At 28.0% G+C, this 130,562-nt stretch overlaps 2 protein-coding genes across 2 annotated transcripts; one reads left to right on the forward strand and one right to left on the reverse strand.

Moving 5' to 3' along the window:
- Positions 1-1,037: 1,037 nt before the first annotated feature.
- LOC109599784 (cleavage and polyadenylation specificity factor subunit 4) lies at positions 1,038-3,144 on the forward strand. Its single transcript, XM_020015814.2, has 2 exons — positions 1,038-1,221; positions 1,273-3,144. Exons 1-2 carry the CDS (start codon positions 1,119-1,121, stop codon positions 2,022-2,024), a joined length of 855 nt encoding a protein of 284 aa, XP_019871373.1. The 5' UTR covers positions 1,038-1,118; the 3' UTR covers positions 2,025-3,144.
- Positions 3,145-13,555: 10,411 nt separating this feature from the next.
- On the reverse strand, positions 13,556-76,699 carry LOC109599771 (regulating synaptic membrane exocytosis protein 2). Its single transcript, XM_049962646.1, has 12 exons — positions 76,604-76,699; positions 70,283-70,400; positions 60,567-60,864; positions 59,296-59,515; positions 57,690-57,891; positions 57,399-57,630; positions 47,219-47,418; positions 33,022-33,348; positions 27,890-27,948; positions 18,024-18,205; positions 17,115-17,785; positions 13,556-14,145 (listed from the first exon to the last, which is right to left on the reverse strand). Exons 1-12 carry the CDS (start codon positions 76,697-76,699, stop codon positions 13,580-13,582), a joined length of 3,171 nt encoding a protein of 1,056 aa, XP_049818603.1. The 3' UTR covers positions 13,556-13,579.
- Between the last annotated feature and the right edge of the window lie 53,863 nt (positions 76,700-130,562).

The following is a 130,562-nucleotide window of genomic DNA, read 5'->3' on the forward strand; positions in this document are numbered from 1 at the left end:
GTAGTGTCCAAATTTATTATTTTCAAATAAACATTGAATTAAAAAATCAAAGAGTATGTTAAAGGGTTTATCTATTTGGAAGTGTTAGAATCTTTTGGAGAAACAAATCTATTGAATACATTTGACAGGATTGTAGAACAATACAGAAAAGACTTAATTAACAAAGCTATTGTCAATTTTTATGCGATTATTTGTCGACCACGACTTCAGATTACATACAATGTTCAATTTAGAGGAGTATTCGTGGAATTATTCACAGAATAACAACAGAAAAGGCGTCATTCTGCAACACGACAAAGCAAGACCATTGGAAAAATTAGTGAATTGAGGTGGGAGGTACTGCTACCCACCACACTCACCCGATATTACACTCTGGGATTTCCATTTATTCCGACCCGTACAACATCTTCTTAGTGTCAACAAGTTTTAAAATTTAAATGATGTCCAAAAGTGCCATCTCGAGATATACTTTTCTCAAAAACCAATTGATTTTTATCGGTCTAGGATTGAAAATTTGCATACTAGATGGCAAAAGGTAATAATCAATAATATTATTCATTAAAAATAAAGGCTTATAATTCTAAAGAAAAATATTAGAAAAATAAAAATTTTGAATATTGATATATGATTTTTAATTTTTTCACAGAATTTGGTATCCACCCATTTCAGTAGTTTAGTTACTACACTATACTTTCTATAAAAAAATTGATTGTATTATTTCTTCAAATTATAATCCTAAACTTGTAGAACAAATAAATCCTAACGCTTCATCTATTGTAAAATATACATTAGTAAGGGACTGGAAGTTGGAGGGCCGACAACTTAAATGACGGCATCTTAGTCAATATTTGGATTTTGCTTACACATATTGAGAGTATAAACTAAATACTGAATTAAAGCAAAATAATACGCAACACCAGGTTGTCCCTGACGTCACCAAGTCTATCTATTCAACTTTATATCTATAGTTATATAGGTAGGTGGTTTGCACTTGGCTGTCTGAACTTATCTCTATCTATGAGATTTAGTTACCACAATCTTTAAAAGACCAAACATAACCAATAATTTTCCAATGTTAATGAATTTGTGAAAATAGGCTTAAAACTTTAAACAACAAAATGGAAGTCATTGTAGCAAATGTTGAACATATAAAATTTGATATAGAAGTAGCTCTCGATGAGCAATTTGGAGCATTACCGCTTCCATTTCCTGGAATGGATAGTAAGCCATAATATATTAGAAACGTCCAATATAATTAACTATCCTTTGTAGAGTCTACTGCTGCTGTATGCCAGTTCTACACCTCAATGATGGGGTGCCAGAAAGGTCCACAGTGCCCATTCCGACATGTTCGTGGAGATAGAACAATTGTATGTAAACATTGGTTGCGAGGGCTTTGCAAAAAAGGAGACCAGTGTGAATTCTTACATGAATATGACATGACGAAAATGCCAGAGTGCTACTTCTACTCAAGATTTAATGCATGCCACAATAAAGAATGTCCCTTTCTTCATATAGATCCAGAAAGTAAAATTAAAGATTGTCCATGGTATGATCGTGGCTTTTGCAGACATGGACCACATTGTCGTCACAGACATGTAAGGAGAGTCCTTTGTACAAATTATTTGGCGGGATTCTGTCCAGATGGTGCTCAGTGTAAATACATGCATCCAAGATTTGAACTTCCGGCACCTCCAGATCAAAACGTTAAGGATCAGAAAAAGGCTCCAGTTATTATTTGTCATTTTTGTGGTGAACATGGACATAAAGCAATACATTGTAATAAGATTGCAGACACAGGTGGTAAAGACACACAAGATGAAAATAATAGAAAACAATATGGAAATGACAATCAATTTGAACAACAAAATGCATTTTTGCAAAAGATGATTCCAAAGAAAATCAAAGATGTTGTGTGCTTTAAATGTGGTACTAAAGGACATTATGCAAATAGGTGTCCAAAAGGTCATTTAGCGTTTTTGTCACAGTCTAAAGTAAATGCTGATAATCAAGGTGAAAATTAATTAAAAGTATTCAGTTTTAAAATAAACAGCAACTGTCAATGATATTTATTCAGGTTCATTAACTATTAATTACTTATTTTTAGCTTTCACTTATTGGTTTTTGTGTATTGAATTATAATTATTATATTATTCATTTATTATTTAATACAGTGTAATTGTTAACTATGTTTAATAGATAATTTTATACAAAATTTTATTGCATTATTGCTTTAAATGCATCCCTTATCTATAATTCTAGATTGTTATATAGAAATGCAAATAACATTACACTGTGTACAGAAAGAAAGGAAAATATTTTTTAAATATATTAGAAAACTTACTAATAGTCAGTAAGTTTGTAGTTAGTCATTTTATTTACTTGCAAGCCAAATTGAAAATTGTGGGGTCTCATATTCCAGGTGGATGTGAAAGGAAAGTTTTTGAAAAAGATTCCATAAATGTGAATTATTTTATTTCTCTGAATTAATATCTAATATATTGTGTCCAGATATGCATGTGATTGTTTGTTTTTTATTTTTATAAATGCAGAACGCAAACCTTCCGTTTATAAATCAAAATTTATACATTTACATTGAATATAAAGATATAAACTCCTTTCTGGACTGAGCACATAGAGATCTAAGTAGATACACGTTATTAAAAATGTATAATATTGCATTTTTTATGTGTTAATTATCTACTACCCCACAGAGATTGAAGCAGCTGTGAGATGAATTTAATTAAAATCAAATAGCTATTTATGATCATAATTTCATTACCTGTTAATTCACTAGATGTAAAATTAATAAACATTAAGGAAATGAGGCAGTTTTGATATATTTTTTATTTTAATTATCTCGGATATGAGACGGTCTACGTTAAAAAAATGTGTCAATTTTACTTCAGTTGATAAGGAAATTTATGTTTTCAATAACAAATATTATATCGTTGGTGCCGTCCATTTTATAAATTTCAGAAAAATATTTTTCTTTAACGATACAAACTGGTGTAAAGAAAGAATGAAAGAAAAAAATTAAACCAAGTTTGTATTTACCATTTATAAATTTCCTTATCTTTTAGTTTATGTTTTATAGAGTTAGAAAAGTATGTACAAAATATTAATAAAATTTTATTTTTTGAACCTTAATTTTATTCACATTCATGAGAATAGTATAATTTATTTAAAATCTTTAATTATAACCTAAATAAAGAAAGATATGTATATGTTACAATATTTAATATTTTCTTAGAGGATAGTTTTCTTAGTGTGTTTACTTACGTAGATAGTTTCAAGCTGTCTAATTAAGAAATATGTATATTGTAAATAATAACACAATTTAATTTTAAGGGTTACATACAAAAATAAATAAGTATTGGGTGTAATTATGAAGTCTTTTTCGTATGAAGGTTAAGATTATTGGTATCTCTCACAAAACTAAAATTTGATAATATATTTTTAGGCTGATTTAGATTTTACTCTTATTCATATAATGTTATGTTATTGGAAATTATTTCGCATCATTGTGTTCTAAGAATTATGACAAAGGAATGTTTATAAATATTTAATTATTAATTTATAATTACTTTTTGTTTTTTCTTACAGGAAATGCTAATACTGATATATTTTACGTAAAATTCTAGTGTCCTAAAATTGATTAAGGGAATTCAAGAGATTGTTAAAAAAACTTAATATTTTCCAACCAAAAATTTTCTTTCCCCTTTTTGTTAAATTTAATTTTATTGGGGCGTTTTACTTAGCATTTATAGTTCTACTTAAGGATTTTGTCAGTTCCAGGGACTAAACAAAAAATATTTATTATATATAAATAAGAAATTTCTTTTTATTTTGTGCAAGAAGTGCGTATAGTGCCTATCTTTTATTTAACATTCAAGAGTATTGGTAACGTTATATATTATAAAATCTATTTAAGAATTAGTTTGTTTATTTTTGGAATGTAATCTGTGTGAAATTTTGGACATCAAATTTTTAAATTTTTTGCCACTAAGAAGATGTTGTATGGACCGGAATAAATGGAAATCGGAGAGTGTAAGGTCGGGTGAGTGTGGTGGGTAGCAGTACCTCCCACCTCAATTCATTAAGTTTTTCCAGTGTCGTGTTGCAGAATGACGCCTTCCCTGTTGTTGTTCTGTTAACAGTTCCGCGAATACTCCTCCAAAAACATAGAAGTGCCTTTTTGGAATGTAAACCCATCTTCGCAATACTTCATGGTGTTTCATTTGGAGAGAGCCACTTCTTTTTGTGTTTTCAATTATCATATAGGACCCATTTCTCGTCCCCAGTGATCAAATGATTAAATTAAAAACGGTTCTATATGGCGTCGTTGAAGTAATACGTCGCATGTGATGGATCGATTGTCTTTGTTCTCTTCAAACAGATCATAGGAGACCCAAATACCTGCTTTGCTTATTTTTTAAATTTGCTGTAAATATTACTTGGTGGTCGATCAAGGTTGGTTAAGGCTGCTTAACAGCTCTAAGGGATCAAAATTACCGGATTTGAAAATCAACTGTTGCGTTACTACCCTTGGAAAACACCGAAAACACACAATGCCAGATATGCTCTACTGGTATTTGGCTGGCCATTTCTCCTCAAATTGCAAAGAATAGTTTAATATTAAATTATTTAGAAGTGATCAAGTCAGTGCCAAAATGCATCCTTTTGGAAATATCAACTCATTAAACTTTACACTTCTGCTTCTAAAAGATACAAATCAAGGTTGATTATAAATTAGCTATTTTCTATAATAAAATTTTTACTTATACCAACAAAAATATCATATTTATCAATCATTATCAGTCACTAATATTTCTATAATTTTTAAACATATTTTAGGAGTTGAGCTGCATTAAGACTAATTGAACATTGTATGTAATCTGTGGTCATGGTCAACAAATAATGGCATTACAATTGGCAATAGCTTGGTTAATTAAGTCCTTCCTACATTGTTCTACAATTCTGTCAAATGTATTCAATAGATTTGTTGTTTCTCCAAAAGATTCTACCACTGCCAAATAGATAAACCCTTTGACGTGCTCTTTGATTTTTTAATATCCTTGTAACACGTATTCGATGTTTATTTGAAAATAATAAATTTGGACACTACCAAGAATTGTACAGAGCGCCACTCGACCCTTTAATTAACTTATTTTGAGGCATATACTAATTTTTCATTAATTCATATCTTTATTGCATTTACTTAATTTATATCAGATTGTATCTTGGATTGACATTGATTTCACTTTTTATTGATAATCACATTTTTTTTGAACTATTATGAAATGAATGATAAATATAATTGTTTCTTGAACGTAAATTGTTGACTTCTTTATAAATAAACAAATAACATAATACATTTTATAGATACATATTGATCATCATTTTTTATGTTTAGTTTAAACAAAACGTTTTCGCAGTCGGTAGGATTTCGGACAATGAAATCGTGGATTTCATTCCTTTGGCACTAAAAATCACTTTTAAAAGTATTAGCTACACCTGCAGCAAGGAATCAACGCAGAAGACTCAGTCCAAGTTCCTGTCATATTTCCTAATTTTTCTCTGTTTAATAAAATTACGCTTAATTGAGACATACAAATTTTATTTAACATTCCACTGTAATAAATTAATTTATGATAATGGTTCCTGATAAAGTAATCGATAATTTTTCAAAGATCACAATAAGGAACACTAGAAATAACAGATAGTTTAAGTATTTTAAAAGTAATACAATCCTTTAATACAATGTTGATAAAAATAGACCAAATAGCTTTATCTTTGCTTACAATTTTCTCAAATAAAGAATATATACAAAATATAGTCAGCAGTGCAGCAGACACAATCCGTTGGCTTAGATTATTGGCCCTAAGGGTCACGATGAGTTGACCGCGGATTACTCGCTTTGCTGTGAAGAGTTATATTCATAACTCTATGGATTTAATGGTATGGGATCAAATCTTCAAAAACAATATCATTAGTCATTGTTTATGTTAGCGTTAATTTGCTTGATCTCGATAACTTCAAGAGGTATATCCGCATCAGTTTATGTAATTTAACGTCTAGGTCAATTTTTTCTTTCGCTTGATAAGTTACGTAAGTACAATTGTAGCAAACTTTTGCTAAAACTATAGAACTATAGAGAAAACTGGTATTTGTTTCGTAATGTTCGTATTTTTAAATAACGTAACGACATTTTTACAAGGAGCTACTTACACTTTTAAATATCTGTATCGTAGAGGAAAATAGTAGTAAGTCCAATTTAGTTATTATCAAGAAAAAGATAAAAATATAATTTTTGAAATCTAAAAGCCCCATTTTATTAACATCTGCACCAGTATAGCGTATAGCTGTTCCCAATCCTAAGATGTGCAAATTTTCATTGCAGGTTTCTTTTTAATGCTTCTTATGATCACACCTTTGATATGATATAGTGTTTGTTACCTTTCACTAAAGTTCCTGACAGTGAATCTTTAAACATGATATCAGAAATCCATATATATTCTTTTCCGTACGTACCTTACTGAAAGCTATTTTATTTGGAACAACAAATTTTACGAATAGACTGAAGGATTGCGACTTCCAAACACAAACCTTCTATCTGGTATCGATAGGTAGATGATACTTTCGTGATATGGAAACATGGTCAAGAAAAACTAGAACAGTTTCTAAAACACCTAAACTCTCAACATAATATCAAATTCACAATGGAATTGGCGAAGGAGATTCAAATACCTTTTTTGGATGTCCTAGAAAGAAGAGTGGGTGAGCATTTAGACCATACATTATACCGAAAATTCTCTCCAACAGAAAAGAAGAAACATTGAATTTTCCATTGGTGCGGTGTTAAGTTAAGGCAAAATTAGGAATGATAGGGGTGCTTATGCTTAAATAGTCTAAAAGAACCAAACTCTTTGGTTAAATGTCACCCCATACTTGAAGAATACGATTATTCTTCAAATTCTGATTGAAAAAAGTTCACAAAACACGACGCAGACGTCCCCTCTCAAATAGTATCAAGTATATCAAACAATCAAATCAATCTGATCAAGATGTAGTAAATCTCCAGTTTTTGTTTCACATTTATAAAAGTATTCAAATTCGGAATTTGGAATCAAATAGAAATATTAAAAATTTACTTATGAAACGAAGTGGGAGGAAGTGGCACATTTAAAAGTGACCAGGAGAACCTAGTAATACATTTTGCTATTGATCATGGACTAGCATAAGAATATATTTTCCCAACTGCAATTGCTTGGATAGTTGAATAATAAATTGCAGTATTTCATCTTGAAGAAAAAGGTGAAAGACAAATCAAGGTTTTTGGAGTTTGTTGTTGCTTTATACCGTAACAGAAAACTTATCTTTAGGTTAAATTATTTTTTTACATGTTACAAGCTATAAAGAAAAAGTGTATGATGAACAAATACTTCAATTGTCTGTTTTGATTCTAAATAATTCAAAGCTATCTTTCACAGCATAAAAAGAGGGAAATACTTCAATGATAAATAAATATCTACTCTCCTTTACAGAAATGAAATTATCACAATCACTAATATTTTCTTTTGAACCTTGGTAGGCGAGATTACATGTAACCTTATTCAGTATCCGTTCTAGAAATTTATATCAAAATTTATGTTCCTCGTGCAATGACTTATGAGATACTACATCGATGGTTTTACCTCCTCATTCGATAAATTATGCCAGAATCTATTTTACATTCATATTTAAGGTGCACGGATATGATAAGTAGATTCATAAAATTATATCACGGAAATCATTTCTGTAAAATTCCGTGTACTTAGAATATTTTAAATTGGATAATGTATCTACAATGTTGGGTACTCAGCTTCAATTCTGCTAAAACTAACTCAATGAGTAAAAAACATTTCAATAATACTTTTGTTGTAACGGATAGCCTGTCTGTCTTTTATTCTATATTAGAGAATACACCTCCTAATTTGATCATTCTGTATAAGATAATAATAAAGTTTCCACAACATTATTTTGTTAATCAGTTTCAAATTGACGTATTGAAAGGACTTTGAAGTGGGAGAGCAAAGATAACAATTTTTAATATTGAAAAAGAGAGAACAAGTACTTGAAGATTGAAACATCGAGTTGGAAGATTATGTTAGTTTTGGAAAAAGTACTGTATCCCATAGAAAGAGATATACGGGGGTAAAAGTAATTTTGATATGTGAGTAGATAAAGAAGAGTGCTTCCCACTCAAGAAGTTAAATTGCTAATACATTTGTAAAATATGTAGTAAATGTTTGCCTTCAAGCGTGGATTGGAACTGATGATTGATGAAGCATTTAGTATTTTACTGTAAGTATAGTGAATATATATTATTTATTTTAATATATTTATGTAATCTGTCTCTCTTTTCGAGACTGTTACGATTCTAAAAATTAATTAATTTTCCCTTTAATCAAAGTTGGTATAGCTTCAGGTTGTTACAGGGACCTCTAACTATTAACCAATGTACCTCTGTAGTAAAATATGTATTAATGAAAACTGGAGCGGGAATATGTACTAGCAAAAGCATTGTTTTGATAAATTGTAGCTGCAGAAATTCCCATTTCTTTGCCGCCAACAAAATTTACAAAAATCTTTTGAGGATTTCAGCACGATTTGATTATTTTTTTTTGATCATCACCTGTGGAATAAAAAAACACAACAATTTTATTATATTTCTTTATTTTATATTAGCTCTTACATATATAAACAACACATTTATGGTTACCATTTTATAATATAACAAAATATTCTTGTTTTGATAAACATTGCTATTTGCCCCTGCACATCGCCAAAAATCTATATAGAAACTAAATACAAACATTAACCACAATATGTTAACAATCATGCTCTGTGGCACATCAATAACATCAATTAATTGTGATAATAATTACCCAATTATAAAATACACTTTGAGATAAATTGTATATTATAATTCAGTAGCCATTAACATAAATCTGACATAGGTACACAACTGAAGCGGTAAGCCAAACAATGGTTTGTTTATACAGAAACCAAGTTCAGCTTAATAATATAAAAATAAGAACATCACATAAACAGATTGTCACTAGCTATTATAAGGGATATGTCCACACATTTATAGTAACATTTAGAAATGTAGAATAGTAGTAGTAATATTAAAGAGGATTGTCATGTTTCAATGTTAGGCCATTGATTATTTAGAACAAGCTAGGAAATACACAAGTCTATTCTTTTGTATCAAAAGTCTCAATCATCGTGTGTTTCTCGTATCATAAAAATATATAGACATGTTTTCATTCAATCTTACGAGAATGGGGTCTGTTACGCTACGGAAGACAGAACCTATAGATCTCACTAACTCGGCTTTTCAGTCAATTTGCGTTGGATATTAATTAGAGAGAATTATTTATTTATGGAGATATATTTAAATTTATTTATTATTTATTAAATACTAAAATAATATATATATCTGTCTCAGTTTTTAATCCGTTTGATCAAAACTTAAACATCACTTTAAAACTTTATTAACCGTTGTCTGAGTAAATATTTTCTGCTCACTAGAAACAATTATGTTTAGTCTAATAATAAGATTATATCGTTTCATATTTATTAATATTATACTATTATTTGAACAATAATGGAATTATGTATTTGAAAAGTATTTAACATATTCACAGTTCTATTTTAAATACATAATTATTTCCATTCATAGGGTTTTCCTTCGTAGTAACTATTTAAAAATTAAAAACAAAAGATTTATTACAAATGTTATAATTTTTAAATGTGGTCTTTTAATATTTTGTAGCGATTCTAAAAATTTATATAATTATATAATGTTTTAAACGATTTAAATGAATGAATTTAAAATTAATAAATTTAAATTATAAAATTTAAAATGTTAAAATTTAAAATTAATAAATTTAAATTTTACCTCTAATATAAATTTCAATGATAATTTTATTAATTTTAAAATTTTTAAATTTAAAATTAATAAATTTAAATGTTAAAATTTAAAATTAATAAATTTAAATGTTAAAATTTAAAATTAATAAATTAAAAATTAATAAATTAAATTTTAAAATTTAAAATTAATAAATTTTAAAACTTTATTTTACCAGTGACATAAATTTCAATAATTTTATTAATTTTAAAATTTAAAATTAATAAACTTAAATATTAAAATTTAAAATTAACAAATTTAAATTTTACCACTGACATAAATTTCAATAATAATTTTATTAATTTTAAAATTTTTAAATTTAAAATTAATAAATTTAAATTTTAAAACTTTATTTTACCAGTGACATAAATTTCAATAATTTTATTAATTTTTTTAAATTTAAAATTAATAAATTTAAATTTTAAAATTAATAAATTTAAATTTTACCACTGACAAAGTTTCAATAATAATTTTATTAATTTTAATTTCGTTCGTAGTAACTATTTAAAAATTGCAAACAAAAGATTTATTACAAATGTTATAATTTTTAAATGTGATCTTCTAATATGTTGTAGTTATTCTAAAAATTTATATAATATATATGTTTTAAACGATTTAAATGCATGAATTTAAAATTAATAAATTTAAATTATAAAATTAAAAAATTTATAATATAAATATTAATATATTTAATAATTTTATTAATTTTAAAATTTTTAAATTTATAATTAATAAATTTAAATTTTAAAACTTTATTTTACCAGTGATGATCAATTTAAATTTTAAAATTGAAAATTAATAAATTTAAATTTTAAAATTTAAAATTAATAAATTTAAATTTTACCCCTGACATAAATTTCAATAATAATATTAATAATTTTAAAATTTTTAAATTTAAAATTAATAAATTTAAATTTTAAAACTATACTTTACCACTGTCATAAGCTTCAATAATTTTATTAGTTTTAAAATTTAAAATTAATAAATTAAATTTTAAAATTTAAAATTTTAAAATTAATATTGAACTTTATGTCAGTGGTTGCTGAATAGCCATCCACCATAAAGTGGTTCTTAACTTCAATAGTAAAGCACAAAACTGAAGAGTGCAAATAACAGGAAAAATGACAAAATAAGAATTGTGTTATATAGTTAACTTTTGCTGTGGTTGGGAGGATATCCTTGATTAAATCTTATTGGATTAAAAAAAAAATAAATAAATCTTTTGTTTTTATTTTGTTTGTATATGATGTTAAATCATTTCTATGAATATGGTGTCGGTGGATACCTTGTTGATATATTTACTCCTTTATGTATACATGCATGTGAGGAAAAGCCCTATACATATATTGTATTAAGTATAATTATATTATTTTATATTTTAATTACAATTTTTTGGTGTATTAGTTATATATTCGTTTTAAATTAGATTATTAAGTAATAAGGAAATGTATTTTAAAAGTCTAAATTGTGCACAAAATATGTTCTTTAGTAGTTATTAATTTTTATACAATAATTTTTAATGGATAATAAAAAATAATGTTCAATTAGTCTTAATGCAGTTCAACTCTTATGATATGATTATAAAATATTGAAATATTAGGGACTGATGGTGTAATTGATAAATAATGAAAATAAAATATTTGTAATAGTGTTTTACAAATTATATATGTCTAAAATTTGAGAAATTGTGTCCTATTGTAATATTTTTTATTCGTGAAAATATCCTCGAACCAGAACAAGTTACTAGAACTATACTAAGAACTAGTAAAGATATATAGAAACAAACACGGTTGTAAATTTTTATCAATCTACTATAAAATGCAAACTTTACTAAATTTTGTCAATCTGGGGTCAAACTTTCCAAATATTTTTTGTCTGCTTGTACCTATTTGTAAGTAGCTAGTAGTCAGAAGATAGTAATTCTAAACATGTGTTTAAAAATATTACTATTGTTATTATGTAACGAACTATTATTTCTTAAATTCATGGTTTTTTTCAATTATAATAATAAAAAAAATATTCGACTATATTATGTTATATCTACAGTTTTATTATTGTGAATATATTTCGACTTGTGATAAAAGAAGATATAGAAATTCGCTGATTTATTTGCAATTTTTAAAAGTAGAACTGTGAGATTTAATAAGTCAATATTTTTGTAGGGATAAGTGAAAATTTTGATATAGAAAATAGCTGATTTATAATAAACCCTTATTTGTATCTTTTAGAAGTAGAAGGGTAAAATTTAATGAGTTGATATTTCCAAAGAGATATGCATTTTATTAATTATTATTATTATAAGTCATAAATTTATATGTACATGATGATTATTAAAATTTTCTCATTATTTAATAATAACCCTGTATATCACTTGAAAAGGATAAGAATAGAGTGATATAGTATGATACATTTCAAAACCTATTATATATCTTCTAATAACTAAGTATTTATATAAAAAAAATATTTAAAAATATAATATTAATAGTCTACTATAAATCAGCAGTCAATAGATAGAAGAAAATGACAGTTAAAAGTGTTTAGTGTGTCCCATTTAGTTAATTTTAAACATTCTAATGCTAATTTCTTTTTATATACATTGGTGTACCTTACCACATGAATTCTTACATTTATTTTACACATTTTATCTAATTGTAAATGGTTTGTAAATCATCATCAAACGTATTAGAGTAATAAAGAAAGTTAATTAAAATAGTTTAAATACGAAACAATCGATTTATAAAATTTTTGGTCCTTATAAATTATTACATGTAGCACAAAAAATTAGTATTTTAATGAATATACATAAATGTTGAATGACAATTTATGACAGTACAATCTTATGTCTAGATTTCATACTGTATATAATAAATTACAATACACACATTTTTTTATTCTTATTATCATCCTACATATATGTAAATATCTATACCGGGTGTAGGAAAAGTAATGAAGCAGCAATAATATTATCTGTTTGTAGGGTAATTATACAACAACCAATAAAACAAATTAAAAGCAAATAATATCATAACATTAATCTTGGATATATAATAAAGGGGACACAACCTCCGCAGTATCCGTTTAGAAGAGGTAGACAAAATATAGTTTTATCATCATCCATGTGGACAGTGTGTAGGTTGTGCACATTCAACATAACATTGAGCTTTAATTGTCTATTTAGCTTTGTTTTTAATATACATACATTTTTTAATCGGCTACATAATAATTGGAACTCAATCTGTTATTCATATTGTAACATTTAATTACTTTTTCAACACACCGTGTACACTAATAAATGTAATTTAATAGGCAACGATGAAGTATGTTAATAACTAGTGAAGTTGTGCATTCGTATTATATAAATTGTTATTATATTTTTAACGTTTTATTATTTAATTTGCTGACTTTGATAAAATTAACGTAGAATTTATTGATTTTATATTAAAATTATATAGTATTTGATAGTTTAATTATGTTTTTAGTGCAATAGTTTTTGATATTTAAATTCATAGATTATTTTAGATCTACATACTCACTAGTTATTATTGAATTCAAAATATAATAAAATAAACAATAAAACTTATATGTCATTTAATCAGAATCTTCTGGTGGATTCATACCATGTCAGGGCGAGTCGTTGGAATCTGATCCCAAGGAATGAATAGGGAACAAAGGATACCACCCCGTGGTTAGATGAGTAAGAGTAAGAGAATCCAAAGTGACTTCTGCCCCTCCAAGCCCCTGATTGTGTTCAAAACCACCTTGTCTCTCCCAAAGCATGACAACCAAACTCCTTCCGAGAACGTCACACGCTTGATACCTTAAAGTTTGACGGAATTGGGGCTCACAGCTGTGGCGTACCACTCTCGTCTTCTTCTTTTGTAGCCATCTTTCGCCATCTCTAAGATAGCATTTCACGTAGGTGTCTGGTGGTGTCTCCCTTATGGCAATGTGACGTGCACATACCACTTCCACTTCTAATTGCCCCTTTGTCATTAGCAGTCCTAGTTTTATTTCTACCGGTTTGGTACTCGATAGTCTATATCCACGTGGCTTAATTTGTCCTGGGCCAAGTCGAGGCGGTGATGTTCTTTCCGGACTCGAAGGTGGGCTATTTTCTTTGGCGATTTCGGTTATTTCCATTACACTGTCCTTTCTGCCTTCTCTTCCTGATACACCACTAGTCGACCCTGATAATACAATTACATGTTATCAATTGTATGATTATGAAACGGATCATTATATAAAGAATAATGGTAAATTGTAACTAAAAGCATCTACTAATTTAACTCTTTATTATCGTTATTGTTAAATATGAGATCTAAATACGTAACTATCATTCATGTGTAATAACATATTTGTCAATTGCAATGTGCACAAAATACAATGGTTTATAAATGAAATACTCTTTCACTCAACTTATTATTGTATAATCAGGATAGTATACGTTTATTATATTATATAATTGTGAAAAAGTTTTTATAAAATAATAATATAAATGTTAAATAAACATACTAATTCAATATTTTCAGCAAATAAATAATAATAATATGATTTATAATTAGACTAAATAACTCATCAAAAATTATTTATTGTTTACTTTTGTTAGTTTATTAAAAAATCTGGAGCTATCCATTTGGGTTTCTATGATCTGGATAAGTCATATTAGATCCAGACTAAATTTGTATTATATTTAAGCCACAAATGTTCTATTTACAAGTTTTAGTAATCTTTTGGTTAATAATTATTAAATTTTAGAATAATTTATATGAAAATTACCACCAGTACAATATACCACAGTAGGTATTACTCTATGAATCTATATTATTCTATTTTAATATGTCTAAAAGTTTTGAGTGCTTATATTACTTGTTTTAAGTCTGTTATTCTATACAGCATATATATGCTGTATTTGATTTATTGTCCTATTGTATAGTTGCCAAATATCACAATAAAACGATGATTATATTTTTGTTATTTAATTAATACATTTCTACATCATCATAATAACTAATTAAGCGTCATAAATCATCTATTTTTGATGAATTAAATTAAAAGGAAAATAGAGTAAAAGTGATTTTTTAAATCATTTTGCAAATTCAAATTCTTTCAAAATTTTGTCAAAATATCAATTTTTATTTAATAAGGAACTCTTTCCTAATAAGTTATATAATCCTATATGTCATATTATCAGTGGCGGTTACTCATATGAGATAAGTGAGGCAGTGCCTCACCTATGGAAATGATTTTATTGACTTAACGTTAATATTAAAAAATATATTTTTAAAATATGATGTTAACTTAATATTTAAACTGAAATAGAAGGGCAATATGTTGTAAAATGGACAATTAAACAAGCATAACAGTTTTATATTAAATATCAATTAACATTATGTGCGTAAGGCACTTCTAAATGTACCTCTTCGTGTCAATTCGTTTCATAAGTAAATCTTGAATATTTTTATTTGTTTCCAACAATCGTTTTACGGATGTCGGATCATCTTCCAATACATCGAACTGAGCTTATATACACCTTTTATTTTATCATTTTTCATCCTCTTTATATATTGACTCTCGTTGCGTTTGCATATTTACTTCTATATTGTGTGAATTGTTAATTCAGCCTTTTTGTAATTCTCTATTTGATCATTTTATATAATATTCTATACAGTATTGATTTATTCTTCACCAAATAAATTGATTTTGGTATCCAAAAATACTTGTTTCAATCCAACATCTTTAACTGCGGTTTAAGGTTGAACTATTGTTTCAATGGTAGGGGAGCTCAGGCGTGCCTCTAGCAAAAGAGATAACTCCAAATATGTTAATGTTAAAAATTACATTTTTTATGATTGTGTGTAGAATATAACTTAATATTTAAACAAATATAGAAGGAAAATTTATTGGAAAACCGACAATTTAAAAAGCAATAACAGTATTGCGTTAAATTTCGATGAAGATTTTGTACACAAGTTCCTTAGAGGTACTTTTAAATGTGCCCCTTCGTATATTTTGAATATTTTTATTTGGTTCCAACATTAGCGCATGCGCCTTAAGGTCGAATTATTGTTTCAATGGTAGGGGAACTGAGGCGTGCTTCTAACCAATGAAATAACTCCAAACACCGACACAAATGAATTTGCCGATTTTTCAGTTTCAAAAGCTACTCTTTTTTTTCATTGCTAATAACACGAAAATCTGTGGACATGTTGGTTTTTTTATTAAATCAATGTGTATTTCCAGTTTAAATCACTATGACAAAATGTTACTATTTTTATTTTTTTACATAGTGTATATATGTATTTTTGCACAACACAATCAACCTAAAGAAATAATGTAAATCTATATACATCTATAAACATTTATTTACACATAGTATTAAGCTAGGAGTGAGACATCACACAAGCACAAGGGATAATTATACTAGCCTCTCAATTACCCAAATTAGTATACAGTATAAAGAAAAGGGGATGTTTCTTGGTAAAGAGGGCAATGCACGTGCTGATTAGTGGATATCTTACCAATTTGCGGCTATAGTTCCGCTAAAAGTATACAGTGTGTAAGAAGAGAAAGGAATATTATTAGAGTACTAATGAGATAATGTAGGTCAAACTTCAAAAACGCAAAAGGAGAAGATGGCAGGCTCTGGCTACCAATGTAAGTGAAGATTTAGGTAGTATGTCACCAGAAAATTGACATAAAAGGGGTAGTAAATATTGAAATTCTAAGACGAATCTTCCTCTATGTATTTTTTGGAATAATTAAAATTTATCTCAAAAGAGTGTGGTGTGAAATGGTACTAAGTGGTATTTTGAATGATAAAAACCTATAGTAAATACATAAATTATTGCAAAATCAATCTTGAAAAAATGTTAAAAATTCGTTTTAGAATTTCAAAAGAAAAGTCACCTTTACTTTATGGTGCATCAATTTTGGGAGAGCTCGTTTAATGTTATCATAACAATATTATAATAAGTTATGAAAGAAATCAAGAAAAAATTAATAAAATTATTTATTAGAAACATTTTTTTAACAATTAAGTGATGGGAAAATGCCAAACACAAAAGCGTTTTAGAAGTTTGCAAGTACTGACTGGAAATGTGAAATGTGCTCTAAAGTAGGAACATTTAACAATTATCTTTTATAGAATCATACTTACTTCTGTGCCTTTTATCTCCAGTTAGACTCATTGTTCTACCCAACTCTCCTTTGACTGCTTTAAGAGATTTAAGTATTTCTTCCGGATCTCTGAGCATGCGGGTACAGCTGCTACGTCTTCTGTCTCGACTATATGATGGGGGAGGTGGGGTAGCCTCTTGTTCCGCTTGTTCTTGTGCAGACTGGAATGACGACCTTCTCGATCCTGGAAGAGACCTAGAAAAATCTTTTCCCAATTGATAAACTTCTACTTCCAGTTGTTCCGATTGAGATGAGCCTCTTCGCGATCCCCAGGCGTGATCTGGATGTAATAAACTGGCGCACTCCCCAATTGAGTCTACGTCATCAGATACGCTTCTCTGATTTCCAAATTCGTTTCTTTTTCCGGAAATGGAACCACGAGGTGAGGTGTGTGGTGATTTGCCTCTAAGTTGTCGAGGATCTTCCAGCCTGCACCAAACAGCTCTGTCGTCTAGAAAGGCTTTTTGTAGATCTACTGAGCATTCACCAAGGAAAGCATGTTCGTTGTGTGGTATTAAGTCCCAAAGAGTTATTTCTAGTATTCTTTCCATTAATTCGTCTCCAGGTACACCTGGGAAACTTAAGTTTGCATTCCAAATCGGGTTTTGACTTGCTGGCGCCACTTCTGTTTGTACACAATGTTCCTCCGTCCTGTAGTATTTCAAATAAAATTAACTTTTAACTTAACAATTATTCTAATAAGTATTTTTTAATAAATTCTTTAGTCGTGCAGCATATTTAACATAATGTAAATCAACGAAGGATTACATTCTTACATGACGAAACACTTTAAATGCGTATATACGTTTTAGCAAAATGTGTAGGGAATCTCAAATTTGGCAGGAGCAAAGAAGGACTTATCTGTTAAGCAAACAAGACGACAACTTACGTCAAAGGCAACAGACATAATCTGGCATAAGCTTCCGGTAGAGAACCGAATCCAAGGCTTTCGTCTCTCGGTGCTAAGTCGTCACCGGCCAACACAGCCACCACTAGCTCCTTTCTTTCATCGTGATACCAGACTTGAATTTGTATTCGCCCTGAGACAGTCCTCTCCCTAGCAAGTTGCTCCTGTAAGTATGATAAATGTGTTTTTATCAGTTTTCTCGATGTCCTTTATAATATAGGATGGAACTGTCCGGCATTATTTTGTCAGCAATGTAATTTAAGGGGTGAAAGGTTTTATTATTCTCTACAAGTTGACAAAATTTAATAAATTCATTTATAAGTTAATAATTTACCTTAATATAATTTCTTTAAGTTTTGTTGGTCTTAATAGAATGGAAGAGAGAAATAGACAATTTATTTACGTCCGAATGGGTAATTCGATGTAGCCTTCCTCCTAAATACTTTTAAATTATATGCTTATAAATAAATATACCAATATATATTTTTTTAAATACAGTTACCAATACAAGAAAGAAAACAACTAAACAAATGTTTGATTTTTATATAGGGTGCTAAAAAGGTGTCACAAACTTTTGGGGGATGAGTCTCCTAAACAGTTCCTTTATCAGTCACGTGTTATATAATATATTTTAGAATCTACTACTGACCTAAAATATGAGGAAAAATTTTATTGAATAAATTCTGCAAAGGATTAGATTCTAAAATACAGAAGATTTTTTATTTCTATAGCATTAGAGTTTTATTTTTAGTGTCTCTTGTTTTTATTCGTAAAAATATAGTATGGAATCAATACTTAAAGTAGGTAATTGTTACTTGGATAAGTAAAATTATGTTCTTTTCTTTTCTATATTTTTAATGTGTAGGATGCTATTGTTCATTCAACAAAAGAGAATCAAGAAAACAACATTAATGTGATAACAAAAAATAAATAATAAAGTCTTTTCAATATATTTTAGATTCTGCTACATCCCCTTAAAGTTTCAGACAATTTTTTAATTATTAATTAGTTCAAACTTAAGTGTTTTTTACTTATTTTATAGTAACTGTTTTTTAGGTTGAAAATATTTAGTTCTCAGAGATTACAATACTAATAATTTAGTAATCTTTATCCAGCATAATATTTAAAAAAATGAAGTTGGGTCAGGTCATTTTTGACACTAACAAATTAAATAATTATCACTAATTATTTAATTTCCTCGATAAATTTTTAAGTTCTTTTTCTTATATCATAGTAGTATAGTAGTATGTATATGCATAGAAGAAAATAAATTATTTTTCAGAAAGGTACCTAACAATATTTTTTGTTAATTAGCAAATGTGTATCACTTGACTTGACTTGATCAGGTGGTGTAACTGAAGTTATTAAAGAATTGCTTATTTGAACCTTACCAGTTTATGTAAAATTTTATCAATGTTTTTAATTATTTTACTGTTATTAATATGTTGCGTCCCTAAGGAATAACTAAAACGATGCAGTAAAAATGCTAAAAACCACTATAAAAAGATACAAAGACACAAAATATGGAATTAAATATGGTGAAGAACATCTAAAATATCTATCTACAACACACACTAAAAATTGCTACGCACACAAAGCGAACACTTATTATGAGGAGTGAAAGACATAAAAATGAAAATAGGCTAGGCGTGCCAGTTGGGACAGATAGCGGGTTTCTCGGGTACCTACTGTAAAGTCCCACGAAGTCCCTGGTTTGACAGTAAAAAAGTGGGAGGGTTAAAGTTTCAAAACAACTTATTATCTTTTCAAGATTTTAATGGACACTGCATATAATATTACATAGAGAGCACCTATATTGGACATCTGTCCCAGCTGACACCCACACAGCAATCTACTAACATAGATACACTAGGGTCCTGTTTCAAAAATTTAATTTTAACAATTGAAACAGAACCGTTACTAAAAACATCACATGAACTCTAAAAATTAATATGCTACATGATATTGTCTTTGTTTATTAACAATTATTAATGGAAATCGAAGTAAGTGGCCGTTACGGTTTTATTCAAATTTTTTATATCTATAAAATGTTTGTTCCCTGTTGCTGATATGTTTTTATACATTAATTTACCTAATAATTTTAACTATATCTACAAATATTTTTGTATTAAAAATTCAATTTATGGCAGACTTTTTTTAATTATAGTTTCACATCAATTTGTCAAATATGCTATTGAAGAGATGGTTTTTAATAATTAAATAAAATTCTTGAATTGTAACATGCAAATAAAGTCGGATAATAATAGTAAGACTGTTGTTATTCAAAATAAAATTCAAAAAAATTAAATTATTAAATATTATTGGCATCATTAACATCATAAAGTAATGAATCAATGTTTATTACTCAAAATAAATTATTATTGTATATATATAAATAATATTCAGCAATATCGATGAAATTGTTCAGTTAGATCAAATACCAAAGAAATAATTAGATTTAAAAAAACCATTTATATATCAAGAATTTCAACATAAAGTAAGTTTTTATATATGATGAAAATTTAGAATAACAAATTCAACCAAAATTAAATAACAAAAATAAAATTTAGAATATTTTATAAGTACACATGCACCACTACATGTAACAATTTACTGCTGTGAAGGAGTTTGAATATATATTATTGATAAAAGGGGAAACGTATAAAGATATATGTTTTGTATATACAGTAGGAAAAGTTTTGACCAGTCTGAATTTAGAGAGAGACATCTTGTTTGACAGAGACAGCATAATTCAGATCCGTAGTGGGATATATACTGTTTCTATCGTATGTGATGTCTCTCTCAACATTCAGATGGATGAGTCACTTTTGGTACTGTTTATATAAGCATTTAATAATATCTTGAGAAAAATAACATAGTTCTACACATATTTGTGAACACGACATTAAATACATAACCATAAAACAAATTAAAAAAAATTAATCGATGAAAAATGAAACTATTTCAGTTCATGGAAATAACCTAATAGAATAGAAAAAATATGAAATTTGTTCTAAAGTAAGTAAGGAAATACTATTAATAATGATTTTTCATTACAGAAACTTAATAGTTAACTGCATTATGTCATTAAGTCATTAGAGATCAATAGAAATATGGTAGAAGGAATTTTTTGTAATATTTTTTGGTTGAGGATATTACTGTAACTGTTAAATAATTTATGTATGTATTTGCTTATTATTAGAAATAAGTTAATTATTAAATTTAAGCTTTCGTTTCAACTAAAAGTTTCATTAAATATCCTAGAATGATATGAAATATATTACATGAATTCTATCTATTTATGAAATGAACTTGGAAATTAATGTTAATCAGAAAACTACCATTTAACAATAAACATACATTTATATTACACATAACGGTCACTTACCCTTTTCCATTTTCTGATTATATCTACACATGTTTATCGAATATCTAACTTATCCAATTTAATATAATATAACTTTCAACACAATGTTACTTGTTTTTGCCAAAGATTAAACATTAAGTAAGTATTTTGTTAGTTGTATCTAAAGCAAATTCAAGTATTCACGTAATTTACTCCAACCCTCTAGGTTCCAAAGTAAAAAAGATTTACAATAAAACACACCGAATAATTAAATAACTAATGTTTTAAGCAGGATGAAGGATTGTCTTTGGAAATTTTGACATGGAGTTAATAGGTTTTTGTAAAGAAGAAAGTTTCAAGAGCTCATGTAGTTACGCACCCCAAATTTCAATATATAATAATAAATAAGATATATTTTTATAAAATAATTATCACCAATACTTTTTTCAATAAATAAAGAAATTGATATGTGTATTTGTTTCTGTATCACTGTACATTACTTTCGTTGGAATTTTTTTAGAAATTGGTTATGTCGTTTTAATTTTTTAATGAGATGTTGTTGAATGTTGTAACGACATCCTATAAAAAATTGAGACAATTATTCTATTTGTAAGATATTATACATATGGATACAGTTTTACTAAGGAAGCTGGACGAATGGCTGACCTTTTTCCTGACCGTTCCCATTTCCAACGTGACTAGTAAAACTGTAACGATTTGTCTGTAGCTTTTGTATCTTTTGTTTGCACAGAAATTGTGCAAGTTGTGAATATTGTAGAATAAAACGGATTCTATTAAGTTAATGTGCGGTATACATTTGTTAAATTTTTATTGTTTATTTTGTTTACTGGGAACGTTTCTGGGGGCAAGAGCAAATAATTGTAATAATTTAAATTTTACAATACTGTTACTTTTTCTGTTATTCTATTTTGTATATACTCCACATTATTATGATAATAGTACTACTGTAGATGTCCCATTTATTGTACAGAACATGACAATGATTACTGTGTTATTAGATATATGTGTTTGATTACATTGTGAAACAAATCATATAAATACTATTATATTACTACGAGGAGAAATTTCAAAATAAAACTTTTGATTTAAAAAAAAAAACAAATCGAATTTAAAAATTATGTTTTTGTTAATTTATAAAATTTCTAATATGGTACATTAAAATTAATTAAATAACCTTGTGAAATTTCTCCTGTGATTAAGTTTTGCTTGATTCAGATAAATATCATTTTTACTATTTCCTAATTAATCTATCTAGTTTTAGTTTGTATTTGCTATTTACATATTAAATACATATTCTTTTTTATCTACATACTTAACCTATTTAGAGCAACCAGCAACACAAATAGTATATTTACTAGATTACCCATTTATAAGCGACTTTTATGGGAGGTAATTCTATTCAAATTTTGTAAGCACTGCGTACTGTATTCTAATTTTAAGTATTAGATGATAGGGGGACTAGATATTAGAGAAAAATGACGGCAAAATGTTCAAATACATGTTACATACACATACTTTTATGTATGTTAATCAAATTTAAATGAAAATAATGTTTATTCATACGAACAAATACATATGTCTGTATGATATATCTTATGTATATATAATATGTATAATATTTTGTGTTTGATCTAGAATTACCCGATGGAATATCACAGAGATATAGAGCAACATATAATAGTTGACAATAATTATATACTTATATTGTAAGCATACAGGCTAAGTCAGAAGAGAAACAAATTTTTGAATGTTTTTACTTTTTTAAATCATTTTTTTATGCAACACTCTTATTGAAGATTTATGATACTATATACATATGTTTGTACAATTAAGTTGTTAAGTATGTTCTAAGTAACTGTCTAGAATTTTTAAAATATCTTATAATTTCGATGTCATTTAACCCTATTTAAATGATGATGAATTTATAAGTATCATTGGGTAACTTATTTCTTGCTTATTACATTCAATAAAGTATCAATTGTTTTCTGTTTCATTGTACTTTCTTGAATGAACAAATTATAGAATAATAGCATCATTAGTGAAAACATGCATTTTATTTATTCTTTTGTTAATTACTAAACCCTTGAAATAATCATGTGTTGTCAATTTTCTTGGTTCTCATAATTGTTATTCACTATTATTATTTCTTAATCTTTAATTTTAGATCTTTGGCTATTTTCGTTTGATATTAAAATCAAGAAGCCACTTTATGATTCAAGTACAAGTATTTATACGAATATGGGAAAAGTATGGGACAGAAAATTTAAATTTGTTTTTAAATTATAAACTAATATTTTAAATAATATCCAGGGAAAAAAAAATTAAGAATAACGGACACAAATACAGATGTAATCTTTGTTATATATGTAATATATATAACTTAAATTTTTATATTTGTTTATAAATACTCTATTGTAATAGAAATGTTAATGTTGTCCAATAGTATCACAAAACTGATGAAGATATTATTGAACTAAAATTTTTCAATGCATTGAGTCTTCCTTGTTTTTAGAAATGAGATTATTGTATTTTTTAATTATAAGTACGAACCCAACTTTCAGAGAAATTTCATACATGAAATGATTAGTTACATATTTTTATAAACAACAAATACAACGTTAACACACGAGTATCCATCAAGAGCCAATAATAGTATTCCAAAATATTAAACACAGTGTCACATATTTCCATTTACCTTTGAATGTCAATAACACACCAGTGGACACAGAATTTTATTCTCTTTTGATATGTATGTGGCAGCACACCCTATAGCTAAAATGAATATTTACAGAGATGTAAGGGTTGTTTGGTGTTTCCGTTTACACTTTTTCACTTTAAATGTCTATAACTTTCTTATTTCAAATGGAACCACCATAAAATTTTCATGTCTTTCGAATATTATTCTCTGATGATATGTTATGACAAATCTAAAATGAATATATATTTACAGAGATAGTATTAATAATAATACTAATAAAACGCTTAGTGTATATATGTATATAAGTAAACCTTTCTGAATATTTTTATGCAAATATCTGTAATACCACAAAAGTAAAATAATAAAGACTTCAAAGAAGAATAAATAATATGGAAATTTTATGGCTATTCAATTTAAAATTATTTTAATATACAATTTTGTATTTTAATACTTGTAATAGTGGAAATATAAACGGACATATGAAACATTTTATTCAACATTTTAGAATTCGATATATTTTTGTTAACGTTTGTACCAAGAATAAGCAATATTAAAAAAAGTTAAATAATTCGAAAACAACTAAAAATAGGTGAATTTAAATGATTTTCAAAACAATAAAGCAAACGTAGAAACATAGCAAAATTTTAGATTGATATTTCTTCTTTTTGTTCCATATAAATGTCCAATAAAACACTGATGATTTTACGCAACAGCCATTGCACTGTATATGTTTATGTTTTTTGTTCAGTAAATTTTTGGTAATCGCCTTTTAATGTATATAAGTATTAGAGTGGAAAAGACAATGGATAAAGGCAGAAAATTATCAGATTAAGGATGGTAAGGATTTAAATGAACCATTGATTAAAATACTTTTCTGCATTCATAAGTAAATTTTATAAAAGTATATAAGTTTTGATTTTACATATTTTTTATACGCGAAATAAAATAATTTATTAATATTTAAAATGCTAAAATGTTGAATGGTGATTTCACCTAGTGGTTGAAGTTTTGAATATTTGTTAAAAAAAATGTCTCAATATTAATATGTGTAATTATGTTTTTTGTTATTCTGAATTTATATTTTTTCTTCTACTGACTTATCCTGTATTATAAAGTAGTAATAAATCTGATAAAAAAATTAATTCTTCTTATAGTATAACGACGTATTGGTGAAATTTTCAAATATTTAAGATTGTCATTTATGAAACATTGAGGATGAAACTGATAATTTATTTTATTTATTATTTTAATAATTAAATTTCGTATTAACAAGGTCGTAAAAACTATCTAAATTCAATATCAATTAATCAAATTATCAATGGTCAAGTTATCTTAATAATATTTTTGTCAAATATCATATTTGTTAGCCTTAATATAGTCATACTATTTTTTTTATATTTTACCTATATGTGTAATTTACGGAAAATATTGTTCTAATATATCTTAACAAAAGATAATTTAATACATCCTCATTTTGGGAAGATCGTCCAGTTTTAAGTTAATGAGTTTATCAATTTAAGACATCTTGTTTTATGTACACTTTTTGTTATGATACCAACAACATTTTTAAGTATAGTTTTTTTAGTAGTGGCATAATCTATGTGCTTCTATTACCTAAAGCGTATTTTTATGAGAGAAGGGAAACCATGAAAAAATAAAAGGCCAGAAGGATTTAACTTAATCATTAATGTTTATGTGTTATCTGTGGATGATTACTAGACACAAGTAGAACCGACTATATAATCTATCAGAATGAATAAATTTTTTATATCTACACCCCGAATATGCTGTTAAAATGTTTCACTTGAAACAAACAAACGTGAATGCCATTGGTGAAGCACAATAAAGCTTTAAGCTTGTCAAGGAAAAATGGTATTCATATCGCACAGAAAATGTTTTGTGTGTTTCCATTGTTTTTAGTTATTCGATTTCAGTTACTAGGACAGTAATAAACGTAACTAAATATTTTGTAACTTATATTTTAATATTAATAGGGTTGTAAATGCATGAACAACAAGTTTGCATCAATTAATATTTATGTAAATTTGTGACTCATTGAAGACAACATTATAAATTTTCTATTTCAGTAAGTACGGTGGTCACACATATATTTGTTTGTTAAATTTTTGGGTAACGTTAAATCCTTCAATTATACTGAATAAACTAAGAATAACTATCCAAATATTCATTCTTGATTATTGTAACACTATATTTGATATTGATTGAATGGCTGAATCACCGTGGTCATGTATGGGAAACATGTATTGTTTTATTAAATAAAATATAAACAGAACAACACTATTAGAATCGATTGATTGATTCTATAGTCAACAGTGAGTATGCATGTAAGGTCCACTGTTATTCTCATTACGGTACGTATATAATAAAGGAATTATTGTTTCCTACTAGTTTTATAATCAAATTATTATATATAATACATTTTGATGAATTCGCCTCTCTAATTCTATTTTAGCACATACCCAAAAATTTACATGTTTAATAGCTATAAAATTAATTTACCTACATTAACAATTTTCCAAAAAGGTTCAAAAGGTATTTATAAATGGATAATTTTTTTTATATTTAGGGAGACTGAAGTCTAAATTTATTAAATATACAAAAAAAAACATTTTTAATCAAAAACGAACATGGAAAAGGTTTGAGGGAAATAGGTACCATAATTTTAGCGACATCAGCCTTGACAGTGGATGTATGGGACTCATGTATAATACGAAGAAATTATGTACTGTCGATGGGGCGCAAAATAATATATTACGTTCGCGTGTCAGCCGAAATATTTGTAGATTTATATTCTGAAATATTATATTATAATAAAAAATGCCTCCTTTAAATTAAATTCTCGTAATGATTCATTTTTAACCTTACATGGAATATCTAAAAAAGTATATTTTTCTTATATTAGTTACTATTAATGTCAAATATGTATATTTATATATTGATTGTCGAATATAAAGATATATAAACCAGTTGGTAAATATATCTCGTTAGAAAGAAATCCATCCACTTTTTAAGGAAAAATACTCTTACTTTTTTCAGAATAAAATTTGTGATGTTATTAAATTAATTAACTTAACGACTCTGCAAAATTTGGAATTTAAAATATGATTTTGGGTTTTAATATTAATATGAATTATTTGTTATATTTTTATCAGAATTATTACTACTCATTTGTATGTATAAATTTAGTCATTTTCTGTTAATATACCTTCTTAGAGTTAATATGAAAATATTGTAAAAATATATAATATAAAAGTACATAAATATTTAAAGATTGTTTCTTAAAGATATGTAGTATAAATATTGATTAATTTTTTTTATATATAGCTTTAAAATTAGATGCACATAAAATATCAATGTTCCAACTTACACAATGGTACAATTTATTATTGATTCTGTAATTATAGATTATGAAGCTATTAGGTATGAGTCAGAAAATTATAATGAAACTAATGTTGGAATAAATTATTTAATTTAAGTTTTTCATTATCTGCATCTAATTTCAGATTAACACGTTGAAATATAAATAAACTAGAGGATTTTATTAAGAAGTTCAAAGTGCGTAAGGTTAAGATTTTTATAAAGCTATCGAGATTTAAAAAAAATATATAATGAATATCGAAAAGTAATATAAAAGAAATAATAAGTAATTAAGTATTATTTTTTTATAGGGAAATTAATTTTAAATCATTTATAAGTTTTTAGGTAATCATTGAGATATACATACATATTTGGAATTAATATAAAATAAAAAATTATTTATACCGGGGTCTTAGGTAGTTTCCTTCTGGTAGGCGATGAAGGTGCTTTGTCGGTCTCTGGTTCTGAAACAAAATTATTTTATAATATTAGTTTAGTATAATTATGGATAACATTAGTTTATAACAAAAATCTTATTATCTTATTTCAGGTTCATAATTGGGCCATCCACTTACAGTGTGGCCCAGGTGAAAGCGATTTTAATAAACATTTTTTTTCAATTGTAGAGTATGAAAATATGTACGTGTAGACAAAATTTTGTCTAAAACCAAATCCTACAGGGAAATATTTTATACATACTAATTGAATTGATTGAACTTTACCATTGGATTAAATACCCCTTGAAATGATTATATATCAAAATATACCGTATTTTTATATTTATTTTTTTTAATCAAGTAATTTATGGAAAAACTGTTAAAAATGGCACAAATTATATTATTTTTTAACAATACTGAAATATTGACCCACACTGTATATAACATTATATTTATTTTTTTATTGTTTACAATTTCACTTAAATTTTCATTCTTTTTTTTTTCTTTAGAGTCCTAGAAGATCATAATCGAATAATATTTTTAGAAATGGCTAAAATTCAAATTCACTGGTAATGGTTTCGTTTGAGTGGTTTAAATTAAGCAAACCTTTCTGCTACCCTATTAAGTCTTGACAGAATAATGATCAAAGTAAAAGTTTAGTTTCTTTATTAGCTGATGCGTAAACCTTTTTAACGAAGTATTCATCTCAAGTGAGCGTTAAATCTTTCTGAATAAATAGCATAAATGAGAAAGAATGGATCTTTGAAAGATAATATGTCATGTAAAATTTATTTTTTATGTTAATTACGCTAATACTGATGTTGCTCGTCATAGAAATATACTGGTACAATAAAATTGATGGAAATCATACTGAACAAAATTAAAATTTGAAATAATTTTACTGAAGATTAATCAATATATCAATCGATAATATTATTTTTCTGTATTTCACGTATTGTCATATTAAATATGATTGAGATTGTGTTAATTTTTAATATTACGTGTAAGAAAAGTAAATATACAAGGACAAATTAATGAAAAGAAAAGGAAGCACAAAAATTCAGTAAATAAAAACTTTTCGATTTTCACTTCACCTTTTCATTATTTTTATTTGTAGTTGCACATTTATCGACGTCCGTCTTAAAACCCTTTTAACGATAATATTAAACTGTAAGTCTGGATCACGTCTTGAGAATTATTGGTTTTAAATGACACAAACTGGTAATAGTTTTGAGCTATATTATTATATTTAGAAAAACGCTTAGAGTAAGATATCCATAAAATTATATTTTTATTTTAAACTGTAGAAAAAATATTGACGAAACGAGGGTGGTCTGAAAAGTTTCCAACCTAACAATGATTTAACAATTTTTTTCTTAAATTTTTTATTTATTTTTCTACATAGTCCCCTTGTAACTCTACACACTTCTCTCTGCGGTGCTCCCATCTCTCTAACCCGCCCAAATAGTATCCAGTGTTTTTATTTGCAAAATAATTGTTCACGAAGGTGATTGCCTCCTCATTTGACAAACATCTCTGTCCTCCCAGCGCAGTTTTTAGATGAGGGAACAAAAAGAAGTCGTATGAGATCTGGTGAATAAGGCGGATGGTCAAGCAGTTCAAACTGCAATTCGTGGATTTTTGCCATGGCAACGCTGAGGTGTGAGACGGCGAGTTGCCTTGGTGAAACAGGATTTTCTATTTTTGCAAATGTGGCCGTTTTTCCGCAATTTCCGCCTTTAACTTGTCAAGTAATGATATGTAGTATGCTCCTGTAATGGTTTTTCCTTTTTGAAGATAATCGATTAAGATAACTCCATGACTATCCCAAAAAACTGTTGTCATCACTTTCCCAGCCGAAAACACAGTTTTTGCTTTTTTTGTAGCCGGTTCCCCCTTTGCAGTCCACTGTTTTGACTGTATGTTTGTTTCGGGCATATAAGTGTATCCAAGTTTCATCTACAGTAATTAATCGGCGCCTAAACTCGGATTTGTTGCATCTAAACTGGGCCAATAGAGCGTTGGAAATGTTCATACGAATACGTTTTTGGTCTAACGTGAGTAAACACGACACCCAACAAGTAAACAGCTTTCTCATGTCTAAATCTTTATTTAATATGTGGCAGACACGTTATTTCGATATTTTCATTACCTCTGCCATCTCTCTCACTTTAATTCGGCATTTGTTTAACACTATTTGGTGAACTTTAGCAATGTTATCGGCAGTAGTTGCAATTTTTGGACGTCCCGAACGTTCACCGTCTTCCAAAATATTACGGTCACGTTTAAATACAGCTGCCCAAAATTTCACTGTAACAAATGATGGTGCAGAGTCCCCATACACAGAGTCCAACTCATCTTTGATTTGCGTAGGATATTAAAAAGATTAGGATTTGAAATAAATTAAATTCACCTGATAAAGAAGAGAGGAAATTTATTTTAAGATGAAATCAGCTTATTCAACTTTTTTATGATAGAATTATATTATTTTTTTATTATAGAAACACAAATTTTTGTATACGCTTTATGTTAATGAAATTTTGAGACATATTATTAAAAAAAAATGAAAACACTAAGCGTTTTTTTACTTGGAGTTGGAAAGTATTTTTTAAAAGTTAACTTTTAATATTATAGAACTGAAATAAATTATCATAAATCGAATGTGAGAAATTTGTTCGGTTTCTAAACTTTGCAATAACAAACAAGAGACAAATATAATTAGTATCATACTTTTCATATCATCATATTTAATATGTGATATAAACCAAAAAATGTAAAAACTAACTTTCAACTTTATTTAATACACCATACTTATTTGTATTTTGAAAAAATTTGAAGTAATGTAGTTTCTGCGCATGATGGTACTTGTCTGTCATTTTGGCATGCCAAAGCCATTTTAATGTGAATTTTCTTGTTCACTTCTAAATAATTCAATAATAACTTGTTTTTGCAATTTGTGGAGAAATGACCTGTCAACTACCAAAATTTCGTATTACAAGGGTAGTAACGTAACAGTTGCGACCAAAAACTTTTGTGATGTTGGAATTGTTCATTTACAAGTGCTGAAACCTAAGACAATCTGTTAACGCAGACCTTTTTTGTGAACATTTAAATCGAGTGAACCAATGTTTAGTCGAAGAGTATCTGGCGATTGTCAACACAAAAGGCATTATTCTGCTACACGACAATAGACCATACTGTACAAGATGAAAACTAGAAAAAATTAATGATTTGGGATGGGAGGTAAATACAGGCAAATAAATGATATATGAGAACATATATTAATTTAAATTAAACAATGAAATTCTAACACCATTTATAAAATAAATGTAATTATCTTAATGGATTTAGGGAATACAGGATTTATTAACAGTTGAAGAAGTATCTGAAACCCTTTTTTTTACTTTATAACTTAGAACAAAACAAAATTTTGAAGATCTGTTGATAAATTAATATGTTTCAAAAATGGTGGATGCATCAACATATATTAATTTAAGAAAAAAGAAAATCTAAAATATAAATATCTCGGTGGCATTGGTATATTAGGTTTATTAATTGTTTAAAGCATTGGTATTTTTATAATTTAAAAGTTATAACTAATCAGAATTTGGTAAATTAATAATATGTTTCAAAAATGGTGGATGCGCAAATATATACTATTTTAAAATATATAAAATCAGAAACAAACCCATTGTAAATTTCTTCCAAACTTTTTAAAACAAAAAAAGGAAGAAATAATACATATAAGGCGACATTTATTTTATAAAATTGGAAAATTGGAGATGTTTCCGGATACACATATTGGTTTATAAAATTACCAGAAATGACAAAATATAAATTATTATTATTATTTTCTCTTAAGAAAGTTTATATATAAGAACAAAATTAATAAAATAAATATTCTATTGAAAAATTAAGATGTTTTTTAATTCTCATAATAATATTCTATATATTTAAAATAATCAAAGTAAATAAAATAACGGTGTGTCAAGTTAATTCCGTCCAACTAACTAGATATTAATCAATTTGATATATCAATGTATAAATTATAAGAGACGACATGAACGATATAATCGTGTTTGCAAAAAGCAGAAAATTGGATATTCTACAGGTTTCATCAACATGGGAATCAACAAGATTTAACCGTAGGTAAGTTGGGAGGGTATCAAATGTAGTAAAAATGCCAGATGGAAACGTGTTCTAAATGAAAGCTTGTAGATTGGTTTGCCATATTTTATACCAAGAAAAACCTTGTATTGGCTGTAAAGTAAAATGAGCTAAAAAGCCTTACAAATCTACAAATATATTTTACTACAAGACGGGCTTTCATTTCTATAAAGATTCTTTTTAAAAATTTTGTATCATTTGGAGATGTGTAATTAAGGATATTAGTAATATAGAATTATAATAATATTATGATAATCGTTTAATTAAAGAAGTCTAACACCATTTATTTTAAAAACATTGGAAAGGTTAGTAAATCCCAACACCGTTAGAAGAGAATTTGATCTTACTTGTTTTAAATGTTTTCGATACCCGTTCAGTGAAGGTTATAAAGGACTAATTGTTAAATTTTATCATGTCGTAGATTGTTTTTTTTTTTTGAACTCCTTGACTTCTATCGGAAGACCAACAACAATAGATAACGACATACTAAGAGCAGAAATGAAAAAACCATGTCAAATAATCGAAGAATTCTCAAACACCCTTAACCAACCTTGGTCGACCATCCAGAAACATTTACATCAGACTGAAAATATAAGCAGAGCAGGTATTTGAGTCCTCTAAAATCTGCCTGTGAAAATTAGTATAATAGATGGCAAAAGGTTGTTGATAACAAGGGTAATTATATTATTGATTAAAAATAAAGAGTTATACATTTTTTTCGTTTGAATTTAAGAAAACAACATTACTTTCCGGTCACCCTAATAATTATCCACATATATAATGACGAATTGAATCGAAGAACAGTCTTAAAATTTAGAGAATATATGTCCAAAAATATACTTAATACATAAAATATACATTGTTTTCTTTGAGGTAACCATTTTTAACAGAATAATAGTATAGAAATATTGTTCTTTTATCTTACAAACTTACCAACGTGTAATGCTGTTATACCGGCGTCTGAGGGTTTTCGACAAATACTTGGGGGCGGTATGGGATCGTCAAGGAGATCGCACATCCTTAAATCAGTTGCATGTTCAACCAATAGTTCGACCATATCTCCGGTGCGATCCATAATGGCACATACCTCCTCAAAAGAGCGGTCGATTAAAGACACACCGCCCCATTCAAGAACTTTATCGCCCTGCTGCAGGCCTCCTTTTTCTGCCGGTCCCCCTGGTACCGTCCACACGATGTAGGCAAATAATCTACCGTCCGCCCCTGTTTTACCTCCTACCACACGCATGCCAAAGCCGCGAGCTGAAATACGAAATTTATATTCAATTAAAATAATGTTGATTATATTTTTTAATATAAACTAATAATTTATAATAAAGTTTAAAAAAAACTAGTTCAAAATACTGGAAATTCTAATATTATAGACGAATTATATTTGAATTTTTGATAGCTCTAAGCAAATTGGTTAGCAATGGCATCCAGGGTGAAAATTATGTGTAATTTTGAACTTGGTAACTCGAGCTAAATATTTGGCACAACCTTCGATAAGTCGAATTTCTCCTGTCTCAAGTAAACTTTACATAATAATAATAATAATAATAATAATATTGATTGTACCATATTATGTATTATATATTTTTTTATTTCAAAATCTTATTTTGTGTATGTATGGCAGTATCTTTTGTAAATCTAACTTTCTATGACAGTATTTTATTTAATAAAATCGAGTTCGACTGTATTTTAAAGGTATATTACAATTATACAATAAAGAAGGTGTATGTTAAAAATTATTTATTTTTTCCTTTAAACTCAGTGATTTTTGAGCCTTCAGATCATGTAACTAGAACAGTAGGGTGTCGTAAAGTTCGTAAAGTTTATCCTGTGGATGTTAGTCCCAATTACCAAGGGTAGAACCTACTAAGTAGGTATGATCCGTTCACCAAGAGTACAGTACAGCTACAACATGATGACATATGTGCAAAAACTCAAATTGGTGATTGCAATACATTAATTATTAAGATTTATAAAACAAATATTATTATAGAACATAACTTTTAGAGTTGTCAACAGAAGTAAAATATTGTTAAATAATATTAGGTTGTTAAAAAAGTTATTCCATTTTTTAGTCTTAAAAATAAAATGCACAAATCTCAGTTTAAACAAAACTTTATTAATCGAAATAAGAACCATTTGAGCCAATACATTTTTACCGACGAAAAATAACCTTATTTATACTGGAATAGAACTAAGGGGTTCCGGAAGCGATAAAGTTGTTGAAGTACGTTAACAGTATGTCACCACCGGAATTGTTTTATCAAGATTCAGGGGGCTGTAATAGATCACACCGGAAGCGGACTACTAAACTGTAACCATAATCTTCTTTTGCAATTCCATTTTTGGAAAGTATTTGGGAGCCTGGTTACTGTTGAACCATTGTGCTGAACATCGTCGATTGTTCTATAGTATCTACTTTTCATCTCCAGTCACAATTTAATTAAGAAATGTTTATAGGAGGCTCTCATCCCAGTCCCGGAATTTTTGGAACCACCATCGTACAGTACGTTTATTCCTGGGTCAAACGCTTTGTTGATGTCCATACTTGAATAAATGATCAAATGATTTTAAATAAGAACGATTAGTGCTTTAAAGCTGTATATCACCAAATCAATACATTAAAATTTTTCCAAATATTCATTACTGTGAGACCAAATAACATATAATATAATATAAAATTAGAATGCATTCTATTTTATATATTTCATATTCCACTGTGTTTTAGAGAATTGTGAGTCTATTTTCTGTACGAGATTTATGTTGATCAACAATCGTATGATACAATTAATTAATTAATTTTAAACATTTGAATATTTTTGTGAGTATAGTGATAGAGTTATGAATATGTTATCGGACTTGAATCTTGCTTGGATAAACGTATACTGAATTTCACTAAGATTTTTCAGCCTATTTGGAGTAGAGTTTCATAATTAGGAAAACTCTTAAATTAGTTTGGCAATTCAGTTGTTGTTGGAGACACTTTGTTCCAAAAGAACTTAAATCACACCTCATCATCCTCTTCTGGTGTTTGGTTTAAACATTCATAAAAGTAAGGCCTATTTACTAAGTTTTTTAATTTTTAATTTAATATTTTATTCTTGTAATTCTTATATATATTATTTGTCATTGTTTTGTTTTTCTATTACTTATTTGTAAATTTAATTAGGTTTTAATTAAACTGAATTTTAATTAAATTCCCGAGTTAATTATGAACACTAAAATGTAAGTAAAGATAATTAATATTTTAGTTTTGTGGGGGATTTGTGTATGGTAAATTTCTGAGATTCATTTTATCATGCCGGAGATTGTTGGGGATTAGAATGCAGCTATAATAGAAACTAGAACCATCACTATAAAACAAAATAACAGCTATTTGGTTGTTTCAGGGAAAAATTCCTTCTCAACACCAACCGAGTCCCATAGTTTAATATAAAAATTCGAAGTCTTGCTGAAGCCATAATCAGTAGGGGAAGGGTTTTAATTTTTTTTTGAGAACAAACGTTATTTGAAATCTGATGTGAGGGGATTGGTCTGCTGATTAATTTAATTAATAAAATTGGAATTAACAAAAAATATAAACTTGAAGACATTTATTGAATTTCAAAAGGATTTTCAGAAATATTAACTATCTAAAGGTTTGTTTTAATAACTTAGGTATCTGATATTAAAAAAACAAGTAATACATAATATTATAATATTATTTTTTTTTTAATAACTTAGGTATCTGTTGTTAAAAAAACAAGTAACACATAATATTATAATATTATAATACTTCATCCAAAATTTATCTATATGACTGTAATCTAGTGGTGTGAAAGATGGAGTGAAAGAACCTTCTCAAAAGCTTACAATGTAATTTCCATTTTGGATTATTAATCCAGTGGTGCTTGCTTAATTGCAGATTTGCTATCAAAAATTTACTTGTGAATTCTTCAATTTTCATAAAAAATTACCCAGTAGGTTTTGGTTTTGGAGTAAAAACGTCACATTTTGTATATAAGTATATATTTTCATGCTTTACAATTGAAAAAAGTTTGTTAAAATCAAACAAAAAAATATTTATTGGGGTCGTATTCAAATGGGTGACAGTGTATTTTTATATTATTTAAATATTTTAACTGTATGTCTTACAATAAACTGGTTAAATATTGTAAAGTCGATAAAGAAGATTTCTCTGCTTTCTAATTTAGAACTCCATTTTCATATTGAACATAGAATGTCACAGAAGTTGAAAATCGTATCGTGATAACGAAAACAGTATTTATTTTTTTCATTTAAGACATTTACAATACATATGAGGACAAATTTGTGAGATTCTATTTATTATTTTCTGTAAAGTTCCATTCAGAATGAATATAAATAAATAACACAATTATATCTAATTTGCTTAATATCACATATCAAGTAATAATAAGTTGAACATCGCATCCTGATAACGAAAACCATATTTACTTTTTTCATTTAAGACATTTACAAAACATATAAGGACAAATTTGTGAGATTCTATTTATTATTTTACGCAGAGTTCTATTCAGAATGAATATAAATAAATAACACAATTACATCTAATTTGCTTAATATCACATATCAACTAATAGCAAGTTGAAAATCCTATCCTGATAACGAAAACCATATTTATTTTTTTCCTTTAAGACATTTTGAAAACATATGAGGACAAATTTGTGAGATTCTATTTATTATTTTACATAAAGTTCCAGTCAGAATGAATATAAATAAATAACACAATTATATCTAATTTGCTTAATATCAGATATCAAGTAATAGTAAGTTGAAAATTGTATCCTGATAACGAAAACCGTATTTACATTTTTCATTTAAGACATTTACAAAATATATAAGGACAAATTTGTGAGATTCTATTTATTATCTTACGTAAAGTTCCATTCAGAATGAATATAAATAAATAACACAATTATATCTAATTGGCTTAATATCACATATCAAGTAATAGTAAGTTGAAAATTGTATCCTGATAACGAAAACCGTATTTAAATTTTTCATTTAAGACATTTACAAAACATATAAGGACAAATTTGTGAAATTCTATTTATTATTTGCTTAATATCACATATCAAGTAATTTTTGACAATATTCACATTTTAATTTTTAAAATTTTGGAATATTATATATACTTTTCAACACGTTCAGGTATGACATGAAACTTCTGATGGAAAGAAGAAAGAAAGAAAACCTAAATTCTTGTTAAATTTTAATATTATTCACCTAATTGAATTACATAACGTATAACCAAATATGTTTAAGTAAGATGGTATGTTTAGTTTGTTAATGATCAAACTGAACGTTCAATATATTAATTGAATATAGATTTTTCATGGAGTTATGAAGGAAATTTATAGTCCTTTATGAATAATAATCACTATTTTGTTGGATTGTCATCAACTTTCAATAAACGAGAACGGTCCGGAGGGCGCTCGAATACTCCATTCGATGGAAACGAGCCAGTGAATGATGCTCTCATTTAACAGCGTGGGAGTAAATAATCAATCGAATACGGACCATCTTAAAATAATTATCGCACGCCCAGAAATAAATAATTAAAAGATGAGAGTTAGTATTAATATTTAAGGGTGTTTTAATTTGGGTTTGTAAATAGTGCTTTTATTTTTGTATAAACTTGTTTATTTCAAATCATCATTTCATTAAAAATTCACAAATTACGTTATTGATTAAATTCAGCTGAATTTGGATCTTTGGAATTAATAAAACACCCAAACAAAATAATTTTTATTTATTTTACTTTCATTAAGATTAATTTAAACTAGACTTATTTTATTTTTAATTGACATTCAAAACTGATAATAACTTTCAAGAAGCTGAAGTGAATAATAATAATAATAATAATGAAGTTGTTGATGTGGTTTTAATGCATGGTGAGTGTAATCAGAATGCATAAGAATATGTTTGAGAATGGCTGAATTACATCAAAGATGCGGTCAATGTAGAATATTCGAATGTTGTATTATAGTTAGATAATAAACATTTTGAAATTATGAAGAAGAAATAACTAAGAGTAAAAAGCACGTTAGACGTGTACTCCTTTATTCCAACTTTCAGCTCGACAACTTCAAAATCATTCAGTAAAAATGCATTTTTGTAACTGGTGATGCGTTAATAAAATGAAAGACATGAGTGTTTTTCTTAAATTTAGAACTCCTTTCCCTCTTGAGTGGGTTTGTTAAGATGTGATGGCACCTCCTTCCCCTCCGCATTAGAATTATCTTAGTTTTCAAATACTTAAGTTTATTGGAAAAAAGCATATATTTTTCTTTAATCCACTGAGAGTTAATACTTAATATTGTGTACGTCTATAATTGATCTTATGATATCAAATTAACTGTTATAAATTGTAATTTATAATAAGGTATTACACTCTCTGAATTAAAAGTTTCATATTTTTAACAAAATTTTGGAGTTTTTGTCTATTTTTTACTTTTTTCTAAAACTAATGAACTGTATTAACTAAGTTATAATTAGTAACTCAATATACGTTTTGATATGTTTTCGTATGATATTCCTTTGAAAGGTAAATTGCTAGAGTCGCAAAAGGCCATAACTACGCATATTACCTAATAATCTTAATCATTTTAACGATTGAGCAGAATATACTTCGTTACTGGAAATAGCAATAGACCAAAATAGCATAATTATATATATTATTATAGCAAATGTACTTTGTAAAGGATTTAAGCATATACAGCATAAATTTTAATTTTTTATGTTTTCCAGTGTAACTTTTAGGTGATCAAAGCTTCACACATCATTGATATTCGTACGACCACGTTTAAATTCTGAAAACCAGTCAATGATAGTCGATTTTCCAGGTACAGTGTCCTGGATAATATTTATCAAGTCATGTAACGATATTTTTCTTCCGCAAAAAATAATAATAATAATCAAAATAACTTTTGAACCAAACGACAGATCGTCATAAAATTTAGGTGCCTTTAGAAGGTTAGTATAATCTAAAAAATATTTATTCTGTATTTGAGAGACCATATGTTATCACACCGAAAATTATCAGAAATATAGCCTGATGATTGTCAAACGGACCAGTATGATGCATCGAGAAATGTGGTCTAAACTTTGTTCAGTAAACCTCATAAGTTAAAGAGTATTAAATCACCTTACTAAAGATTTGGAATTGCCTAAGAAGAAACGATGGAATTGTATTAGGGAAAATGGACTCGTGAGATGTTAGCGGACTACCGTTGGATTATGACGAAAGATGCCCTAGAGCAGCGGTCGGCAACCTGCGGCCCTCAGCTCATATCCTTGCGACCCATGGCCCGTTTTGTAAATGAGTCTTATAAGGGTTATGGGACCGATTATGAAAATTATGCGGTTCGCCTATACTTTACTTTGCCACTAAGTAGCCTTCTTTGCCTGCCAAAATGTTGCCGACTGCCCTAGTGGCATAATTTCTTTTATTGAATCAACAATAAGCTGTAATTAATTAAAATTTTGTAATAAATAATTTTTTGGGAGTTCAAGAAAAATATAATTATTTGAAAATTTGTTATATTTGCTATATAAATATTGAAAAATGTAGGAAATGTAAAAATTTTAAAATAACTTTATTTAAATAAAGTCAATATTATGAATCGTTTAACATCAAATTGTTTCTGGAAGATTTTTGCATAATTTTTGTAAAAATTCTTATTGTAAGTAGATTATATGACATATCAAATATCTTATTTACTATTTTAACTCCAAAACACTTATTACATTATTATCATTAAAAATTTCAGTTTAGAGCATAAATAGAGATTTTTTTGTATATATTTAAGATAATTCGGGTGTGTTGAACGAGAACGTGATATTCATTTTTATTTTACTTAAATCATTCACGTAGATGATGGCAAATTCGTATAATTTTGGAATATTCACTTTTCTCATTTGAGTAATTTTTTTCGACATCAAATTGTAGTAATATAACAAGTTTTAATTGTATAATTAATAATTTACTTAATATACGAGCTATCGTATATCACAAAAACTAAGTAAAGAGGTTCGCCTTGAACTTGAAACTGAATTAATAACATACACATGTATATAAATTGCATTGTACTTTTGAATTAATGTTTTAATCTTTATGAATTAATTGAGACACTTGTATTGCCTCAAAAACTTGTTAACAACTCCCTGGAAAGCTTCTAACTGCGTCAATTCTCGTTATAAAACGAGCATTGTGAAATAACTACTTCAATTAAACTTCTTATAATTTCCGAAATTTATTTTTCATTAAATATATTGTATATATAAAATTGAAATTATAGGAAATTTTTCATTGTTATATTATAGTATATTATATCTTCCTTCAATTATTTACTCAATTTTAACCCTAGACAAGAAATGTTTGTAATTGAATAAGTTATCCATAAAAAATGTAAAATTTATTGGAATTATTTCTTATTGAAAAATATTACTCAAATAAAAAAAATGGCAGAAAATCGCAGCAAATAACATGAAATTAGAAAGTTTCAACTGTTATTTTCTTTCCGATGGTAACAAATTATATACCATTGAACGTGTAATTTAATCGTCTTTCTAATGATTCTAATATTATTTATCTTAATCAGGCTTATAACTATTTCTTGACGTCACTTTAAGTAAAATGGTAAACTGGAAAACACCAATTTGTCATTATGGAGGCGAATGACCCAAATGAAAAAATAAAATGGTAAGATTTTCGTGTTCAGGGCAACTGAATTAACCCAAAATGCGTTTAAGATATAATTAAGGTTTTTTTAGACCAAATACATTATTATTTACAGTAGGATTTCTTATAGAAAAACTCTTAAATTAGTTTGGTAATAATATTGGGAAAAAACATTTGTTTAGTTCATCTGACTGGTTGAAGTTGGATTGTTGTTGGAGACGTTCGGTTTCTTAAGGGACTTAAGTCACCACCTACTTCATTCATTTTACCAGAATATATCAAAAGGCAATTGATTTTTGTCGAGACTGGATTGAAAATTTGAACACTAGATGGCAAAAGGATATTGATAACGAGAGTGTTTATATTATTGATTAAAAATATAGACTAAAAAATATATTGGTTTGAATTTAATGTAACAAAGCGTCATTAGTTTCCGGTTTCCCTAATATAAAAGATTAATTTAAAATTTGAAACAAATATTACGCAACAATACGGATTATCAATTTATTTTTTTCATAGGGAATAAACTTAATTAAATCGAAAACAAATATAAAGTTATACGAATAAAACATGTTAGAGAGAAACAAGACAGAAGAAAATAACCGTAAAAGTATTTTCTGCGTACATTTTGAATATATATTCTTATTTCTTAAAAATAAGGACTTGCGTAAACAATTTTAATATATTTTTTGAATTAAAAACTAAGAAACAACCGATTTTTCAAGTGAAAAGCTTTATTATATACGAAAATTTCATACTAATTTGCCCAACTTTTTTTTCTGTATTATAGAAAAAGTATATACTTTAACTTAACTATGGATAAGACCCTAGAATTTTCTAAACTGTAAGATAAAATATACTTTAAATTTTATTTCTGGCATTGTTCCAATTACATAATATATCTGTACTCAACTTATTAGACTCTGATTTATCTACTAATATAAATAGTTTAATCCAAGGTTATAAATGATATGAAGTTTAGTGCTTAATCTTAATTTCAGTTTTAATAAGACTTTAGTTGTCTAATTGTATTTCGGTTTGCTCGCTTACAGATTAATAGATTAATACTTCGTTGTATTATTAGTCAATTATTCTTAATAAATATTTATTCTAAATTCACTTCAAGTACATTAGTACTTCTTTGAGGTCGATGATTAACTTTTAGAAATAATCAATGGATAAAAAATTAAGTCAAATATTAAACATAAACATTACATCTATGATTGACTTTGTGAAAGTAATAATCGTAATGGAAAAATAACATAATTATGAGTAATATACAAATTTAGCTTAAACTTTTTAGGAATTCCATTTAATAATTTATTAGGGGGTCAATTAACAGAACGCAGTCCATCGCTTTATTCCCTAAACTATCCGCCTAGATTGTCGCCTCCAAGCACAAGTTATTTCTTAATGAGAATCCTGGAATTATGAAATTCCTACGCATACTTTATGAATATTCTGTTCCATTTACCAACTACTGGCCATCAGATTCCACAATATACACATTTTTCGAAGTTAGGCGTTCCTAAAAGTCCTAAAATTATTCCATATATATTTTGAACAAAATAAATTTAGTCGAATTTATTGTGAACATGATCATATACTGTTAATAGTGCTGTAACCCCTAGAGTTAAATTTACTTATTACTATTTAAATTAGTGGAATTGACTCTATCAGGTTTTTAATTAAATACATTGTTTTTTGTTTGAAATATTTATAAATTATCTTTTTCAGATAACACAACGTTCGAAACGTTAAGGATCATCTGGAATTTAACTAAATAATTTTAAAACTCACTCACAAGTGTAAATATATGTAATTTTATTTAACACATTTCTGTACATCATAGTCAGACTAAATATGTTTAGTTACTTAAAATTTTGAGTCGTATTTTTTGCATTTTCCATTTTGGCGAATGGTTTAAACTAAGGAAAATAGCGGTATTAAAAATTACGTCCCTTGCTTCCGTATTCACGTTCAGTTGGGAATGTGATAAAAATAAATCTGACGAGAACCAAAATATTGAGCTCAAAATAAAAGCAAACCCAATGAATTGGAAGAAAAAAATAAAAACTCAGGATTGGATTGGATTGGAATACAAAACTGATAATTTTAAACTGGCAAATTGTGTATTCTAATTGTTAGAGCCCCTCAAAAATAGTTTATATAAGACAATAGCACCCATAGTTCCACAGATACCAATAAAAAACGCAGAGAAAAGACTAGAGAAACAAGAGAAAAAATAGTCTTTCCTCATCGTTACTGTTTTGAAACAGAGGCAAAAAAGAAACAGTGTAGGAAGTTCTTTTTTAAATATACTGTTCCAGCATCTGTACAAGATGTTTAGATTTTTTTTCATTTGAAATATACCGACGATTCTTGTGAATTATTATAAATGTTAAACTATCGCTGTAGCGTGTTATTTCGTTAGAACTCATTTATCATCCTCATTTTCCATTTAATTGTCAATATGTAACGGCGATCTATAAATTTAACTCGCGATAAGTGTGTCCAAGTCGTTGTTTTAGTGGAAAAAAGTTAGAGTTACTGCAGAATAGCCGTTGTTTGTTATATGGATGGGGACCAATACTAGGAGATCAGGTCAGGGTAGAAATTGTGCTGCAACTTCTGCTTAAGATAGTTTTTTGAGACTTTTGACTTTGAGACAACGGTTTGGGACTTCGAGAAGTTTTACTAGAGAGCACGTTAATTGGGTAGAAGCAGGTTGGGAACGAGTTCTCTTTGGAGATGAATCTAGATTTTGCCTGAAAACATGTGACAGACACATTCATAGGTTTCGATGGCCAAATGAAAGATAAGCTCAATATAAAGTCGTAAATGCCATTTTACTTGGGGCTCAATTATGATTTGGGGAGACATTTCTTTAACAGCAGTGATAAATAATGGGAACCTTAATGAGTGTGACATTATGGACATTCTTGAAAAATATGTCGTGCCATATGTCTCTTTGATGGTTCAATTTTTTTTTACAAATACAGGATCATGCACGATCACATATAGCCCGTGTTATCCAAAATTATCTTGCTGATGTTGGAATTAATGCTATGGCCAGCTCGCAGTTCAGATCTTAATCCAATAGAACATATCTTGGATATTCTTGGGAGAAGGGACCATCCTAACCGTCCGAATAACATATGAGATGTGGAGCGTTTTCTACTCGAAATTTGTAAGATAGAACAGAAAATGAGTCATTCATAGAAGAGGTGGAAATATCCCATAATAAGTTCAAATTTATATGTTTTATAAATAACATTTTTAAATAAATATACAGAGTATGTACGTTTAGTTTTTCCGTTTTCAGAATATATATTAATCAATTATTATTGGTGTAGTGCGTTAATTTCTTAGAACAGTGTACTCTAAGAATCTCCTTGCAAACAGTAAACATTGCAACTAAAAAGAAAATGGAACGAGGTATTGTAACGTTTGATATAAGAAGAATCTCGGAAGAAGTTTGATAAAATGTTTGAAACCATATTTCAAAATGTATTATTATTACAAATCTCATTGCTCACGGGAAAGTATTAAGAAAAAAACTTGGGGAACCAAGGAGAGTGGTTGTGAAGACTAAAGTGTTGCAAAGGAGTATATTCGGAGATTTTTAAATATGGATATAACTATTCAAAAGCACAAATAACGATATCTGCGATTAATATCGTCAACTTTAACTTCAACTTCGTGGACCAAAATCATTTTATTCACCAAAGAGGTTACAAGCTGAATACGATGGACATCTTGGAGGTACTACTATGATTAATGTTCAAACATGTCTACCTCCAAAATTAAGACATTCTAATTACCTGGTCATCTTTTAACGTAGATCTTTTTTGGATCGAGTGAATCAATGTTTAGTCGAAAAATATCTGGCGATTGTCAACAAAAAAAAACCATTATTCTGCCATACAACAAGACGAACACTGGAAAAAATTAATGAAGTGAGATGAGGGGTAAATACATGCAAATAAATGATATATGAGATAACAAATATTAATTTAAAATAAACAATGAAATTCTAACACCATTTACAAAATAAATATAATTATCTTAATGGGGTTTATTAACAGTTTAAGTAAACCCTTATATTTTTATACTTTATAACTTAGAACAAAACAAAACTTTGAAAACCACTTCTCCCATCAACGATTGATTGATAATTTGATTTGATTAGGTATCTTTTATAATTCCACAGATACTTTCTTTTTATCTCATATTAATTCAAAATATTTTGTTACATTTTTATTGCTTTCCTTTTTTACCTTTAAGTAATAATTACTTAACGTAACTTTCACAGAAGAACAAAAACAAATAACTATACCTTTTTAGGCATTTCACCTATTATGTTAGAGAGAGTGCTAAACCAATTACAGTGAAAAAAAAATATATATAATATATCTTTACAAGCTACTAAAATGACTAACAAAAAGATTTCATGAGTACAACAAGAATATGTCTTCAAAAACTTCTAAAATGGCTACCAAAAAATTTCCTGAATACTACAAGAATTTGGAATACAGAAATTGCAAGATGAATAAAGAATAATAATACTTGTTATTATAAGAGATCATATCCACTGTAAATAAGTAACAATTTTATTTAGTAAAAATAGTGTTTTATAACTTCAAAAAGTCCAATATTAGACTACTTTGGCTTTGGAATACACATTTATATTTTTTTAATTAAAAGTAAATTTCTTGAATTTCAGAATAACTTAAACTATAGTAGGGCGAATACTATAAAGGTAAAATATAATTTTTATCAATTATAATAAAATAAAAGAATTATTAAAAATCTTTTAATAACGGAGTCTTCTGTTATGGAAGAATGAAAATTATGTAGGAAATTGATTTCCTCAAGGAAACAATTTCGCTAAGTAGAACTAAAATCCTAACTCGAGTAATGACAAGCCACTCCGTCAAAATCACCAATTTGGCAAAGTATCTTCAAAAGATGTTTTAAAAATGGCATTATATTTTAAATTTTATTTTGTTTTCTAATCAATTAGAATAATTATATTATTAAGTTAACTGTAATGACAGTCTTAGTAGAACATTTCGCACATAGCGTACAAGAACAGAACTTGTTCCTTGCTAATATGTTATGAAAAAATGATGTCATTTGTGTCTTTCGCATAAAGGAAATAAATATTTGTAAAAACAGTATTATTCAAAATTTATGTTAAAACAATCTAATAAATTTTGTTTTTTTATGATTGTTTGATAGATTATAGTTTAATTTTGAAATAAGTAATAAATAACTATTTATATATTAGAAACTAAAATATGAAAACCGAATGATGCGATGTATCAGATGACAAAAATTATTATCTTTTACTTTTATAAAGAATTTGTTAAAAATATCCGGGCACTGTAGAATTGTTTGAAATTTGAAAAAAGTCAATTTTTTAGTGATTTTCAAAAATTTGTATGTCAGCTTCTATATAACTTAGTAATTCCGTTCAATCGGCATTTTTCACTGTGAATCCTCTACTTTTAAGAGAAGCTGAGATACAAATTTTTGAAAATGAAAAAATCGAATTGGGCTCAAATTTTCTGGATCATCTTTATTTCTGATGTACTTTCAAGGAAGAAATCGGGGTCCAAATCGATCACCCACCCGCACACATTTTCGTCGAAAATTAATGGATCTGTCCATATGTAATATGTTATATGCAGTTACTATTGTGTGATTATTAAAACATTCAATTTTGCGCTTGTGATTAACTCCTGAAATGAATTTAATAGGAATTGCGTTCATATATTATATAATGTATTTATTGGCAATCTCGGGAATATGATATTGACATGGTAATCCATATTATTAAATATACTGTCTACGCTATTGACATTACTGGTAATTTGGAACTATTGATTGGAAAATAATTTATGAAAATGTTTGTAAATAAGTAGGCACCATTGGATGTTATGAAATGCCATTCATCTTGATCCGGTTTACTATTTAATCTGGATGGTAACATATGTTAATTTAAGAACATTTGTGATTGACAAAAAATGAGTATAAAATTTGTAAACATCTTAGCTAAATTACCCTAAAAATATGAGTAACAGTTCTATATTTTCGTTGCAAGACTGAAATAAATTAAATTAAATTGGACAAAAATGGAACACAGTTTTCCCAATTAAAAAATAAGAAAATAAGTTCGCCGACGATTATACTTGTGGCATTAAGGCACTAAGTGATCCAATTCATAATTTGTCTATTTGCCATCGAATACCTTATATGTAAGAAAGTAAATCTTTTTACTTGTAAATATTACATTTTATTTATTAAATAAATAGTTTTAAAAATTAAATAATGTTTAGTGGTAATAATGCTTGTACATTTAAAATAATACGAAAAAAACTAATTTTTTGCAATAGAAATATGAGTACTTACTTCTATGAGCTTTATCACTTGGATCTCTGCGTAGAACAACTCTTCTTTGAGCAGCAGCTGCAGAACCAGAATCAACATCATGGATAACGATTCTGATAGCTTCCGCATCAACTGAAGCTTGACGTCTTGGAGTAGCTTCTAAGTCTTCTAAAGCAGGCGTAGGCCGTGGAACAGGTATCCTTAGTCCGGCAATATCAGGTCTGTAACAATAAAACTATACTGTTTAATTATTTAAAATCATTTTATTTCTTTGTTTCGTATTACTAAATTGTTCCTGAAAAATTATTAAATTTTATTAAAAGCCATTTTTAAATTTCATAATTATGTAGTATATTTTCTATATATGCAAAAAATTGTTACAATTTAAAGTTCTATCTTTCTATCGTGTTTAATTTTCTCTGATACATTTCAGAAATTAATATAAACAATTGGTTTAAATCAATAATATTACTGGTATTGGTATTATTTAGTTTTTACATTAAATATTTTTTGAAAGTTAATTAAATTAAAACTCGAAGCTAAAACTCTACTTGAAATGGACTCACATGGAGAACAAAAATGTATTCAACATATTTCCATAAAAATCGAAAGAGACTCTATTGATTTAGTAGATTAGTATTATTAACTTAATATATCATGTATTCCTGAGTGAATGTACTTTATTTTGTACTCATAAAATGACTTCGCCATTAACTGAAAATTTTAAAATATAAACAATAAAGATAAGTGCAAGTTATAGTTATATTTGAAGAAGAGATCAATTGTTTTCACAGCTTCTGCTTATTAAAACCAGTTTTTTTATTTTTAATAATTTTATTTATATGTGATTGTGGTGTTAGTAAACTTTTGAGATATTTCAGAGCTTTATTTCACTGGGTTTTCAACATGACATTGATCGTTATCATGTAACAAACACACTTTACCATGTCTCTGTCCATATAGCAGGAGTTTTTTAAGAGCTCAACTCAAACGCATCAGTTGTTGAGGTAATAAATTATATCCTACCAACTGCAGAGGAGAAACTACGTGTTAGTAGTATCTTAGTAGTGAGTTAGTAGTTGACATATGACAAAACGTCTTTACTTTTGGATGATCACTTCTAGCACTTTTAAAAGTTTTGACACTATTGATCATATACTTGTAATGATTTGTCAAGTTTTTATAGCGTCTGACATCGGTCTTGATCAAGTAATTCCTCCAATTTCCAAATTTTTTCGTTGCGCCAGAACGTTTTTTATCCTCAAGTTATAAATCATTATTTTTGAAGCATCAAAACAATTTTCTGCATATCGTCGGAGCATTTTCACAGCTTTTGAATAAAATAGTCAAATAAAATTCTTCGCAAATACATTTTATTTGATACAAAAGTAGACATTTTCAGAACCAAAAAAAATCGATACTTCCTTGCATAATCGGTACCATCGAAATTCCATGTACGAAGTACTATTACAGCTGTTTTTGAAGAAACAGGGAGAACTTATTCATGATCATAATACTATATTGAGTAATAATTTAATAAGAAAAAAATCAATTACAAGACATAGAGTTCACTTAAAAGGATTTCTAATATATCTCAGTCAAAAAATACTCATTGTCCTTACCAAGGAGTTGTACTGTATCATCATGTTAATCACACATATTGAAATAAAGTAAAATTGTTAAATTATGCAGAGTAGTACTGATGTATTTAATGGCAAATCTTTTCATTAGCTTCACAAAAAGATATTACAGCCGAGAGTTCCTAAACTAGAATCAGTGTCTAGAAAGTGAAGAGAAACCTACGAAAAATTTATAAAAGATAATTTTTTGCTGTTGCTGTTTTTGAAGAAAGAGTCGAAACTTATTCAAGGTCCTAATAATTAGCTTCCATATTAAGTTGAATTATTATAAAATATGAAGAAAAATTGCAGAAAAAGTATTTTTAATGGTAGACTTTACACCATTGTAGAATCATAACGATTAATTTTTTAACATATTAATAAATAAACAAATATTTATTACTTGACATTAAGAATCATATAAATCCAATATTTTAATTTAAAAATTCTTAAAAAAACACGAATTACTTCATTAAATAACCGTAAGGACTCAAGTTATTAGCATCTTTCTGTTATAATTCGAATCATGTCTTTTTGGGTAAGCGATTTTGGAAAGGTGCCTATAGCCAGGTATAGTATAAGAAGGGTGTTTCTTAAAAAGGAGAGATTTCCCTAGAGTTCTGTATTTTAAGTCGAAAATCCTAAAACCAAGATACTGAAGCCGCTCTTACATACCTGAATTCTTAATAAAAAATAAAAAATAATAAGAGTTTGTATAAATGGGTATTAGAAAATAAGAAATGAAACAGTATTGAAAATAAAAGTTGAATATGTATATAAAGGTAAAAATTAACGGATAAAAAGTATTATAAACTTTTAACTCAATAGAATCTTAAAGTAATAAAATTTATATCTTCTTTCAAATTTTCTAAGGAAATTTTTTTATAGGATTCGAATATGTTAATCGTTTTTTAATGTTCAAAAATGTGAGAATAATTTGAATCTTTAAATTAAATATTAATAAAAAATTAAACCGACAACATCAAGTCTGCCGATTATATAATTGTAAGAACATAATTTAATGGAAAAACTTATTGATTTGTTTTATATCTATATATAACTGATCTAAATAAAAGAAATTATCGTTGTTTGGAGTTATATTAATTTAATTGTTAATAGAAAAAATGTTATTTATGTATTTATATGCTTTCATATAAAATATATTAATTTCAATAAATAAAAAAATAAATTGGGCTAGTTTTAAAATTGTAAAGTAATTATTTATTATATGACCGGAAACGAATGGGCTGAAAAGTCCCAGGCCTAACACACAAATAGCGCTAATTTTATTGCATTTAGTTCAGTTCATTCTTTTTCAGTTAGTATTAATGTTCAAAAGACAGCTGTTAAAATTTAATGATATTCTATTAATTAGTTTGTGAGTTATTGTGTTGAGAGTGACAATACTATTGTTATTTTCAAAACAAAGGATCAAAAACATTTTCTTGTTTTAATTTTATTCTGCTTCTTGATGGGAAAAAATACCGTTCAAGCTAAGCAATAGCTTGAAAAGTGTTATGGGGACTCCTATCAGAAACAATAATAAAACGTTAGTTTGCTGACTTCAAGCGTGGACGTAGAGACACTGATGCAGAACGCAATGGACGTCCAAATAAGGCGGTAATACCAGAAATCGTTACGTGAGTTAGCTGACATCGTAAAAATATCAAAAGAAAGTGTTGGCTTTATATTGCATGAGCATTTGACTATGAGAAAGCTCTGTTCAAAGCGTTTGCCTACTGTTGATCAAAAACAAGAATGTGTTGATGATTCTGACCAGTGTTTGGCCATGTTTCAACGTAACGAACCGAAATTTTTGCGTCAATATGTGACAATGGATGAAACATCTGAGTGGACAGTAACTGGTGATCCTCGTCTAAAGCGCCCGAAAGCATAACAATCGACTGGAATGGTTACGGCCTCGGTATTTTGGAATCTGCGTGGTGTAATATTCATCGACTATCATGAGAAGAGAAGTACCATCAACAGTGAATATTATACAGCATTCAAATGCTCCAATTTGGAGGACGAAATTGCAAAGAAACCACCCCATATGGCAAAGAAAACAATTTTGTTTCATCAAGACAACACACAAGTCAATCAAAACAATGCCAAAACTACATGAATTGAACTTCGAATTGCTCCCACATATACCCTATTCGCCAGATTTGGCACCAGCGACTACTGGCTGTTCACAGACCATAAAAAAATGCTCACCAGTAAGAAATTTCGCACGAATGAAGAGGTTATCGCTGAAACTAATGGCTATTTTGAGGCAAAAGATAAATCGTTCTACAAAAGTAGTATTGAAATGTTAGAGGGGCGCTGGAATGATTGCGGTGCTTTTGATGGAGATTACGTTGATGAATAAAGCTAAATTTGGACGTGTTTTGTATGTTGGACTTTTCAGCCCATGTGATATATTTATTATTATTAGTTATTTAGTAGTATTAGTTTATGAACTAACCAATTTTGTACATTAAATTTTCTAGTCCCTATGAATTTGTTCCTTTTTTAGATTTTCACTTTAGAAATTGAGCACTGTTATGTGCTCAAAAACACATACAATGGATTGTAATTTTAAAAATTAAAAGTATCGATCACATTTTGTTATATACGAATTTTCGTATAAGTTAGCCACTCGTAAATGGATTTGACAACACTTAATAATTCATACACAGTTTTATGCAAAAATATATCAAATCGTTTATGTTAGCTTTCAGAGGGACCATTTATCATGCCTTAGTGGTGCTTTAACCCTTGAGTATCATCTCTCATTGTTACGCACGTATTGGGACTCATCTCCCACTCACTTCACAGTCGTCCCGTCGCGACACGTCGGCACTAACCGGAGTAAACCCATTCACTGTGTGTACTTGTAACTTGTTTCCAACCTGTAGATATCTTTCCTAATTAATTTTTCTTTGTTAAGATGATCGGACCAACCATTTCATTTATTAGTAATATGAGATTACACATACAATTGCTAACATATATGTATATTTATGTTTTAAGATATTGATTCTGTAAACTGATCTTTAACCTATTCGTGGGTACATTCTGAGTAATCAATTAGGATGTTTGACAATTATTAACACGTCATAAACACTGTATTCTTTCTTTTTCATTAGGTGAATTGTTCTCTTCTATTTATAATCTAATTCTATTTTGGGGTCTATTTCGTTAATTACATATTTGATTTGACGCTCATCATTTTTAGTTCTTTTTTTCGGACACTTTTTTTTTGACTTGGAAAAGAGTATGGAATTATTTTATTTGCGATCAGTTATAGTTAAATTCTTAACATATTCGGTGATTTTCAATGTAGTAATATCTTAAAATCTTTACTTTTTACTTCAAATTAGGAAAAGGGTAGTTGAACTTTGTGACTGTAGCCAAACGCAATGTGACGTGGCAAAAAACATAGTGTTCTTTCGAAGATTTTGTGTAAATTCCGCAGCAGTGATATTCAAAATCAAGATGTTCACGAAGAAGCACTTCTATGATAGACGAAAAAGCTCTGTCTCAAGGATCCTCGCAAAATGTCAAAACAAATCTCGGAGGAAATTTCGACATAATTTAATCTAGATAGTAGTAGAAGAATAATGAGAAATCGTCTTATTAATGCAAGATATTTGGCCAAGCCGCATTTAAAAATCTACTACTAACAAATAAAAATGGGACATTTCATGTGACATTTGTAAAATCCTTGTAATGGACTCAAGAAAAATAGAAAGTGACGAAAGTAAATTTAATTTGTTTGAGTCAGATTGTAGAACATGTTGGCGGAAGCTTTATGGCAAGTGGAGGGTAAGTTGGATCGTTTTTAATACAGGGACATACTGTGGAACATCGTGTTTTCATTTGACGAAGAAGAAGTGTTCTTTCGTTGGATATTTCAACAAACTAACGATCCAAACACAGTAAAATTATTAAAGAGTGGTTTCTAATGAAAAACTTAACTGTGCTTAAATGGCCGCCTTAGTCCCCCGATCTAAGTACTATTACATCATTGCATCCGAACAAAAAATATCAAAAGCAAACAAGAACCTCAAACCATACAGAAGTAGTGGCAACAATTTCCAACTGACATATCGCAGAGACTGGTAGATTCTATGTCTAAAAGATGCCAAGCAGTCAAAGAAGCCAAAGGTCACAAAATTTTGAAATGTTTAAGTTGTTGTTAATTTTTTATGAATATTAATACAATAGTCTATGCTTTTTTCCAGACCAAAATGATATTTTATTTAAAATATACATATTTCATATTTTAGTGATATTGATCAAATGGCATTTCATAATCATATATTAATATGGTTGAGACAATTTTAATCTTTTATACCCATTTGACTTATTTAGTTTATTTTGAAGAGACCTTTATGACAATAATATGCTCATTCTGTTTACACCACATATTGTAAATAATAACTGAACTAAAAAACGATTGTTAAACATTTACGAACCATTTCTGAGAAGCGTTATTATAAAATTAAAAAAATAATAATAATGCGGATGTAGCAAATTTTGTGGTATGTTATTAATTTGTTAACCAAACTACTGATTATAAAAACATTACTTAATATTAGTAAACAAATTATAGTTTTATTTCGTTATCGAACCAATATTATTTTATTCTACTATCATAAGATAAGTATAATAATTTACAATTGTTTTTATTAAATTTTGGAAAAATTGCAGTGTATGTTAGTACTGGTCAAACTTCATAGACTGGATATACAATTAGTTGCGTTCATTGTAGAAACTTTTCAAGTTGTGAATGTTTGAAAAGTAAACAAAAATCAATCAAAAGTCCCGACCTTTTCTATAAATAATTCGTAGTTCAATTATCACTTGAATGAATATGAAAGATAACGAGATAGAGTTTTGATTGTCAAATCAGCTTTTGTTCAAATATCTGTTTATATGTCTATAGTGTTTGTGACGTTGTTGTAAAAATAACATTTATCGAAAAAGCATTTGTTGAAAAAATGGCTGGCAAGGAATTGTTGTCGAAAAAGCAGTCTTATGGAGGTTTTTTTTGTCCCAAAATCAGTAACAGTTATAAAATAACGATTTCAAAAATAATAGCCCATCACTAGTGATTGCATTAATATCAGTTAGCTTGAGTAACCCCTAAATATACTACGTGCAAAAAACGCCTTAGATACAATTGATTTATTCCAATTTTTAGAAAGATACTACTGAATAATAATGCCTGGGTGGCCAAGGCAGTAAATTAATATGGGAGGCTTTTAGGAAGTTTAAAGAATTCCTAGCAATATACGGACGGGAATTATCTTGCTGAAAAATTAGTTCGAAATCTCTTCTTATATAAGGATGAAAATAAGGTCATCCACATATCGCTGGGATGCCATATTGCCACTAATGAAAGCTGAAGGTGACCTGCTACCATAAGCAATAGCTCACCATACCATTAAACCCGTAGTGTTATGAATATGATTGTTCACAGCAAAGTAAGGATGACGTCTTTCCCCATGTCGCCCTCTTACTAATACATAACTCTCGTGCAAGCACAATGTGATTCCCTTTCTCATCTCACTGTTCACGTTCTATACACCAGTATCTAACATACGTTAGTACCTATGGTTTGCTGCTAGAAGTAATAAATCTGTACTCCAAAAGACCTTATACGGAGGTAAACAGATCGAATACCAATTGGCCTACATTGTACACTAAATTTTATGAAAATATCTGAATGCGTTCTTTTTACAGTTAGAATATCAATCTTGTATAATATGTTTATATGGTTTGTGATTTTTTTGTCATAACTTAAATATTGGAAATACATTTTTGAAGTGAAAACTTCTTTAGCCGCGTTGGATACTTTTTGGTAGGGGAAAATCTTATGGGTTCGCGTCACCGATATGCTCGTCCTTCTTTTGTTAATAAGAAAAAAGTTGTTGATTTGGCTGGTAAACTCGGTTACTAGTCCAACAAACTATGTATCTGCCGGCGTTTCAAGAGGTACCCGAAAACTTGACATTAAGAAAAAAATCCCGTAACTAGAGGGTGAGTTAAAGTTGTACATTTGAGAGAATTTTGAAATCAGGTAAAATTTTACTAATGCAGTGGTTTCGTTAAAGGTCTCCAGCTAAGCCGGAAATGAGAATGATCTATTAGAATCTCTACCATCTGTTACCAACGCGCTCAATTTCGTCGAAAAGTAATATCGTTGGGGGGACAAGTTTAGAAGGTAAATTTCCCAAATAATCGTTCCAAATCAGTATTGAAATCAAATGACCTGTTGCACATATTTTGGTTCCAATTACAATCGAAGGAGGGATGTTTATTAAGTAAAAGTAAAACATACTGGTTTTTTATACCGTCAATAAAAGTGTGTAACCTGAAAATTAGCCTTTCCTGACAAATAATAATAGATTTAATGTATTTTTATAAGTGAAAACTTCTTTAGCCGCGTTTGTCATTTCTTGGTAGAGAAATATTATGCGTTCGCGTCATTGACATGCTCATGACTAGCGCACGCGCAGTGTACTGTGCGCCTTAGACACTTTTTGAATGGGTGAAATCTCGTGCGTTCGCATCACCGACATGTTTATACCAGTATATCTGTACCTATACAGTTGACGTATGGTGCCGTGTATATCTTATAAGTAAAACTGAATGGATTTAGTGAAAAATTTATTTAAATATGTCTAATGATCGAAAAGTCAGTACTATAAAACATAAAACGACAATCGATGCCGTTTTTATGCGATACTTAGATAAATTTGAATCAAACATTTTCATTCATTGTATATTAATTGTTATTTCAATTGAATTGTATTTATATTTTGTCAGGCCGTAATATATTTAAATAATAAAAAACCATATAAATATGCATAAAATTGTTGCTCGGAGTGTCAATAGATGTGAAAACTAGATTGATGTTGATAAATTTAATTCAAACATTATGAAATTTGAAATTTTAATTCCAAAAGTTTTCACTTCTATCCACAGTCTCTATATCTGCCAACTTTAAATTTTTTGATCGTATGTGTGTCTGTTAAATTACGATGAAAAAATGTTTTTTGTTAAAAAATTAAACCCTCCAATTCCTAATTTGAACACAAAACAGGACAAAGAAATGGTGAAAAATCAGATTCACCTCACAAGCTGCTTTTTTTGGTTAATTTTTAGTCGCTAAAATCAAAAATGGAGGTTAAAATTCCCAAACACTGTGAAAAGGTATCTTGGGGACTAAATTTAGTTCCCTTGGCAGAAAGCTCTCGGATTCTCGCCAAAAATCTTCGTAATTCCGTATTTGATCACCCTAATCCAGAAATTTCTGGACTGGTCATTTACCGTCCCCTGAACTACCCTAACAGACATAAGAGACTCTCTTAGCTGTCTAAGTGGTTCCCAAATTGTCCTCCTGGGTTGTGGCTATTTTGAGCCGATCCCACAGAAGAGGAGTTTTTAGTTTGTGGACATCCGACACTGCCTCTGACATTCATCTTTAAATGTTTTTCCTCTCTCTTTTCCAAAAAAATCTCAAACTATTTATTATTACTAGCCTCCATTGCTTGGAACGACAGTCAAATTAATATAACACAAAATATATTAAATAGAATAGAAGGTCAAAGTTACAAAATTTAATCTCAAGAAGTTCGAAAACCATAATTCAACGCTAAATTTATGATATTATTAAAATAGTTATGTGTATATACAATAAAACACTTCAAAAAATAAAACATTACTAGTTATAATAGAAACTTCAGTTTCATTTAAACAAATTATCTTCATTAAATGTTTTGTTTACCATGTGTGTATATAATTTTACGTACACGTCAGTTCCCTTAAGAATTTCTAACCCACGCAAGCACAGAAGCTATTTATACTACGGAGAGTAGACAAAACAGGGTGTGTTTTGACATGAATCGATGTGGTATTTAGACACCATCACAGGTAAACTAACAAGATATATAGGAGAATTAAGCGTTGACGCACCTTGGGCAAATTATTAGTTGTGTCCTTTACCTATAACTTGCTCTCTACGACAGTTTATAATTTACTCATGTGAATAACGGGCACTTTGTGTGCGTTACTTAATTGCTCCGGACTAAATTTGGCATATGAAATGGTTGATAAATAAATTACTTAATAACAAATCTATTATATATAATTTGTTGTAATGAATTACTGACAATAAACAGATATTTTAAGTATTTACTGGTCCAATATTAAAGTGATTCATTTGAAGGTGTTGTATGACATTGGATTGTTCTTTGGGTGTCGTATTATTGATACTTCAATTCGACTGTAAAATTGCAATTTTGTTTTGAACAAGAGGTCGATTTATTTGTCGGCTATTCACTTTTTTATAACCCATTTGGAAGTCTCACCACAAAGTTGTCTGTGTGTTTAATTATTTGTGGACGGTTCCCTAAAGTTCAGATTAAATTTAGTTGAGCAACAGGAGATTCTTTATAAAGAAACAAAGTTTAAATAGTTAGTAGTTTCACCCTCTCTTGAGAATAAGTAGTAAATCGTACGTCACCAGATTAAAATTATAGTTTTGTACTAATTAAAATGGTAAAATCAATTATTTTAAAATGACATACAGTTGAGATCCTCTACGCCTTGTCCTTCGATCTTCCTCGGGTGCTATGAGTGAAGTTGTCGGCGCTGCTTCGGGGCTGGGTGGGCTTGATGTTTCAGGAGCAGGCGCCCTGAATGAAGGCCTTCTTCCCGTAGATGATTGTGTTGTTACTGTACTAAGACCTGGCACTGAAAATACGTCATAAGCCGAAGCCCGTCTTGGAATTGGTGCGGGAAGGCCAAGACCGGTTTCGCCTAGAAACGTTAAATTTCATTCAATTAAATAAAACTAACTTAATTGATATTTTACTTACTGGTGTTAGGAGTAAGAGCACTCTTTACTTCATCGTCGTAACTATGCTGTCTGGCCACTCTAGAAGCTCGTCTTGATCGTGGAGCCGTTACAACTGGTGCCGATTCTCGTGGTGGACTATTTTGTCGACTGCTTGCTGTACTTCGACCACCTCTGCCTCTAGTCCAGTCTGGGTCGGGTGTTTTTGCTCCACCGCCTTTTAACTGGAATTTAAATTATTACTATTATGGTCTTATATAAAATTTCAATATTCAATTAATTTCAAAAAAAATTCAGCATTACGTATTCAAGGAATTAATCCTTTACTTCCTACATGGGTTTGTCTATTTTTTACGACGATTCTAAATTTTAACTAATTATAAACGGAAACAACACAAATAATATTTTAACTACCTAAAATCATTGATTTTCTCTTAACGTTTTTTTAATAAAATTAATATTAATTAACAATTCATAAAAGATTTGTTAAGGTTTAGTCTTTTAATAAAATTATTAATATAAGTAATAAATACTCCAAAAATAATCCCTTAATTATAACTAAATATTTATGAGAAAAGTAACTTGGGTTCTTTGAATTTTAATTAATAACTTTTTCCAAATAAGTCGATGAATTGATTTTAAATTGGTTAACAAATTATTTTGTGGATACAATGATTTTTTATTCTATTCAAAATTGTATGAGAATATTTGTATTATACATTTGTTTATAAATGATAAGACATGAATAATGAAATAAATATTTAAGAAAATTGTGTAACAATGTTGTTTAGAAACAAAAACACAGAGTTAGATCAATCAACCCCATAGTTTAAGTAATTTTGAATTAGGTGAAGTACCATCCTACAGTACCTACTTCATCCTCTCTGATTTCGTGTGATAAAAACAGTTATTATCAGTAACTTCTTCAGATTTTTATCTAAGACTTTTACGATATTATTGTGTCCATTTACGTACAATAATTATCTTAGTGTTATTCTGTGTTCTTGGGTATGTTTTACTGTTTAATTTATCAAAGTATTTCAGTCGTTACTGGTTTCAGAAATCAATCCATTTCAATATCATTGACTTTTCTATTAGATCAACCTTTTTGTCTGATTATTATTATTAATAGCAAATTTCGAGTAATAGTATAAGTTATTTTTTCTTAAATTTATGTTCATTTATTTTTCTTTGTTTTCTTGCGATATTTTCTTTTGTAAAAATAGTTCACATTAAGTTTAAACTTGAGTTTCATTTATTTTTTAATTTTTAATCTAAAACCTGAACATGCAAACGTGAGTTTGTGTTGCTGAGTTTATTGGTGTTGTAACATCACATCACACACCTTACAGAAAGGCTTTCCGATTGGACGATCATCTTAAGACGAGAGTAGAACAACGGAATCAAAGGTCAGTGCACTAGAAATAGTCGTAAAAGTATAGCCATTTATCTTTATTAATTTAAATGGTGAAAAATTGCTCCCTTGGCTACAGTAACGGGCCTTCAGGTATTACCGTTACATTTTTATTAAAATTATTTGATAAATCATATTTCAGTTAAAGTAAATAAAAAATATTAGATTTTTTGTAAGACAATCATGTTTATCCACTAAGATATTGTATGCTAACCTTTTCTAACTCTTTAAGTGAAGCAGGCGACACATCGGAGTGACGTCGCAGTTCGGGGCTTCTAGGGGGTGCCAAGCCACTTCCCAAACCCCCAGTGCCGAGTCCACCAGATCCAGAACCGAGACGGGCTTCCGAGTGACGTCTTTGCAGTTCTAGAATGGGAATTTCTAACAAACTCTCTGAAGAATCTTGAGCCAAAGCAGCTCTTGACTGAAGTTTCCTGAAATTAATTTAAGTAAATTGTATTATATATTTTTATTTTTCAATTCAAAGGAACAATAAGTATTATTTTAGCTTATAAAACTGAACTTTAATTGCTGCTGTACCAATTTTAGTTTTATTAAACAAAGCACAGTAGAAGTATTTCATTCTTAAATTATTGGGTGTGTCGGCCAGACCACAAACTCGGCCTCCGCCGTCCCAAGTATTCATTCCTTTCTCTAGGGATATACGACACCTGTTGAATGTGTGGAGGATAATAAGTTCACAAATGAAATTTATCTTAATTTAATGTAAAGGTTGAGGCTTTCGTGACCGTTGTTCCCATATCTATAGTTGTTCGGGTTTATTGGTCGACGTTTGTTGGAGTTATTTCCTGACGTTTCGCTAGCACGAGTGGCTAGCACTTTTAGAGGTCTGATTTGGTTCGTGTCACTTTGACACTTCAGTCTGTTTGTACAATTTGTTGTTTCAAACGAAATAGCTTTCGGTAAGGCACGTATGGAAAAGATCCACTATATCTGGAGGGGATATTTCTGATACCATGTTGAAGGATTCATTGACAGGAACTATAGTGAAAAGTGACACTACGTCAAAACTGAGGAGTCTATCTTCTACATCAAGATGTAATCCTTTCAATATATCAACAAAGTGAGTGGAATCCTTGATAAAGGTTGGGGCAATGGCAAAGTTCCCATCTTTTGCAAGTACAGACGTTTCTTCAGATGTTAAAGTATGATCTGTCATGTTTATGACTATGCGGGATGTGTCTATTGTTGATAAGGTTTTGTGGTTGTCCCGTTGTGATTTATTAAATTTTTCGATTTTTCTTTTTGTTGTAGGGTTATTCATTGAAGCTCATTATCTCAATTATTATTATTGTTGATTAAATCTTATTTTGCTGGACAGGCACTCGTCTTTTTTATTGTTATCATTATTATTAAATTATTTTATTGTCATGCAAATTAAAAAATTAATTTCAAATTAACATTTTAACGAAACACGAATCAATTAGAGTTCTTCTAATTATATGTGTCCGCACTATAACTTACCTTCTACATACGCTGCAAGTCCATGTATCAGGATCCTCATCTTCTGCCAATTTACTATAACTAGCACAGTCTTCGCAGACTCTTTGTGTGCACTCAGCGCATGTTCTGCTAAAATCGTCAGGTTTAAAAGCCTTCAAGCATACTCGACATGCACCAGCACGACTTGGTGGCTTTCCCGGTTCCACCTTTGGTGCTGGTGGCGTAGCCTGGGGAGGTGCAGCTGAAGGTTTTTCTTCTTGGCTTGGTGTAGGGTCTACGTCGATTGGTATCAACGATGGCCGGGGAGACATTTTTACAACTGCAAATAATTAATTATTATTAATATTATGCAATAGACAAACAATAATCAATTTTAAATATACCACTGTGACCAAAAAATGAAAAATTTTATTTATTCTTCTAAATCCAACACCTATTCTAACAATTTTACGCATTCTCGAAGCACTCTAAATTGTCATTTTTCATAATCGTCTTCAACACCTTTTTCGATTCGGCTTTTATCACCTCAATCGACTCAAAACTATGTCACTGTAGCGGTCTTTTGCGAAAAGCTAGAAGTGACACGGAACTAAATCAGGTGAAGAACTTAGTGTTTTCGGTACCAATCGAGATTTTTCGCATCTAAAGCTCAAAACATCCTTGAAAACTAATCCTTTTGAAATGTCAACATCGTCAGCAAGGTCTTGTAATCGATAGTTTGTAAACAGCAATTCCTCAATTTCCTGCGAGAGTGACTTATTTAATGTTTCAGGTAATATACTGACGCCAAGGGTGAGTTTGACTAATAAATAATTCTCGTATTTGAAAATGATTTTATTATTTTTATACATCATGATATATGGAGCAGAAAACTTCGTTTTACGTAAGCTATTCCTTATTCCTAAATCTGAGGGATTTAACCAGTGCTTTTGGTTAAGTGTATAAAATTTGAAAAAACCCAATATTTTTATCATTTTCATTTTATTTACCTAATTAGATCAGCTAATGATGAATAGCTGCATCTGGGTCAATATTGATGATGAAATACACAAACATCGAATTTAATATTAACTTATTATAACCTTCTACCCACCCTGAGATCTCTGCCCTTGGGACTTAAATTATATCAAAAACTTCTGAATGAGTTCGTAAATTTAAACTAAAGAGAAACATAATTCACAATCATTTAGAGGACCGGCATCTTGGGCAGAGTTCTGAATAAACAAAAATTGATTGAAAGATTATGGAGATTATGGTATTTTTGTGAATAATGATGATAGACAGAAATTTCTTTTCTATCTCATCATTTTTATGTCGCTAGTGTTAATGGTGATCTCTTACAAGACTATAAACCAAGCCAGAGAGGACCCTCCCATCATAAATAAAGGAGTGATCGGGTAGATTAGTGACACTAGGTAAGTGATTTTAACAATCTAGTGAATTTTCTTTTAATTTTGACTGAGTTGTTAACAAACATGTATGAATCATATGAAAGCAGCATGAATAATTTTTATTGGAGAGAGGAATTGTGACTTAAGAGGATAGAATCGCTAGAATCGTTTATTAATTGGGTATAAACGATATCAACCGGAAGGCACATATTAATCTGGGAATAGAATAGAAAATTGAATACAAAAAGGTTGATCCTCTGTATCGAGATTTTTAGGCCACATCTACTGATTAAGTGTTTGACAAATAAAATTTTCGGATTGACCAACTTAAGCGGATCGAATTCACTCACTTACAATGTCACAACAAAAGTTCTTTTAATGCACATAGACAGATTTGGTTGTACATCATTCCTATGATATTTACCAAGAACTGATAAATGAAAGTAAATCTTCAGAAACCTTAAGAATACATTGATCAGATTAATTCTCTTGTTTGTCGATGTTTGTGTTAACATTCTTTTTAATAATCAATACCTTTGTATCGTTTTTTTTGACCAATTAGAAAATATTATTTGCACTGGATTTTTTATAATAGTTTGCATAATATCATAAAAGTAGACTGATTACTTAAAATGTCGATATTGATATAAGTATATAGGTGTACTGTACTAAATGTAAAGAAATAATTTATTGTAAGTTACGCCAAACGTAAATTGCCAGTCAAATTTTCTTACAACATTTTATTCGACAACGAATAATCCACAAATAAAGAAAGTTTCTACGTCCTCGAAAAACCACTCCCAATGAAGACAAATTATAAAAAGGCCCTTCCTCAAAGATCCTCGCAAAACATCAAAACAAATCATGGAGGAAATTTCGATACAATTTAATCTAGGTGTTATTAGTGAGAGAAATTGCGTTATTGATCCGGGACTACATGGCAGAGTTGTAGTTAAAAAATCACTGCTATCAAAGAAAAACGGAGTGTAACGCCTGACATTTGCAAAATTCCACTGGACAAGAGCTCACAACACTATCCTTTGGAGTGTTGAACGTGTAATTAATTTGTTTGGGTCAGATGGTAGAACGTTTGTGAGAGACCATTTTAAATACCAAATTCCTACGGTTAAACACAGTACTGCAAGCATTATGATTTGGGAATGCTTTCCTTGATCCAAAGTTGGACCTTTGATTCAAGTAGACAGTAAAATTTATCGAAAACATCATGTTTTCATTTGCTAATGAGGAGATGTCACTTGATTGGAAATTTCAAGAAGAAAACGATTATAAACACACGTTTAAAATTATTATAGAGTGGTTTCTAATGAAAAACTGAAACGCTTGAATAACCGTCTCAGTCTACCGATCTAAATCCTATTGGCCATTTTTGGAAGGTATTAAATCGTCGCATCCGAATAAAAAACATCAAAACCAAACAAGAACTTCATATCATACAGAATTAGTGGCAACATATTGCAGAGACTGATAGATTCTATACCTAAAAGATGCCAAGCAGTGAAAGAAGCCAAAGGTTATGCCACAAAATTTTGAAATATTTGAGTTATTTTATTTAAAAAAAGTAAAAACCTGTAAATATAACTATCATTGTTATTAATGGTGAAGTTGAAGTGCAAAATGTGTTGGTTCCAGTTTATTATATTAATTTAATAAATAAATTATTTGTCGAAAGATATAGAAAATATGTATATTAAATTGATTTTACAGACACCCTCGATAAGATATGAGTCTTTTAGTTTGAAAACAGTTTTGTTAAAATTACTAAGAGTGTAACGAGTTCGTTCACCACGCCGTTTCAAACAGTTATTGGAATTTGATAAGATGCGAATGAATGGACTTATAGAAGAGTTTTCGTGAAATTATGCGACGTCTAGACACGTCTACACTTTAAAACTCGACAGTTTTAAAGTGTAGACATATTGGAGGTGGTCCGAAGACTTATCAAATTAATGTCTTGGACAAGCTAAGATGATTCAAGGATGTCACATCTTATTGTACGTATTCACAATAAAAAAATCCAATTGACAATTAACCAACATTTATTACTTCTTTTTATTTCACAACATAACTTCAGCCTTAATTTGCTTCAGAGATAAATTTAGGTTTAGCTGAGTTAAGAGGTATTTTTAGTGCAAAAGACAATATTCACTCCACTTTTGTTTTAAAATAACATACGCCTATCACAACTGATAATTATAGTAATATTCTACAACCTGTTGTTTCCATACTTGTGTGGTATATTATTATCGATAGGTAGCCAAGCCCCCGAATGATTTACATAGTTAAGAAGACTGTGGCTATGAACAAGCTAGTAGAGTGTCGCAACATACTCGAATTATTTGTCACAGGAGTACAGCCTAAATATTCATAAACCAGAAATCAAGTTTGTTTTATAAGGTTCACAAATTACATGAAAAATAATTGTTTTAAGGCAGGAATATTAAATTTACAAATTTATAATTACAAATATAATTAGGTCACAAATAAATCAATGATAATAAATTAACTTGAACATTACACAGTGTTCATATAACTAGCTTAGAAATTAGAAAGAAAGATAAAATGTTTTTTTTTTAGAAAAATATATTTATTTAGAATTAACTCACTATATGAGTTGTTTAGTTTAATTAACTTAAAAATTTTCAGTAGTTTTAGAAGGTTGTAAAATTAATAAAAAATATAGTAATTTTTATAATTATACCAAGCTATTATATTGTGCTAAGTAAGTATATGTAATTATTACATATTACATCATTTTCCTTGTGGAACTTTTTCTCTATATATGAAGGACAAGAAGGTTATCTGAACAAAATACAAATAAATATAAAAATAAAATAGATTCAAGAAAATCAAGCTCAAAAATTAATAAAGAAAATAACTTGCCAAAATTATCAGACGTAACTAATATTATATTTAATTTGAATATTTGTCAACAGTTAATTAAAAAATAACAGTCTTGCAAATATATTATTCAAATTTTTTGACTGTCGAAATGAAGTTCTGGGGGAGAAAAGTGTTATTAATAAACGGAAAAGATTTGATTCCACTCATTATTAAAATAAAGAAAGGTTTTGATTATTTAAAACCTAGAGTTTTTTTAATTTTATTAACTAAATACCATAAAACTAATGTATGATATAATTTGATAGCAAATTAAGCTGTACTAAACGTTCAATAAAAAAATGAAATTGCAATAAATGGCCAAAGATGTGACGGGTCCATTAAAATAATTAAATGTTTTTAATTCATAATCAATCGATTTATTCCAAGTCTAATTACTTAAAAACTCAAGAAATGGAGCGAAGAAATCAAGTGGGAAAACGTTGAATACTTTTGAAAGTTTACAAGTTAAACTTATAATAAGAGGCCTGAAGTCTTGAAGGAAGATATTGTTGACTGAAATATTTCAGATACAGAAAGTAAATTAGTTCCAGAATATCAGGAAGTTTTAGAAATACCTCTAGTAAATATTTAAATTTAAAATATTTTAAATTTTGAAAGTAGTAGTCAATTTTTGGACTAGCAGCAACTACGATTAATAGAATTTGTGAATGTTGTTAAAATTCTTGAATATGTAGCAAATAGTATTCCCGGATATATTTATTAATTAATAAAAAAAATTGTTTAAGACTCTCAACTAGTAAATGAATTCAAATGTTGTAAAAAAATCTTTGTATCATTCTGACTGACGAGCTAAATTTTGCTTTAAAATATATTCAACAATTTTATAGACATTTAAATATGTACCAATTAGCAGAAACATGTAACAATATTTTATGATTAATGATTATATTGACATAATATTAATATTAAAGTATACATTTTTTATATTTTATTTATAAAAATAGAATAAAACTTAATATTTAAACAAATGTAGAAATGTAATATGTTATAAAACCGACAATTAAACAAACAATAACAGTTTTATATTTAATTCAGGATTCAGTTGTGGAAAGGTTTTCAGTACTGATTTTATTAATTAATATATAGCCTCAAACAGTAACAACATGAAAGAATTTATTAACATAGAAATGCCTTTGTGTGTTGGATTTATTATTAAATAAATGTGTATTTCCAGTTTAAAAATTAAATTACAAAATGTTTGTTGTCAAAGAATTAAACCGTCCAATTCCTAATTTGAATATTTTAACAAATACGAGACAAAAACCGTGGATTTAATATATTTTGGGACAATAAATTTGATTGGATAACGGGAAATACAATAATGAATAAATTATTTTTCTAGTAATGGCTTTTATTTTTAAACCCATTAAGCAGTTTAATATTTTTACGCTTTTTTAAGCTCTTTTCATATTTTTTGTCTTTTATTGCTCTAATAATTTACTTGTATGTGTAATATATTCTATCATTAAAAAATCTTACGAATTTAATTTGAAAACGTAGACAAAAATTAAAAGTGTAGAACATATTTGAGTATATAATGGTTCAAAATAATAATTATAACTAATATATATTGGAAGTTTTTAAAATTATTACTAAAAATTGTATTATTGTATACAACTATAATAGTAATTAAAACACCTTAATTTAGTTTTTTTTTTTGGAACAAAGAAGGGAAAATAATTGATATACAGAATAATACTTTATTTTGGAATGGTGGAATGAAAGCTTACTGGAGCTTAATGTGGATAAATGTTTCGTTGTTACATACACCCGCAAAGAGTAACCCATCGGGGTGGATTACTATATAATTCAAGGAAGAATGAAAGATTTTAGTAACCTGGATGTGCGTTTTTGATAACTCTCTTTCATTTGAGCCAGACAAAGAAAATGTTTACAGGCGGGTAAATCTACCGGGTTTTCTTATAAGATCAACTAGAGAATTCACTGATACGACTTTGATCAGATGTTTATACGTATTTCCCTTCCTGTGTAAATTGGGGGATGCTGGTTTGATATAGACTCAATTTTACTCTTGTCACTAGCTGAGCCTGGACAGGAGACTTTCAAAATTTACACTTTCGTATGCAAAGAACATATCCTATGCATGGGGTAATATGGTTAACTTGGCTGAAGAATTTAACTTTATATTTAGGTTCGTGAGGGGGATGTAAATGATATATTTTTTCAACAAGTAACAAAATTAGCCCACAGAAAAATGGTTGTGTGTTTTCGCTTTCAAAAAAGTTATACATTTTAAATAATCACATTATTAAGAAGATATTATTATCACACATAATATTTATTTTAGAAACACGAAAGTAGTTTTCTTGGATGAAAATTATTGTAATTCTTAAAGTTTTAAACATTAATTTCATTAAATTGAAAGGAATTTTAAGTAACGTTTTAGTAAAGAAACGTGTAAATAGTCCGTTAAATTTCGGTCCAAAGATTATTAGTGGAAGCCCTGAATGTTGAGAGATGCTTTTAATTTATATTCCGAGCGCGTTAGAGAGGAGCCTGTCATGAATTTCTTATCAGAATATTTTCTAGGCGATTTAATATTTAATAAATGAATTTGGCTCTTACATCTTCGTAATTTTCTAATTTTTATCAACAAAAATATTTTTTTAATTTCGATTTGTCAACTTATAATACTACATGATAATTAAATTTAGTTCTGATAAAAGGAAACTATGAAGATAGAAGAGAGAAAGAAATTTCAAACCAATAATTAAAATATAATTAGCTAGATATACTTGGAATTACTCATGTTGGACCGTCCTTCATGGAACCGTTAAATCCTTCCTATCCTATTATTTTCTGCTTTATCGGACTGTAATTGAGCTTTCGTGCTGTATATTTTGTATAGATTGGCGTTGTTTATTAATACCATATAAGTAAAACTTTATAAAAAAGATTCATTTAACATTTTTTAATGATCATTTGGGTGAATGGTAAAGTCGGGGATCCATATTTTGTATGAAATACATATGCCATAGTAGACCATGGGAAAAAACTATGTTGTAAAATCATCACTAATTTTGTATCGTAGAAAATACAAAAATGGACCTCTCTTAATTTATATTTAGTAATAAGATGTGTGCCCATTCCATCTTTTAGTAGTTCTAACATCCAGAAAATGACTGATGAAGAAAATGACAATAATACTGAAGTAAATTTAACAATTCTTGAGCGATCTAAGAGAGAAATTACTTGCATTCGGATTAAATGAGCAGAATTTGCTTTAACCAGAGGATGTTTAAGTAACTTTTTTTTAAAATAAATACTTAATTCTGCGTATATCTTGCTTTTTTTTAACTGGTTTTCGAAGCTAAGAGATATATTAATAACGTGAAAAGTAGGTACGTATAATAAATAGTAAAATGCAGGAATAAATTAGATATGAAATTTAAAAATTATTTTGTATTCTGCACCCAAAAATTACGCAGGAACAATTCAAATTGTCTCATTGTTATTGTATGTATTAATGTATTAATAAATCAGTTTGTAAAATATGATGTTACATTTACATAATGTAATGTGCCAGTGCGTACCTACATACGTTAATTTTGTCTCACACGAAACTTCTTTGACTTACTTAAAGTCATAGGTCAGCTCATATATTTCAAATATTTTAAACATTTAATATTGAATATACGTACTAATTTCGAAATAAAATTGTAGATGTTTCGAATCCACTTCTGTGCCCTTTTCAGACTGAATCTGATTTTTAAATTTAGTTATCTGAATATCTGATCGAAGAATTTAATGTCATATATGTCGAAGTTTAAATTATACTATTCTACTAAATTGCTACTCTATTTCTAAATCACGCTTTAATTTTAATACGAAGGTTTGTTTTTCATCATTTTATAGTTTTCTTAGTGTGTTAAGACATTTTATGTACTGATCAAGTACCACATTGTTATAATAAATATAATTATAATTAAACAATAGAAAAAATAAGTATATAATAAAATATATTTGCGTAATTTACAATTACCAGCAACCTTTTTTACATTATTTAATTTAATATCTGGAGTACAATAATTTTTATAACAACATATTTCTATATGAAATATTTTATTGCATAATAAATTACCAACATTGAGGTGAACAACAGAAAAGTAGTTGGAGTTGAAATGCTAGTAAAGAGAAAAAAATCTAATATGGAAATGAAATTGTTTTGATTTCTTGGTATACTTCATAAGTTATATTTTGCCAAAAACATCTGATATATACTTATTCAATTAATATTCAAGGATTGAAGCCGTTTAGTTGTTTCAAGTAAGAAGTCAGACTTTGATTTTATTGTAGCTGTAGTGAGAGTCATTAAAAATTACACTGCTATAAATATAAATTTTGAGGAAATAATTAATAAAATTAAAATAATGAAAGCAAACCACAAAACATATTGTTGCTATTAACATAGAAGAGGGAGTGTCCTTAAGTCACAGCAACAACGCTTTCACGTAAGTTGAAGGCAAAAAGTTAAGACGATTTGATAAAAAACTAATTAAAAAGTTTTTCTTAATTATAAACCTAAGAGGTTGACAAATTTTTTTGGTTATTTAATTAGAGCTGTGAAAGATAAAATTTGACATAGTCGTTTCAAAGTGTATAATTTTAAATTGATATCCAATAATTTGAAATACAGATTATTCTCTGTCTCTCTCTTCTTGAGATAACTATCACAATTGTTCTTAATTTTACATTTTTTACGAATATGATGGGAACAAAAAAGACTGATTCTTTTTTATTTTTTCAATTTAGTTCTGTTTTTGATGATTTATTGCCAGTGTCTCTACGCTACGATTTTATTGACATAATGTTGATATTAAAATATACCTTTTTGTGTATTATTCTTAAAAATGCAATATAACTTAATATTTAAACAAAGGTAAAAATGTAATATATTTTGGTATGATAAATTTGATTGGCTAACGAGAAGTACAGTAATGAATAAATCATTTTGCTTGCTATGTCTTTTTTGTTTTTAAAGAATAGTGAAGATATTTTGTATAACAGGGCTTTTTTATTTAAAAAATCTATCTTGAGGACTAAATTTTCGAGTAAAAACACGGATTGTATGTAATTAATTATGCGTAAAGAAAAATAATATATTATTTTTTGTCAATAATAAGAGTAATCATCAGGATTTTAGCCACTTATTGTTGGAGGACTTGAATAATAGGCCAACGGTTCTTTTTATGAAATATTTAATTAAAAGAAGATTTATTTAAAAAACGTTGATATTTATCGTAATAATTGTATTTCTGATGCATTCAACTATAAAGTGGATACTGTGCATTATGATGGAATTGTGATATTGGTGACTTTGTTTGAGCAGTTTTACTCGATAGAAAAGTTTTGAAGGGTATTGAGACATTTGAGGATATTATCTATTTCAGTTTAATAACTTACCTTTATCCTGGGCCGTAAGCAGCGAAGACGATAGAGTTTGCTTTAGTTTCCCAAATGTTGTTCCAGCGTCAGGTGCTTCAGTGGTTGTATTTCCAGTGCCTGGTTCAGTGGCCACCATCTGAAATATGAATATTAATATATTTTACTAATTTGTGGTTATAAATTGGGAATAATAAAAGAAAACAATATCTTAACCACACTGTTTCTCATATTTTTAATATCTTCCTTATCATAATTAACTTCCTTATCATAATTTTTTAAGTTGAATACCAGAAATATTTTACATAAATTGAAATAGAATTATGGGTAAACAAAGTAAAAATTATACAAATAATGAAGTGTGTTGTCACTTGAATCTTGATTGGTAGAAAATTGGTGGTTCTAAATTGGAAATAATATTAAAATAAAAAAGAATTAGAAAATATATTAACCACACTGTTTCTCATATTTCTCATGTCGATTGTTTGATACCTTCTTTATTACAATTTATTGACATATAAATTAACTTCTTCATCATTATTTTTAGTTAATATTTTATCTAAATTGAAATGGAATGATGGGTAAAAAAGTAAAAATTATATAAATAATGAAGTATTTGTATTATTACCATATCTAATGAAAATATTTGGAAATCAACTACACTATTTATTCTATTTATTGACTTCTGTAATTTTTGTCGATAAAAAGTTATAAAAGTTATATTTCTCAAATTCCTTTTTCAATAAAAATATAATTTAACCTTAACCATTATAAAGGGTCAAGTTCAGCATTTTACAGATAATGTCGACTCGTCTAGCGTTTTGACCATTAGGAAACTCAATTTTGACATAAATATATATTTCAGATCTTAAGCTTTCTTGGCTTCATATGAATTAATGTTTATTTAATTTTTGGAAATTAACCCATGTTTATAATGTATGTATTGATTTAGTTACATCATTAAATAGTTAGGTACTTCAAATTATTCTGTAGTTTTTTATTGATATATTTTATCATATACCCAGGCTTTCAATTGTTTTCGATAAATATTATATTTTAACTATCTATGCAACTTACATACATAAGAATTCAAAATCGTCGAAAATTTAAATAATACATAACCATTATCTCTTGACATTTATATAATTGCCTTTCATTCTTCTGAATGACTTTCAGTGCAAATAGTTATATGCATTTCAACCTTCTGAATAAACAGATTTTGAAATTCTTAGCTTTGGATAGGCTGTTCCCTGTTCAGGAAATTAATCAATTCAAATTTCAGCTAACCACTCATGTAATTTTATCTTTTAAATGGACCTTTAAGGAACCATCAGAAATTCTGAATACTAGAAGTCCCATAAATTTCAGTACAATTTCTTAATATCTAAATGCGAAAACTACATTCAATCTATTCACTTTTATACAATAATAACTTCAAAGTTTGACTAGTTAAAAATAATGATTTATCAATTATCTAAGTACTTAGATACATTACTTGTCTCATCGTGGCGTAATACGTGGAGATTCTACAAATTCTCCAAATTGTAGTTATGTGGACCATATCCGTGGTGATGGAAAATTGAAATTGTTAACAGGAAGAAGCAATTTTCCAGAATATTAATTTCTAGACTTTTGTCCAACTCATATTTTTAATCACCAAGTATATGTAGAGGTCATGACCAGAGTGGCTATTTAAATGGTCTCATCAGTGATCTATTTTCCTTACCCTGATGTCTCTAAAATGAACATTGTAATTTAGAATTTCTTTTAATTTTCTCTTACAAAGACCTACACTCTCTAGAATTTCAGTTTTACTGCTGATTTCAAATCAACCCCATTATTTTGAATTCTAGACAGCATATTTTTGCTAGAAATTCTAAAAATTTTATAAAATGGTTGATTAATCCTTTGATTAAAAATGGTCAAAAAATTGCAAGCTTTATTGGATTACTTTGGGTGATAGTTTACGTGTTACGTGTTTTTTTCAAATGAAAAAAATTGATATGGCTTGAATATGTTTCTATATTTTCGATGCAAACTAGTGTTAACAAATATAAGATCCCATTCAGAAGTAAACGACTTCAGGCATGTCTGGAGTTGAAATATGTTGAATAAATTTACATATATATATTGATTTTCCTCTAGATGCAATTTCTATTTACTTAAATTGAATCAGTCTTACACCATTACACCTGTAAGTTCTAACGCATCCCAATATCATGAATTAATATGTTATACAAGGAATATAGACATATTGAACTTAAACATAGTTGTGGAAAAACAGAAAAAATATATAAATCGTACAATACCGATTTTAAAAGTTATTTATTAGTTTATTTTAACTTGAAGGTAATCAGAGAGAATATGATTTGTGGTGGCCACTTTTTTATCCAAATGGTTATTTTCAAGTATAACTCTAGTTGTCAATAGGAGATATCCAGTAATAATTCATAATTGTAAATCAATCAGCACTTAAACTCTTTTTAAGTTCTTCATATTTTAATAACTTTGTGCAAGAATTACGTCACCTTAGACAAACTACTATAGTAGTAAGTAATGGTTATATATTTAACTTCACACTAATTAAAAATATTTAAATATGTACTCCTAAACTAGAAATTGTGTTGGAATTTTGAAAATAAATTACGTGCGATTGCAAACAATGTGCTTCCCAGATGTGTGTTTGGTATTTCCCACATGAATTTAGCATTACAAATATATATATATATATATATATATATATATATATATATATATATAACATATATATAGAATTATGTTGTTTCTTATGTTATTTTTCCGTCCGTGGAATGTTGTTTTATTTTAATTATTGAAGTACTTATTTACATACTATTTATATTGTTCATCTGACGTAGAGATAACTCCGATGGGATTGTTATTATGTTTATATGATTATGTGTATATATATATATATATGTTTTATTTCTATTGTTGAAGATCTTCCTCTTGATATTCTTCTAAAATTGAGACCAGGAGGAAATTGGCTTCAGTATTCGATAGTGTCTATACGACGATGAACAATAACTAAATTCATTTAATTTGATTAGTTCTAAATAATAATTTTTGCAAGACACGTTATATTGATATTTATAATCATAGTAAAGTCAATTTGCATATAACAGTTGGGCTGAAAAGTTCGTAGGCTAGCATAGAAAAAATCTTCGAGGGCGTCCTTTCAGATCGATACACTTATTGCAGCGATTTTTCATTAATCATGTCCGAAAATTAAAAAAATAATTTTCCGGGAGGTCTACAAATGAGCCATCTTTTGAGGTATGGGAAGAGATAATAATCCGATGGAACTAAATCTGACGACTACGTGGCTATTTCTACGTCCTTTTGTAAATTCTAATGATACACCGGTTGGTACCTTACAACTTTGTTCATAATATGTTTATCCTCTTCATTAAAAACCTGTGTTTAATTATAAGGGGCCGGAACATAATGTGATCGGAATAAATAGAAATTCGATGGTGAAATTTTGGGTGATGGTAAGGCAGTGACTCAATTCACTAATTTTTAATTTTTTCCAGTGTTCCTCTTGTACAGGGTGACGTCTCTTCTAGTGACAATTGCCGGAAACTTTTCGACTAAAGATTGACACACTCGATCTAGTTGTTCACAATAGAGGTCTGCATTAATAATTAATGTCCAGGTTTCAACAAAATGTGAGCCTTGCTTTTGTTTATAATAATTGAGTCAAATTATATACTTTTTTTATTAATTGCACTAGTTTATATCAAACTTTCTGTTTTATATAATTATAGAATAAATAACTGGAATTCGAATGCGCTGAACATTAAAATCATATTGTGTGTTATTTAGTTGGGTCATTCACATCAATAAGGCCAAATTTGATATTTTATGGAATTTTAATTATAGTCAAAGCGTCGCTCAAAATAAATGACAAGCCCGTTCGAGATGAATAATATCCATTAGAAAGTTGAATAATTTATGCATCCAGTCTAATTCACGAAAAAGAACTGAATTGAAAGTTCAAATTTCATTCAATTTGCGGTCATTTTCAGTCACTAATTTTGAACAACAAATAATGCCAATATCCCAAGTTTGATATTTTAATCGTCTGTTTACTCAATTTCAAGCTTTAGTAGACCAATATCGAATAAGAAATGAACATGAATAAACGAATATTTAAATTCATCCATTTGAATTGTGTAATGAGCACCGACCTGCGTTTTACGTTTTCTCTATCGGTCGAGACTTCTCATATAAGAATCTGGAGACCTCCATAATTTGCTATTTCAGTCATATGTTGGTGAAACCTTTCGACTTGTTTGTGACTTTGAGCACCTAGATTTTAATAAATGAAAACTAAATGAGTGAAATGAAAATGAAACAAAATTATATTATTTGAAATTGGATATAGAAATTGAATATATGTTTTAGAATTAATGAGACTTATCGATTGTATGAATTGTACTTTTTTACACTTACTAATGTCTTTGAAATGCTCTTAACTGAATTGCGTTGAAGCATTCATTAAATAAAATCTTGTAGAGAATGTAGTAATTTGAAAACCATTTTGAAAAGTCAACTTGAATTAACTTTTTAATAATAATGTACTTAAGTTTTTCAAGAATCAAATACTATTTAAATATACTGGTCAAACAATTGAAAATACTGGTTATATCATTTAACCATTTTTGGTTACTGTCCGTAACGAGAAATTTGGTACACTGTTTTGTCACAATTAAATTTATGTTTTTGTTAATATGAAAAGAAAGAGAATTTCATTCGCCTTTCTACAAGTAAATCAAAATTATCGTTAATTGTGGACGCCGCTTTAAGTAAATTAAAAACCTAAATTTGTCATTATTTAGGAGACTAGATTAAAGGTGAATATGAATATTTTTATATTCAAGGCATCTGAATCGCACCTTAAAGAAATGTAATATGTGTATAATACTTACTGCAATTTTTATTTGTAACTTAATAACAAAAGCCCAAATTGTAAACAATAGAAAACTATGTGATAATATTAAATTGTTTTATAAAATATCTGATAGATATCTTATCTATATCTTTTTACTTTTTCCAATTTTCCAAATAAAAAATGTGACACAATTTTTTTGAAATTGAGATGAGAAAAAAGTTTACATGAGAAAACCTATACCAAACATTACTAAATTTTAATCCTTTACTCCTTCTATAATATTTATGTTTTAACAAAATAATACTAAAGTTGAACACCCTATTCTTGGTGATGCAATTTCCTTTACAGTGAGTTAATAAGTATATGAGACAATTAATTAGGAGATAATTAAAATCATTTTTGTAGTGTAATTATATGAATGAAATGTGAAAAATATCTGAAATTTTACAATTTAGTAATTGACAGGAAATAAATTCATAAAAAATATAAAATTTTTGCAATTGATATGAAATATTTTTCATGTAATTTGATATTTTTAAAATTCTAAATATAACAATAAAATAACAATCCTGAAAGAAAAGTACAATTTAATAATAAATTTATGAATAAAAATATAAATGTTTATAATTAAAAACGAAGTTATATTCTGAATAATAAAAGTTTAAATAGAATACTTTTAAATTATTAATCGACGCAGATTGTTGCAACTTTTATGTACTATGGAAGCATTGCAGTTAAAGCTATACGTCCTATAAATGGACATAAACATCATTTATGATTTAATATTAATTATATTATTCGAAATTTGGATTCAGTTTATATTATCGTGTGAAATTGTAATTATTGTTCACTAATAAAATTATATCCTAAATGAAATTTCAAAATCAAATATTAACTTTCAGGTCCTTACTGATCCGTTTCTTAATCGAATATGTAATCTTAGTTCAATAAATTCCAATCGACTATGTTTACCTTTGTATGTTCATGTGAACAGTTTTAGGTTCAACCCAATTTCCCTGCACATAACTGCAATTATAAGCATTCTGCTTGAAACGAGTATAAAATTAAATTTAAATAGAGAACGATAAATTATAAATGGAGAGTACATTTAAATGAATAATTTACTCAGATGAAGAAAATTTGCCTTTTACAAATAAAATTAAATTTAATGGAAATTAAAAACTTATTATTTATACAGTTTCGTAAACTTAAATAGTGTCGCTTTCTTGCATTAAATTCAAACGAATAAATTTATTCGTCTTTATTTTTAATCAGTGTATAAATTTTCAAGAGCGGACCTGTAAAAACCAATTGGTTTTTGAGTAAAAATGAGATTCAGACGACATTTTTCAAAATTTTCAAATTTTGCCACTAAGAAAATGTTGTAGGAATAGGAATAAATGGAAATCCGGGGGTGCACTACTTACTTTATCAATCTGTTGTAAATATTCAGGGATGGTGGACCAAGGTTGGTTAAGTATGTTTGTGAGTTCTTCGCTTGTTTGAAATGGATTTACTTTCATTTTTACCTTTAGCAATGTAAAAAGATAGATCCAAAGATAAACTTCTTAACATGGGTCCACAAACGATAAAAAAATACACATATATACCATGGATATTTGTCGCATTAATGTAGTCCACCATTTTTCTTTACGAAATAATAATAATTAAAGATAATATTATATTATATAATTTTCGCAATAGAAAAAGTAATTCGTACAAAATACTGTAGAATTAGAAAAAAATATTAATAACAATGGGAAACCAGATATACAAAAATTATATGGAAGTTTAAAAAAATGATTCTCTTATAAAATAAATCAAAAATAAATTCTTTCAGTCATTTAATATACCAAAAATAATAAAGTTGAAAAGTTAAATCTTTATAAAAAAGTTTCTGTCCAAATAACAATAGAAAACCAGATATACAAAAATTATTGGAAAGTTTTAAAAAAATTGTTAATTCTTATATAAAATTAATCAAAAATAAATTCTTTCAGTCATTTAATATACTAAAAATAATAGTTGAAAAATTAAATCTTAATAAAAATCATTTTCCATATATCCATATTTATAACAATGGCAAAACCAGATATACAAAAATTATAGAGAAGTTTTAAAATTGTTTGTTAATTTTATTAACATTATTAATTCTTATATAAAATAAATTAAAAATAACAGTCATTTAAAATACCAAAAATAATAAAGTTGAAAAATTAAATCTCCATACATCAATATTTATTAGTAAATATTTGAAATAAATTGACGTATAAACAGACACTTTAATAAACTAAAATTAGTAGGAGAACTTCGGCGTACTTTTGTTGAAAGCAATTTTGTATAACCACTGTTCGGTTTTGAAACTATTAGTTCTAACATATTTGTTTCTTGGCCGCAAATTATCCATTTTGTATTTCTAACACCTCGTAAGAGAGTATTTTACATTTGTAGAAGTTATGTTGTCTTAATTAACTTATTGTTATGCTAAAATTATTTCGTGAAAGGGATTGTCAATAATAATATCTATAAATTGAATTATATTGACATTGATATTATATTCCGAATTTAATCTTAGCTATAAGAATGAATTTATATTTCTTTTATTTTCAAGATTTTTATTTATATTTACTTATATACTTTGAATTCTTTTAGAAAATAACGAAGCACTCAATTCAACAGATATAAACTCTTTAAACAATTATTGATAAGAACTGTAAATAGTGTACAAAGAAAATTGTTGTAATATAATGTTATACAGAATTGTTAAGATCATCTGATATCATTTGTCAAAATTTTTTATATATACCAGCACTAATCAACAGGTGTCCACTCCCATCAACAACCATATTTACTTTAGTTTGGGTCGATCTACTCAAGTGGAAGTTTATCAGAGTCTGAGAAGAATAAAAGCTAATATAACAAATGCTGCTGCTGGTGCTTTCCTTCTTACCTTTATTGTCAATGACATAGCCTTTAAATTAAAATCAACTTTGCTTTAACTATTGCTTTAACTCACGACAAATACAAGGTGTTGGATGCAAAAGGTCAGATTGATAAGCCTTAAACGTATTTTAGTAAAGTAACCGGAGCAAAATTAACCAAACAGGGGAATTGATTACGACAATCCTATTACTTTACCGTAATTTAATTCGCTTCAAGAACCAGAAGATTTACTAGTCTAAACTTCTTAATTAAGCTTGTAGATAGTAATATCCCGATCTGCTTCAACTTACGCAAAGGCGTAAGTTTCATCCCTAAGATTTTGACATTTTTCACATCCGTCAGAAAAAGTATGAATCGTATCTAATGTTATCATTATTATATATAATTAAACTTAAATTAAAACTTATAGTGGGGTCGTAAAGTTTCCTCACTGATAACTTTTTAATGGAACAAGATGGAAAAACATAAATTTTGCTATAAAGTTGCCAAATTGCTCAATACCGTGTAGGCGTTATCAACTATATTTTTAATGGAAAGGGTGGTTTTGTATTATTTCATTTAAAATATACTTTTATTTTCAATTCAAGTTATGAGCGATTCATTTAATGTGCCACGTAAAAAAATATTCAGTGTTTATTATTAAAAAATTTATTTTTTTTTCCAAAAAATAGGTATAAGTATACAAAACTTCTTATTGAAAATGGTTTGTATTTGTTTGTGGGCAAAAAGCTGGAAGCAATTGTTATCCTGACAACATCATATGTAGAAAGTATTTGAGAGAAATAAACGAAACTTCTTAAATGAGTGTATAAAGGAAAAAGAGATTAAGGAAGCCATCAATATCAGAGGAAAATAATTGGACATTATAAGGTCCACCATGAATAATCCTGAACAATGAACTGCTGAACCTGTCTGGATCGTGAAGGACAGCAGGAACAGTATTATACAAATGTTGGATCCACTTCGTCATATAAAAAATTGATTTTTTAGTAAACATACTGTTGCCATTAACTTATTAATTAATAGGCGGATATTTGTCGCCACAGTCGACTGTGCAGACTGTGTAATTTATTGAAATCAGTCTGAACACTTTACAAGATTTATATTTATCGGTTGAGGAAGGCAATAAAATGATAAGGATATCTTCACCAAATTCTTCAATGGAAAATTCAGTAGATATGACGCAAGCTACCCTCAATGATTATAACCATCAGCCAAGATGTCAACTAAGAACTGATTTTGCTGAGATAATATATTATTAAGATTATGTGAACAATTAAGGGCTCTCATCGGAGGAAGCCACCAATATCAGTTTCACATTGACAAAATTATTGAAAATTCTGTTAAATGTTTTTTCGGAGGCGATTATCCTATTACAAAATGAGTGGATGAGATTGACTTAAAAATATTTCTTCAGTGATAGATTACTAACAGGGCAGTCAGCGTTATTTATTGAGGCACAATTAGATGTAAATAATTGTATCAGTTTAAAAGAGACCAAACACATCTGCAGTTAAACCATATATACGTTATTATAATTGTTGTGATCGAAATTACAAATCCACTAATTGTCCTAAATAAGTGAAGGGAGCTAAATGTTTCCGATGAACAAAATTTGGGTTCAATTTGGGGCAATCAATGAAGTATCCGGACAAAAGATTAAGCATTGTCTGGGTTAGACAAGTGAAGAGTTAAAACAAATAGATTTTTTCTCAGACTCAGACGATGCTTTTCCTATAAAACGTAAATGTTTTGCAACCAGCATTCTGGAAAATTATATCATTGATTAGACAGATAAAGATGTTTTTCCTTTTGGTGAAGGAGCGAGTGAGGAGAATAAAAAATTGCTTGTTCAGTGATAGTAAAAAAGAAACATGAAACATCACAAATAGGTCAGACTATCGTTAGATAAACCATGTGGTAATTATGGATATGATATGAAAAATTATTATATAATGTATCTGAAATATACTGGAAAGATTTAAAACGTTGGCAATCGAAATTGGCAGAAGAACTAATTTTGACGAATTATCAGAAACGTGATAGAGGATCCATCCATCCTTGGATATGATGCGATTTTACTTTAAAAGAATGCAGATGCTAATATTTACTATACCAGTAGAAAAACAATAATAACACAAACACATACTAACAATTGCTAACACAACTCGATTTCAAAGTGATAACCGATTGTGTCGCATATGAAAAAACTAAAGCAAAAAAAAATAATCCCAAAGTTGATTTTCTATGATATTAATTACAAAATAGCCTCGAAGAGACGATAAAAATATCTTTCAAACTAAGTTATACGACACTAAGAAAGATGCATTTTCACTAATTATTTAACATAACAACAAAATTGTTTTTTTTTTCAAAACTAATGTTAAAACTGCCATTAAAAATTTGTTTTCAAAATTATTGAGTATTGTGTTGTCCTATTCCTTATGTACCATAAATTATATCCTATTTTTTAGACATAATTTCAACTTGAATTTGTAAAATGGTGTTTTATTGAACACAGTTTCGGTTTCGTCAATTTGAATATAATAATATATTTTTACTTTGAAAGACACATTTGTAATTGAAATTAATAAAAACGATTTGATTTTTATTATGGTTATTTTTCTGGATGAAACATATACCGTAACTATTTTCAAAATTTATGTATTACAACAAAGGAGCAAAATAATTCAATATGAATTTAAATTAACATTTATTTTAGTAGCTCAGTAGCAAAGTAATGCATTTTTAGAATTTTTCTACATTCTGAATTGGCAGAAAGTAGAGCAATTTTATATACATATATAATATAATGCATACCAATTAGAAACACACTGTGTGCAAACATATCGGTGAATATTTCTTATATTAAAAATAATTCTGTTAGCTACAAATCAAAAAATTAAATATTCAGCATTCAAAAAGTAGACCAACTTTTTACCGTATGTCACTAATCTCTACAAAATCCACAATGATTATTAATTTTACAGTATATAGTAAAGTAAACTGAGTTAATATATTGCTTCGTGGAAAGAAATGATTTTCCAAATTAAAATTACGGATTGTATCGTTCTTTCAATCTGATGAAAGAAAAATCAATATCTATCGATTGTAAAGAGTGTTTTACAACAATTTTCAACATTTGGTAATGTAGAAGGAAAAAATAAAACTGGAAGACCAAGAAAAACCAATATGTTACAGGACAAACAAATTTTGACCCACTCCAAAAAAAATCTTTTCCTGAGTTCCAACAAAATAAAAGGTTTACTTGAGACACCACTAAGAATTAATATTTCTTCATGCTAGAAGGCCTGCCAAAAAACTATTATCAGAGAAGAACAGAGTCAGAGTTTAGTTTACCAGTTGTTTTTTTTTTTAGACTTTAAATGATTAGAATCGAGCGATCTGGAGTGATGAAATCAAGTTTAATCTAATTAGCAGTTATGGGATTTTATATGTAAGGTGACCTATTCATAAAAAATGTTACCATACTCACTATTAAACACGGTGACAGGTCGGTAAGGGAATGGGTCCTTTCCTTTGAATAGAGGGTATCATTTATGTATAAAGAAATATTAACGAACAACATGGTACCGTATTCTGATAAAAGTATGCCTTTAAAACTTTATTTAATGACCCAAACTATACTTCAAAATATTTGGAATACTGGCTTTTTAGGAAAAGAATTAATATTATGTCAGTTTCCCGATCTAAACTCCATTGAAAACTTATGGGAGATAGTGGACAATAAAATATGACACAAACAGTATAGTAATCAGCAAGATTTATGACGATTCTGCAAGAGTCATGACAAAGAATTCAAATATTATTGACCATCTGTTGCTTTCCATGAAAAAAGGCATTTGGAAGTTATTCATAATAATGGGAATTTAACAATGTATTAGTGTCGAATTAACTAAAATACTAAATGCAAATTATTTGTAGTAATAAAATATTCATCAGTAAAATTAAAATCTTTATTTTTTTTATTGTTTGACTATGAAATTGTTAAATTTATAAAGGGAAAATAATTTTGAATATACGTTTTTTGAAAATAATAACCAAACTAAAATTATATGAATTTTTAAAAAGTTGTTCTATTTTCTGCCAATGCTGTAGATCATTCGAATGTGCAAAATGATAAATATTTATAAAAATATTTTCTAAATATAGTACCTTATGTGTTATAAAGACATAAAAACGAGTACTTTTACACTATATGAATTAATATATCGCAACCCTGAAAATTAACAAATATCATATATCAACTAATGCAAATGAACAAAAAATATACCTTTTGATTTAAATAAACAACGTAAGCTAAATACATAAAGATCAGGAGGAAAAGATAAAAAATAATATTTGGTATACACGTCATACATTCTAATAATTTTGAAGTTAATATGAAAGCATGGATAAATGAAAATCAGAGGAAAATAAATTAAATGAAAAAACTTGTTATAATTTTGGTAAAGTTCTTCATAGTTTGAATCACAGATTTCTGCGAATTATATGTTTAATTACGTATAAGAAAATTAACGTACTTTATTTCGACATTTTATTATGAGAACTACAATATTGTACTGTATTCTACATACACAGTTGATACTAATTCATGACCAAGTTGAATGAAATTATGTGATATTATAGTAACCCCCTCAAATAATAAATAATAATAATTATAATTGGAATAGTCTTCATTTAAAGTGGTTGTGGTTTGCCTATGTATCATTAATCATATCACAATTACCCCGATATGCCACGAATATTCAGCTTCGCGAGAATATAACTTAAATGTCCAGAAAATTGTACTCTCCGAGGTGACTATCAAATATTAATATTGTAATATTGATATAGCCATACTAAATATTTAAATATCTGTCTAGAATTTACACTTTTTGTTATACAATGTATGATTATGAATTAAAAAGGTAATAATTATAAACAATTAGATGAAAGAAGAAATGAACATTGCACTACGGTATATGTTACATTTACATTATCTCATAAATTGATATATTGATTTCTCGACGGATTTATTACCTAATTAATTACTCGCTATTTCAATGAGGCGTATGAGGCAACCGTGGTGAAACTTGGAGTTAACAGATCCAGTAAACCTTCACATTTACATTTTCCATGTATCTGATACATTTTCTTTAGTCTAACTCTATTTTGTGCATTAAAAATCTTTAATTCATAGAAATCCACTGTTCAAAAATTTCAAAATTTGGCAAAGATGTGTTGAATATTTTGTTCCATTTTACACATTATTAAATATGGGATTAGATAGTCTAATCCAAAACGCTTAAATATTAATTAAGAGGCGCCTATGAACCTATTTTGAATGTACTGTTGAAAGAAAAATTGATGCATCAAGTGGTATCGATGGATAAAGAAGATTCCATTGCTTTCAATAAGAATACGAGAAGTGAAAAATATACATTGTCAGATATCATTCAATATACATAACATGAAACAACTTTTCAAGACGCTTGTCGATGTGCTTAAGAAATATAATTTATGCGTATTGAATTTATATAGTATCCAAATTGTGCTACTATTGATCAAATCGATCTACAAACGTTTTACAATTCTCATTATAAGTTTTATTCGTGTTTAAAGAATCCTCATATGAGTTGACAATAAAAAGAAAAATTGTGTGCTTGTAGCACACCGTATATTACATTGTATTAGTTGTAAAAGCAAAGAGAAATTTAATTATCACTTTTTCGTTTCCTCCTCATTGCTTTTATCAGCTGCAAACCTTTTAACATGAAGGAAACCAAACCATATTTTTTTTCGATTTGATATTTAATAGTCATTTGAGTATCTGGCAGGTGTACCAAAATCATTTTAAGGTGTTGTAATTTGTTCATTTCTAAATAATTCAGTATTAAACTTTTTTTGCAATTTGGTGTGAAATGGCTAGCCAAATTCCAGAAAAACACACCCGGTATTGGTAGTAACGTAACGGTTGCAACCAAAAATATTTGCGATGGTTATCCAAGTGTATTAGACCTTTGTAAATGTCAAAGATGGTTTTCCAAATTCAGATGCGGTAATTTTGATCTTTCTGATTCCTATCGATCAGGAAGACCAACGATAATAGACAAGGACGTGCCAAGTGTAGAAGTCAAACACACTTAACCATAATCTGTTCGAAGTGGACAAAAGCAACCGATCAACACTTGGAATGTTTTTTGGTAGTATGATCAGTGGAGACAAAAAATGGTTTCTATATGATAATTCAAAATGCAAAAGACTGGGATTCTTTCCAAATGAATCACCAAAAAGTTCAGTGAAGTCAGATTTGCATCCCAAATAAGCACTTTGAACTGCTAATCCATAGCTTTATTGATATACAACAATACAAGACAATCACTGGAAAAAAATTAATGATTTGGGTTGCGAGGTTGCCTCACCCACTAACTCACCCGATCTTGCACCCTCGGATTTCTATTTATTCCGATTTCTAAAACATTTTTTTAATGACAAAATAACTGAAAATTTGTATAATTTTCAAAATGCCACCTCGAGATCATTTTCTCAAAAATCACTTAATTTTTATCGGTCCGCCATTCAAAATTTGTACACTGATGATTATATTATTGATTAAAAATAAAGACTTAATAAAGATTATTAGTTGCGGAAAAAACATTAAAGTTATTAAAATTGTGATTTTCAATAAGGAAATACATGAAAATATCGATAGCTTAGTTAAAATTCTCACCAACCATACTCACCCGCTATTGCACTCACTAAAACCTTTTCTTAGTGGCAAAAAAATTTAAAATATGGATGACGTCCAAAATGTTATCTCGACATAATTTAGTTAATAACCGTTGATTTTATAGGCCCGGAATTGAAAATTTGTACACTACATTGCAAAAGGTTGTTGATAATGAGGGTGAATATAGTACTGATTAAAATTAAAGATAAATTTATTTGTTTGAAATTAAGGTAAGAAAATAAAATGATTTTCCCCTAATATATACAATGATTTGGCGAATATAGTTACAAAAAAGACGAAAATTGTAATAATAAAATACCTTAATAAAATATTGTTCTGGGTGTCAACAAATCGAAAAAATTCGATAGTATTAATTATCATATCATTCATTACTTATATGAGATAGATACTGCCCGTGTCAAACCTTGTTAGCTTATGATTATAATGTTTAATTTGGTGTAAAGAAAATACTACAGATACATCATAGAACGATTTAATTATCGATTTTGTTTTGGCCTAAACCGATTTATTGATCTTATAATACGAGCTTGAGATACTGCTAAATTATGAAAACATCGAGGAGGGGTTAATGACGAAACCGTGTAAATTCATATTCATTTATAATCTAGTCGTATATTTTTGCTTTATTTTTTATTTGTGAAAATGTAACTGTTTTCAAATATAAAATTATGTTACATATGATTATTAATAATCATTAAATCTTATTGAGTGTTATTAATTTTGTACTCACAAAACTTACTTATGATCAGCTTCCTATAATAATAATCGAATTAATTAAATGTTTTGTTGAGGTAAAACAAATAAGTATACTTTGTTATTATAAAACTTTGTTATATCTTATTTTAGATATCCATTTTGTTCACTAAATTTTGTAAATGTGTATGTATTGTATTTGCCAATAAAATCTACTTATTATTTTGATTAAAACTGAAATCGTTTGTTGCTAGTTCCTCCCTGTTTTTACGTTCGTATTCTTGCTAATCTCCATCAAAAATATTATAAACATTATAAACAAATTATAATTAAACATAACGTGATTATTAAAGTTAAAAAATAGTATTATCTTTATGTAGCACTAACTATTCTTAAAATTGTCAATAAAATCATTTTCATAGGTACTCCGCTTACCTACCTCATCTGAGTAGCCGCCACTGAATACATAATAAAAATTGTTTTTACACATGTGTCTGCTAATTGGTGCATATTTAAATGATGATATAATTATTGAATCTATTTTAAGTAAACTTTAGCCCATCACTCAGAATGATAGAAAGAATTGTTTACAATATTTGAATTTATTTACTAATTGAGAAAGTTTTAATCAATTTTTCTTTTATTAATTAACAAATAGATCCTGGAACACTATTTACTGCATATTCAAGAATTTTAACTACTTTGTTTTTAAAAATTATATAAATATACATAAAAAGTTCAAATAAGCAAGGAGGGACAAAATCATAAATCCCCAAAAAAGCAAAAAAGTCAAGAATAATCATTAGCAATAATGCTAAAATCGGGCCTCTTATTGTAAGTTTAATTTACAAACGTACAGAAGTATTCAACCGTAAAGGTTTTCTCTCTTGACATCTTTGTTCCATTTCTTGAGTTTTTAATTAAATACTTAGACTTGGTAGGAATAAATCGATTGATTATGAATTATATAAGCATTTAATACCATGAAAACATTTAATTATTTTAATGCATTAGTCACGTCTTTAGCCATTTATTGTAATTCCACTTTTTTATTGAACATTTAGTCTAGCTTAATTTGCTGTCGAATTTTATCATACATTATTTTTATGATATTTAGGTAATAAAATTAAAAAAAAAAACTATAGATTTTAAATGATCAAAACCTTTCTTTGTTTTAATAATGAGTGGCATCAAATCTTTCTCTTAATATTAATAACACTTTTCTCCCCCGGAACTTCATCTCGACAGTCAAAAAATTTAAATAATGTTTTTACGAGAGTGTTATTTTTTAATTAACTGTTCACAAACATTCAAATTAAATAAATTTGATAATTTTGACAAGGTATTTTCTTTTTTAATTAATACTAATTTTTGAGCTTAATTTTCTTGAATCTTCTTGTCCCTTCTGTATAGGGAGTGTCAGAAAAAGTACTACAAGAAAAATGATGTAATATGTTATAATTACATACACTTACTTAATATATTTTTAATATTTTTACAATATACCAAAACTACTAAAAACATATTATCTTTCTTCCTAGTTGTTCAAAAAATAATTAATCTCTAAATTAGTTAAGTGAACACTGTATGTTATTCAAGTTAATTCGTTATCATGGATTTATTTGTAATTGTGATTTTGTGATTTTAATATTCCTGACTTAACACAATTGTTTTTTGAATAAATTGTGAACCTGTGACAAATAATTTGAGTATGTTGGGACAGTCTAATAGCTTGTTCATTGCCACAGTCTTTTTGACTATGTAAATCATTAATCACAATTATCAGGTTTTTATTATTATTATTATTATTATTATTATTATTTTAAATAAAAAATCAATTCGGTCAGGAAACAATTATGGAATATTTTATTAATATTCATAAAAAATTAACAATAATGTGTCTAGGGATCACTACGCTGAAATCGATCCAATTTAATTAGAACAAAAATAAAATAATATTCCATACTTTTTTCCTAGACAAAAAACGTATCAGATAAAAAGACATAAACAAGAAATGATGAGAATCAATACTAATATTCCGGATGGTAAATACAAACTGACAAATTTGGTTAACACCATTACAACAGATGTGAAAAATCCCAGAGGATAAAAATTCAATTTTTAAAATTATTTCCACTGCGAAATAAAAATGTTCATAAACTCTCCCATTTAATTAAGTAAATAACTTATAATTTGATGTATATTCTAAGTTTTTAATGCATAAAAGTTAGAAAATATGCAAAAGAGCGTGATAAAATTAATTCTTTTTTGTATAATTTTCCAAATATATGACTGTTTATCGATATTCTAAGAATTTTAGAAAACAAAATTTTTTGAATTTCCACGTGTAATGTTATTTGACATCAGGACGTCATTTGTTGCAACTACACAATTCTGAATAACTTTTCTATTGTTTATGTTGCGGACATAGTGGGAAATCCTACAACTTAGCAATGCCCGGGCAATGTGAACAATGCCTAATATAAATGGGCAGGGTATATAATTTTCTGCAATTAACGTGTGTCCGGCTTTTCCCACAATGATTATTGTATTCTGGACGAAATATAGTAAACACGTTTCGGTCCAAATTTGTACCCTATTAATTATTGTTTATAATTTACCAAACAAAATATTATTACCTTAAATAAATATGAAGCCAAATTGTAATTGTGTTTGTTGAACAGGAGCAGCTGTAGTTACTAATTTTTCATTATTGTGTCATCTATAGGTCCCGAATATATCGTTACTCAGTAAGAAAAGCGAATTATTGCTTTATAACCTTATATCGTTGCTTCATTTTGGTATTTTTATTTAAATCCTTTCGACTTATCAAAACAATTTTCATTAATTAATTAATTACATTATTAAGTAATAATTACATAATTATTAATTACATTATTACATAATTAATTAATTACATTAATTTTGTACCACACATTAGTTAATATAATGTAATATCTTATCCCTATTTAACATCTTTATAATTTAACGGTTCAAGAAAGTTAAATGATCTGGTTATTTTTTGACACTATTATCCACTGCCAGTTTTTCTTTTGCATCGCATAATATTTAGATCAACCATTTCGTGAAGACTGAATTATTTTCTCTTGTATGCAAATAATATTTAAGTTATTGTTGCGTCTTAACTATCAGGATTAAATTTCTCCATGCCAACAATGATATCCTCATACCGCTTTAATAAGTTTTATCTTCATGAATAATATGGCAATTTTTATTTTTTCTCAAAAAGTAAGGCGACAGTAATATTACAATAAAAAATAATCGTAATAAACTTTTGACTATGAAAAAAAATAAAAAAACAGGTTTGGTTTCAGTTCGTTCAGTTTTTCATTCTGACGCATTTGGTTATTAAATTAACATTGACAAAATGGTTAATGCTTGATGACAAATGTTCCATTCATTTCAATCAATGAAACCAGAAATTAAATTGCTCGTTCATCTACATGTTTTTTAAATACCACAATTAACAGTTATTCTATATTTTTTACAATAATTCATTTTTTATTGAAAAATCATAAAAACAATGCTGAAAATTCATCGCATATGACACTTTATTATTTTATATAAAGAATAAAACAATTTTTTAATTGTACATCCTTCAAATATGTCTGGAAAAAACATTATTCGGACGCCAATTAATATTTCACTATAATACAAACCTACCCTTCACTCTCACAAGGGATACAGATCAGTGTGGCCATTCAGCAAACCGGGTTTTTCGGGTCTAAGACGATTTTGGAGTGTTCGTTTTCGTTCATCACGTTCGGTTTCCGAATCGAAACGCGACTGCCGTGGATACGCATGCTGTTTTTAGTATCATTTTTTTCCAATTTTATATTTACCTGCAAAGCGTTTTAAATAAGATTTGCGGTCGGCATTAATTGACGACCTTGCATTATTAGAATAAAATTTTGGAGTCGGTGTGAATATAGTACACCTTTGTTTCAATATAATTATGAAATTAATAATATAACTACAATTATAAAATAAACAATGATAATAATGTAATAAACAATCAATATTTATTTATGGTTAATTTAATTGTAAAAATATATTATATAATTATTAAAATAATCTTATACAATAAAATAATTCTGAGAGAAATACTATGATTTTGATTTCAAACACAAATGTGTTAATTAACTACCCGTTTTGTTAATATTAATATTGTTCACCGTACAAATTGTTCATTAAATTCTAAATTATTTAATACAAATGTATATTTAATATAACTATTAAAAATAATTATATAGTAGGAACATTATTGCAGATATCATATTATTCGGTTTTAGGACTATAAAAAAGGACAAACATTTATTTTATATCTAAAGTGTGGAAAATAATATTCAATTATAAAATTACTGATAAATCTTCAACATTGGTACTTTTTAGAATAAATTTGGTATAGATTTTATTAATTCCACAGCACGACTCGTTCAATAATAATCATAATAACAATTTAGTTCAGATTAATGAAAACCAAAAGCGAAATTTTCTTTTATATTTGAAGAACTTCAAATTATTTACTGAATTATTAAGTTTGTTTAATTGAACTGATTTCAAATGTTAATATTAAAAAAATATGTTGATTAAAAATAAATGTTGCATTTAATTTAAATATTAAACGAAAACTTTAAATTAATTAGAACCATACAATATAATTAAATATAATTATTTGACTTTTTTAATAAAGAATCATTTTACAACTTGAAATAATTTACTTTTATTATAGTGGAAATGGAATACATAAAGATAAAATTATAATATTTATAATATTTTACTTTACTGATGGAATATTCTCCGTATAGTCCTTAATTTAGCAAGCTTTTAAACACTTGTTTTGAAAGTACTATGTTGGGGTAAGATGGCAAAGTGCTTTGAAAATTGGTTCACATAAAAAAATTGTGTCAGTCTTCATGGAGAATATTTTGAAAAACAAGAAACAATTAAATTTTGTTCATATACGTGTATCTCGAAACTGATCGAACATCCAAATGTATCTTCTAGCAGTCTTAACTATCATATTTGTCCAATAATTTAACAGTATTTGTACTTTGTTTGATGTATTTGTAATATAAATATTCCGAATACTACATTTGTGTACAAACTTATAATAAATATTTAATTTTACATTTGTTGTGTTACTTAGGTCTAAGATAGTTTTATTATTAAATTAAATATCATGTAAGACTTAGTTTTAATCCTAATATTAAGGTACCTTAATTACCTTAAAGTTTTAGATATTTTTTACAGTTAGCTGCTCAAAACTAAAAATTTTAATAAATAAATGTTATTTTACTGCTTAAAATTAAGCATTTAATTAAAATAAATAAATTTTTACTAAAAAAATTGATTGTTTATTATAATCAAAGTAGTATATATCGTTATACTAACAGACTTTTACTACAATTTGGCAATTTGACAATGAAGAGCAATTACAATATATATATAGTATTGTAATTGCTCTGATTTGTGATGAAGCTCGTGTTAAAGAAAATTCTGGACTATGATACATCTGTGTAGATCATTAGTCGTTCACTGAATAAGCAGTTTGTAATTAATACACGATATATGCTTAGAGTGAAATCGTGACCAATCATCACATAATAATTTATTATCCCAATTGCTTACAACTAAAAGTATGACTATATTTTAAAATATCTATAATAAATACTAAAAAGCATTTAGTTAATGAATTCTCAAACAAGCGAAATAATACACAACATATTTTATACAAGTTACCTAATATATTACACTGATATTTTCAAATAGTTTAATGGAAAAGTAACGTTGTATATCAGGGATGGCTCCTTGATAGTCCGAGCCATTTTTCATAATTTGAAATGTTTCGTGTATTATGCAAAAAATGTATTAAAAAAATTTGTTTACTAAAATTATACTTATTGAAAAGTACAAAATATGTGTATTATAATATTAAAAATTAAATATATATTTTACTTCTCTTGATAATTCTGGAATGAAAAGGGAACGGGGGTACATTTATCGAGAGCCACAAATATTCCTTCAAAGAGCCTCAGGTTGGCCACCTTTGCGATATATTAATAAAATCATAGATATCTTAGTTTATATCAATAGGATTAATTTTAGCTCAAACAGATGAGAGAAAAATAAAGAATTTTTTTTCTAATTTTATACATTTTTATTAGTTTTTATAAATAGGGCTATTTTATTTAATTTATGACTAACTGTGATAATAATTTACAAAAACTAAGTTTCTTTAATTTAGTCAATCTCTAATTTTCTTAGCTTAGCGAGAGAGGGTCGCAAAGGATTTTGTTTGCCATTCTGAAGCCGACTGTACATAGTAATATTATTGTGTTTTACTTTACTTTTAATTAATATTGTTGGTAATAAACAATAATTATTATAATGTACTTAAATTTTACTCAAGATATAAAAATATAATTTCAATTTTTATATACCACTTTATCATTGAAGTAAATTAATCTTTAGTAACGTATAATAGATAATTTATGTATAAATTACCGAATGTTTTATGGTTTTTACTTTCTTAAAACATAGTTTTTATTAAGAACAATTCAAACAATTCATCAAATTATATATCAACAACAATGTTGAAGATTCGCATCGAGTTCCATACATTCAAGTTTGTGTAACGCTATAAGAAACAGACAAAATCTTGTTTACTTCACTGCTAATGTATTATGAACATGTGGGTCCAAGCAGTTCCGTTCCGATTCAGAAACCGAACCGTGCCGAGTCCAAAGGTGCCGAACGTGTCTCACGAAAATATCAAGTTCAGAGGGGTACGGTTTGCTGAATGGCCACACTGATACAGATACACAATTTTATATACATTAGGATTAAAATATTTACTAGTTTGCAGAGTAGTTGAATAGTATATAAACTATCCAAATGTTTTGTTATTTTGATGGAAAATTAATTATTTTTCAACTAAAATAGTTATAAAAATTGAATTTTTTAATACTATTCACAACTTAAATAATTTTACTTCAAAATGTTTACCAATTAAATAGAGCCAAATTTTGTAATTTATTTCAGTGTTGAACTAGGATTTTTTATTATTTGTGCGAAATAATTGTTGTGAAACGTGCCTCAGCGCATCCACCAAAATTAGCAACATTAGCAAATTAGTACATTCGTTGGAGAAGGTCTTTACATTTCTTTCATAAATATGCTGTGTGGCCCATTTGAAAGCAGGATACGTTCATAAAATTTGTATTTTTGGTCATACTTTGAAAAACTTTTTTTCAGTTGAAAAATCAAAATACCAGGTACTGGTGTTTTTGGCCAATTTATAAACTATTGACTATCCAATTAGGATATAGTATTAACTTAAATAATTTTACTTCAAATTGTTTTTCAATTAAATAGAGCCGAATTTTGTAATTTTTTTCAGTGTTGAACCTGGGTTTTTTTTTATTTGTGCAAAATAAGTTGTGACACAGGCGCATCCACCAAAATTAATATCATATGCACTTATTGTCATTTTTGGCATGAAAATTAAAAAAGGTCATCAATTTTTTTTTATAGAAAATCTAACTACATCACTGGATTAAGCACCTCCTGAAATGGATATATATCAAATTTTATAAAATAATATGTTCATAATTGTGTAGAAAATTAAAAATCATATTCTTTTTATGAATTTATTCTTTAAACAAGGTGGTCTGTACAATATTGAAAGTATAGTATCAATACTATAATATTGAAGATTGATCGTATACGACTATTTATAAACTTCAATAAATTTAATTTTTTCTGAACTTGTTTGGAAGAAACAATCGAAACTGTCCATTTAATTTAATTTAATAGTAAGACGTTTTATTAATTAAAAACGAAACCGATAAACAAGATATGTTTATACAATTTTATATGTATTATAGTTAAAGGATTTTCTACTTTATAGACTGATTAGAATGTAAATTATTAGTTGGTTATTATATAAACTATAAAAATGTCTTGTTGTTAAGATGGAAAATTGATTATCTGTCAACTAAAATAGTTACAAACATTGGTTGTTTTAAATACTGTCCAGCTGGTTTACAAACTATACAAAATTTGTTGCTAATGTATAAACGACAAAAGTAGACAAATTAACTGGTTTCTGGCCATTTTATAAACTATACGGATTAATTGGATAAATTGTTAACTTCCTAGTAATACAAGCAACTCCTTGGTTAGGATGTAAATTAATCAATTTTTTTGGTTAATTTATTTTAAGAAAGCAAAATAATTGTAATTAAGTAAAAATAAAAATTTGTAATTTAATGTTTTTGTCTTATGCAGTATTGAATGTAGATTTTATGGTTATTTGTGCCGGATAAGTTGTGAAACACTCTGTAGTAAGTATAAGTTGAAATGTAAAATCATGGATTTCAGAAAGAGGTAAACGTCTCTCAGGCGCATCCACCAAAACATTATTGCAAATGATATTAGACCTAATGAGTCGGAAATAATTTTTACAAGGAAATACTCTCATATCACATAATTACCAATTTTAGCAGATAAGACACTAGTGGCAGGAGGATGAAGAACAAGCATAAATGAATAGTTAGAATCACTTGATTGTTGTCCGGACTAATTTGACAACGTTACGTTATTCACCAGCTTTACATTGAATTTCACCGTATCGATGTTGGATCAATCTCGTATGTCTTGTGAAGTGAACAAGACCACATGCAAGAGATGTTAATTGAAATTGAACAATTGAAAAAAAAATCTTACCTTCAAGATAAACTATTTTTTTAGCATTATACGTATAGGCCTTTACATTTCTTTCCAATTTATATTTTCGTCGTCGTTAACAAGAAGTTTTAAATTTGATCCCTCATGATTTTGTTATATTTCATTCCCAATTTCGATTCATTATAATAATACAATATATTTCATCTAAACTTAGAATATATAATTGAGTGTCCTGCCTCGATTTCAGTAAGCGAACTCTAATAATTAACTCGACTTGTGTGAACAGAAATTTCATTGAAGTTACTTTGGTAAATCACGGGCTACGCCTGAATCTGACTTTAGAAAAGGTAATCGATTTAGTTCAGCATCACGATCTCCAACTTTGAATTGATATGTGCAAATTTATATATACATCGATGGAGTGTCTCGAATTTATAATTCATAACGGAAATGTCGAAATAAGTAAGTATAATATAAACTTACTATCATCCACGATTATTATTAAAAAAATTTAAGTTCTCTCATTATTTTCGTAATTCTAAAACAATGTATATCTTTCTAAAATACTACCAAACCTATACTTTTGAAATACTACTATAAAGTTTCTACTTTACATATTCAGCATAGTAAACAGTAGAAAATAAATAGGAAGAAAAGTTATAATACTGGAAATAATAAATGTTGTTGAAGAATTAAACTGATTGAAAATATGGAATGTAAGAACCAAATCAATATGAGCATTAATTAACAAAATGTTGAGGAACTGAACGAAGGAAAGTAAAAATTCAAAATTATCTGACGGCAAAAAATTCAAAAGGTTGCAAAGCAAACAAACCGTTTGAAACTCTGTATATAGATAATCCCGGACTTTGTAAATAGGAAATTCAAGTTTTTAGAAGCAACGGAGAGAATAAACATATTATATCCAACTCAAATAAAGGTTTTTGTGACAAGACTAGTATATAGGTAATCAAACATCCTAAATAAATAGGTAGATTGAGAACATTTATAAAATATATCTCTCTAACATATAATGAAGTCCTTTTAAATATATAGTTATCATATTAAATATTGTACGAAGTACAAAACAAATTATAGCGGAAATCCAGACGCAGAATGAAAATATTGTAAGGAAAAAAGACTCCGCAATAGGTACCGAGAAAGAGACCTTGTGGCAGACAAAAAAAAAATAATAACGAAGATATTTTAAAATTCATTGACGAGACATACAGGAGAAGAAATCGAACTACGTTCATTGCTGATGATATGATGTATGATGATATATTATATTCATTATTATTATGTTATATTTGGTTCACCAAAACACTAGCCACAATGTCTATATTGTATACTGTGTTTATAACACATAATAAAAATAAACTATAAAACTATTAATATTTTAGATGTTATAAAATATTATATTAATACATATATATTACAATATAATTATTCGACATGATGAAATTTGAAAGAACACATATTAGTATTTTTTAGTGTATCACTTTTTTGACTTTTGTCTCAATTTCATATGTCATATGTATTATATATGACTGTAGAAAAACTCTATGGTACAAACAGGAATCATTCTCAATAAGATGTAGAAAATGACATTCTTTTCAAGTGTCTTCCAAATTTCAATTTCATTCGAATCAAATACAAAGTGAGGAGAAAAGTACCGAACTTTAAATAACAAAATAAATATATTATAAATTTAATAAATACCTCCATATATTTATATATTAGACACTTATATTCAACGATGACTTATTCTTCTTGAAAAATGAAACAAGCTTAGGTTAAATCCCTCAATAAACATCTAACCTTTACTTATTTCATACTTCGCAGGAGAATGTGGTGGTTGAGTTTGATTTCAAACCATTTTGGAATTTCCATAATTGGGACTTTCTAGGTCGTTGAATGTTGTCGTTTCCTGTAAAATTATATCTATCTATCTGTTTATATTTGGTTTAAATTGTACATTACAATATTTCCTATCATAATTTCATCTTTATCAAATTATTATTTGAAAAAATATAAAAACTTATAACTAATGTATAGGCCTATGAAATAAATAAAGATATTTTGTGATTGAAAGACATGACTAATTGTTACTTAGCTTTCAGTTTATCTTCTATGGTTAATCTGTTCAAATTACATTGTACCACACGATGACACCAGAAGAAATCCGAGACCGCCTGGTCAGCACAACGGAGTTTATATATTAGCTTTTTTTCATTGTACAATATTCTGTATATTGCCTTTATTAAATAAGATTGTTTTTAAAAAGACAACTGTGTTTTTCGAAAATAAAAGTGGCGCAGTCGGATGGAATGTGTTAACGTTTTAGAAATCACAAAATCGTGGACTTTCAATATAATTTTGATCCCGAAAACTGGATTCACGATAGTGAACCCGCCGTGGACTTTCACCCAACAAAACGGTTATTTTCAAAGCTTTGTAACACATAAATTTACGAGGTCTTCGAATAGTGAACATTCGGTTGAAATTGACTCACTCAGTGAAGCTCCTGAAAAACTACGACGACTCCACAGCAGCTCGGCAGATTTGAAATCGTATCACATTTTTCAATAGATACAAGAGTTTAATGAAAATCTCACTGAAACTACCACAGAACCCCAAACTGACGACAACGTTTCTTTAATCGTTCAAGTATCTCATGATAATGAACAACCGATGAAGGAAGATAACAACACAATCCACACAAACATCGAAAATCCTATTTGCGAAGTGACAATTTCCGAAGAATCCCTTAATATGGAATCAAATCAAATTCATTTTCTGTCTGTCAAAACAAGACTGAAATTAGCAAATATTAAGTGATTATTGGACAACACGAAACAAAGAATTACAATTTCAATTTTAAATACTAATTATTTAAGCGATTTTAATAAATTCATCAAAGAATATATCGCTTCAAAAATTAATTATTACTGCTACTTTGGCAATGAACAATTCTGTTCAATCTTGACACAGAACTTTAACAAAAACCTTAATTTTCAGAAAATGTAACAACATCCTAACAGATGTAGATCTATTGGTGACCATCAAAATTTGTTGAATAATTATTACCGCAGTATCACGGAAACTATTCTAAAACTTTCATTACGTTAAGACTGGCCCAATTTAAAAGTCTGTCAAAAATTACATAAATAATTGCGAAACTTGCCAGATCGTTAAATATGATAGAAAAGCATTGGAATTAAAATTTAATATTACTCCCACACCTACGAAATCATTTAAAATTGTGCATATAGATGTATATCCTCAAATATGAACAGCATATATTCCTTATAATAATTGATGCATTTAGTAAATACGCACAAGTATGGAAACATCTCAAGCAATAGAAAGCAACTATTAAGCTTCTTTACACACCATTCAACATCCACCATGACAACAGACATATGTTATTTCTGAATTCTTTGTTTCATATAAGATAAAAATACATTTTTGCAATCTACATCATCCTGTTAATAACAGCTTAATTGAGAGATTCCATTCCACCTTTGTTGATCATCTGAACATATTAAACAATAAACCGAAATTCTCCGATGATTCTCTAGCTCTTCAAGGAAACATAGTATATAATAGTTCAATTCATGATACAACTTTTTGGAATCATAAATTATGACATGCAAGAAGAAATTTTGGATATTAATTACTAACAGTGTTGTTGTATATTTCATTGTGATGCCGAAATACAAAATACAATAAATTTAAGTTTAAGTTGCAATAATTATTAAATTACTATTGGTATTTTTAAGCACTGGTGTAGATTCTTTATCAAGCTTTAATGCTTCTTCTTTTCTGTTGAAGTTGTTCCAGTGTATATGGATTTCAATTGCTTCCCTAATCATTCTGTTGTGATATTCAGTTGTCGAGGCAAGTAATTTGTATCTTGGAATTTTATCTTATGATTTCCATCTAACAGTACATGTTCAGCTACAGCAGACATGTGTGATTGACCTAGTTTAATGATGAACAGAATAAATGAAAAAAAAAAAAATCAAATAAAAGCTCGGTTTTTTACTTACCCACGCATAGATATTTAGAGAAGGGAAGAATAATATAATATATATGAAACCCAAACCATAAACAATCTAGTAAGGAAGATTTAAAATTGTTTTACTAAACATACATTATTCTGTATCAATGATAAAAAATAAATTGTTTCTTTTTTGCCTTTTCCGTTTATATTCAGCCTGATTGGTTTGACCTTTGTGTGTTGTCGGTTAACATATTTGGGATTCGTTGCCTCTATCCCGCTTCTCCATTAGACCATTTGGCTGGTTCATCTGAAACTGCTAAATTGCTATGGAAGACTTCCAAATGGGAATGACATGTTGCAATGAACGTCTTATAAGATTTGGATACACTAAATTTTTCCAATTCTCCAAAGTTAAGAGAATGCGACATATATTTTTGAATCGAGTCCATTCTCTTTTTTCTTTTATCGAAAACTTAGTTTCAAAATTTTCGTTTTCAAAATGTTGTCGTACTAAGTCGTAAGAAAAAGTTAATGAAATAACACTTCATAAAATGATGTCAGGACGTTTAAAATGAATAACGAAAAAAATAGATAATTATAGAGTGATATTCCTATTACCAAAGTTCATGTTTAATCTATTGACCGTTTTCGATATATTTTAAATCTCTCTACTTTTGATTCATATTAATAATAACATTTGTATAAATAATAATAATTATTTTTTAATACTTTTGTAAAATAAATAATACTAACGTATGAGCATTATAAGAAGTTAAAGTGATTAGTGTAGACATAGTTTAATTAAATGTTAAAATTAATATTTACTTATTTAAAAATGTTAACTTTTAATTTGCAAGAACATTTTATTTTAAAAAAATTTGAAATCAACTGAAGGTTAAGGTAGTATATCAATAACAATAACTTTTCAATTTGTTTTAGCCGTCTGTTTACGAGTTTTACTTATTGCTCATCAAATTGAGTTCATGTATTTTCGATTTGTCTGGACAAGAGCCAAACATGATAAACAAGTTAGATGACCCAAATAGCTAAACGTGATAAAAATACGTAGAAAAGTATACCCTAATGACAAGGCTTTGTCTCGAAATTGTCTTATTTTCTGGTAAAAGAATCGAATTTCATTTGACTTTAACCTACCCTAAACCCTATTAATCGTAAAGCCTGGTGTCCAAAAGGATTTAGTAAGATTTATTTTATTTTAGGTTAAAACGTATATCCTTGAGAAAACAACTTTTATTATTTAAGAAAACAACAAATATATAATCAACATTTTAGACTAAGTATTCATGAGCAAATTATTGTAGAAATAGAGATTTATGTCGATTTGTAATATTGTTAACGAACAAAATTGAGTTGTTAATCTGAGTGGTTTTTGAAAAATGCAAAGGTTAAATTAACTCAAAATTGATAACTTTTAAATATTATAGCGAAGGAATCTGACTTTATTTAAATTCTGTGTTATCATGTCAAAACTTCGTGTTTGTCCAAAAACATACAGTAGAAATGTATGGTATCATCATTGCGCCTTACAGATCAATTTTGCAAATTGACAGAAATAGATAAAATGGTTTGAGAAGAATGTTATTAAAATTAACTTAAATGTTTTTGTTCAAAGTAATTGGCAACTTACTTTGATCTCATATTTTATTACTATTATTTTTAAATAGAAAGCAGTGCTTAATTTGGACTCGTTGTAGACCCATATCCAGTACTTCTTGACAAACTTGAATTCAATTTGATTCAGTACGATATATTAACTGGATGACCAAATAAATAATTAAACGGTGTACCTACCTTGAAAAACCCGACTGTTCGTAATTAGTTCATAATTAGGACATTAAATGTAAATCACAATTGGCCATTGAAATGCATCCAGCACATTCGTTTTTTAAAAGCTATGTTTTTAGAATTAAAATGCAAAAATTTGATTTGAGAAAATAAATATAAAATTTTACTAATTTAAATTGGACTAAAATAAAACTAATTGAGAAATTTTGTGTATTCTCTGAAAGATAAATGTTTTATAGTATTTTAAAATGTTAGATTCCGTTTTTGAAATATCAAATATATTTATTTGTACATTTATACAAATTGCAGTGCGTTGAATGACATAGAAATCTGTAAAAGTGGTACTTTCATAACAATTTGGCCTCTTTCATAAAATTATAGATGAAACTTCTCAATGACTGATTATTACTTTTATCAGGATTTTTTGCACAAATTTCTCATTTTACTAATTTGAGGCTGATTCTTTAATATACTTGAAGTGAAAGTTTTCAAAAAATTCGTATTTATATGGAGAGAGAATAATATAACTATATTTACTCTGATAAGAGTTAAATTAATAAAATTTATATACTCACTTCTAATTTTTCTTACAGAGCAAATATAGGGTGTGAGAGATTTGGTTAAACTCATTAAAACCAATAACTATCTAAAATACATTTTTTCGAATGTATATACAGAGTGTTTCATAACATATCCGAAATTTTTTAACCAGATTTGCACTTCTAAATAAGTCGATTTCTTAAAATAAATTCTAATAAAAATTCAACAAAAAACGCGATAAAAAATGTTTGTAACAAACCTTGTTTGTACAACCTTGTACTTTTTTATGCAGTGTTTACTTCTTAATATTTTCAATTATTGAAACCCAAATAATTTTTATCTGGTTTTTTGTTGTTACAACCGAACTATATTGTACGGAAATACAAAATATCGGTGAATTGCGTGAACGAATCACAACGGCTGATCGTAAAATCGAATCAACAAAATACAAAAAATGGCATTAATATTAAGAAATATTTACAAACATAAATATATTAATAAAAACACGATAAAACTTACCTTTTTCATAAAAGACATCACGTTGGTAGGCAACATGGCGGCGTATTGTCGAAGTACTTAAATAAGTTTAAGCGTATAATGTTTTTGTAGTATTAAAAATTTTCACATGTTGATATTTTTTTCTTGTGTTCTTATACATCTTCATTTTCCATCTGAAATTAAAATAAGATGTGTAAGTCTTCATATCAAATTTAAATTAATGTAATATGTATGTAATTCATATCATATTCTAAGAAACTTTATCGATGTTAGATAACTCGGAAGTTTGAATAGTGAGTTTATATGGTACCATATTAATTATACTTACATTTTACAGGCTTGTTTTTTGTAAAATATTATTGAATAATGAAGTTCCCGCGATAAATTTAACAAGTATCACCGTGATATTGAAGAAAATGAATTATCAAACTAAGTTAAGTGGGTAACAATAATGGAATACCATAAACATAACCAGAAACATTACTGTATATGCCATAATATAATCATCATTAAGAGATGTAACTCTGCATTTAATAGATCAATTAATTTAATTGTCAAAAATACACTGCTCCAAGAAATTAATAACAATAATAATTGATCATTATTTTTTCTGAAAACTATGAATATTGTTATTATTTATACATATTTAAATACGTATTATTATATACAAAATGTGATTGTTTTTTATTGTATATTGATTAGAGATTAATGTAATATTACTCTTATTTGTTGTCATTGTCTAGGTCTGTGTTTCCAGACATCTAATATTTTTATTTAATTTATATATTGCGTCATTATTTTTGTTCACTAATTTTAAATTATTATGTGAGAATTTTGTTGATGTTGATGTCATTTTTCCTACGTTGAATGTTATTTTCTTTTTTTAATTATTGAAGTATTTATTATTTTATACTTATTTATATTGTTCATGAGACCTTGTGGAGATAACTCCGAGAGGATTGTAATTATGTTTATGTATATGTATATGTTTTATTTGTGTTATTATCCATGACTGATTAAAAGACTTTCCTTTTGATGTTCTTCTAAAATTGAGACTAGAAGGAAATTCAATATTCAATAGAGTGTCATGTTGATAAACAATAACTAAATTAATTTAATTTGATTAATTATAAACAATAACTATTGCAAGACACATTATATTGATATTTATAATCATAGTAAAGTCAAGTTGGATATATTTTGAAAAATACGGATATGATAATACCAAAGATGTAAATAAATTTGTTAATTTTACTTGTATTTTCTAAATTCTAATAGTATTCCAGTTAGCACAATTACACACTATTTATATTTTTGAAACATTAATTCCAAGTTGTGTTTCAAGTAGACCTTTTATTTTGTTGAAACTGAGGAAATGACATTCTTTGGAGTAGGATAAAATTTGTTTATCTTGAAACCTATTGTTTTTTCTTGGTATTTCTGTTTTATTTTTTCCTTTCACATTGCCAAATATTGAAAATTATTGTAAAACACGCGTTGCAATCGAGCTATATTGATTTTTCTTTCATCGGGTTGAAAGAACGATACAATCCGTGAAAAATTATTTTCTGAATTAAAAAATTCAGAAAATAATTTCTTTCCATGAGACATTAAATTAACTCAGTTTATTTTGGTGTATATTGTGAAACTAAAAATTATTGTGGATTTTGTAGAGATTAGTGATATTTAGTAGAAAGTTGCTTTACTTTTTGCCACCCGAATATTTAGTTTTTTGATTTGCAGCTAACAGAATTATTTTTAATACAAGAAATATTCACCGATATGTTAGTATACAGTGCGTTCATAATTGGTATAAATTAAATTGGATTTACTCTACTTTCTGCCAATACTGTATACAACATACATATATACACATGCATTGAGTTAAACAACTTGACTCATAGAATAATAACATTTTTTTACTTTAACTTAGGCCAAACCAGTGACCTGGGGGTCTACCACGAACCCGAGTGAGATATCTCACCCGGTGAGTTAACTCACTTCTGAAATCAACGTGGCAACAGCGCATTTCGTGTTTATATTTGGTAAATTTTAGGGGAATTCAAATTTTAGGTTAATTTATATTTACAAATTTAAAATTTGACATCCAAACAAAATTCATACAAGTGCAAAAAATAATGTTTAATTAACTTGAAATGGTTAAAGAAAGGTTTGTGTATATTTTAATCATTAAAATATACTACTATATAATACTATTAATTTGTTTATTAGGTGTGCAAGTTTGAAATGTTTTTCTATCAAGAGTCCGTACATAAAACATATTGAAGCAAAAGATAATCGCAAACAACTGCTTTGTTGGTAGGACTCCCCGCTACAATACAACATATTCATTTAGTTCTTTATGAATTAATAAGATATTTTTTTTTTCGTGGTAAACATGACGAATATTGAGCCAAATAAACAGCATCTGTGGTCTGTGATATTTTTTTTGTTTAATCAAAGAGAAAGGCATAGGAAAGTGATTAAATTCTTATCGAGACTTACGGCAATCGTGCTGTAACCATTAAGTGGCGATTTCAATGTTATTGTCAAAAAATACGAAAATCGACCAAAGAAGTTTCAAAATGAATTACAAGTATTATTGGACAAATATGATATACAAATACAACAAATGATGGTGGAAGAGTTGAATGTTACTCGGTAAACCATTCCACACAAACTGAAGGAATAACGAAAAACTACGTGACATGATGCTTTTACGCCATAACGAAAAGATATCACAATCAAAAATTAATATATTTTGAAATTTTCAAAGGTAAAAAATAATGGGTAATGGGTAACGCCATCAACATTGAGTGCGAGATCGGATAGGTTTGGGTAGATGAAGATGTAATGTGTGTGCGGTGGGATCCGAAAGTACTAGTGAACTACGTCCGTTCCCGACAACAAATGATCAATGGAGTTCAATGGAAGATGATGTTCTTGTTTGGAATGGTACCCATAAATTTCTTGAGAGATGAGCTAAATATATAGAAAAAGAGCGCCGATACTTTGATTAAAATCCAATCTTGTCATTGTTCTCTCGTTCCTATCCAACGTATGTGCCCAAATACATTTTCAATGCAAGTGAATTTTCCAGGATGTATGGTGACATTTGAAATATCTAGAGTGGTCCCACATATCTGCAATTTTGTCAATAATTGATGATGTCTTTAATAAGTAAGCATAATTATTGATGGATTGATATCTTTTCAATTCGTACAAATGCTACATGTGTGCAAACAGTACGTTTTGTGATTTCTGGGAAATTATATTTTTCAGAAAAAACAACATTAACATATACATTATAATGTTGTACTTACAATTAAGTTTTACTATTTATCTTTTTTCTATAAATGTTTAACCCTTCAACATTTTGAAGATATCCTTCTTGTCTTGAGTGTTAATAACTTAAGCTGATGTATCTATCATATCAATGTATTTTTTACTTTTTGAAGCAATTACTAATGGGAAACTTATAAACTAATTACATATGATATCTACTTGAAAACTAACTGAGGTATAAAAACACAAAGCTGCAAGTAGCTACAATTTTCAAATTATATATTAACAAATGAAGCATAAAATTATATTTACCTTACACAGGTAAACCTTTGGTGTTGAGCTAAGGATTTATAAATAGATGGAATATTTCAACAATATATGAAAGATATCTATTAGTACCCCACACAACTTAATAAATTCTACCTCACTTAATTATATGATACATTGTACAGTATAAATTAAATTTTATTCGTTAAGGTTTGACAATCTTAATTGAAAACACAATCAAATCATTTGTTTTATTAATACCTAATAAAATTATTTTATATCAAATATTTTTTATTGCTACTGACGTAACATGGTCATAATAGATCAAAAAAATATATAATATCAACAAAACATTCAACTTGAACTCACGACAAATTAACCTAAATTTAAAACTTTATATATTCCTAATTGATGTAAATAAATATAATAATGTCTTTAAAACACTCAAGGTATCAATATATATCAAGAAATCCACATAATCCGAACTCACGCAAAATGTGACAAATCTCACTCACTCAACACCAACCGTGTTGGGTGAGATATCTCACCTGTAATACAAGTCACCGGCATTGTAAAAGGCCATCGGGCAGTACCGCTCCACAAGCCAGTGGTGGCGGGAAGCCAACGGATCAAACTGCAAGCCCAATCCTCACCCAGGAAGGTCCTAGGAGCTTCCTCAGATTGGGCTTGTTCTTCCGGAACCAGTTGACAGGGGCTGGCATCTTTGTCAGTCACGTCTTCTGGTTTAATTCTGCCGTATATGTCATATATACGCCCTTTCCCCATATGTGCCATCACATATGTTCCTTATTGGTCATGATCTCGGGATCGGCACCCGGAGAGGGGTTTACACTTTCCCCTCTTTGTCCCAAAAAAAAAAAAATGTAAAAGGCGTTTGGACACCCCTACAAGAATAACGTCATCGAACCGAATAAAATATCTCATAGATTTTCGTAGAAGTTCTCCTGCACTTTTTTTATTACCAAGTAACTATAACTATAACTTATTAATACAATGATTCAATTATTTTTATTATTTTAGACTTTATAGTGGAGAAAATATTGTAAACAAAGACGAAATGCGCTGTTGCCACATTGATGTCATAAGTGAGTTAACTCCGTTCCGTCTGTCCGGGTGAGATATCTCACTCGGGTTCGTGGTAGACCCCCTGGTCACGACGTTTTCGTCGCAGTGATATGTTGCATTGATTATCATGTACTTGGCCATGTTTGTGTCTAGCTACAATGAAGTTCCCTTACCGACGACTTAACCATATAATCCAAATCAATGTTAAGCATAAAGTTAATATAAACAATAATAAATATTGCCTTATTGTTTATAGATGGCAATACAAAAAACAATTAATATTCTATACATAATTTAATATAACCATACAATATTCCGAATTATTCCACAGTTATGACGGAGAATATATGATGTAATTTAGAAACAACATGCTTTCGATTAATTCAAAATCAGCATACTGCATAACAACATATTGTACTAAATACCGCCTCGTGGAACTCCAAAACAAATGTCATTATTTTAATTTTCTCTGTCAGATAAATAAGATTTTATTTAATTCAAGAAAACATTTTCCTCTCCATATGTGCCTCCAATTTATTTAATACCATATAATAATGTATTAAAGTATTAAAGAGTCGTGTCCCTTGGAAAAATCTAAAAACATCCCTAAAGCAATATTTTTACTCTCTAATCCTTAAATGACCGCTTGAACAAAAGTAAACAAGACGTTACTAATGGATCGTCCCTTCATATGTCTGTGTTGATTACTTACAAAAATGTAAGTTTAAAATGAATCAATATTCTTTCACATATATGGTATATCCTATTAAAACTTTTTTTTATTTTATTTAGTTTTATTTAGTGTTTTTAGAATGTATTTATTGTTTTCATAATGTCAATAAATTATTTAAAAGATCGAATATATGAAACAATATAATAATTGTTATGTATTTACTGTATTAACATAGAACAAGGTATAAACTGAGGCAGTATATTTTTTGTTTACCACTAATGTTAAGGATACAAATAGAAACCCAAACATGTTACTACTACATTTAATCTTATAATACAAACGGATTTACAATATATTTAGCAATAAACTAATTCTAATAGTCTAACACATTTCCAAACTAAGCTATAAGCCTTTCTGATGGCAATACATTCACAGGGTCCATCAGTTCCATTATGAGAATGCGACAACTTTATAACAAAAATCAACTTTTACGAAAAATTTTAAACAATCTCTCTGAAGTGTAACCGATAAAGAAAATAATTTATTTTATCTAAGCTCCATCAAATATAGGAATCTTCACTTAATCTAAGGCAAATTAATTAGAACCAACTCTCAAACAAAACGTCCAAAGTATTCCCAAAGAGAAAATGCAAATGTTGTGGAGCCGTTATTATGCCAGATTTGCTTAAGTAGCTTAAAAGAACCCCATTTTAAATATTTGGATTATGGTGTTTCTGACGAACCACGGTGCTTTAATGGCCGCGTTCAGAAGTTTGTTTCTAAATGATAATTTATGAACATGGGACAATCTACACTTTAAGTGATCGAATCAACGTAACTTTCTTGAATAAATGATGTTAGAATTTAAATTAAAGCTCCAAATATTTTGCCATAGATTGAATACTGTATTTTTAATTTTATGTGTAGTTTAAATATTAAGTTATATTCTATTTTAAACGATGAAAACATAAAAAATGGCTTTTTAATTTAAAGGAATGCCCCACATATAAATTGCTGTCCAAATAAAAAGGTTATTAATAAATAATTACAGAACGGAGGATATATGTAGATAAAATACTTCACATGATTTATATTTTCAGTACTAAATAGAAAAAACGACAACTCTTGCGAAAACCCTAAATATTGTGTTTTTGAAATTCCATTTTAAAAGAATAAGAGCCACATAATGATGATGATTATGACAATTTTTAAAAAATATATCAAGGTTAATGTCCATGTTTAAAAATAGAAACCACACTAGTGAACTAAAGTAAAAGAAATAGGCACAATACTTTCCATATCAAAGGATTGTCACATAAAATACATGAAAGCTTTTGCCGCTAACCACAGCGTTTCAACGTTATAATAATATGAAATGTTAACGATAACAGTTAACCCATTTATAGTGAACTCGTACTGAAAAGAGGGACCCTCTAATCTATAACTTGCAGAACTTTCAAGACAAAAGTTAAAATCAGCTGGTACAAGTTAATTTTTCATATGCTTTTCTACATTGAAGTACTCTTGCATTCGTCTCTCTGTCTGTCATAGGAACTAAACTAAAATTAAATAAAAAAAAGGTAATCACTAGAGAACTCCACCAAATTGAACTTAATAATTCATGGTCAACCTCATTTTAATGATGGATGTAATTTATAACATCTATTATCTAAAGTAGCTTGTAAAACCAATACAAATATATTTCCTATTTTAGACCATATAAAAGAAAGTTAAATATTGACATGAAAATTAGGCTCAAAATATGTGTTACCACAAACGGTATACTTTTTAACTGACTTGATACACAATTCAACAATTTTGGTACACAAGTACCCTGATTATCATGTGCGGAGCAGTAAAACTGTTAATATAATTGGCTAGAATTTAAAGTTCAAATATTCATGCCTGTGGGTAATTTTGACGGAAACTACAACGTATAGTTACGGATAATTATATTAGAATTCATATTGATTTTAATCTTCCTTAAAGGTAAATAGATTAATCTCTAAATTTTCCTTCGCTTGTCATCCCGTCTAATTACGTTGCAGATGTTTTGATTAAAGAAATGATTTTGTAAAGGATGTATTTTAATTTAAACGAAACAACAAGCTAAAACATTAACAACAAAGACGAAACTAATTATTCTATTTTTAAGCTAACTAAGTAAATAAACTACAATGAATTTATGTTTTTTGAAGTGGATGAAGTGAATTTTCTAGATTTAAAAATATTTCCAATGTTTTATTTTGATCAGTAACATTATTTGAATATATATATATATAGTTCTAGACGGTCAATGTATTAAATTTATTTTATTTTTTATATATTTAATTGATAAAAATAAACAACGTTTCATTTCTTGTAATTATGTTTAATTTATCTACTATTGTTTAGTGCCGTAAAATCCATCGAAAAGTATTTTTTCTGAAGATACTCTCTTCTGAAATCGAACTCAGCAAGCTATAATGCCAATTATACGACACGGTGGTGGTAGACAGAAGAAAAGACCGATTTTTGATTACTTCTGTTTGACGTTAGGAGTTCTGTACGTTTGTCTACCATCACAGGAATTTTGCATGAAGCCCCATAGAGTGGAGACGTTTTATTCCTAAAACAGGAGGCATTGAGTTGTTCACACAGCATGAGCTAAGGTTTACGGTGTATGGACTACAGGTTTTTCTAACCAAATACGAATATGTTAGATCTGCGAATAAAAAGGATATGTTAAGACAATTTGGTCTCAATGTTTTGTAGAACCAAAAGAGTTAAAACAATAAATCTCAATGATACAAGTAATTTCAAGTTAGGTGAGTACCATCTCACAGTACTTTTAGTAACCACCTATTCACATCCCTGATTTAAGAAGTAATAAAAATGATTGTTAACAGTAATATTTCCTGATTTTTGTCCGAGACTTTTACGACGTTATTCTGTCTATTTTTCGTACAATAATTATCTTAGTGATTGTCTTGTGTTACTTTGTTTTCTTGAGTAAGTTTTAATTCAACAAAATAATTGGCTATTGTTTTATCAGTCCATTTCAATGTCATTGAACTGACACCAGTCGTCTGATTTTCTTTCTATTAGATCAACCTTTTTGCCAGATTTTTAATAATAATAGTTAATTGTAAGTAATTTTTTGTCTAAATTTTTCTTTGTTTCCTTTTTATATTTTCTTTGGTAAATATAGTTAAGATTTTGTTTTATTGTAGTTTAAATTTTATCCAATTTTTATTCTGAAAACAGTATTTGTGTTCAGTACATGAACGAACAAGTTAGCGTTGTGAGTAAGTGCCACATCAAACAGGTTACAGGAAGACTGACTTTCGATTGGACGATTACCTTAACACGAGAGTAGAACAACGGAATCAAAGGTTAGAAATGGAACAATTCGGAAACGTATAGTCATTTATATTCTATAATTTAAAACCGCTCCCTTAGCTCAAGTAACAAGTCTTAATCAAATCACATTAAATACCCGTTACACAGTGTAAGATTTAATGTGTTTTTCTAGATTCCTATAATTTCTTTGAATTTCTTAAAAATTTTACATAACTTTATATTGTAGTTTCTTCAATTTCGCCATTTTTTCCATATCCTTTTACTACTTCAACTTCTTCATTTTAATTTCTTGAAATTACTTATTATTCTCTAGATTCCTTAAACTCTTTAATGAAGTTTAGTTACTTGATAACATCTTAAGTTTCTTCTGGTTTTTTAATTATTTAGTCCCTTTAAATTCTTTTTATATTCTCTAGATTTCATATATTTTTATATTTCCTTAGATTTAATATGCGTTTAGTTTATTCAGATTCCAATATATATGTTTTTCTTAAAATTCTTATATAATTTTATTTCTTTTTTTTATTGTATTGGCGTTTTAATTTCTTCAAGTTACTTCTTATTCTCTAGATTCCTTAAATTCTTTAGTAAAGTTCAGTTACTTAATAAATTCTTAAAATTCTATTCAAAAGAAATCAACAGCTGAAGCTAGTAGAACATTACAAGTAGATGAATCAAACTTTTAAAAGTGTTAGGAATAATCCAGAAGCAAGGACATTGGGTGCCGTATAATTTGAAGCCAACGTATCGTGACTGCTGATGAAAAGTGGTAGTTATACGAATAGACACGACAAAGTTACTTTGTTACATGACAACGTTCGGCCTCAAGTTCTACTTCACCCATCGTATTCACTTGACCACTGACGAGGAATTTTTATGCTGCCAGAAAGATGGAAGAAAGTAGTAAGTAGCTAGTGATGGGCAATACTGTAGGAGAAATATTCTTGTTCCTTATATTTTCAATAAAAGTTTATTTATGTAAAAGAAGTAACAAGAACTTATTCAAGGCCTTAATAAAAGTATTACTTCCTAGAGTAATAAATAGTTAACTCTGATTTTTTTATGAGTTTGTGACCTTTAGTAGAAGCACTATGATTGGTATATTAATTTTTGGACTCATTGTAAGTTTGTACTTCTTCATATTTACCTTCTCTTAATCTCTTTTGCAAATAAGAATTCAAAAGTTCGACTCATTTTATCGAAGGTTCGACTCATTTTATCTAATGTATTAAAAATAGTCTCTTATTTTGTTCATCTGCTAAATCCAATTCTGAATCCAAAAGTTGAATATTTGTGTTAATCAATAAAATAAAGGTGTAAATGTAAAAATTGTGTCAAAATTCCTTTGCGAGATACAATGAACAACATTTGTTTAAATTCTCGCTTTTTCCGAACATTAATACAATGACTGGACATTAAACTTAATTTTGATTCAAATCTGATTTCTGTCAACAACCTTCCGATATCCATCCTCATAAATCATCGATTTAATGTATTCGATTAATAAAAGTGGTTTAGTGCCATATCGTGTGGCCATGCTGACCACAGAAACGTGCCTTGACGTGACATAATTCTATTGGGGAGTATATTGTGTATTGAGGATTATAATGCACATAATGATACCAGAAGCATTTAGGTTAGTAGGCTCTGCTCTGCAAAATGAAGCTATCTGTCAGATACACCGAAACTACCTTTCCGGAATATTGTCGGTTTTTATAAATGTTAACATTTGTTGATATTTTTATATAATAATATTAAGATTTTTAATTTTAATTCAAAATTATATGATAAAAGTGATACATAATGAAAAAAAAATGAATTTGAATATAACATATCGATAAACTAATAGAACTATCTAAATTACTTTTAATACCACCAATACTAAACTCCAATCAACAATATGTGCAATAGGATACATATGGGCTTCCACTATTTTCAAAACAATTGTTTGAACAAACTAACTATTAATAAATAAAATATTCCACTACAAAAATATAAGGAAGCAAAGAGAAGTTACTTATTTATCTTTCAATCTATATAGCTAACTTTAGATAACTAAAATTATAAATATATTTAATAAAACTTTACAGACTTATACATACACAACTTATCCAAAAATTTTTAACTAGACTAAACCACTTCTAAATAATAAGTCGATTTCTTAAAAAAAGTCCAATAGAAAACGAGATAAAAAATGTAAAGGTTGAGGCTTTCGTGGTTACCTTTGAAGTCTATCTGTTGGACTTTTATTAGAATTTTTTTTAAGAAATCGACTTATTATTTAGAAATGTATATCTGGTAAAAAAATTTCGGATAAGTTATAAAACACTCTGTATAACGTTATTGAATTTATACAAAAATAATTCATTCAATTAATTCTAACAATGCCAAGATTCCAAGATCAATAGACTTTTGCATGCGTATATGTGCAAGTGGAACTGTTTCATTCTCAAAAGTCGAAACTAGCACACTGTCAGTTTAATCCACGTCGAAAATCATAAAAATAATCGCTTGATTGTTCACGATTTAATCTGTCTACTTCAATTTTGAAATATTCAAATTGGTGTTATCCTATATCAAAAGTTATGTAGCAACTCTCATATACAGTTTCCAAACTATTTTGAAAATTTTAATTAGCATTCATTTTGTAACATTCTAAAAATTGAATTTTCCAATTAACAAAAAGACAAATTGGAATGGATATTTTCTATGGTCGCCAAATCATTATATTTTATAAGGATAATGCATTTTATTGATATTTCAAACCTCTTATCTTAAGGAGTCGTTAACAAGTTTTTGAAAAAATGTATATTTGGTCAAAACGATATTACATTGCTACAAAAGTATTGATTATTGATTGACTGGTTTTGTATCGAAAAGTTTGAACAAAAAGCGTTTGAGACTTCCAAATACAAACCTTCTGTTTGGTATCCTTACATGGAAGATACTTTCGTGACATGGAAACATGAACAAGAAAAACTAGATCAGCACCTAAACTCTCAACGTAACAATATCAAGTTCACAATGGAATTGGGGAGAACCAAATACCTCTTTGATGTCCTAGTAAAAAAAGTGTATATTGTGTATTTGGGAGACATTTCTCTATATGGAGAGAAAATTTTATGGGTCGAATAAAACCCTTTCCAACGTAGACGTTATCTGTCATCTTTTAAAATCCCGAGACTTTCAGATTCCAATTAGATCTGAGTACACTTTTTGGAATTTCTAATTTACCCACCCATTTGCGCGTATGAAAAATAGTGAAAGAAGCAGTCGATAAAAACCACTGAACGATTAAACATGCGGATCTAAATAATAAAACGAATGGTTAAAACTCATTGTAACGACCTGATCCATATTGATATCGATTAGATTCGCAACAGATCAGACGGAAATTCTGCCATCCGATTCATATTGAATTCAGTTCTTTAAAAATATTTTTTGTGAGTTGGGAATCGGTTTAGAGACGTGAATCGTTGAAAATATCATATTTATTATTACTAAATAAGATTTTTCTATAAAATTGATAAAATAGAAAAGTATGATATTATCTTGGATTATACTACTTCTGAATGATTGAATCACCGGTGTCAAACATATATTGATTGATTAAATAAAATATAAAAGGATTTTACTAGACAAATAGATACGGAGATATGTAGAAGATAGACGAATACCCTCAGCGAGTGAAATCATGGAAGGGTTAGTATCCTCATCGTTAAAGATGGTGTTTAGCGTAAGATAGAACAATTTCAGTAATTGTTTGCTTCCTATTATATAATTGTTTGTCAATAAACTATTTTGAATATATTTGGAATGTGTTGGATCCCCTTTGAAGTCACAGATGTGATAATAGATATCCCGTAATTTATTATTTTTAAACATTATTATTGTCAGAACGTATTCTTACTTTCAGGTTGAAAGGAAGGTGCGTGACATTCAGCAATATCCTGCGTTTTAACAATATCGCTCTTGACAGATTGTAAATGAGTCATTAGATATGCTTTCTGCTGCTCATATTTTGGTTTTTATAAAATCCATAAAGCAATTAATTACCTAGATTTACTGTAATATTTACAGATTAGATTTGTAACTTAGTAATATAATATATAATTGAAATTTTTTTGAACTTTTTTAAACGTTTATATCATCCCATTTATCGATTAAACGCTCACACTGACACAACTTTGCCAAAATATTAAAAAATAAAATAAAAAAAATAATTATATAATTATATAAGTGATTATTACTTTTGGATGTACAGATATTTTTTTCTAATGGGTGTTTATGTATTTTATTCGAGAAAGTGTGACTATAAAAATCACAATTTATACAATTATTATTATATTATTATAAAATATGTCTTAAAAAGTTAAAATTATTATATACTTTTGAATGTAGAGATGTGGTTTCAAAATGTAAATAAATTTAAAATTATTATAAAATAGAGAAAAATAATAATTCATCAAGTCATTATTACCTTTGGATGTACACATGCATAATTTTTTTCTTAAGGATGTTTACGTATTTTATTCGAGACAATTATAATCTTTATTAAATAATAAATTAAAACATATGCCCATGTACATATGTGGTACCACATGTGTTATAATTTTCATCAATTTGAAAAAATATATTTGTAAACTTGACATTTTTGGCACCATAAAATATTGTTATTGTAGGCACAAAATTATACGAGACATTAATCTGAAAACTAGAAAAATATATAAAACTTACATTTATTTTGCAGGATTATTGAACGTTTAGTTAATTTATTTATACTTTATATCTACTTGTGTAGATTTGAATTTTATGAATTACATCAATTGAAATTGATTCTAGATATGATTTGAGCTAATTTAAAGAAAATAAGTAATGGTCAGTTTTTACATACAACAATCGTAATTTCATATAAATATTTAAAAAAATATTTTTTGTTACTGCATATAGAAAAGATATTTAGATATTTAGACGTGGAAACACTCACCAAATACTCATTTACTTAAATAACATTTATTTATATGATGATGATATGTGGTACCTCAATGTGTTATAATTTTCATCAATATGAGAAAATATATTTGTAAGCCTGACATTTTTGGCACCATAAAATATTGTTATTATTAGATATTAACCTGAAAACTAGAAAAATATATAAAACTCAAATTTATTTTGCAGGATTGAAAGACGTTTAGTTTTAAATTTTTTATACTTTATATCTACTTATCTACATTTGAATTGTTTGAATTACGTCAGTTGAAATTGAATAAAAATAATAATGTTTCAAATGATTATTAATTTTGGATGTACAGATGCATAATTTTATGTATTTTATTCGAGAGAGTTTGACAATTTATACAATTATTATCATTATATCAAATAATATATAAATTACATATGCACATGTACATTTCATCAATATGAGGAAATATATTTGTAAACCTGCTATTTTTAGCACCATAAAATATTGTTATTATAGATATTAATCTAAAATTATTTTAGATATTAATCTGAAAACTAGAAAAATATATAAAAGTCAAATTTATTTTACAAGATTATTGAAAGTCGTTTGTTTTAAATTTTATATACTTCACATTTTTTATTATCTATATTGAATTTTTTGAATTATGTCAGACGAAATTGAACTCTAGTCATGGTTTGAGCTAATTTAAAGAGAAAGTTCAAATATTTAATACTTCTCTGAGGAAAACTTATAATAAATAATAGTTAAGTTGTACATACAACAATTAATATTATTTCTTAATTTTATATAAATATTTAAAAATATATTTTGTTATTACATATAGAAAACACATCTATATTTAAACGTGGAATCACGCACCAAATACTAATTTACTTAAATAACATTTGTTTATATGATAATTATTAGAAATTTTCTTAAATGTAGTAATATAATATTAATTTGTTAATTAATAAATTAATAATTAATTTTGTAAATTATAGTAACTACTGCCATATATTCCATATTATTTGTTAATTAATAAATTAATAATTAATTTTGTAAATTATAGTAACTACTGCAATATATTCCCAAAAACTGTAGTTGAAAACTTTATGAACTTCCTTAAACGTTTAAATCATTCCAATTATCGATTAAACGCTCTCACAGATACAACGCTGTCAAAGTGTTAAAAAGTTAAAATTATTATAAAATAAAGAAAAATAATAATGCTTCAAGTGATTATTTCATTTAGATGTACAAATGCCTAAAAAAAGTTCAAATATTTAATACTTCTCTGGGGAAAACTTAAAAGAAATAATATTCAAGTACAACATACAACAATCTATATTATTTCTTAATTTTATATAAATATTTAAAAATACATTTTGTTATTACTTAAATAACATTTGTTTATACTATGTGCATTTAAAAGAAATTTTGTTATTGTCATTTCTTAATTTTCGTTTACTGTAATATTTACGGAATGGATTTGTAACTTAGTTATATCACATAATATAATATATAATTTTGTAAATTATGGTCCCAAAAAGCGTAGTTGAAAACTTTTTGAACTTTAAACGTTTAAATCATTCCATTTATTGATTAAACGCTTACACGATACAACGTTGCCATAGTGTAATTTTTTTTTTAAATAGAGAAAAATAATAATATTTCAAATGATTATTACTTTTGTAATAATTATTATTTTGTATAGATGCATAATTTTCATAAGATGTATTTTATTCGAGAGTGTTTGACTATAAAAATCACAATTTATACAATTATTATTATTATTATCAAATAATATATAAATTATAACATATCCACATGTATATAACATATGTGGTACCTCAATGTGCTATAATTTTCGTCAATATGAGAAAATATATTTGTAAATCTGACATTTTGGCACCATATAATATTGTTATTGTTGGCACAAAATTATATTAAATATTAAAGTTTAAATTAGAAAAATATATAAAACTCAAACTTATTTTAAAGGATTATTGAAAGACGTATAGTATTCAATTTTTTATCTTCTTATCTACATTTAAATTTTTTAAATTACGTCAATTGAAATTAAATTCTAGTTATGGTTTAAGCTAATTTAAAGAAAAAGTTCAAATATTTAATACTTCTCTAAGGAAAAACTAAAATAAATAATAATCAAATTATACTATATTATTTATTAATTTTATATAAATTTTTAAATGAATAATTTTTTATTACATATAGAAAATACACCTATGTGGGAACACCCTCTAATACTGACTTACTTAAACCTTTATTTATATGATAATGATTAGAAATTTTATTACTGTCATTTCTTACTTTTTGTTAATACATTTTTTAATGTAGTACATAATTATCAATGTTTACTGGAATATTCACAGAATTTATAACGTGGTAATATGATATAATATAATATAATATAATATAATATAATATACTACTGCCATATTCCCAAAAAACGTAGTTGAAAACTTTTTGAACTTCTTTAAACGTTTAAATCATTCCATTTATTGATTAAACGTTGTTAAAGTGTCAACGTTAAAATTATTATAAAATAGAGAAAAATAATAAAACCTCAAGTGATTATTTCTTTTGGATGTACAGATGCATACTTTTTTCTTAAGGATGTTTGTATATTTTGTTCGAGAGAGTTTGACTACAAAAATCACAATTTATACAATTATTATTTTATATCAATTATTAAATATCATATAATTTATAAAATATGCACATGTACATATGTGGTACCTCAATGTGTTAAAATTTTTATCAATATGAAAGAATATATTTGAAAACCTGACATTTTTGGCTCTATAAAATGTTGTTATTGTAGACACAAAATTATATTAGATATTAATGTGAAAACTATGATAGTTAGATATGTAAAACTTATTAAAGGATTTTTGAAAGACGTTTAGTTTTCTTCTTATCTACATTTAAATTTTTTGAATTACGTCAACTGAATTTTATGGTTTGAGCTAATTAAAGAAAAATTCAAATATTTAATACTTCTCTGCGAAAAACCTAAAATAAATAAAGTCAAGTTGAACATACATCAATTAATTTTAAATAAATTTTTAAATAAATATTTTGTAATTACATATAGAAAGTACACCTATATTTAGTCATGGAAACACCCACCAAATACTGATTTACTTAAAAGACACTTGTTTATATGATAAATATTTTATTATTTATTATGTTCAATAATCTGAGTGACAATATTTGAAAGTATAAATGGAATATATTTAGCTTGTTAGTTAGTATATGTATAAAAACTAGATATATTTCCAGACTTTTTTTTTTAAAATAAGTTCATTCTCAATTAATTTAACACAAATAAAAGTAAGTAAGTAATGTTTGTTTTAAATAAAAACTAATTTTTAATATTTGTAGCATAACATCACACATGTTATTTTTAATTTAACTGTCTAAAACGACTGATATTATGTGGTGGTCTTTTATCCATTTAGTTTACAGAAATACTAAGGTAAAACTTTAAAAAATAATTATTATTTTAAATAAATAATATATTTATATTAAATTTATATTCACCTTGTATATACACACAAAAATAAAGTATATAATAGTGTACGTAAATGACCATACGAATTAAATAATGCAGATATATATTTATTAAATGAAAATTATTTAATTCGCCGTTAAAAATAAAATCTACCAATAATCAACTGTTGCTGTTAGTATAGCTCTTACTTTCCATAATGACATCAACAGGATATATTTACCTTCAATGTGTCGGGATAGTATACCGCAAAGAGAAATCCACAAGAAGCGACAACCTGTGGCAGTCGAGGTCCGCACAGAATAATTTGCACATATCACAACAGAACGCCCGATAAAAAATAAAAGCAGCGGAAGAGTCTGGCAAGAGCGGAGCGATTTAACGGAAACCCGCCAACGGCCCGGAGCTGGCAGGCAAAACTCCGGTGTAACAAGTAGGTAGACGGTGGCCGGGCCGAAGTGCGCGCGCACCACTCATACATTGAGCGCGGCGCTCACTGTCACACGGCCCGACGTGATACACTTGTTGTACAGATAATGAGATATTTTGTCGGATTTCGGTTTGTGTAACGTATGACACATCGCGATTTTCTCTAAAAGCACACCATGGTTATGTTCAGTGCGTTGGTAACAAACGAATGTATTTCGTTTTAAACAGGTTGTACACAATGTTTTGAAGATTTTGGATTTTCTTCCTTCACGTTTCTCGAGACTAAGCGGGGTTAAATTTAATGCAATGAGTTTAGATTAATTATCATTATTAAAGTAGTCTAAAGAATTAATAATTTGTTGTACACCATTTTTTACTAAATTACAATTAAAGCTCTATTGATAAAATACTACATTGAATAAGAAAGTAACTAAATACGTCTATATTTAAGGATTGTACTTATTATAGATAAGAATGGGATTTAAAAGAATACGATGTGAAACAGAAATCAATAGTTCGAAAACTGCCAAACGTAACTTAATCACTGTATGAGGTCAGATAACTGACATATCCAAGGTTAAAGACGAGAAGAATATTAAGTTCTGATAGTGTAAACTCCTCCAATATTTTAAAGATCTTAATACCAATCGAACCCAATTTAACAAGACAGAAAAGTTGTAATCGAAAATATTAATTGCCCTCACAAATTCAGAATTGTAAGGCTAATCGACAAAATAATTGAAATGGTTTTATTTGCCAAGCTGAATTTATATTCATAAATCATAATTGTCAAATTATTAATATACATGTTTGTTGAAAAAGGTGAGAGAACATTTGTTAAACAAAATTGTGGTTTTAGAGGGTATCGAAAATATGAATGTCCATAATCCATGATATGGTAGTAAGACAGGGAAGGGGTGTGATTCCACAAGTGGCATGACCCAATTTCAGTCGCTCCGTTCCCCTTTCTGGCACGCATTTCGTGTTGTCTGCGGCTGTATAATGGCAATTTGGATCGTTTAGAGATACGCAATTTATGTCCCACTTCTAATTATTTTAAGTTTTTAAAGGATGTACTGAGTATGAGTTGGTCTCTATATTAACGAGTTGAGTGGTGTCAAGGTAGCAGGCAAGTGGAAAGATGCTGGTCGATAGTTGATCACGTGGATGCCCGGGCAACCCTCTTGCCCTGCGCTTCGACATAGTTATGAAAGGCTCCGTACGTTTTTAAATTACGGTTAAGTTCAATACCTTTCCAATAATAAAGTTATTCGAATAATATTAATGTTAAAATACTATTTTATGAATTTATGAATTATGTATCTACTACTTATGTATAAATATATAAATATAACTACACACAACTGTTGGAGTGCAAATTTACAATTGTTTCTAACCAAAGGAATGCTTTCAGATGTAAAAAGAATTATAATAACAAACTTGACTGGATAGACAGTCTAGGGGAAACTTTTGAAATCATACGAAAATAATTTATTTTTTCTGTTGGTTCATGACATTTATCCTCTGCAAAGACACTCATTAAAATGATTAGCCACATTTCTTATTTGCAGAATTGACAAGTCTCGCAAGAAATTTTTCTGTCTTCATATTCTTTCATATTTTTTATTAAGTGCTGCATGTGAAAAATAGTTTTTAACATCAAGTAATAGGTAGGTTTTCGATCTCGGGGCACAGTGGAGGAGTTAGTGCTTTTCGAAAAAGTTTACATATTCGTACCAGAAATATTGTTTGTATTTTTCAATATTATTTCCATTTGGCTATTGTTTTCTGATTTAAAAAGTTAGAACTGCCTATATAAATAGATTGAACAATGCAGAATATTAATTTCTCTAGTTTATAGACATATATTAAACTATTGTTCTAGTACATCATTAAAGCAGTTATATGAGAATGTGAATGTGTAAATACAATTATTTTTTCGTTTGTTGTACTTATTTTTGAACCGTTAAGCATTGGGAATTACAGAAACTAAACAAAAATAATTCATTCACAATTTGATGTCTGTAGACACTTTGGCCAAGAACCAGGCCGAGGCCAGAGAAAGCCTCCTAATAAAGAGATCATCCATACCAGCGGATATCCAAAAACAATTAGTCAAATCAGAAGTGATTCCTCTTCACTTATATGATCTGCCCAAAATTCATAAGGATAATGTACCACTCTGACCCATCGTTAGTACTCCTGGGTCAAAAACATATAAATTAGCTAAGTATCTAACCAGATTGCTACAACCTCATATTGGAAACATCCCAACCTATATCAAAGATTCCACTCGTTGAGGTCTTGAAAAGATTACATCTTAATATAGAAGACAGACTGGTCAGTTTCGACGTAGTGTTACTTTTCACTAAAGTTCCTGTCAAAGAATCCTTAAACATGATATCAGAAATACAAACCTTCTGTTTGGTATCGTTACGTGGATGATACTTTCGTGATATGGAAACACCTAAACTCTCAACATAACAATTTTAAATTCACAATGGAATTGGAGAAGCAGAACTAAATACCTTTTTGGATGTCCTAGTAAAAAGAGTGAGTGAACATTTAACCATACAGTATACCGAAAACCTACACACACCGATCGGTATCTACATAAACTATCTAACCATCATCTTACTCAAAAACGAACGAGCCAAAAGGATACACACCACCTCGCTGAAGAACAAGATCCACCTAGTGAGCCCGCGATTGGTAAAGCTTTTCTCCCATATATATGCAAAGTTACCGAAAGAATTGGAAAAATCTTATTAAAACATAACATCCATTATGTTTTTATACCAACAAGGAAGATTCAGCAAAGTCTCAGATCTGCCAAAGATAGGAGAGACCATCAAACAGCTTCAATAGAGACTAGAATTAAGGAACACAAACGAAACTGTAAACTAGGACAATCGGACAAGTCTGCTGTAGCTGAAAATGCAATGTTAGAAAGAAATCATAAGATAAAGTTCCAAGATATCACAACAGAATTATTAGGGAAGCAATTAAAATCCATAAACATGGAAACAACTTTAATAGACTTTTCCCCAGCAAATAGAAGATGGTTTTCCCTCGGCTTCTATCGATCAAGAAGAACATCGTTTAATTAAAGGTAGAAGTGCCAGCAAATACATGCCAAACAGCCGAAGAACTGTCAAATACCCTTAACGGAACAGCAGGTGTTTGGATTCCCTATACGTATTGCTAAGACGTCCTATATGATAACCCAAAACGTGAATTACTGTGAAACCGAGTTTAAATCCTAAAAAGGCACTTCTGTGTATTTGGTGGTTTATTGGCGGAATTATACATTTTGTAGTATTGAAACCTGGACAAACTGTTAATGTAGACCTTTATTGTGAACAACTGAATCGAGTAAACCAATCTTTAGCCGAAAAATATTCAGCAATAGAAAAGGCGCCGATCTGCAACACGATAATATAAGACCACACTGTGCCATGCGAACCGAACGCTGTAAAAAATTGATGAATTGGTGTAGGAGGTTCTGCCCCACCCACCATATTCACAAAATATTCCACCCTCAGATTTCCGGATGATGTACAAAATAGTATATTGAGATACGTTATTCAAAATTATTCTGAAATGTTCGAAACTAATTCGGACTCCCAAATTTTATACAGGGTGTTTGTTATTTACATTTAATTTTGTGCATCTTAAAATATCAATTACTTTGTTGTAAATGTAAAAATAATGCTCATTGATTCAAGGGTTCCCACCATGCCTTTCGTACATATTATTGTGCAAAATCGACTCGCCCTAGATAAAGACATATTAACAACAATTTGATTTGAATAATTATCATTTCATTGAAATTAACAATTTTGATCTCTGTTTAAACAGTCCAAAATAAATTAGTAAAGAAAGTTATAATTGCTGCAAGAATTTCAAGTCAATGAACAGATAATATTAGAACCTTGAAAAAGTGCTCGTTGTTTTTTATACAAAATAAAAGCTTTATTTAAAATATAAGGAACAAAAAAAAATATTTCACTCAAAGTATTGGCCACTACTTTCTCCCATCTTTCTGAGGTTATCCAAGAATCGATCCATTCTTTAGTGTCTTCGTAAGAATGAGAGCGCTGCTATACCAGACTCCTACGTGCCATCGAATGGAATAGGTGAAAATCACAAAAGACTATGTCAGGTGAATACAACGGGTTTGCAACATGGGACCGAGTGTTGTCATGAAACAAAATCACTTTGTTGTATCTCTGATCGTAGAGCGACCGTTTTTCTTTAGGGCTCTACTCAAACGCATCAATTGAAGTCAATAGCGATTTCCCGTAATAGTCTCATTTAATTTGAGCAGCTCATAATAAATTACACCCTTCAAATCCTACCAAACGTGGAGAAAAAGCTTCGAACCATGAATATTTGGTTTTGTGGACGATGTTGATACATGTCCCGTCTTACTCTAAGATTATCTACGGTTTGGATTATCGTAGGGTATCCCCTTTTCATCGCTAAACACGATATGATGCAAAAAACCGGACGTTGAAGCAGTAGTTCATACGTGACAAAACTTCAATATCCTTGCGTCTGGATCCTTCCTAGCACTTTCAAAGTTTTGAAACTGTTCACTCATCTACTTGTAATGTTTTTGGAAGTTCTGCTGGCGTCTGACATCGGTCTTGTGTTCAAATTTTTTCGGTTTACCAGAACGTTCTTTATCCTCAAGTTCAAAAACATTAATTTTGAAGCGTCGAAACCAATCTCTACATGTCACCGCAAGAATTTTGTGTGCCTCAGCTGCAGATTTCTTTTGAATAAAATAGTACAATAAAGTCCTCCGTTAACACACTTTATTTGTTACAATAGTAGACATTTTGAGAACCAATAAAAAATACTTTAGAGTACTCCTTTGCAGGTGCGTTACCATTCGAAATTCCGTGCACTGTGTCACTGTCATTATTGAAGAAACAGTGATAACTTCAAGGTCCTAATAGTTTTATTAATATTTGTTATTTTTTAGTCGTTTTATTTTACTGAGTACTACGTTGCGCTACCTTTTTATGTTTTTAAATTCTTTTCTATTCTAATACTAATTTTATGCAACCTGATGCATATGGTCACGTCAATTTTTTACCAGTTTTTAACAACACTAGACCTCCAACCTGATAGAATACTAAAGATTTTGGAAATATATGTAGAAATTTTGGATAAAAAATAAACTTAAAACTGGTGATATTTTAAATTCTAAGGAATTTTAAGGAACTTTTTTACTCTTTTTTATCTAACATGGCACCATCTCATCGAAAAACTTGTATTGCCTCAAGAATTGACAACTTCCTAGAATGCTTCAAAGTGAACATCATTTAGGCATTTAATCATTCATTGACGTTAAATAATGTAATGATTTAAAGATCATTGAATATATCCGCTTAATATAACTCATAAAATTAATATTGTTTTTATACTTACTTGATTTGGTTGAAATATTTGTAATTAAAAACTACTGATTATTATTTTAATAATCAGTAGTTTTTAATTAATTGAGTAATTTTACTTAATTGGCAAAAATGGCTGAATTTCGTCAAAAATAATATACATCGTTTCATTAAATTAAAGGCCATGAGACGATAAACATACCGAATCGGCCCCAGAAAGAGATCGGGCTTATAATTTCAGGGAATCTTAGTACTAATAAGATACTTCGATAGTGCGAGTTTCAGGTCTTTATCTATAACCGTTTCTGAGTAAATCCAAAAATACTGAAAATTAGGAAAAATTAATTTTCTCAGCGCTGTGTCAATCGATTGATCTAGATGTCGGATATGATTTGGGGGACGATGGTAGCTTTTCGGAAAAAAAAAAATGAGAGCTATATCGGTTCACAAGAGCCTTAAAAAAAGTGTTTATTTTCTTAATTTCAATTTTTAACCATCTTACGATTACGACACAATTATGGGACTATTTTTTTTTTTGAATTCCTCGTCCAATTTCCGATGAATATATGAGCTTTTGGAATTTTTAAAAACGGTACGCCATATTGAAAAAAAAATAAAATCCATTTTTTTGCTCAAAAATCGGGTTTTATTTATGTTTTTTAATAATTTTACTCTTGAACTGATATGATAAGGAACTTGCTTGATTACTGAGCTAGTGAAAACAACAGAAAAAAATAGATGCACTCATATCAAAATATTTTTTTTATTTAATATTTTTAACATCATTTAATGACGACTAGTCCCATTCGGAATGAAAATTCTTTTTTTAATAAAGTATTGCATATGGGCATCTTGAGGAACAACTACTAGATTTGGATTAGAAACAGAACATACACAACAATATCTGTGAGTTGCAATAGTTCTCTTAATTTGAACATTCTTCTGTATCATCGTCACATACAACATCTAAATTGAATGATGAATCATCAGTCCTTGACTCATCTTCCACCGATGTTTCCTGATCCTCATCTTCAAGTTTCGTTTTCTTATATTTTTTTAACACGACAATTAGAACACAGAACATCACCGACTGCAATTTGACACTCAAAAGCAGCTGAAAACTCTTCAGCATCTTCATCAGATTTTATACATTTTGGAGTACCTGGTGTTTTTTTAATTAGTTTTAGGTGTCGACATATTTTCACTTAAATAATAATATGTATAGTCAAATAAAAATAATTATTAAATATAGATAAACATACAGCCAATACTTCTTTGGAATGTCAACAGTCAATAATTTTAAGGTTATCTAGAGAGAGTGAGTTTTCATAAAGAAAAAAAACAGTGTTACCTATTTTGAAATACAGTTCCATCTTATGGTCGTTAAATTAATTAAATATAGATACAATAGTAATGTATATTGATTTTATTATTACAGTGATTAATAAAGTTTATAATAGTAATTAAGTAGATCAAATAAAAAAAAATATTTTGATATGAGTATATCTAATTTTTTCTGTTGTGTTCACAGCTCAGTAATCATATCAGTTCAAGAGTAAAATTATTAAAAAACACGATTTTTGAGCAAAAAAATGGATTTTATTTTTTTTCAATATGGCGTACCGTTTTTAAAAATTCCAAAAGCAATATATTCATCGGAAATTGGATGAGGAATTAAAAAAAAAATAGTTTCATAATTGTGTCGGAATCGTAAGATGGTTAAAAATTGAAATTAAGAAAATAAACTCATTTTTTTAAGGTCCTTGTGAACCCATATAGCTCTCATTTTTGTTCCGAAAAGCTACCATCGTTCCCCAAAACATATCCGGCATCTAGATCAATCGATTCACATAGCGCTGAGAAAAATTTTTCCTAATTTTTAGTATTTTTCGATTTATTCAGAAACAGTTATAGATAAAGACCTGAAACTCTCACTATCGAAGTATCTTATTAGTACTAAGATTCTCTGAAATTATGAGCCCGATCTCTTTCTGGGGCCGATTCGGTATATATTTATTTTTCTTCGTTCACGATAATGTAAATAAAACCATCATCATTATAAAAAAAAATGTTCATATAATGTATAATAAATGTATAAATGTAAGATAAAGTTTCTTCGACAAACTGATCCTTTCAGGATTGATTCTACAACTTTACCGTAAATTTCGTGTTCACTAATCTAGTATAGCATAATTACCCCTCTTGTAGCGGATACGTTCAATTCCAAGGCAGACGCTCATTGCGTGCAACTTAATGAATATAACCCATTTGTTTTACGCCATGACACCCATGGTGTTGTAATACGCGACGAGATTTTCTGAATAATTTAACAAAATTTTAGAAATTTTTTAAATTTAACATGCGTTCTTAGAATAAAAAGTCATTAATTTTTTTTTTTTTAATTAGAGTACTTGGTGGAAAATATTGGTTTATAATTAATAATGTTTTATGAAAATGAAGAAAGTCCAAAAAAAAATTATTCAGAAAGTAATGAACACTCAATTATTTTTTGGGGTATTCTGCAGCTTATAAAAATTCGAAATTATTATTATGCCAAAGCTTTGTTTATGATAGATACAATCATTTAAGGATAATAAGATAACTGCTTTAACATTGGGGCTTTATTTAGAATATAAGGAGCCCGAAATTCCTATAGTGTAAAAATGTTCAATTCTATTAATTCATTCGACTCCATAGTTTTTAAAAATGCACACAAACTTACTTATTTAAATTTAAATAAAAAATGTTTTTTTTACATACTACTTACTCTTGACGTCACGAAAAATACTCAGAGATATGAGTGATACAACCAAATTTCAACAATATCAACAAAATTTCTGTTTCGCATAGAACTTAATTTAATTTATCAAGGTGAGGAGTATGGAATGAGCCAAAGATTTTAGTTCAGTTTTGATGGTTGTAGAAATATCAGTTTCAAGCCGATAAACAAATTATCTTATATATCTTATATCTTATAAGATATATAAGATAATTTATATAGCAAATAGTAATTTGTTATAAAATCTTACAGGCAAGTTGTTTTATTCAATTTTTTGTTTCCTTATTATTATTCGCATCAACCACTTAAGGGTTATTAGTTAATGTATATATGTTATATCTTATTATACATTTAAATATTTTTTAGGTATAGTATTAGTTTAGTAACTATTAATTTGCTCTGTAAGATTTTCTGGATGGTGTTGGATATGTTTTTTTCAATACTTTCTTCACGGAATTTTTCATATTCGGTCAGTATATGTTATACAATTAGCCGACCGTCTATGGCAAATCTCGCAAAATTGTGGTTATCCGGCGCTTTGAAGAGGTATCCATGTGTAGATTTTGTATGATCGATTCTACGACGGGTTATTATAATTTGTTCTTTCGTTTAGTTTGCCATAGACTTAGAGCTGCATTTTTAATTTTGTTTTTTGTGTTTGCCAGGGTTACCTTCTCTTGTTGGGCTTCATTGATGCAATTGGTTGCATTGTCATTTTATTTTTCTGTTGAATTTCATACATAGAGTTTTTAATTGCTTGTAGAAGTGGATCTTTGCTATACAGTTGTTTCACACTCATAAATGAATTAGGGAGTATGTCACTATTAAAGCTTTGTTCATTGTTTCAACATTCATGCATTGCATTGCCTTTAATATGGCATATAACTCTGTAGTGTATATAGAGATGTTAGGTGAGAGCTTAATAATATGTTGAGTGTCTCTGTAAAAAGTAGTGCGGCGTTTGGTGGAATCTTGTGGTAGTTGCTGTTGTAGAATTTGGATGGTCTTTCGCTTATGTAACTCTAGCAGCATATTTAAGTAATTTTATTTGTCTTCTTAATTTATAGTGTTGATCCAATTTCATTTTGATGTCATTTATCAATATAAAAAATAAGGTCACACACCGCAGATCTTTGCGGTGTCCTATTTCGTTTCTCTGAGATGTGTTCGTTGGCTTGGCATGTAAGGTTCTTTTGTTTAAGAAAGCTAGCTTGTAGTTTTTTAATAATTAAATGTTTCTGCATTGTGTCATAGGCTTTTTTATGTCAAAGAATACAGCTACACACATTTTGTTGTTTGCAAATGATCCGTTAACAAAGTTTTGTAACTCTAATATGTCTGTGGTGGACCTTCCTTGGCGAAAACTGTGCATTTGTTATTTGATTATTTTTAAGGACCACAGGAGTCTTTTATTGATCATTTTTGATTGAGAATCAGATTGGTTTTTTCCTGGTTTCAGAATTGGAATTATATGTGCTTCTGACTATCGTTTGGGAAACTTTTTTATCAATTATATGTCAAGCAAAAATTGTAATGCTGACAAGGGTAAGGTTTGGAGAAATATAAAAGATATGTTGTCTGGCCCTGGGGTTGAAGTTCTATTGCGAGAATATTTTGTTTATGGGGTAACTGTAGTTAGTAATTATGGTTTCTTCTTCTTCTTCGGTAGATTTAATGTTGAGAAAGTCTGTGGTATAGTTGTGGTCAGATGACTCAGATGAGTTTTCTTTGTAAATATCTGCTAGTGTCTCCACTATTTCTTGACTATTTATTATGTTTTGATGGTTTCTGATTAAATGTGATATTGTGTTATTATTATTAAGACCTTTCATTTTCCTGATATTAGTGAGATTGGAGTTGTAGTGTTAATGGTGCAGATAAATTTGTTCCAGGATTCTAGTTTAGATTTTTTAATTATGTATCTTGCTTGAGTTTGAATTTTTTAAACTTTATCCGATTTAATGCCGTATTATGTCTTTTAACCCTTGATAGAGCAGTGATTTTGGATTTTATTACTTTGGCACATTCAGTGTTCCACCATGGTACAATTTTTTTTATTTGCAAGTTTAGAGAAACCTATACTTCTTGTGCTGTTGATGTGATAAGATTAGTAATATAATAAAAAATAATTTTTCTACAGAAGCTACGATGAACGAGAGAATTAACGAATCAGGAGCAATAACAAATAATTAAGAAGAATGCAATAAAATCGTAAAGCCATTTATTGAGCTTCATCTGATGGTATCAAATTTATATAGATTACGTGTATTTTTAAAAATTAAACTTCTATTCAAGAATTATTTCTCAAGACGAAATTGTAGAAGTCTAGTGTTCTTACACTAGACTTACAATGTTCTTCAAATCTGCATATTCATTGCAACAGGCGATTTTAAAAAAATAAATACCCTATTTGGCAATAAAAGACAATAATATACAATAGAACTTAGGAAAAATCATGAGTATTACTTTAAGATACAAGGACAATTGAAATGATTCATAAATATTTGGATTTAGATTTGGATCACCAAAATGTTTTCAAAATTATTATTTATTTTATTTTAATTGTCTGGGACCAGAGAGATTAGAAGTTGGGAAAATTTATGTTTAGATCCACCCTACATCAGAGAAGCACAGGAAAAAAACATAAAAATGACAATTTAATAGATTATTATTTTTTATAATAATTTATTTCCCTACGTAGCATTCTTTCTATAAATTATCCTTTCAAATTGGCAAGTTTACGGAGTAGTTTACAGCAGTTATAAGTCGAGAAATGTTAATTAATTTATCAGATAATGAAAATTATATTGTATTGAATTAAATAATATTGAATAATATACAAAATTTTCTGTTTAGATTTACAGGTAAAAAAATTATTATTTAAATAATAATTTTGATGGAGATTGAATATAAAAATGTTATTGCTTTGTTATCGAAATAAAAAAAACAAGAGTAGGATTTCATAATGAAGAAAACTTTTAAATTAGTTTGATTACAATGTTGGAAAAGTTTATAAAAAATCTGATTTTCTAGCGCTTCGTCGGATTTTACAGATTTTTTTTAGTTTAAGTTTTCTTCTGTTGTCTTACTTGATGTTATTGAATTTATCTTTTCAGTTAATTGTTCTGTACCTTTATTTGTTTTATTTTTTTTTTCCTATTATTTGTTTCTAAACACAGATTATTATTCAGCGAAATTTTAATTAAATTTTCCTCTTATAAACTAAGAACAGCAAAATTGTAAGTAAAGGTAATTAATATTTGGTTTTGTGGGGATTGTCTGCATTGTGTGTTGTATATTAAACTACATAAAGATTAACTACTTGTACTCGATATAAGAAAAACTGATCAACGGATATAAACTTGGATTTTAATAATAAATCATTTGGTTTAATTTGTTAACAAGTTTTTGACTAAAACAAATAATAAGCAACCTTTATAAGCACATGTGGTTTATGATCATATATTAGGTTATGAGTCCTAAACTAAAACATACAATAGATCAAATTTAATTTTGACATCTTCTTCAACATCAAACCATTAATATGAAAAAATTATAGTTGGTTATATGAAGAAGTAACTGGTCTATGTTCTGGATGAGGTAGAACTTCATGAAGCCTCCTTTAAGTCTCTAATGTGTCATGTAGTTTTGTGTTGTCATATAG

The sequence above is a fragment of the Aethina tumida genome, chromosome 2 (genome assembly GCF_024364675.1).
Source record: "Aethina tumida isolate Nest 87 chromosome 2, icAetTumi1.1, whole genome shotgun sequence".
In the NCBI taxonomy this organism is placed as follows: Eukaryota; Metazoa; Arthropoda; class Insecta; order Coleoptera; family Nitidulidae; genus Aethina; species Aethina tumida.

Excerpts from the sequence above, each read along its gene's own strand:
- LOC109599784 (XM_020015814.2), top strand. The coding sequence starts at position 1,119 with ATGGAAGTCATTGTAGCAAATGTTGAACATATAAAATTTGATATAGAA. Across the intron at positions 1,222-1,272 it reads TCCATTTCCTGGAATGGATA|AGTCTACTGCTGCTGTATGC; the intron begins GTAAGCCATAAT and ends TATCCTTTGTAG.
- LOC109599771 (XM_049962646.1), bottom strand. The coding sequence starts at position 76,699 with ATGAAAGTAAATCCATTTCAAACAAGCGAAGAACTCACAAACATACTT. Across the intron at positions 60,865-70,282 it reads GCTTACGGCCCAGGATAAAG|TTGTAAAAATGTCTCCCCGG; the intron begins GTAAGTTATTAA and ends AATTATTTGCAG. Across the intron at positions 57,892-59,295 it reads CACTTAAAGAGTTAGAAAAG|TTAAAAGGCGGTGGAGCAAA; the intron begins GTTAGCATACAA and ends TTTAAATTCCAG.